The following is a 144,179-nucleotide window of genomic DNA, read 5'->3' as shown; positions in this document are numbered from 1 at the left end:
GGTTGTACTGCCATTTGTATCAACAACTAAGATCTTAGAAGTGTTGCTGGTGCCAAAGGCGACGTCACTACCGGTAATAATATTACTAATATCAAATCGTCACATTGAGCAGATGTTATACCGTATATACTGGTATAGCCATAAATAAAACAGTACTGCGGCTGTAATAGGTTTATTGCTTTTGATTGAAAAACAATAAGATATGGTGTATAAATGTATGGCATAAAATCACTATATAAAATTGAGAATGAAAATGAGGAATGTGTCAATGAGACAACAACCCGACCATAGAGCAGACATATGCATACATTTTACACAACCAAACGTAAAGGAACAATATGTATTGATGTTCTTCAACTCAAAGTTAGTCTCACTGCAAGTTCAAGAGGGCCCCTAACACCGGTTGGTGTAGAGTTCTTTGCTAGATTTAAATTTCGATCGCGCTATACATCTGTGCATTGAAAAACAGAGCTGCGGGGTAATATAAACAAATTATAACTATAGTGTGCAAAAACGTGAAACAAATACTGTCATGCAATGTCCGACAATATAGAAATAATACAAACAGAAGACAACTACGAGCAGGTCAATGTTAGATTGCAGGTATTTAAAACAGAAGTTTTTGACGGAAGTCATTGTTTCTATTTTGTCCTCATATAATTTTGATCGTGTTCTGCTTGACCGATGACTCTTATTTTTCATGTATGCCATCCTGTTTCTTGTAATCTTGTACAGTCAAGCCCTTTATTTCATTTAAATGCATGCATTTGAAGACAGTACCTTTGACCATTTACGTCAAAATCTCGTCTGTAATTTTCAGTTAAAGACCAAACAGCCTATTCAGTTCTACCAGTGATTTTTCCTTAAAATTTTGTGTGAAGGTATTTCATGATTTGAGGAACAAAATATGATAAAAAAAATTGGGGGTCACCGACTTAGTTTTGTCACTATAGCAACCTCAGTTTCGTGTTTTCCCGAATATTAACATGATATTTGCTTGTTATTTAAACTCTCAAAAAATCCCATTATAGCAAACCTACAAGCATAATTTTTGTTTCATGTTAAACAGAAGATTTGTGTCTATCAAATACAGGTTCAAGAGTTTAAGACTCTTATTGTTTTGATCTTAAAAAATATGATTTATTTCATTCCCGCCAAAAATAAAACGCAAGAATGAAAAACGTTTCAAGTATTAAAAAATATCTACCAGTGATTTTTTCATAAAAAATTCAAGAAGGAAAGTGCCATGTGTACTCTTCAAAATAAAGCAAAAAAATGTATATGTCACCGACCTTTCAAAAAAGTTATGATTAATTTTCAGGTTTTTTTCTCGTTCGTTTTGAAGAAAACAGTTGTCTTTCTTCTGAACATTGAATCTGACGTCATAGTACAAGTTTTTCTTGCTGGCGCACTGTTTGAAAAAAACTGCAAATTGGACGTTTGAAACCCACATTTAAATTTTCAAGAATCAAGAATAACAACTATATTCACCTACTTTATTATCCGGTAATACAAGAGATCACATGTATGTATCAGTATAAGATCTCATGATGTTGTTGCCGCACAAAATTAACCTTCAGAAACACCATCCGTCGGAATGAAAAATTGTTCGAAATAACCTTTTACGACGCTTTAGAAAGGAAAGTCTGTTTTTGTCCTCTCCCTCTCATTAGCAAAATCATTGAAAATAAAAAGAGAAATGAAAGATGACAATGGCTAACTTACAGACTATTTGACTATATTAGACTAGATGTGTGGGTTTTTTGTCGCGTCAATTTCAGAACTTCGCCCTAGCGCACTCTTTCGCTACTGTTGACAGACGGACAGACATTAGCACGGACGAACTTCTTTATACCATTATGTGTCCCGACTAAGACGAGCGTATACAAATTATTCCATCTAGTTTGTGGATTCATTATTTCTGAATATTTAAAATATAAGAAAATTAAAATTATAGGTATAATATATGAATTAAAGTTTTTGATTCTAAAACGTTTTACATCCATTTAACCTATCATAAAATACGATCCCCGTTATTACTACCTCACGTGTTTTGAATAAACGAGACAGTAAATATAAAATACAAATAAGTTTTTAATTCAAAAATTGATTTAGAATCTAAGAAATAATTTCCCGTTGAAAACTTTAAAGTATTTCTCAAAACAGGATGAAATATTATGAATCTAAATAGCTCATTTTGGAAATTAAAACAAAGACAAGGTTGTATGTATAGATTTCCGGCATTGAAAATTGAAATTTGTTTTCAATCTTTCCGGTCATTGTAGCTTTTTGAAAGTGAGAAATTTTATGTTGGATCTTATTCTTGAAACAATTGTTTTTGTCATAAGTTAAATTTACAACAAGTTTAGTTTTAAAAACCGTAAATTTTTATGTTAATTCACATTCACTGAGTATATTAATTTCTTATATGTTTTGCCTTAAGCTTCTGTGAGATCAGGCGAAATCTTTATCATTTCTCCTTGAGACAATTTGAAATGAAACAAATGACAAAAGACAATGAACCTTTATCATTTTTATTTTTACTATAAGATTTTGTCAATTAAGCAGTATAGATAAAATTTAACTTCATTGCAAGATCACCATTATTTCACGAGAATCTTAAAGAAATAAATTAATCTCAACATGCATACGTTGCCAGTATATCGAAACTTCTAGGAAGTATTGTTTATCGGCCTAACCTTCTGAAAACTCAGTTTTGAAAATCACATATGAAGTTAAAATTCTAAGCGTAAGTCATATAAATTTACAAGTGTAAAGTTACACGGGCGTACGAGATTTGCGCCGATTTAAAAAATTTTTCGATCTTTTATATTTTAATTAATTTGCGCCGATTTGATTATTTCATTAGCGCCTATTTTATTTTTTTTTATTACCAGCCCCGATACTTTATTTGCTATACAAGTAAATACATGTACATGTAGTAAACCTAGAATGTATATTGCATGGTAATATATGGATATAAATAGTGTTCCCTTATGTTTAAGATAAAATTTGGTCATATTGTTCGAGAACTTTGTTTTGACACGAGAAAGAAAAGATGGACTTCGTTATTGGCAAGTACAACAAGTATAGAAAAGATAAAATGACAAGAAAGGAATATATCAGATGTGTGGCATATAAATTCTCGGCAAGATAATACTAGTAATTCATTGTACTAGTATTACATTTTTATGGATTTTATTGTGGTGCTTTGAAATGCTGTAAATAGAATTTTACTCCGTGATTTTAGTGGATGTAAACAGAGTGCACAAATATCTTTTAAATTGACTTATCCTGCTCGAAATTCTACTCCCACCTCCCCTTTGTGAGCAGGGGACAACAGTTATATACATGTTATAATTGACAATTCATAACATATGTACAACTGGCTAACGGAAGAGGTTTATATGATAAATAAAAAAATAACTTTCACCTAAAATTTACCTGTACACAATTGGCGCAAATGAAAGACAAAATCGGCGCAAGTGAAAGAAAAAAAGTGAAATGCAGATCGGCGCAAATGCAAAAAGCCGAGTTCAAAATTTATATTTTTATTATTATTTTTATTAGAACGGAGGTTACAGATAGTGTAGTATCTTTTGTGTCCATTTGTGTTTAATTTCCACTAGGTATCAGTGCGACGCTTAATTCCACTTTTCTTGGAAGACGTAATTTTAAAGACCAAACAGCCTATTGTTGATGCGCATCAACTGACGCAACTTGGTAGTGACATAAAAGCTCTATGACGTTGTTTCTAGCCATGAAAAAAAACGTCAAATTATAACGTCCTATTTCGCGTTTTTCACGGATTCCAACATGGTGTACGCTTAAAACTACGTCTTCCAAGAAAAGTGGAATTAAGCGTCGCACTGATACCTAGTGGAAATTAAACACAAATGGACACAAAAGATACTACACTATCTGTAACCTCCGTCCAAAAAAAAAATAATAGTAAAAATATAAATTTTGAACTCGGCTTTTTGCATTTGCGCCGATCTGCATTTCACTTTTTTTCTTTCACTTACGCCGATTTTGTCTTTCATTTGCGCCGATTGTGTACAGGTATAATATAGGTGAAAGTTATTTTTTTATTTATCATATAAACCTCTTCCGTTAGCCAGTTGTACATATGTTATGAATTGTCAATTATAACATGTATATAACTGTTGTCCCCTGCTCACAAAGGGGAGGTGGGAGTAGAATTTCGAGCAGGATAAGTCAATTTAAAAGATATTTGTGCACTCTGTTTACATCCACTAAAATCACGGAGTAAAATTCTATTTACAGCATTTCAAAGCACCACAATAAAATCCATAAAAATGTAATACTAGTACAATGAATTATTATCTTGCCGAGAATTTATATGCCACACATCTGATATATAATTCTTTCTTGTCATTCTATCTTTTCTATACTTGTTGTACTTGCCAATAACGAAATCCATCTTTTCTTTCTCGTGTCAAAACGAAGTTCTCGAACAGTATGACCAAAATTATCTTAAACATAAGGGAACACTATTTATATCCATATATTACCATGCAATATACATTCTAGGTTTACTACATGTACATGTATTTACTCGTATAGCAAATAAAGTATCGGGGCTAGTGATAAAAAAAAAAAAATAGGCGCTAATGAAAGAATCAAATCGGCGCAAATTAAAGATCGGAATTAACTTAAAACGTGATTTTCAAAACTGAGTTTTCAGAAGGTTAGGCCGATAAACAGTACTTTCTAGAAGTTTCGATATACTGGCAACGTATGCATGATGAGATTAACTTATTTCTTTAAGATTCTCGTAAATTAATGGTGATCTTGCAATGAAGTTAAATTTTATCTATACTGCTTAATTGACAAAATCTTATAGTAAAAATAAAAATGATAAAGGTACATTGTATTTTGTCTTTTGTTTCATTTCAAATTGTCTCAAGAAGAAATGATAAAAATATAAGAAATTAATATACCGAGTGAATGTGAATTAAAATAAATATTTACGGTTTTTAAAACTAAACTTGTTGTAAATTTAACTTATGCCAAAAACAATTGCTTCAGGAATAAGATCCAACATAAAATTTCTCACTTTCAAAAAGCTACAATGACCGGAAAGATTGAAAATAAATTTCGATTTTCAATGCCGGCAATCCGGCTATACATACAACCTTGTCTTTGTTTTAATTTCCAAAGTGAGCTATTTAGATTCATAATATGTCATCCTGTTTTGAGAAATACTTTATAGTTTTCAACGGAAAATTATTTCTTAGATTCTAAATCAATTTTTGAATTAAAAACTTATTTGTATTTTATATTTACTGTCTCGTTTATTCAAAACACATGAGGTAGTAATAACGGGGATCGTATTTTATGATAGGTTAAATGGATGTAAAACGTTTTAGAATCAAAAACTTTAATTCATATATTATACCTATAATTTTAATTTTCTGATATTTTAAATATTTGAAGAAATAATGAATCCACAAACTAGATCGAATAATTTGTATACGCTCGTCTTTGTCGGGACACATAATGGTATAAAGAAGTCCGTCCGTGCTGATGTCTGTCCGTCTGTCAATAGTAGCGAAAGTGTGCGCTAGGGCGAAGTTCTGAAATTGACGCGACAAAAAAACCCACACATCTAGTCTAATATAGTCAAATAGTCTGTAAGTAATCATCTTTCATTTCTCTTTTTATTTTCAATGATTTTGCTAATGAGATGGAGAGGACAAACACAGACTTTCCTTTCTAAAGCGTCGTAAAAGGTTATTTCGAACAATTTTTCATTCCGACGGATGGTGTTTCTGAAGGTTAATTTTGTGCGGCAACAACATCATGAGATCTGATACTGATACATACATGTGATCGCTTGTATTACCGGATAATAAAGTAGGTGAATATAGTTGTTATTCTTGATTCTTGAAAATTTAAATGTGGGTTTCAAACGTCCAATTTGCAATTTTTTTTTCAAACCGTGCGACAAGGAAAACTTGTACTATGACGTCAGATTCAATGTTCTGAAGAACGACAACTCTTTTCTTCAAAACGAACGAGAAAAAAACATGAAAATTAATCATAACTTTTTTGAAAGGTCGGTGACATATACAATTTTTTGCTTAATTTTGAAGAGTACACATGGCACTTTCTTTCTTGAAATTTTTATGAAAAAATCACTGGTAGATATTTTTTAATACTTGAAACGTTTTTCATTCTTGCGTTTTATTTTTGGCGGGAATGAAATAAATCATATTTTTTAAGATCAAAACAATAAGAGTCTTAAAGTCTTGAACCTGTATTTGATAACACAAATCTAATGTTTAACATGAAACAAGAATTATGCTTGTAGGTTTGATATAAAGGTATTTTTTGAGAGTTTAAATAACAAGCAAATATCATGTTAATATTCGGGAAAACAAGAAACTGAGGTTGCTATAGTGACAAAACTAAGTCGGTGACCCCCAATTTTTTTTATCATATTTTGTTCCTCAAAACATGAAATACCTTCACACAAAATTTTAAGGAAAAATCACTGGTAGAACTGAATAGGCTGTTTGGTCTTTAAGTGTACACCATGTTGGAATCCGTGAAAAACGCGAAATAGGACGTTATAATTTGACGTTTTTTTCATGGCTAAAAACAACGTCATAGAGCTTTTATGTCACTACCAAGTTGCGTTCGTTGATGCGCATCAACAATAGGCTGTTTGGTCTTTAAGAGTAGAACTTGATCGTCTTCCTTTAAACGGTGCATGCGTGTATATACATTTAGGAAAACAAAGCCAATTTAATGAAATTGTCTTTTAGAGCAATTGCTGCAGACATTTAGGAGATATATTCTGTGTAATCTCTGAAAATAGTCTATCAATAGCCCTTCAATGTTTGCTTTTGGCTCACTAGAGTAATTGATAATTTATAACGATAATGTTGTCGTTCAATCACTGCAACTGCATTACATGTGTATGTTTTTAGATAAATCTTAATTCGCCAATTCTTAGTTGGGAGCAATATACTTATGCTTATTGTTTATTTTACTCTTCTGTATCGTTTGTTTTAGGTCGAGACATATAAGAGGCCAAAAAGAAAGAATAGATAATTAAAGAACCTTTGTGAGCACGCTTACATATCCCACGGCCCCATACTGTTACTGGGCAAACAAAATATCACCAGATTCCTAAGTTCAAAGATTCATAACTCCTACAAAAGTCAACTGATAAAAAATTCTTGTGGATATACACATCTACATTTTATGTCATCATTATCTGCGAAGTTTCATAAAATTCTCTTGAGTGGTTTCAGAGGAGTTGCGATGACAAACTGTTGCAGTAGTATATTTAGATATTTAGGCCAAAATTCTGAGTTCAAAGGGGCATAACGCCTAGAAAATCAAAGTGATGGAATTCACTCATTGAAAGATTGGAAGAGTAGTTTGAATAATTTCAAATTATATGTAGGTATGGTGTGCACAAAAAAGGAACATCAAAATAGCACTATTGCAGATAATTGCATTTACTGCAGGTTTTAGAAGAAGAAGCACTTTTCAGAAGATGAAATGAGCTAATTGTGAATCGATGATAGCGGGTCCCCTAATTTGCACAAAATGTTCGTGTAAATTGCTATTTCATCTATCAACCAAATAACCCTCCCTATTACATGTTTCACCTTTTACGTTTTATCTTTAGAAACAGAAGAAACTACCAAATAAAGATGCTTCTAATAAAGTGGATCAATCATCCTTGTAGGACATGGGACCCACAGATAGACTTGAAACTAAGATCTTTATTGTCTCCAAAAATTAATCTAAAAAAGTTTTTTTCGGGGCATTTTGTAAGTTGAACCGTACGTATACTATTATTGTTATTAATTGCTTATTGATTTTGAAAAAAAAAATATCATGATTATATGACAATGAAGTTTAAAGTTGTAGAGTGTATTTTAATTCACTTTTAAATTAATATTTTACAGAAAAGGGCAATGAATATATGTACGTTTTCAGCGTAAACAAATAAAAAAAAACTTCTCTTAATGGGGATTCATTCTTAATGGCAAAAATACACTTCCTGTATCAAATGACTAAATTGTAAAAAAGACATTTAATGGGGAATAAATTAAAAAAAAAATTGATGGGGAATAAATTAAAAAAAATATCGCATTACTCAGGTTAAGAGTATTGGAATTTTCTTACAGTTTCAAGCCAATCACTGATAATTGTAACCTAAATTATTGATTAATTACAGATGAGGATTGCACAGATTTGTCAAGTAAAATATAGACCTTACTTGAATACCTTTTTTATATCTAGATTTCATATTTTGTCTTTTCTTTTGAAAAAAAAAAAGATATATTCATTTGTTAATCCTTAATCAATTATTTATTCAGACATAATTTATAAAATCACTTTATGTAGTGTAGATCAAAAGTGTTATTAGGCAATGCATGAATCTTCTATATTCTTATACATTTGTGTATTCAATAATGAGGTCAAGTATTTGTATATTTAGATGTATAATGAAGGGTCTGTTTAATTCTGTAAGACTGAGGATGATTAGTAATTTGGTTAATATGATTGGCATTAAAGGAGGTGGGACATTGTAATTAAGCACCATCTTGTCTCTGATTGTTTAGTGTTCATGGCAGTTGTCAATCAAACTGGTATTGTATCATCATGATCATTAAGTTCAAAGTTTTATTTAAAGTTGATATTCAATAAACTACATACCGTAAACACAAGCTCTAGTGAGCTTTTAAATCGACTGAATAACAAAATATGTAGACACATACAAAGGTCATGAAATCAACATAATTTTACTCTTACCTTATTAAAATGACAAAAAGCCTACAAATTGACATAACTTAAAGAAATACATACTTCAATGAACTGCTCCAAAGATCTAACACAAACTTTTCACAGTTCATATATGCATATGTACACAGACATGAGAATTATAAGGTGTGTATACATTTTGTAAATTTAGTAGCTAACCTGTGCTACATTTTGTACTTCTTGTTTGGGAGGCCGGTGCCCTAGGAAAGACTTGGAACAATAGTTCAAAGTTTTCAAAAAGTTGAATCATAATTTCCTGTCGATATGCACAGCTACATAGTATGTCCTATTAACTAAGTACAAAGTTTCATGAAATTCTGTTGTGTGGATTCAGAGGAGTTGCGATGACAAACTATTGCAGAAGTATAATATTTAGGCCAAAATTCGAAGTTCAAAGGGGCATAACTCCTAGAAAAATAATTTCTTGTCGATATGCACCTCTATATAGTATGTCCTTATTACCTACAAAGTTTCGTGAAATTCTGTTTTGTGGGGTCAAAAACATTATACCCTACGGAACTTTCCACAGTTCCGTGGGGGTATAATAATTATGTTCTAAAATATAAAGAATAGAAAATTATGAGCAAGAAATATGAAGAATAGCTCGAAAAACGACCTAAAAATTAAAGTATACAGAAACGAAGGACCCCTATATATTAGAGTAGGACAGCATGCAATTTTAAAAGTTCGTTGAGCTTGCTTTTAGTTACTTTTCCTGTACTGAGTTTTATTGCTTGTTCTGATATGTACGTTTTTTTGGTCGATTAATCGGGATTAAAACGAGAAATCGAGATGTCAATAACTAGTTTAGCCCCGTCAAATATTCATTTTCCTGTACCAATTCAGGAACCTCGTCAATTGTTTTCTTCTCTTATAATGTTATTATTGTTATTTGAAGAATTTAGTGTTGATGATTGGTTTTAAATGGTTTCTGTTTAATTTATTCACAACTTTGATTGAGTCGGGACGATCGAGAGTTGGGCGTTTGTATGGACACTTGTCGGTTGTTTAAAAAAAGGTGTCTTATAAATATGACGATACTTATCTTCTGGTTACAGAATATTTGTCCTTTTTTGACGTATACCCACCGTGACTAAGTGTCCTTTTATTCATTTTGTTAATTAGTGACAGCATCGCCGTAATGTATGACAATTCAACTACATTATCACTATGTATCCTCGTACCTTTTAACAGATACTTGCGAAATTGATGTTAACTGCAAATAAGGGTTGACTAACCCGGTAAAGAAATATGGTCACCCCTTGACTTCTCCCATCCGGCTGTACAACCCATGCTAAAGAGGGGTGTCTATTTGGCTGGGCGGGATTTTTAAATGCACCATTCATGTCCGTTTGGAATGGGGACGTTAAATCCGATGCCTTCTGTATGGAGATTGACAAGTTTCCTTCATGTAAAAGAACCCTTGAAACCACTCTTTTTTGTTTTAATGCAAAGTTCTTGCCCATTCCAACACACCCTTATTTCTCAGTGGCAACCAAATTCCAACCAGAACCTTTCTACTGCTGCTACTATCAATATGTTCTCATTCCAAAACATCTGGACACACATAATATTCTAGTGGACAATCAGCATGGTTTCAGAGGAAAACGCATCTGTGAAACAACTTATTATCACATTAAGTCATGAATTACTTAGTAACCTTCATAATGGCATACAAACTGATCTTGTTATATTAGACTTCTCCAAGGCATTTGACAAGGTACCTCACAAAAAATTATTAGGAAAGATGGATAATTATGGCATAAGGGGAAACACCTGGAAATGGGTATCAGCCTTCCTTAATAATAGAATACAACAGGCTGTCCTTGATGGGGAGGTATCTAGTCAAATGCTTGTGGTCAATGGGGGTGCCCCAAGGCTCAGTCTTCGGCCCACTACTTTTATACAGAACAATTAACTAGAGGCTCTCAAGAGCCTGTGTCGCTCACCTGATTCTACTTTGGTTTTGGAAATCATGTAAAAATAGATTAAAATCATAGCAGATACCCTAAAATGTTTGAAGCCAACTTTGGTTTAAATTGGCCCCGTAATTTAATCAAAAGCAGAAGACTTTTGTAAAGTTTACAGAAATTACCAATAAATTCTTTGAAATTGTAGAAAATGACTTTATAAGGACAATAACTCCAACAAGATGTCAATTGACAATATTGCTCATTTTAGACTTATGTGTAGAACTTCTTTTCTTGATATTTTTGCAGTTTACAGTATCTCAATCTATAAAGATACATGTATTAAGGTCTTCATCAGCACCTCATAAGGAACATTTATGCCATGTCTATTTTCATTCCGTTCAGTGCTCCTCTAGAAGAAGCATTTGCATGTATTTCCTATAGGGTCCTATGTTAAAATAAGTCCCCACTGGCCCCATCTTGGTTTATTGATCGCTACAAAATTACAACACTTGGTAAACACCTCATAAGGAACATTCGTGCCATGTTTGGTTTAATTCCATTCAGTGGTTCTCTAAAAGAAGACATTTGTATGTATTGTCCATAGGGTCCTATGTTAAACGAAGTCCCCCGCTGGCGGCCATCTTGGATGATGGATCGGCTACAAAGTTACAACACTTGGTCAGCACCTCATAAGGAACATTCATGCCATGTCTAGTTTCATTCCATTCAGTGTTTTTTTTAAATAAGACATTTGTATGTATTGTCCATATGGTTCTTTGTTAAACTAAGTCCCTCTCTGGTGGCCATCTTGGATGATGGATCGTTTTTTTTTAAAGTAACAACACTTGGTCAGCACCTCATAAGGAACATTCATGCCATGTTTGGTTTCATTCCATTCAGTTGTTCTCTAAAAGAAGACACCCTTTATAGCTTACTGTTCGGTGTGAGCCAAGGCTCCGTGTTGAAGACCGTACTTTGACCTATAATGGTTTACTTTTTAAAATTTTATTTGAATGGAGAGATGTCTCATTGGCACTCATACCACATCTTCTTATATCTATCTGTATGTATTGTCCATAGGGTCCTTTGTTAAACTAAGTTCCCTTGTGGCGACCATCTTGGATGATGGATCGGTATTTTTCAAAGTAATAACACTTGGTCAGCACCTCATAAGGAACATTCATGCCATGTTTGGTATAATTCCATTCAGTGGTTCTCTAAAAGAAGACATCTGTATGTATTGTCCATAGGGTCCTTTGTTAAACTAAGTTCCCTTGTGGCGGCCATCTTGGAAGATAGATTGGCTTCAAAGTAACAACACTTGGTCAACACCTCACAAGGAACATTCATGCCATTTTGGTTTCATTCCATTCAGTGGTTCTCTAGAAGAAGTTCAAAATGTAAAAAGTTAACGACGACGACGACGGACGACGACTACGGACGACGGACGCCAAGTGATGAGAAAAGTTCACTTGGGCCAGGTGAGCTAAAAATCAGCAAGATTGTACCATCCTACAAAATGACCTAAACTGCCTAGCCAAATGGGAACAAACTTGGGGTATGCAATTCCACCCAGAAAAATGCAACTCCCTCACAAGATCACAGACACCATACAAACAAGATTATGTACTAAAAGGCCACATTTTAGAATCCGTCAACACAGCAAAATATCTTGGTAAAACCTTATCCAACAACATGTCATGGGATACCCATATTAACACCACCATTGCAAAAGCGAACAAGATCTTGGACTTTTTAAAAAAGAAACTTAAAAATAAATCAGGAAGAAACAAAAATGTTGGCTTACAAATCTATAGTACGATCAAACCTAGAATACTGCTCTTCAGTTTGTTCTCCTAACACCCAAAAAAATAACATTGAAAAAAGTACAAAAAAGGGCAGCACGCTACGTCACCAACAGGTACCATAACACCAGTAGTGTCACTTCCATGATTGACCATCTTAAATGGAAGTCACTTGAAACTCGCAGAAACATCAATCGAGTAACAATGATGTACAAAATCACACACGAACTTATAGCAGTCGATCCAAACCTTTACCTTTCACCACAGCCAGTAAAAAACACCAGATTCACCAATTCGCTACAATATCAGACATCACATACTCCTAACAACAAATTATTATATTTAAATTTACCTGTGTACGTTATTTTATTTAACGCCATTTTGTCCAAGGTTATAGTTGTCTTTTTGACATTGTGTCATAGATCAAATGTATTCGTTCAGTGTATGTTTACTTGTTTTTGTTAATATGTCTTTTTGATTGAGTTGAGCCATTTCAATTGATATGTTATAGTGTGTCTTTCTATGTTGTAATGTTACACTACTATTTCAGGTTAGGGTGAAGGTTGGCGCCAGTTAAAACGTTTAAACCCGCTGCATTTGTTTGCACCTGTCCTAAGTCAGGAACCTGTTTTAGTGGTTGTCGTTTGTTGATTTGGTTCGTAAGTGTTTCTCGTTTCTCGTTTTTTAATATAGATTAGACCGTTGGTTTTCCTGTTTGAATTGTTTTACACTAGTCATTTTGGGGCCCTTTATAGCTTGCTGTTCTGTGTGCATGAGCCAAGGCTCCGTGTTGAAGGCCGTACTTTGACCTATAATTGTTTACTTTTTACACATTTTGACTTGGATGGAGAGTTTTCTCATAAGCACTCATACTACATCTTCTTATTTCTATTTAGCACCCGAACAGATTACTTTAAGTACAGCTTTTTCCCATTAACAGTTGTACTGTGGAGTTCAATTCCACGAAACATCATCAGCGTTATCTCTTTGGATCAGTTTAAAATCCAAAGTCAGTACATTTAGACATCTACTTTGTTTGTTAATATGTAAATGTCAAAGTTTTGATTTTCTACCCTATATACCACTTTGCCTCATAATCTTATTAAGAAAAAAATCACACACCTAATTAAATGGGCATTTAAAAAATCAGAATGCGAATATGTATGTTCAAACTCTTTTAGGTCATTTTTTAGTAACTACAAACAAAAGAACTATGTCAATTGGACCTGCTTTGATACGATAACTGCCCTTGAATGTTTACTAGATAACATTTTTGTTCGCTATGGAGATTCCGTATATCTTCAAGTTATCGGAATTCCAATGGGGACTAACTGTGCACCACTTATTGCGGACCTGTTTCTGTATTGTTATGAGTTACAATTTATGACTAAAATCAGCAAAGACCCATCGAAACAACATCTGATACATAAATTTAATAAAACTTTTAGATATTTGGATGATATAATGGCTCTCAATAATGACGACTTTAGTATGTACACTAAAGAGATTTATCCTGCTGAACTGACTTTAAATAAAGCTAATACTAACAATGAACACTGCCCTTTCCTGGATCTTGATATCTATATCTTTAACGGGAAGCTTAATACCAAAATTTATGATAAAAGAGATGATTTTTCATTTCCTATTGTTAATTATCCATTTTTAGATGGTGACGTCCCCTTGTCACCATCTTATGGTGTTTATATATCTCAACTTGTTCGATTCGCTCGTGTATGTAACAACGTATTTGATTTTAACGAAAGAAATTTCTGTATTACTGATAAATTATTACACCAGGGTGTTCGATATCACAAACTAGTCAAAACATTTACTAAATTTTATCATCGGTACAAGGACATCATTCGTAAATATAAATCAACATGCAGACATCTTATTTCACATCCAATCTTTTATGGTAATATTCTATACAAAGCACAAAAATGTCGATCGACATTCACCTCAAAAGCTAACCAAACCTTAAAACAGACTAATTCAGAAGTGATGTAATTACGATACTGTTGTCAGGTCATTAAAGATGGCATATTTTGGTATAAATATTGAATTACTCATAGGGTCTTTGCATCGGAAATAAACACATTTATTCTAAAACCAGTTGTTGGCATGATACGGGTTATGTTCTTCTCATATATTTTATGATGGTATTATGCTAAACCCCTAACAGGAAGGATTGTGCTTGATTTTCATATGATGAAGACTTAATCTTTCAATCAGTTTGATTGAGGTCTGGAGCTGGCATGTCTGAAACTGCTAGTAGTCCTTTGTTAATTGATGTATCATTGTCATTTTGCCTAGTTTCTTTTGTTACCTCTTCTGACATCGGACTCGGACTTCTTTTAAACTGAGTTTTACTATGCGTATTGCTGTGTGTTTGTTAATTCTACATTGGTTAGAGATATGGGAGGAGGGTTGAGATCTCACAAAACATGTTTAACCCCGCCGCATGTTTGCGCCTGTCCCAAGTCAGGAGCCTCTGGCCTTTGTTAGTCTTGTATGTTTTTTTTTAAATTTTAGTTCATTTATATGTTTTCGAGTTTAGTGTGTCGTCCATTTTCATTGAACTAGTACACATTTTTGTTAAGGGGCCTGCTGAAGCCCGCCTCTGGGTGCGGGATTTTCTCGCTGTGTTGAAGACCTTCGGCTGTTTTCTGCTCTTTGGTCGGGTTGTTGTCTCTTTGACACATTCCCCATTTCCATTCTCAATTTTAAATGTGTTTATTTTTAAATTGTTTGCACTCATAAAATGGTTATATTTTAATAACTGTCTGTTTGCGATTCGCCGACGTATAGTCATCAATGTGCTGATGGATCGTCGTACGATGTAGATCTGTAGATTCTGAATATGCATATAATATTTGCCACTGGATGTTAATTAAAGGCAATTATATCAAAAATTCAAAGTTCTTGTGATTACTGAGATGCTAAGTTTGCTTTCATTTTGCATTGCAAATATTGCATTGTATTATATTAAACAAAGAAACACAATTAGGCAATAATTTGAATTGGGTTATCTCCATTTGTTCATAATTGTGTGTCAGACAGTCTTTTATTACTGGTACAGGTTAATAATTTTGGAGAAAGAGTTATCTTCCTTGTCATTCAAATTTTCTTTTAAAAGTAAGACAGTGTTTTGTTCTTCTGTTATTGCATTACTCTTGACTACATTGCTCTTATGGAGTGTTTCTTTGTCTGCCTATATTGGATGTCTTTACTATTCATAAAACTATGATTTCATTTACAATTAAAAAACCTTTGTGAGCACGCTCACATACCCCTACATTGTCACTGGGCAAACAAAATATCACCAGATTCATAAGTTCAAAGACTCATAACTGCTACAAAAATCAACTGATAAAAATTTCTTGTGGATATGCACATCTACATGGTATATGTCCTAACTATCTACAAAGATTTATGAAATTCTGTTGACTGTGGATTCAGAGGAGTTGCGATGACAAACTGTTGCAGTTATATATTAAGGTAAATCAAAGCACCAAAGGCGCTATAGGCAGTTAATTAAAAAAATCAAAGGTAAACTTGGCAGAAGTTAAGATGAATATAGTGGAAGAATGGATGAAAATATTTTTCTCTAATTCTTCGTCAATTTATCCCTTTCTGCACCCATTGTATAAAAAAAATTTAATCAACATGTGGTTCGTTTGATCTCAGTTCTTCATTGTTTAAAATCCGATTATGACGTCGAATTTACTTGCTTTCCTCTGAATTTACTATTGTGACGGCATGAAAAAAGGCGACCATGCCTGATGACGTCACATAGAAAGAACACATCTTTTTACAGATCATTCGAAAAGACGGAACAAGTTTGCCTGCATATTGTTTGAAAATCATTAGAGAAACAGATTCCACCACCAAATCTCGTGTAATACGATATTTATCCACTCTCGACAGTTAAATTTTAAATATCTAAAACGCTCGGCGAGCCTCGCGTTTTAAATTTGAAAATTTAACTGTCTCGAGTGGATAAATATCGTATCACACTCGATGCAGTGGTAGAATCTCTATATCTCAGCTATTTCTCAAGTATCAAATAATGTTTGTACCGTAATGTTTCTGCTATCCAATCCTACGCTTTCAAAAGTTATTTCCAATTTATTTTTTAAAGATTTAATGTCTGAGATTATGCACATAGACTGTCCCATGTTAGGGGAGAGTTTTGTGCCAGCTAACATGTTTAACCCGCCACATTCTGTATGTACCTGTCCATAGTGAAGACCCAGTAATTTGGTGATTGTTGATTGTTGCTGTATATCATATTTATTTTTCATAATTGTTTTGTACATAAATCAGGCTGCTTTAGTTTTATTGTTTTACATTTGTCATTTCGTGGTCGTTTATATCTTACTATGCAGTATAGGTTTTGCTAATTGTTGCAGGCTGCATGGAGGAATATTCTTTTCAGAATAATAATTTCAATTATGGTGTCCAACAGTGGTGTATGGATTAATTCCACTATGTACTAGAGTTTGAATATGCCATATTAGCGCTTTTAGTTGGATCAGCTGGTGCCACTATGCACAATTATCAAATCATACCTGAAACTATCTGAAATGGTGTAATTTTCTTGTATACTAGTATTACAAGAAATGCTGATGTTGTTATAATGGCCTAGCAATGATGCAACATATATTTTTGAAGGCTGTACGGTTGCCTGTAATTGCTTACATCCACTTCATTTGAATTTTGGTGGATAGTTGTCTCATTGGCAATCATACCACATCTCCTTATTTTTATAATAATTACACATGTCTAATCTATAATAAGCTATTAACACCACGTAATGTTTTGCCTATTTGTTATTTTGATAATGCAAATGTTACACTTAAAATAGTAATACTTTAACATGTAAGTGATATTCAAAGTCAATGAACCATGACTGAAGGTACAAGGCTAAACAATCTCTATGGAAATGAAAGGTGCCAATGCTTGTTCAACTGCAAACCAAATACCATTGACTTTTCATAAGTCGTTCCCTTTAAACAAACCTTAACACAAATTCAATTTCTAAGTCAATGAACCATAATGAGGGGGTGAGGTTATATAATATCCATGGAAATGAAACTTTTGAATACCAAAACGTTCGCATACCAAATAGCTTTGACTTAAGATTACTGGTAATTTTAAACTGACATAATCATAATAATCACACTCATTCATGTAAACTATGTAAAAGTTTCAAAGTCAATAGATCATGCATATAACTGAGGGGTGAGGACCAAATATCCTCTATGGAAATGAGACGTACTAATGCTTCTACACCTACGTGCCAATTATCATTGACCTACCACTTTTGGTTTCCCTAATACTAACCTAATCGAAAACTAATAAATGAAATTTCAAAGTAACAAAATTTTCAAGTAAAAAGAGCATGATTGAGGGGGCGGGGCCAAATAATCTCAATGGAAATTAGAAATGAAAAAGTTTATACAACTGCACACCAAATATCATTGACCTACCACTAGTGGTTCCCCCTAAACTGACCTAACCACAAACATATACATGTAAACTATGCAAAGTTTCAAAGTCAATAGACCATGACTAAGGGGGTGGGGCCAAATATTCTCTATGGTAATGAGATGTGCCTATGCTAACACAACTACTTACAAAATGTCATTGACCTACCAGAAACCAGACCTTATCACAAAATCACAAACTAATACATTGTTGATTCCGCCAAAACAGCATGCCTATATATATATATATATATATGTCTCACTTTTTGACTCTGTCAAGGCAAGACAAAAATCGCAACAAATTTAATACAAATATTTTGTCCATCTTTTTTTAATATTCTTCATTTCTTAGATATATCAATGCTGCGTTCACACATAATTCGAATTCGATTCACATTATTAACTGATTTGAATTAGTTTAATACGCATTCGAAACGTTTAATGTCCAAAAGTAAATTCTACTTGGAATTGCAATACACGTCAAAATCGCTTTACTGTGAATGTAGGGGTTAAAATTAACATTTGGTACTGGACAGTCCAGGACCTTTGACACTCCAAACTGAAAGGTCCACAACCTAAATTCCAGGTCCTGCTTTTACTTGAAATAGTTCATAACTCAGTAAGATACTTTAATGTGCTTTTGGTGTTAAGTTAGCTTGTTTCATTGTCAGTGTCACTGTCGTTTAACATGTTTAATAATAAATGTAATTGTCTTGTATATTAATTTATGAATTCAAATAATCTTTTTTTTTGTATTAGGAAGGCTGAGGGAGGCTGAGGGTATCACTGTGGGTGGGTGTGTTGTCTCAACAATTGATTATTTATTACTTATTATACCATTATATTAAACAGTTCAAATTCAAAACTGTTTAAGTGTATCATATCTAGTTGCACTATATATTATATTAGCTAGTTCCTCTGTGAAAATAAAGTAAGAAACTTCAAGATTTTTATAGGCCCTTCAAAATTGAGAAGAAATTACCTCATGGAATTGTAGTAATATGTTTAAACAATAAAAACATCTACATGTAATATCAATATTTATTAATGATAAGGAAAATACTGTCACATTTTATTGGTTTTTGACATGAAAATTTGTGAACTAAAAGTAATTTTGAGTTTCTGTATAAAATATTTCCTGCTTTTTCTTTCTTTTCAATATATCTTTGGTTTTCAATTCTAGAGTTTATATTTCATCATGATAGATGTATTTTGTCTCATGCCTGGAATTATTATATTTTTATTGTATTTGATCGGCAAACCCGGAATTACCCTTATCCGCCCCCGGAATTAGATCCGGTATTATAATTGTCTTCATTTCCGGTTTATGGCATCCATTGTTTTTCAATGTTGTTTTTGTCAGTCAGATACGATTTACTCGGATTTACACATAACATGTTGGCGATTTTCGGTATAAAGCTAGCGGTTGAACAAAATGATTATTATCAGAAATCACCAAATTTAAAACGTCCTTGATTTACGTTTTGTCGACGAAGTTAAAAATACCGCCAACTGAGACTTCAACTCCGTGTCATATTAGTCACAGCCGTTATACAATATTCCTGCGCTTTGTGCCATTTGGCAACTGTAAACGACTTGTAATTAGAGATTTTCGGCGATGAAATAATTCATGCAATTGTTCTTTGACATCTTGGCCAAAAGCACAGGGGATAATAAACTACATAAGGATTTCTATTGAGCACTACTTCCTATGTGCAACTTCAAAACTTTTGGGTGGTTCGACGATCATTTAAGGTTTTTCTGGTCATATTTTTTGTATTCCAGAATTAAAAGTATGAAAAAAGTGTTCAATTAGTTATAAATAACATAATAGCCAGCCAGATAATAATAATGGCACATATTTCAGCACTTATTGGGTAGAACACAAATCTAGGGTGCTCGCATAAAGCAGCTTAACTGCTTAAAAATTCTATGTTTAAATGGGCATAACTTCTAGAAAAAAAATTAAATCATAATTTCCTGTTGATATGCACATCTGCATAGTGTGTTCTTATTATCTACAAAGTTTCATGAAATTCTGTTGTGTGGATTTAGAGGAGTTGCGATGACAAACAGTTGGAATAGTACACGAAGGCCAAAATTCTATGTTCAAAGGGACATAGCTGCTAGAAAAAAATTGAATCATAATTTCCTGTCGATATGCACATCTACATAGTATGTCCTTGTTATCTACAAGGACTTGTATAGTAAGACTAAACAAATCCTTGTTATCTACAAAGTTTCGTGAAATTCTATTGTGTAGTTTCAGAGGAGTTGTGATGACAAGAACAGGACTGACGGACGGACAGACGGACTGGTCAAAAACATTATATTTCATTCTGTGGGATATAATAAAATTCTCATGTGTCTCTTTATTTTCGAAATACTTCATATTTACAAGGACGTATATATTTGTTAGTTTTTATTTCTTGAACGGCAAAATTCAACCAAAAGCTGTGGCTGCATACATTTTGTAAGCTAGCTTCCAGTAGTAGCAATCGATCCTGATTTCAAAATAATGTGCTACCTTTAATTCATTGTTCAAATAAGTGATCATGCTTTTGGTAGCTGGGCTGTGTAGGATTTTTTTTCAAAAACATGGTCTAGATAGACAATGGGAAAACTTATGAATGTAAAACTGTCTTTTATATATGCAGGGCATATTTTCTAGGAGGAGGTGTTGTCAGGTAAGTGTATAACCCTATAGAGTACAGAACTACACATATTACAGAAAAATTTCAGAAGAAACTAACATGTCTTCTTGCTTTTTGTTGACCTGTAATAACATGTGTCTGTTGTACCAAGTGAAACGAATCTTAATTAAATTACACTTTCAACATAACTGAGTGTGCAAATGTTTGGAAATAATTAAATAACAGAATTATGCAAGTTTGGATTTACAATAATTTCTCTATTAGGCCAACTAAAATTAATTACTTAATTTTCATCCAGTTTACTGAAAAAATGGTGTGGGTGAGAGAATTTTATTTCTCTATTTTTATTTCCTCTGAAACCCTTTTGTAATGTGTTCTTTATATGCAAGTGTAATAAAAAGATAATATATACAATGTAGCATGTATCAGCATACCTTTTTAAATTTTAAAATGAATATTTCTGATTGGCAACCACTGTTCTAATTGCATTAGAAACCTTTTTCAGTAACTAGAAAAAATGTGGAGAAATGCTCTCTTTTAGACTACCTACTTTTTTGTACAACAAATTTCTTTTGCTTTAAGCTATGGTTTATAGTGTCCATTATATGAAGCATATGACTGGTATGAAACACAAGTGAGTACATGGTAAAATGAAAACTCAAACTCAAAATATGTTTGTCAACAAAAAAGTACAATTCTGAGATAAATCTTGCTATAGGTTGGCCAACTTTTATATAAGGTCCTACAGTTAATAGTGTAAATAATCTTCACACAAGTTTGTGCTTGTGTTAATTTATTTTATTCAAGTTATCAGGTCATGTTTTAATACCAATGTGTGCCACAATTCTTGTGCTTTAGATACATGTATCATTCACAGTCCTTTTTTCCTGACAGAGTCATTGTATAAATGTAAAATTCCACTGTTTAATAATCTCTGAAATTTGTGACATACTGCCATTTGCATTTTTTGAAACTGTTTATTACTCATAACCCAAATATTTCATACCCTTCCCGTAATCAATCTATCTTCTCAGAAGACAATGTAGAAGCATAGACTAAGAGCACCAGAATACATGTATATCAACTTAATTATTTTGGTTAAATATACTTGAAGAAATACGACAGGAGCGGGGATAAAAATCTATCAATTAATTTTAATTGGCCTTATAAAATACAAACATGTACTTTTTTTCTGTCTTTTTCTCTCTGGATTTCTAACATGATAGTTCACAAGGTACAGTTGGCAGGAAAAAATGTCATCTTACTCTGACCTATATATCTGACAGGGACAGTCTTTTCTCTCACTTTTGTATGCTACATGCTCAGTAGAAATGCAGCCAATACCGATTTTCAAGTCTTAGTTTGACCTAGCCAATGATCGAGGTTAGCAATTTTGCAAGTGAACCAGTACCAGTGTCTATTGATGGAATAAGCAAAGCATAGACATACATGAAAGAAGTATCGCCAAAAGATATGAATAAAAAAAAACAAGTGTTGTGAATGATTTTAAACAGTTTAAATACATATAAAAATAACTGCAGATTGTGCTAATAGGTCATGCAGCCATTGCAGGTTAAGTTAGAGATGACCAGCATTGTCTTTTTCATATAACATGTATAACAATTGATGTCAGACTGTTCTAATTTCATTTAAATCTTGTTGATGCATTGAAGCACGCTACTAACAGCAAATATAAATCTTCTGACAAGCTGATCATGAATGAATATATATCATTTAACACATTAATTTTGGAACTGTGTCTGATCAACATGTTCACCAGTCTTTCATCCTCCTTATACAAGTTTGTATTTTGCAGTAACAGTGTGACAAAATTAGCACATGTATAACTATCTAACTGTCCCTTGTAGAGTTGGTTGTGGGTGTGGTTTTGGATCATACCCAATCCGCTCGTGAATCATTTCAGTTCTAGTTCTTGTATCCATGATCGAATCCTGTGTTGGTGTATGACAATCACTTGACGCGAGTCTCTGTTTAGCTTGTTCAAGTTCTTTGTCCTTTTTCATCTGATTATATTCTTCTAGATCGTCAAGTTTAACTTCTATTCGTGTTGGGTTTCGGCGTAGCATTTTCGGTATCTTCAGCCTCGATACCTTCAAGAAATATGAACGACTGACCAGAATAGAAATTTCCAAAGACGTTCCGAATAATCAAACCTATAACCCAAAATCTATCAAATGCAAAAGAGTAGCACAACGAACCAATATTAAATGAAATCCTAATAAGCAAAAGAAATATATTTAAAAATTGTTGCAACAACTTGAATAACATTTCAAGGTAAAATAAAGCGACTTCCTTTATATTGTGCTATTCATCGATTAAATATTATCTTGGAGGATTCTTTTAAGTATCAAATTTCTAAATCAATTAGCTTGAGTTTATATGATTTTTGCAAAAAATCAAGAAATACTTAAGACCACAAAAGGAAAATTATATTCTTATAATTCTTATATTTTTCTTCCGATGTTTTACTATTGTTGCACAGTGTGTTATAGTAGTCTCAGCTCGAAATATGAATATAAAAAAAAAAGAAATCTCACAGCTCGCTCTACAATTCTACGGAATAGTTTACCAACGAACATAATAACATCTACATCTTTCTGTAAAATTCAGGCGTGTTGAAGGCGGTCACTACAAAGTCAATCTAATAAAAAACCGATCTCGTTTTAATGGGATTGTCACGGATCTTGATCAGGTTCTCCGGTAGGGTTTTTAACATATATTTGTTCCGCCTGACAGAATTTCCTCTGAAAACTTTGTTATAATAAATGCCAAATTATGTGTTCGTCTTGGAACAATTATTCTTTACCCTTTATTCCGTTCTGAACAAATATTGTAATATTTGTTCCAGTCGATATACTTTTCCCAAATCGGAACTTCTATTTCATGGTCGACAAGGTAAGCAGATCCCTTTTTTACGGATTCATATAATTCATAAGTTTATTTCAAATGTATCTCAATTTTAGGAAAATATTCTGAAAATCTAAGGAATTTTGAACACTTTCTGTCGATCATGTCAATATTATTCGTTGCGTAATTCGCGCAGGTAAAATCCGTCCGGTCAACTTTTTTTGTAGAGAAACTTTTTTTTTTACTATAAAGTTTATATTTTCGTATAATATATTTAATTATCGCGCAGATTCTTTAATTTTATGAAATTTAAACTGTAAAACAAAAGAGGTAGTAACACTTTTTGTCGATCAGTTCAATACATTAAAAGCGTATATCGGCGAATTTGAATACTGTCCGGTCATACAACTTTTTTGTCGAAAACATTTTTTATTTTTTACTATAAAGTTTATATTTTCATATAATATATTGATTAATCTCGCAGATTTCTTAGTTTTATGAAAAAATATTGTAAAACAAAAGAGATATTAACACTTTTTGTCAATCGGTTCAATATAATCAACGCGTACATCGGCGAATGTGAAATCCGTCCGGTCAACATTTTTTGTAGAAAAACATTTTTTTTACTATAAAGTTTATATTTTCATATAATTTATTAATTAATCTCGCAGATTTCTTAGTTTTATGAAAAAAAATATTGTAAAACAAAAGAGATATTAAACACTTTTTGTCGATCAGTTCAGTATATGTAAAGCGTACATCAGTGAGTGTGAAATCCGTCCGGTCAACTTTTTTGCTAAAAAATGTTTCTTTTTACATTTTTTGGTAGATTTTTATAAAACATAGTTTAGTATCTCTAAGGTCTTCAAATATTGAAATAATCTATCAAATAACAAAAAAGTTCTGACTATTTATATCTCATCCGGTCAATATCCTGTCAAAATCCGGGCAATCGTCCTGTCATTATAGTGTAACCCTAATTTCCACATATCCAGAAATCAACGCCACTTTGCTTATTTGAATATTATAATAAAGAAATCGGATACGGGTCACGGAAATTAAATTGAAATGATAGGGAATTTTGAAAAAAAAATGTCTGTTTTAACTTTGATTTAAGTGATAGACAGGTTGTGGGGACAGAAAATAAATATACACAACAATGTACACCATTTAAACGAAACATAATGACTGTCGTTGCAAAAATCAAGGTTCCTGAGCTATTTTAAAAATCGAAGCGAGAGGCTTTTAACATTGCGGAATAAAATACAGGTTAAAATGACTGAAACGTCAAATTTGCAAACTTCGTGTTGAAAATTGGCTAACAAGGTCATTGACAAAAACAGGTTGCGGGGATGAAATGTGACTTACCGAATTAGACTATTTACCGGATTTGTAATAACATAAGCAACACGACGGGTGCCACATGTGGAGCAGGATCTGCTTACCCTTCCGAGGCGGAGCACCTGAGATCACCCCCAGTTTTTGTTGCTTAGTCTTTGGTTTTCTATGTTGTGTCATCTGTACTATCATTTGTCTGTTTGACTTTTTATTTTTGGCCATGGCGTTGTCAGTTTGTTTTCGATCAATGAGTTTGACTGTCCCTCTGGTATCTTTCGTCCCTCTTTTGAAACTTGGATGTCCAAAGAATATGCAAGTCCAAACCTTGTATGTGTAGTCGTTGAACTCTAGGTTCCCACGTAAAAATACTTATAAAGAACTCACTAAAATTGTTGATTTTTTCAGCCAATAGTGTATTTACACCAGTCAGCGAATGCGATAGCACAAGGTCAAAAGTGTTTACATATAAAGAAAAGTTTCTTTTTATAGTTTTTAATTCTAGTTTTGTGCTTCAAGTCAGTGTTTAATTTCTTGATGTTTTCTGAATTTGAAAACCAGGTTCCTAGTTTGTGCATTACCACAACTCAGGGTGCAGAATTAACTGCTTCTCTTTATTACGAAAACCAAGAACTATGAAGAGTTACCACAATAAAAAATAACTACACATGTATGTACTATGCCCCAATGTATATTTAATTGTATCAGTAAGACTAGAGATACTGGACGAGTCAACCTTGGTAATTAACAGGCCTATCAACACTGAACTTTCACTGGTATTTTTGAAACTGCAATGGTAACTTTCAAGTAACTTGGTAGCTTAACTGAGCAGTCTAGACACTGACGGGTTTCTAAATTCGAAGTAAGATGAAATAATATAACAAAAACAGCTATGAGTTTCAGCACACAATGTCTATTTAATCAGTCACAAATCTCAATATAAAAATATCATAACTGATTAATCAGTCCTAAATATCAATATATATATATCATAAATTAATCAGTCAGAAATATCAATATATATATCATAAATAAATGCCCAGAGTGAGAAAACGGTACAGGTCCCCCTTTGGACGTGAATCGTGTAAACATGGAGAAGGTTGTACAGTATCCGTAGTAAAATGATATAAGTCACTTGGTCAGGTCATAAATATATAAAATCGAAGGTATTATTAATCTGGTAATGGTTTTGAGTTGAAAGGTTCACAGGTACATTGTAGTTGGCTCTGGTTATGGTTTGTGCACAAATAAACAATAACATAAGCTATTTGGGCTTTTATAACCGACAAATACATACATGTACCCAATATACACACACAATCGATACAGATAGTAAAGCATAAAGGACATACAAAAACCCACATATTTCATGCACAGTTAGAACTGAACTTAGGTAACGACAAACATTATATGCATGCATGAATGAGCACTAAGCTAGCAGCTATAATTAGCACTATGATAAAGCATGAAAGCAGCAATTAACACTGATTAAACATTAAAGCAAAGTAAGCACAAACAAGAGTGTGCGCTCAAACCACCTTGGCTCTTCCTAATCATGTTTAAGGAAAAAATATATCAAGTTTCCAATGAAGATATATCAAATGGTACGAAATTATCATAATTTTTGCCGGACTGATAAACAAATATCGATCAGTTATCAAATTTATATAAAGTGGTCTAAAAGTTGAAAAAATTAGCAGTTAACCAAAAAAATTACCTTGCATTCATGTATGTTTAAATCAAATGTAACATAAAACGGAAATGTTGGCAACACTAAATGTAGGAGCATAAAAAAGGGAGATTCGTCTAAAATATATAGCCATAACAGAATATACAGGTAGTTATGCCTGTTTATCGATAGTAGTTGTAACTGGCAAATGGTAGTTAGTTTTATCTTTTTAAAAAAGGCGCGAATTGTTCCGAGTGGCTAACTGTTTACATCGCCATGTTTGCTGAGCATTATGGTCACGATGGTCCTCATGATCCGTTGATTTTTTTGTACTTTCGTCAAGAGATCAAGAAAGTTAAATGTTATTGTATTAGTTAAGAAAAGTGACCTCATTAAAATGACAACAGGAACGTTTTACGTGGGTTCTCGGCTGTTGGAGCCCCTTTGTGCAGTTATACCCTTGCCAATCGATCAGGTGCGAAATAATATTATTTTGTATTTATTTTGCCATGAATGGTCAAATCCGGTTTCTTTTCATAATCATTGATTTTGTCATATTATTTTGTTTTTCTCCAAAATAAGCATTGAGGACAATACGTTTCTATCAAAATTATTATCTCCTCAGACCGCAAGACTGACACATCATACATTTCAGAGGAATCCTTTCAGAGTTCAGCATATAACTCTTTCAGGGGGAATTCTAGACAGTTCGGTACCCAGACAAATCGGCATCCGGACAAATCGGCACCCGAGAAAGACACTTCGGCACCCAGACAAATCGGCACCTAGACAAATCGGCATCTAACATAGACAAATCGGCACCTTATAAAGATAAAATCAATTATTTTATCCTTGATCAAAATATAGTGAACCAAACATTTAAGTTACCTGGCACTGATATATGTATGTGGGTATGAACTCAATTTACAAGTTTAGTGTTAATATAGCGATTATGTTTGACTGTTTTTACAAATTACCAATTTAATTCCTGCACTATTATTGTCAATATTGTATATGGTATCTTCGAAGAAGTATCTTATTCTTTTTGTTTTTATTATTTGTGAAGACTGTATTGCAGCTTAGTCATTTGGATAGCTGTCTTGTCAACTTATTCGTAGATCTAATTTTGTTGAACATTTTTGTCACTTAAAGTTTCCCTTCATCAATATACTTTCTTAAAAAAAACTTGAAAATTTAATTTAAAAAAAAATGCGTTTCAAGCCAATAACTCCTATAAGGGATAAATTTACAATTTCGGTCAGTGAACTTAGTTAACTTAGTTGTAGATCTCAACTTGCTGGCCATTTTTGCTGTTCAAAATTTCTCTTTATCAGCATTTAAGATAATAATAAAAAAAAACAAAAAAAAAAAAAAAAAAAAAAACAGAGATATTTCGTAAAATTTATAATTCCAGATGCAATAACAGTAGTGTCAATAGGCCGATTCTGCGGCACTTGCCATTTTAAGCACAGATTCAGCATAGGAACCCCAACCCCAAACATAAAATGCAAACGCAATACGTTTCAATTAGTCTAAGGGTAAAAACAAGAATGTCTTTCAGTTTAGCACAAAACCCAAACACCTTAGAAGGATGTAATCCTAGGGTAAATACAAATATGTCTTTTACACAAAACCCAAACACTTTAGAAGGATGTAATCCTAGGGTAAATACAAATATGTCTTTTACACAAAATGTCAGAGATACCCCAGCCCCAAATACCTTAGAAAGAAGCATTCCCCAAATTGATATACATGAAGGGATGGCATCCAATAGTGTTGATATGAATATGGATCAGTTCAAAGAGAATGAAGAACTCAAAACTTGTGGTGCTCCACTAAAAAGAAAGAAGGGGCAGTTTTGTAAGAGTAAACCAGGGAAAGATGGGCTTTGCTGGAGACACAGTAAAGAACCACGCCAGCAGGAGGATACCCCAGTTGTAGGGAATATTGTGGTGAAAACCACCATGAAAGAACTTCGAAAAATCGCAAAGAAGGAGGGTCTTAAGGGATATAGTAGGAAACCCAAGGGGGAATTGGTTAAGTTAATTGAGACCAATACTGCCCACAAATTTACTCGCGAAGAGGTTTTTACCAAAAAGGAACTGAAGACCATTGCCAAAAGACGGGGAATTACCAACTATTCCCGACTAGGGAGAGCTGACCTGACCGAACTGGTGAAAAAGAACATTGAAAATGCCCCCGTTGAAGAGGAAATCAAAATTGTTAACCGACGCGATGCATTGAAAGGTGTATTTGGCACAATCACCATTGAACCCTTGAAACAGCATGATATGCTAACGTTTTTTAATGTAAGTCAAAGCACTATCGCCAGCACAATTTCAGATGCACTCACCAAAAAGAAGGCCCTAAAAGTGCAATTGGTACTACAGGTGGAGATGGTAAAAACAAACCCAGCGACCGGAGAAAATATCTACGTCATTCCCCACTTTAGATCAACCCTTACCACCATCACCGAATCCACAGACCTTGAGTTGGAAATAGCATTTATGGTCAAGAAGGTCAAAGAAAATATGGCTAAATACATGCGTGAAGGTAGTGGGTGGACATTTGGTCATATTGAAAAGCTAGAAATCCACTAAAACAAGTTTAAACCTCTCAAAGGCAGTTCCTACATAGCATTGCCAAAACCACTCGCTCAAAAGAAAGCTATCATCAATGTGCAGAATACTGATCAGGAATGCTTACGCTGGGCCATTATTTCAGCCCTACATCATGAGGAAGTTGACAAAAACTGTACCAAACGGGTGGGTCAGTAAAAAAAGTGGGCTGATGAAGTCTGTGCGATCGTAGTGAAGGCTAGTAAACAACTCAAGGAGCAGTATGACGGTATCGAAGAGTGGAAGCAAAAATATGTGACAATGGTCTACCATAAATAAATGGACAACACATTGTTGCAGCAAATTGTCGATAATACCGACCCAAAGCATGGGTTTTCCTTCATCGTCTCTGGAAACGATAGCCAAATCCTTACCCGATTCAACCCCCCACTACAACTCAAGGAATCTAAGACCTACGAAATGGCATTAGTAAACCTGGAAACTTATAACTCCATCCCCAACATTCATACAGGTAACAATTCTTTCCGCTACTCCACCGACGATGGTGCCAACTGGTTTCCCATCGCACTAAGCACAGGTTCCTATGACATCGAAGACATCAACAATGAGATCCAGCGGCGGCTACGGCTCAACAAACACAAAACGAAGATCATCATCGATGCCAACCGGGCGACCCTAAGAGCAACGCTGACCCTCGCCAGACACTATCAAGTAGACTTCAACGTTGTCAATAGCATCAACACCGTCTTGGGATTCGAGCGGCAGATTTACACGTTCGATATGATCACAAACGGCTATACGGAAGGGGAACATATTGTAAATATCATCAGCATCAACAGCATTCTGGTGAATAGTGATATCATCCATGGAAGTTATGTGAATGGTACACAGCAGTCTACCATCTACAGCTTTTTTCCCGCAGACGGTCCTGGTATGAAGATCATTCAAACCCCAAAGAATCTAGTATACTTGCCGGGAAGTCAATTCTGCTGAAAGCCCGCCTTCGGATTAATATAAAAGGCATCATCGGAGTTTATTAGCAACACATAATTTACATAGTAAACGATTAATTCAGTCAAAAGTTAATTCATATGTTACATATTAAATTTGCAATTATGATAATCATTAACAACCGGCATTGAACAAACTAATGCTAATAAATTACTACCTCATCAACTGTTTCCCCATCATAGAATTGCCGTAAACGTTATTGATTTTATTTAGGACATACATGTATTGGCGCTAAAAGACGTGAGACGTTCTGGCGTTTAACAGTGGACACGTTTTGGCGAATAACAATTATCGGACACGTTTGGGGGTTTTGAAATCGGACACGTTTGGGTCATATTGAATATAACGGACACGTTTGGGGAGAATAAACATGTTTGGGGGAATCGGACACGTTTGGGGGGATGGACACGTTTGGGAGTGTTACATATGTTTCTGGGTTTTTAGTCATTATGGCTTGCACGCGCTTTTATGTTTATGGGTTTTAATATTAAAACAATAAAATATAGTTTTCAGGTATTGTATTGTCTTTACAGATGTAAGGATCAAACGAGAACACAAGCTGAAACACAAGCTAGACACTTTTGATCTCTCATTTGTCTCTATTGAGAAATTATCAGATTTATACATAAAATACTGATTAATGCATAACTACAATTAATTATGATTTAATTAAATGATGTTTATTCAAACACCGTCATATCTAACAATCAATTATGATTTAATTAAATGATGTTTTACTATTCATACACAATCATTTAGGATTTAATTAAATGATGATTTCAAATTTTGTTATTGCATATTTTATCAACGGATTATAATATTACGGTAACAATTCTTTTATTTTTCCTAATATATATATTTAAAAAAATGATGTGCCGAATTGTCTTGGTCCCGAAATGTCCGGATCCCGAACTGTCCAAAATGGATGCCGAAATGTCTTCGGACTTGGGTGCCGATTTGTCTGGGTGCCGAAATGTCTTGTTACCTTTCAGGGGGACCTGGGTGGCAAATGGGCCGTGGGCGTGGGACTTAAAATTCTCTTTGGTTTGGTTTACCAGGAGAAACAGTCTGACTTTATTAGGATGTGTTCAAGAGTACAACAAAACTTAAGGGTCAGTGTTCTCCCCAGGATTTTTTTAAGGCGCAAAATTCTAGGGCGCGTAACTCTTTTTTTAGAGTGAACGTTTGTGATCTGAAGCAATAAGTCATAAATCATGACATGCAATATGAATTATAATGCTTTGTGTTATGTGTTTAATAATGCAGAGTATTAATGAATTACAAGAATATATATATGAAATAAATAGATTTTAAACACAAAAGTTATTTATATTCAGTCAATTAAAGACTCTACTCTCTGCTCCTTCTAGGGATATTGTTTCAAGATAGTGTTATTTTGTTGGACAGTCTGTTCCCCAACTTTGTCTTTATCCTCTTCAGGGTTAAAAATTAAACCCCCACTCACAATAACTTTTGCTTATACCCCCTTTAACATTTCTAAGCCATGAAAACTCAGTCAGCCACTTGTCATTGAAACCAGAAACATGGTGCTTGCTTTTATCAATTGCTAAAACTTGAGCTTGGTTGGGATTAGGAGAAGCAATGAAATCTGCTTATACTGACAGTGTAGACGGAGGTGTATTCCACTTTTCATTAGAAGTCATTGGTGTGAAAAAAAACTTCTACTTCCATCATCTACCTTTTGCTTATAATTCACCCCTTTGTTATTTGCAGAGAACATGTTCATTCAGAATTAATAAAATCGAATATGGTTAAGATATTTGGTATACAACTTTTTAAAACAATTTTTTTTTATAAATGAACAGCTGACCAGTTTCCGTATTTTCACATTACGCTTCCGTGCGTATTATTGTTAAATCCTATCTTTAAAACCATTGAAATTATTTACCAGTGACATTATACAGAAGCTGCGGCGATTCTGTACCCGTGTTGATTGTCACATATTTCCCGACGCACGGATTCACGATCGATGTTCAATGATCATTTTATTTCTAAAAATATGACAGTTTCAGACGAATTTACCTTGCAAGCAACATTTTTTTCACTTTCTATTAAAGTAAATCACTCCTCGTTATCTTTAATCAAACTTTATTTTAATTTTTTCAACTACTAATACTTTCATTCATAGTTTTCATCGTAAATATCTTTAGCAATGTGTATTCAAATTTATCATGTGTATTCAACACGTTCATTGGTCGTGTTTAAATAGATTCTTCTTCTCGACCAATGAAAAAATTCGTTATATCAATGGTCAAGTGATCACACACACGATGCGTAAATACAATGTATTTTCAATTTCTGCACTGAAGTTTTTAAAATTTTTAATTTTCTTCAAAAAATATCTATCTTCTTGATGATCATTTACGCTATTACCTGATAACATAGTCCGATAGGCTGAGATAAGCGTGGCTCAGGTAAAACTTATTATCAGTTATTGCATAATGTTCACTGACCGACCCATCAGCGGTGATCAGTAACTTGACAATTTTAACCAACATTTATAATGAAAATGTGAAAATTAACACGCTGCGGGATCAAGTATCAAGGGACAGCGGCTAATTAAGACGTTGCGAGATCTACAAAAATATTATGAAGGCGCTGCGGCACCGCAGCGTCATATAGGCCTGGGGAGAACACTGAGGGTACATGTATGCACTCACAAATTAAGGATAGGTAGGGTTAGCTGTAAACCCTTTTGGGATTCTGTGTCAGAACTTACAGAAGTGATTTTCTGATTTGGCCACCCTCTTGACCAATCTTTTTTTAGATAATAAGCCTTTAGTGAAAAAGACTAGTATTGATTTTGAATTCTATGGAGCATAATCAAGGTCACAACAGCAATAGCTTCTGAATCTGACGAAATTTGGGGTTTCCTATAAACATGATAAATTATCCTTTGAACCACACATCCAATCATTTCCAAATTTAGTTTGAAAATTTCCTTTGGACATCCCCTTTCAATTTTTTGTTTTGATTGATTGACATTTGTCTGATGTCTAGTGGCAAATATATTTCACTCATGTTCAGGACGAAATAGGTTTTGAGGTCATTACATGTACATGTTGGTCAAGGTCATAGACTAAAAATCGGACAACACTCTATATTTTGGGTTATATCTTTTTAACTTGTCCAAATTTTACTTAACTCCGAAAAATGTAAGCTGTGTACATGACTTTGGAAAGAACAAGACCCTTATTGATTTTTTGGTCAGTAGGTCATGTAGGTTAAGGTACATTTTGTAAGAGTCAAGGTCTTAGTGCTTATAAATTGATTGAAATTTTGGGAAAAGCTTTGTTCGAGGACAATACATAAATTGTTTGAGCTCGAGCAATTAATAATTTATTTACCAATCTTTGGGTAATACCGGTAATGTGTCTTTGGTTGATTAAGAGATCACTTGATCAATTAAGACAGAAATTAGTGGTAAACCTGAGGTTTTCTATCATCTGACATAATTGTATATATAAACTGTCATAAGACTTTACAATCTTAATCAACACAAACTATGACCCCTAAAAAAAAGAAAAGAGTACCAACACAAAACAAATTGTTTTCTACTCAGAACCATAAAAAATCACAACTTAGCTGAAGCACTCTTCATTCCCATGGTGTTTATGTTATTTATATTTCAATCTAACTTTATTTTCATTAGCTTGTAATTAAGAAAATTAATGTACCAAATAACAAATTATAGCATGCATAGTCCATTTGCCAATCACCAAATTTGTTTCCATTTTGATATTTTTGCAAAGGGGGTTTACACCTGGGTAGGAAAAACTGTATCGATCCCTATCTTTACAAAATAGAAAGAGTATGATGTATTGTCATTGATTGTGTGGGATCTAACAATAATTTTCACTTTGTCAGTAATTACTCAGTAAATTACATATTTATTGTAAAATTGGAGTTGTAAAATTAATGAAACTCATTTCAGTTAAAGTACAGTGTACATAAAAATCAACAAAACATGCTCTTTCCATAAGGCTTGTGTAGGAAAGGATACAGTTTGTCCTACTTTGTACCTTGGAGTTGTTTCCCTTTGGAAAAAAATAGAAAATTTGTGTTTGAAAATGGACTATTCCATGCAAAATTGTAATTTGTTACTGTTAATTAGAATTTTAAATAAACATTTTTCAATTACCCCATGTTTGAAAACATCTAATTGTAACTGAAACAATAATTATACAACTGTATCCAGTGAGGTAACCTAGGGCTAACTCTTTCCACTTTAAATCTACATGTACTGAGATTTATTTTATACTCAGTATTGATATAAAGCATATATAAAGGCCAGGGTTTTAAAAAATTGTTGGCTTATGGATTTTTAATGTGAAAAGTTTAGAGTCCATCCAACAGACAAAATAGTAAAAAAAAAAAAATCTTAACTGACACCATAGACACAAATGGGTATAGATTTAATTTGCACATGTATTTCAATTTAATATAACAATAAGAATTTTCCGTTTTTTTTGTCATGATCAATTTGTAAAGATTTAGTTAGAAACATTTTTGGTATACAATGCCAAGGGTGTAGAAATATTTGTTGTGAGCACTTGTCCCTGGGCAAGTTAAACTGTAAATTTTACTTGTCCAGAAAACAAGTTACTTGCCCTGGATTTCCAAATAAATATTTAAGTATTTTACTTTTAGCTTGTATGATTCTTAAAACGGTTTTGAATCACAATATAAATGATGTTTGTGATATTTGTTAATGTGTATAAACGATAAACAAAAGTAGGTATGGGGTAACATCAGTGAGAAAGAAACCCAAAAACAAAACAACCAAAAAACATATAGAAGGCAATTAATGTTTTGTCCATTTCCAAGGACACCTGTTCATACCTGCCAACTTTTCAAAATAACCATGGGGAATTTTAAGCACAAGAGGAACTAATTCTCCTCTTATATTGTCATAAGTGTTTTAATCTACTACTTTATTGTTTGAATAAGTATGTACATGTATATGCTTAAACTTTTAACTCATTTGAATGCCTGTTTTGAGGTGTTAAGGTTATGAAATAAAGAATTTCAAAATTCAGGTCAACACCTTTCAAGGGGGATATCCCCCATAAATCGGGATAGTTGGCAGGTCTGCCTGTTTATTTTACTGTTTTCTTTCATCTGACAAGCTTGGTGTTTTGCAGAACATTGATTGGCCAAAAAAGTGTCCCTTTTATCTATCAATTTGCCAACAAATGAGTAAGACTTTGATCACCAAGTTGTTGGTGTTTCCTGCAATTTAATTTATTTCAGAGGTTACTTCACTGAAGAGCCAGTGAAATTTGTAAGCCACGACGTCTGGATTCTTGTTGCCGTTTTTTCTCTCAATATTCCTGTCTAGGTGTTTTTATACGACCGCAAAAAAATTTTTGTGGTCGTATATTGGTATGACGTTGGCGTCGGCTTCGTCCGAAGACACATTGGTTTTCGCACTCTAACTTTAGTTTAAGTGAATGGATCTCTATGAAATTTTACCACAAGGTTCAATACCACAAAAGGAAGGTTGGGATTGATTTTGGGGGTTATGGTACCAACAGTAAAGGAATTAGGGGCCAAAAATAAGCATTTTTGTAACTTCCAGACATAACTTGTGTGTTAGTGTATGGATCTCTCTGACATTGTACCACAAGGTTCCATATCACAAAAGGAATGCTGGGATTGATTTGGGGGGTAATTGCCTCAAAATTTTAGGAATTAGGGGCCAAAAAATGGGAAAAAAACAAGCATTTTTCTAGTTTCATGACAATAACTTGTGTGTAAGTGTATGGATCTTTCTGAAATTGTACTACAAGGTTCCATATCACAAAGGGAAAGCTGGAATTGAGTTTGGGGGTAATTGCCGAAACGTTTAGGAATTGGGGGCTAAAAAGGGGCCAAAAATAAGCATTTTTCTAGTTTCCAGACAATAACTTGTGTTTAAGTGTATGGATATCTCTGAAATTGTACTGCAATGTACCATACCACAAAGGGAAGGCTGGGATTGATGATGGGGGTAATTGCCTCAATATTTTAGGAATTAGGGGCCAAAAAGGGGCAAAAAACAAGCATTTTTCTAGTTGCAGGACAATAACTTGTGTGTAAGTGTATGGATCTTTCTGAAATTGTACTACAAGGTTTCATATCACAAAGGGAAAGCTGGGTTTGAGTTTGGGGGTAATTGCCCTAAACGTTTAGGAATTTGGGGCCAAAAATAAGCATTTTTCTAGTTTCCAGACAATAACTTGTGTTCAAGTGTATGGATCTCTCTGAAATTGTACTGCAAGGTACCATACCACAAAGGGAAGGCTGGGATTGAGTTTGGGGGTGATGAATCATAAGGGGGTTCAAAAAATTTGGGGGGGATTTTTTTTATTTTTTCCTTTTTTTTTTTTTTTAAATTTTCTATTTTAAGTTGGTTATTTCTGATTTATATTTAAAAGCACATAATAATGATATGGTAGGAGATACACACCAAACAGAATGTGTAAATTATTATATAAGGAGTATTGTGCAATAGCAAGAAATTTTCAATTGCACAGTATTGCACAATAGCAAGAAATCTTCAATTGCACAGTATTGCGCAATATCAAGAAATCTTCAATTGCACAGTATTGCGCAATAGCAAGAAATATCCAATAGCACAATATTGCGCAATAGCAAGAAATTGTCAATTGTACAGTATTGCGCAATAGCAAGAAATATTTAATTGCACAGTATTGTGCAAAAGAAGATACTTCGTATAAATTGCTTATTTCTTGACCAATTTCAATGGGGTATTATTCTTGAATTCTTGGGGTTCTTTAATATGCTGAATCTAACAGTGTATTTAGTTTTTGGATTTTGGGCCACGTTTTTAAATTGGTCCACATTGAGGTCCAAAGGGTCCAAAATTAAACTTTGTTTGATTTCATCAAAAATTGAATTATTGGGGTTCTTTGATATGCCGAATCTAACCATGTATTTAGATTCTTAATTTTTGGTTCCGTTTTCAAATTGGTCTACATTAAGGTCCAAAGGGTCCAAAATTAAACTTTGTTTGATTTCATCAAAAATTGAATTATTGGGGTTCTTTGATATGCTGAATCTAAACATGTATTTAGATTTTTGATTATGAGCCCAGTTTTCAAGTTGGTCCAAATCGGGGTCCAAAATTAAACTTTGTTTGATTTCAACAAAAATTGAATATATGGGGTTCTTTGATATGCTGAATCTAACCATGTATTTAGATTTTTGATTTTTGGGCCCCGTTATTAACTGTGTCCACATTGAGGTCAAAAGGGTCCAAAATTAAACTTTGTTTGATTTCATCAAAAATTGAATTCTTGGGGTTCTTTGATATGCTGAATCTAACCATGTATTTAGATTTTGGATATTGGACCATAATAGGTGAATGTCCAATTTAAAATTTTTAAGTTCTTAGACCACATTCATTCTGTGTCAGAAACCTATGCTGTGTCAAATATTTAATCACAATCCAAATGCAAAGCTGTATCAAGCTTGAATGTTGTGTCCATACTTGCCCCAACTGTTCAGGGTTCGACCTCTGCGGTCGTATCAAGCTGCGCCCTGCGGAGCATTTTATTATCGGGTGCAAAATGTATTTATCCATCTTGATAAAACTCAATCATGAAAAAAAATAACACTTCCGTTAGATACATATGGTGGATAAAACCTACTTGACGATCTGTGGTCAATGGACAAAGATAACGCAATGTTTATGAGACACAGGTTTGCATACTTATTTTGTATGGCCCTGCCACTTAGTGGTTAGGGCCATATACAATGATATAGGTTAACCCTTTCCCGTCATTCCGCAATGAACAATTATAAGGACTTTTTTTCTAAACAATTTCACATATTGGGAGTTGATTTTTGTATGTGAATCTACACTATGATCAGTTACGGATCGATTTTACGTTTGGTTCTGCTCTGCTGATTTTTGCTGAAATTACGGCCTTTGGACTTTGAAAATTTTGTGAAAATAAGAGTCATACAGACTTTTTTTCTCCAAATGCTGAGTTTAGTTTGAACTAACAATAAAAAGTCTGCCTATTTTAGGTCAATCTACGTTGAGTTTACATTTTTTCAAACCATGTTGATTTTTTGTGAAATTTATCAACCTTTCATTATCAAATTTCCACTCCTAAAAATGGCTTCTAACACATCAAGTTTTATTTCAGTTATCAATCTATTACTATTATCTATTATCTGAAAAATTACTTGTCTGGTTGTTCAAATATACAAGTCTAGTGAGTTGGGCATAGCATTTCCACACCCCAGAAAGCACATCAATCTCATAAACCATTGTAAACCTGTGGGAAATACAGATCTGTGATTCATTGGGATGTCATGTTTGTCATCCATCTTAAGATATCCTAAATAATGGAAGAACATTTTTGTACAACCAAGCTATAAGATACAGGAAATTTCAAATTGTTTGGGAACAGCTTATGCTTCAAAATAAAAATCTTACTAAATTGCCCAATAATGTGAGATGGGTCAGTTTAAATAGTCTCCTCTTAGCAATTTAGCATCTAATTTATTTATGATGAATGAATCAAAATGAGTCTCAAAATGCAGGTTCATTTACATGTACAATGATGTATATGTAAACTGAAAGCCTGAAAAACATTTACATTGTCCATGTTGTTTGAAATACTTTGAACATGTTGTGTCATGTACAAAGTATGGCAATATACCAGTATGTATTGCTCATACTTCTAAATTGGAATTTAATTTCCATGCAATATATCATGTACTGTTTGTTATATTTTCAGCTGAATTTTCTTGTTTGTCAACTGTTCTCAATGTGGTTTGGACATATATTTCGAACAAAGATGTCACCCAAAACTATTCCGTCATACTATCGACATATTACAGAAATTGTTGTGGGACTTGGACTGTCCTACTTCTGTTTTGGATAGTAAGTCAATATTATATTAATTTAAGATATAACTCCCATTTGTATGATTAATTTCAGGTAACCCGATCCATCCTATCTTAGTGCTTATAGATATATTTCAATTCTGATGGACTGATGGGCATTGTAAGTCTCGGGAATTACTTAAACAAACGATTTTTTAAATACTTCTTGAAGTTCTACAGTATTTCCAAGAATGATTCTCAGAAATTGGGCAAAACTGCATTGTGCATTACAAAATGGACATGTATTGTAAATTCAGAAACTATTGCATGCATTTATTATTGCAATTTTTGAAGAAGAGACCGACACGTCACAGACATGCCAGATTTGTTATTGAGATTTCAGGAAAATCTGCATACACTTAGTATGTATCAGATATCAGAATGCAAGTTCTTATTATTGCGATTATCACCCAGTCGCATTATTTGCATTAATAAATACCTTGCAATAAGTTTTGAATTTACAGTAATTGATATATTATAAAAGCATTTTCATAAACGTACCAAAAAAATATTGAAAAGGCACAATGATGATGATTTATGTTTAACATCATGACATAACCTGATAACAAATAATATACAATGTACAATCATATTGCACTCTTAATTTATTACAATTTATGATGGAACCAGTGTACATGTAAACATGCATGGTAAAATAAGGGGTCACCAAGGGGTCACCAGAAACACTGCATTGTTATCTTCAATCATCTTTATAAGAGACTTAGTTTTTATACGACAGCAAAAATTTTTGGGGTAGTATATTGGTATCACGTCGTCATCGTCTGAAAGACATTTGGTTTCCGGACAATAACTTTAGTATTAGTAAATAGAAATCTATGAAATTTAAACACAAGGTTTATAAGCACAAAAGGAAAGTTGGGATTAATTTTGGGGGTTATGGTCCCAACAGTTTAGGAATTAGGGGCCAAAAAGGGGCCCAAATAAGCATTTTTCTAGTTTCATGACAATAACTTGTGGAACAGTGTATGGATCTCTCTGAAATTATACCACAATTTTCCATATCACAAAGGGATGGTTAGGATTGGCTTTGGGGTGTTATTGCTCAAACAGTTTAGGAATTAGGGGCAAAAAAGTGAGAAAAAACAAGGGTGTCCTGGTTAATGGACAAATACATTAGTACAAATTACAGTGTAAGGGAGGTAATTCAAACACAACTTTGAATTACCTCCCTTAAACTGCTTTTAAATTATGTATTAAGAAATGTATTGTCTTGAGGTGATTAGCTGTCAATTCGTTTTTAGAAGTTACTATTTTAATAATTTTAAAAATGCTGATTAAGGTAAATTAATTTTAGCTATGATTACAAATGTATGTATGTCATTTTCTATTTTAAGACTTTTATTATGTATTTAAATGGGTTATTATATTTTATGGTTGCAAACTCCATTGGAAATTTGAATTGAGATTATGACCATGTCTTGAGGGAAAGAATTTTTTTTTGGAAAAAGAGGGAGGTTAAAAAAATCTCAAGATTTCAGAAATCAAAAAGAAAATTTCTTCAAATATTCAGGGTTGGACCTCTGAGGTCGGATCCAGCTGCGCTTGGCGAAGCAATTTATTGAAATGCACAAACAACCAACTAGCCATCCTCTATCAAATCTGTCTTGGGTATATCTATGCATTATTTTCCAATAACCACTGTAAAATTTTAGTATTGGATAAATGAATTTATGCCATAATGACAGGCTCATAAAACTAATTACTGTAAATTCAGAAATTATTTGGTGGATTTATTATCATGATTTTTGTAGACGGAACAAAAGTGCGAGAACAATTATTGCAATTTCAGGGAAAGCTTCATTCAGAGATATATCTATCAGATTTCAGAATGCTAATTCTTATTATTGCAATACTTGCCGAAATGCGTTATTCACAATAAAAAAAACTCCCAATAATTTCTGAATTTACAGTATCTGTGGAATATATGTATACATTCTATTCTTTTTAAGTATGAATGATTTGTTTTTCTTTTATTTCCAGTCAAATGTTACACATGTTTGCACAGAGTACAATGTGTTATGCCTTGATGAAGTATGGACCACAGTCCAGCAGACATCTAATGGTGTTTGTGGTGGGTCTGGGATATGTTTGTGTGTGTCATATATATAGACAGTACTATGACTATGGTGGATATACAATGGATGTAACAAGGTGAAGGTCAAGAATATTAACTAGATTAAAGAAAACCTTTGGAAGTTTATTATCTGATTGTAAATCATTATCCTCATTCTAGGGGCCAGGTCTAAATTGCATTACCTTTTTCTGTCAATCAGTTCATTCGTATGTCTGATCTTCTAACAGATATTTCCGTCACACTTTTCACAAGTACAGTACTGAACGGAATGACTTAATATTAGCAATAATTAGGTCAGCAGCTAGACGGTGATAAGTTGTAATTTAAAATTTAAGCATTTTTCTCATTTGTCAAGACTTCTTGTTTGCCAATATACTTCAATAACAAATATTTTTGTCACAATTTTTCTCTATCAGAGGTATATCTGAACATAATGGCTTCATATTTGATCAGCAGCCTAACCGTGATGAGTTATAACGTGTGAGCACTTTTGGGATCATTCAGACATGTTTGTCCTGTTAGTCGATATTTTAATTTTTCAATATATTGAATGAATTTAATATTGTAGTCCCACATTTCTCCAGTACATCTGTACTCCTATACAAAATGACTTCATATTTGGTCAGTAGCTTAACATTGTAACATGTAAGGGCTTTTTAATCACTGTTTTTGTATGCTTTAAATTACGAGGGGGTATGCAACTTTCTATGATGTGATGGACTGATGGTTTCATTTTTGATCTCTTATTTTAGCCCATTAATGATAATAGCAGAAAAAGTCTCCAGTTTAGCCTGGGCCTTGCATGATGGGAGTGTTCCTGAAGAAACATTAAGTAGCGATCAAAAGGCAGAGAAAATCAAGTGAGTTGGTTACAATATTACATAAAAATAAGAAGATGTGGTAAGATTACCAATGAGACAACTCTCCACCAAAGACAGAATGACATAGAAGTTATCAATTAAAGTTCAAGGAACAGCCTTCATTAATTAGCAAAACCCATACCTCATAGCAAGCTATAATAGACCCCGAAATGACAAATGTAAATTAATTTAACGAGAAAACTAAAGGCTTGATTTATGTTCAAAATAATAAACGAAAAATAAATTTGATATATAAAAACAAATGATAACCACTGAATTACAGGCCCCTGACTTGGGACAGGCACATACAGACTGTGGCAGGGTTAAACATGTTTGTGGCACTTAACCTTTGATAGTGGTGTAACAGCACAACATATATTGTACAATACTGTATGAAAACATTTCCAAAAATTTACCGTCATCTGGATTGCTCAAACTCAAAAACTTTGAAAGCCAAGGATGTTTAAATGCTTTAATAGTAGATTTTTACATGGTAAAAATTGGTTACATCTTTATTTTGTGAGAAGACAATCAGTCAGGGGACTTATTGAAATAAGTGATTTTCAAATCACTTATTTAAGTAGCAAATTTGAAGTTTTGTCACAAATTGTGATTTTGTAGTTTTACCAAAATTTGAAACACATATGTTTAGATAATATTTTTTCATTAGTAAAATTGAAAAAAATGAACTTTTTGCTTCTTTTAAGCAGCAAGGTTTATGCCTTTGATACAATCATTTAGCTGCATATTCTATTTTAGTTGAAAAAATGCTATAAAAATGGCTTTACATAATGAACTGATACTTTCTTAACAGATTTTTCCCAGCAGTGGGATTATTTTTTCTGTAAAATTCAAGGTTTCATCTTATAGATTATGTAATAAAATTCTACTGTTCGCGATCAAAATTTCACTGTTCGGGGGTGTTGAAATTAGTGGGGGTTATTAAAATAATGATACTTAAAGAAGTGATTTTTTGGAAGGTAATTAAGGTATGATACTTAAATAAGTGTTTTTCATGTCATTATCCTAGATTTAGTACAAGGTCATCACCTGGCATGACCCGGTCATCCTATCAACACAGATGTTGGTTCTGATAATTTTAGCAACATAATTAGTCCCTGGATCATTAGTATTCTATATTTAAAGCTACAATAAAATTAAATCACTTAGTTTAGTGATTAATTTGTACTACTTAAATAGGTGATTATTAAAGAAAGACAACTCTTACTTCCAACCTTTATGGACATAATGTTACTTGAATCAGTGATTTAGAAAATCACTCATTTAAGTAAGTCCCCTGACTGCAATAGGGATAAAAGGTTTTTTTGTTCTCATTTTGGCAATGTTCTCAAACTGTTGTTCACTGTCATATGATTATCTCACATGTAAGAGGCGATTGTTTACAATAATCCAAGAAACTTGTTCAGTTGCTAACATTAGTCTTTACAAATACGAAAATTTGAGACTGTTTTGTTAACTGTACTCACACAATTCAAAATGTTGTGTTGTTTTTGTTTACATATATGTTAAAGACTTGTGTAACAAGTTACAGTAACATAGTTAAAACTATGTGAGTTAACATTCATTCTGTTAACAATTATTGCATATATTTTTTACTATGCATCATCTAGGGTGATTAATGTCTTTTTCATAATTTCAGAGAATTACCTCAGCCTGTGACATTCTACAGTTATATATTTTGTTTTCATGGATTTATGATAGGACCTCTTGTCTTCTTCTCTGAGTATCGAGACTTTATAGATGGAACAAATTATGATAAGCCAAATCCATCCAAAGTTTCAAATGTAAGTATGTGTGGTAACAACAAAACATGAATTGAAATGTAGCAATATACAAATAAAATAAATGACTCTAATTAAGCCATTTCAAATTTACAAGTTTTAAGACCTCACTGGGATTTTGAGATGAATTACAGCAAAAGAGTGTTGTTCTTTTGAAGTTTATCAACTTCATTCAGGATTTTGTATCATGAATTTATATGCCTTATTACACTTAAACTTGCCTTAACAGTTCCCTAGATTCACATTCACATTCATTTGCCTCTAACATGTCTAACTCTCACTTTCAGACCCACCCATATTTGGCACCAAATAGTCATTTTAATGTTTTAACTACCAATTTGATCATGAGGAAAATAAATGTATTACTCAAAGTCAAGATGAGAATCAGAACCCGTTTGCAATCCAGATTTCCTATTCAGACTAGGAGGTGAATTAATGAATTCCTCCTGTTCAAATCCTTTCAGTTATCATTGAAAACTGTATCGCCCACATACCACTCCATGAATATTAGCATATTTCAAATGTTTTCTTCAAATAAACAATGCTGGATCCGCAATATTTGTCTCACCTGTGAAGAAAGTTGGGAAAGCGAGACATAGAGACGACGTCATCCTAGTTGTCAACAATTGTTAATTTTTCTGCTTAAGTTACTTAGGAACTACATTTTTGAACTACTTGTGATACAACGATGTTCCATAGGGTTTAATGTTTTTGACCCATCCTTCCGTCGGTCTGGTTGTCTGTCTGTCAGTCCCATTATTGCCATCTCAACTCCTCTGACACTGCACAACAGAATTTCATGAAACTTTGTAGATAGTTCGGACATATTATGTAGACAGGAAATTAAGATTTGATTTTTATTCTAGGAGTTGTGCCCCTTTGAACTTACAATTTTTGCCAAAATATACTACTGAAAGAGTTTGTCATTGCAACTCCTCTGTCACTACACAACAGAATTTCATGAAACTTTGTAGATAATAAGGACATAATAGGTAGATGTGCATATCCACAAGAAGTTTTTATCAGTTGACTTTTGTAGGAGTTATGAGTCTTTGAACTTAGGAATCTGGTGATATTTTGTTTGCCCAGTGACAATGTGGGTGCGGGTTTGTGAGCATGATCACAAAGTTTCTTTAATTTTTTCTGCTTAAGTTAGTTTGATAGGAACTACTTGTGATAGACCATTGATATTTAGTTTGAAGTTGCATTACTATCAGTACATACATGACATATCAGTTTGACGACTATTTCGAGGCCCTGGCCCCTGGGTCATGGTTTAGCGACTTTGAATTAATTAGCAATTTTCAATGTTAAGTTTTCTGCTTAAGTCAGTGTTTGATAGGAACTACTTGTGATTGATCAATGATATTTTCTATAAAATTGCAGTACTATCAGTACAAATCAGTTTGATGATTATTTCAAGGCCCTGCCCCTAGGTCTTGTTCAGCGACTTTGAATTGTTGCAATGTTGAAAATTGCTGTCCATCAGATTGTCTTTTTTCAAATTTTCTGCAGACAGGTGAGACATATCTCTGTGTCAACAGTTTATTTATTTCACTGCTTGCAAGAGCAAGAATTCTACGAATTGAAAACACTAAAACAATTTGCAGGGATCCCAGCCATAGGCGATATCGGAATCAGAAACGTTTCAGAACATTTTTTAAAAGGTCGCCTCTCATGAGCAGTCGCTTTTGGTGTTCCCGATAAGTGACCTCTAGAAGTCTTTAGTTGTTTTTATTTTGTTGGGGTGCTGCCAGATTCATATACCCTACATTTCTTTATGGTAGTATGCATATTTTTCTGTTTAAGGATTCAAACATATATTCATTTTTATTTGTGCATCAAGTTATTATGCAAGGTTGCAATAAAAAAAAAAAATTTCCAAAACATATCAAAAGATTTGATATTCATTGATATTAGCGATAAGAGAGTAAAATGAGAAGTAGGAAATTTGAATATGCACCAGCCATCCAGCTAAAAAAATAAATAAATATGAAAATAGAGCAGAAAAGCTGATAAAAATCTAATTGGATGGATATTTTTGTAAGTATAGAACCACTTTAATTAAACTTAAGACAATATGGCTATGAATGCTGGAAATTGCAGAATTTAACATAGGAAGTAAAAAGGCCATGATTTAGTGATTTTATTCATGTATAGTGAGTAATGTTTTAACCTTATGCAGAACTAGAAATGTTGATGTAATACAAATATGAATCCAGGTTGTATTAAACTCACAAGGAGATACATGTACCTAAAGAGCCTTAAAAGAGGTTGGAGACGTTTTAAATGATAAAGGGTAAATTCATGATTATGAGACAAGATAATAGAGTATAATCATGATAATATTATACCAAAGATGTGATTGGCCATATGCTTGTACTTTTGACATTCAATCAGTAACTAAAAGTTTTTTTTTTTTCTCCAGGGAACAAAAGATGATGTTGAGTCTCCATCTCCAAAGGTAAGGCATCTGGAATGAACATTGAAATACACGTACACTTCTCTCCATATTAACAAATGTAGAAGAATCTGTGAACTATACTGGTAGAAAGCAGGACATTTTTAATTGAAACCATAACAGAAACTTAGTTTTCAAATAAAAAGTAACGTACAAGGTCAAATAGATTTCTGTTATAAAGTCAAACTTTAGAAATGGACAGACATGACATGATTTACATGCCCACTCTTGTAGGGGTATGTCTAAGTGGAATAACCTCTAAAAATATTATTTACTTCATCTCAGAAAGATGAGATTGGATGTTTGAGTACTTTTGGATTCCAGGTTAGAGTATGCATCCATATTCATATAATCAGACCAATGTATATAGATATGGTGACTAGAAAGCATCCAGATAAAAAAGATCAACACAACATGTTTTTTATGCTTAAGGTGGATAAGGGGTCTTCATTAATATCCATAGAATTTTTTAATAATTTGTCAAAATGTAGTTCATATCATGCTTTTTTCAAAAATATAATAAAAAGTATGGGTCACCGGCCTTTTTTTCAAGCCACAGGTTGTGCAAAATTGTCATATTTTATATAGATTATGCATGGAAAACACAATTTTGTGTGATAAAAAGAAAACTACACCATAGAATTGTAAGATAAAATATGAGAAGATAGCTCTAATAATATGCTTTCAGACATGTCAGATAAGAAAAGAAAAAATGGGGTCACCAGACTTGTTTTCTTGCTACATAATAAAATAGGTAAATTCACAACACATTCTATTATAAAAGTTACTTTATCTGAGTTATCTCCCCTTATTTGGCAAAGTTGAAAAAATGAATCAAACAACAATATTCTGTTTTTTGTAAAACACAGCCGTAAATATGATAAAACACATAATTTTTATACGACCGCAAAAAAATTTTTGTGGTCGTATATTGGTATGACGTTGGCGTCATCGTCGTCCGAAGACACATTAGTTTTCGCACTCTAACTTTAGTGTAAGTGAATGGATCTCAATGAAATTTTACCATAAGGTTCAATTCCACAAAAAGAAGGTGGGGATTGATTTTGGGGGTTATGGTATCAACAGTTAAGGAATTAGAGGCCAAAAAGAGGCCAAAAATAAGCATTTTTGTAACTTCCATCATAACTTGTGTGTAAGTGTATGGATCTCTCTGACATTGTACCACAATGTTCCATATCACAAAGGGAATGCTGGGATTGATTTTGGGGGTAATTGCCTCCAAATTTTAGGAATAAGGGGCCAAAAAGGGGCAAAAAACAAGCATTTTTCTACTTTCATGACAATAACTTGTGTTCAAGTGTATGGATCTCTCTGAAATTGTACTGCAAGGTACCATACCACAAAGGGAAGGCTGGGATTGATTTTGGGGGTAATATACCCCACGCAAGAGTTGCGGAGGGTATAATGTTTTTGGTCCGTCCGTCTGTCCGTCCGTCAGTCCTGTTTCTTGTCATCTCAACTCCTCTCAAACCACACAACAGAATTTCACGAAACCTTTTTAGATAATAAGGACATACTATGTAGTTGTGCATATCGACAGGAAATTACGATTCAATTCTTTTTCTAGGAGTTACGCCCCTTTGAACTTATTTACTTTAATGTACTACAGCAACAGTTTGTCATCGCAACTCCTCTCAAACCACACAACAGAATTTCATGAAACCTTTTCAGATAATAAGGACATACTACGTAGATGTGCATATCGACAGGAAATTATGATTCAATTTTTTTTCCAGGAGTTACACCCCTTTGAACTTAATTGCCCAATATACTACTGCAACCTTTTGTCATCGCAACTCCTCTCAAACCACACAACAGAATTTCATGAAACCTTTTCAGATAATAAGGACATACTACGTATATGTGCATATCGACAGGAAATTACGATTCAATTTTTTTTCCAGGAGTTACACCCCTTTGAACTTATTTGCCCAATATACTACTGCAACCTTTTGTCATCACAACTCCTCTTAAACCACACAACAGAATTTCATGAAACCTTTTCAGATAATAAGGACATACTACGTAGATGTGCATATCGACAGGAAATTACGATTCAATTTTTTTTCCAGGAGTTACGCCCCTTTGAACTTATTTGCCCAATATACTACTGCAACCTTTTGTCATCACAACTCCTCTTAAACCACACAACAGAATTTCATGAAACTGTGTAGATGATAAGGACATACTATGTAGATGTGCATATTGACAGGAAATTATGATTCAAAATTCTGATACAATTTTTTTTTCTTACACTTATTTTATTTCTCCAATGACAATGTGGGGACTTGGGGTATGTGAGCGCGCTCACTAAGGTTCTTTAATTCCCTAAAAATTTTAGGAATTAGGGGCCAAAAAGGGGCCAAAAATAAGCATTTTTGTAACTTCCATCATAACTTGTGTGTAAGTGTATGGATCTCTCTGACATTGTACCACAAAGTTCCATATCACAAAGGGAATGCTGGGATTGATTTTGGGGGTAATTGCCCCCAAATTTTAGGAATAAGGGGCCAAAAAGGGGCAAAAAACAAGCATTTTTCTAGTTTCATGACAATAACTTGTGTGTAAGTGTATGAATCTTTATGAAATTGTACTGCAAAGTTCCATATCACAAAGGGAAAGCTGGAATTGAGTTTGGGGGTAATTGACCAAAAAGCTTAGGAATAAGGGGCTAAAAATAAGCATTTTTCTAGTTTCCAGACAATAACTTGCGTTCAAGTGTATGGATCTCTCTGAAATTGTACTGCAAGGTACCATACCACAAAGGGAAGGCTGGGATTGATTTTGGGGGTAATTCCCTAAAAATTTTAGGAATTAGGGGCCATAAAAGGGCAAAAAAACAAGCATTTTTCTAGTTTCAGGACAATAACTTGTGTGTAAGTGTATGGATCTTTATGAAATTGTACTGCAAGGTTCCATATAACAAAGGGAAAGCTGGGTTTGAGTTTGGGGGTAATTGCCCTAAACGTTTAGGAATTTGGGGCCAAAAAGGGTCAGAAAAACAAGCATTTTTCTAGTTTCCAGACAATAACTTGTGTTCAAGTGTATGGATCTCTCTGAAATTGTACTGCAAGGTACCATACCACAAAGGGAAGGCTGGGATTGAGTTTGGGGGTGATGAATCATAATGGGGTTCAAAAAATTTTGGGGGGGGATTTTATTTTCCTTTTTTTTTTTAAATTTTCCATTTTAAATTGGTTATTTCTGATTTATATATAAAAGCAAATAATAATGAAATGGTTTGAATAGGTAAATTAAAATTTTTTTAAGTTCTTAGACCACTTTCATTCTGTGTCAGAAACCTATGCTGTGTCAAATATTTAATCACAATCCAAATTCAGTGCTGTATCAAGCTGTAATGTTGTGTCCATACTTGCCCCAACTGTTCAGGGTTAGACCTCTGCGGTCGTATCAAGCTGCGCCCCAGCGGAGCATTTTATCTATATATTACACGAAAAGTCTTACACATGAATTACATACTATTCGAAATTTGCACATTTCATTTAAGATATAGACCGATTGTTATCTGCTATTTCAAAATCAAAGATGGAGGAAGACACACCAGCTACCTTAAGGGACTTTTGATAATGAAACAAGGCAAAATATAATGCATTGACATTTAATCGATATATGGGATACTTAAAGTATTAGGATCATTTAAACCTGTATGCAGATTCTTCTCAGTCAAGGTCATTGTCCAGGTAAACTAGGTTACTCTAGTTTACTTTCAAATGGGAAGGTTTTTGGATAAGGCTGTATAATTATTAAAGGGGGAGGCACATTAACTACAATTTGATTGGTGGTTGTATTTTTTTACAACAGTTTAAAATCCAATAGAAAAATATTTAAGGCAGAGAATATGTTATTGGGTGGCATTATAGATTTAATTGGGAATTTTTTTTGCATTTAAGTTGTTGAAATATATCTTGCAATGAAATAATGATATATATAAGTTCTAGAAGCATGCAATTTTTATGCCCCTGCCATACGTACTTCCCAAAATTAGTTTCTGTTCTCTAACTTTAGTTTGCCTCAACCAAATGTTATGAATCTTATACACAATGCTTATTATATGAAATATTATTACCATAAAACACAGATCAAGTTTGAATTTTGGTGCCGTCAATATTACCGTTCTCGAGTTATGTCCCTTTATAACATATGCAAGCAGGGGCATCTTCTGTGTCCCATGGACACATTCTCCATTTATTTGATTTTATATGAAATATCGCTAAATTACAAATACGTTGCCTTAATATGCAGTATCATTAGAATCCCTTTTAACTTTTGAGAAGAAAATGAGTTACTGTCCCATAAGTGATACGTCAGTTTATTTTGGAATTTTCATATTGTGTAAGTATTTAGTTTTAAGATTAGGTGTTCAAGTAGTATTAGACTATTGATATTTTGTTTTCTGTTGCATCTTCATTTTAGTTTTTAATCAGAATTTTAAGAGTTAATGATCATATAAGATTTCCATGTACATAAATGCACCCCAATTGACATGCAGTAATATGTCTATGAATGGGGCTGTGCTGACCATCAAAAAAATGTCAGTAGAAAAATTCCAAGCATCAGAATTTTTGTCAACCCCCACTTTCTTAGACTCCTTTATATTTTTTTTTATCTGTCCCAGATATATTGCCAGATGATTCTGAAATCCCAATTGATAAAATTGGTGAAACCCTGAGCAACCCTGTTTTTCTAAAAACTGATTTTTATTCTGCTGCAAAGCAGACGACATATCTTGGTGTCAACAGTTTTAATATAAACTAATCGGAGAAAGTGTTGTACCTTGACTGAAGATTACCAATGATTTTTGTATGCCCCCACCATAGCGGAGGGGGCATTAAGTTTAACCCTTGTCCGTCCGTCAGTATGTACGTCCCAAAGTTTGTTTCCGTTCTCTAACTTTAGTTTGCCTCAACCAAATGTTATGAAACTTATACACAATGCTTATGACCACAATATACAGATCAAGTTTGAATTTTGGTGCCGTCACTCTAGAGTTATGCCCTTCATAAATGGAAAAATTGTTAAATTTTTCTTCTATATTTTTCCAAATATCAAGTCATTTTTAAAATTGGAGTTATCTTCATTTGTCCATGATTATAGTTGAATCAACTACAATCAATGCTTTATACAATGCAATGTTTTATTTTGCCTTCCACTGATAATTTAAAGCAATTTTTACCCTTCATTTCTAAAAATATTTTAAAGTCTTCTTTGAAAATTGAAGTTATCTTTCTTTGTTTATAATGGTAGTTGAATCAACTACAACCAATGCTTTATACAATGCAATATTCAATTTTACTTCCTACTGATAAATTAAAGCAATCTTTACCGTTCAGTGCTTACAAGCACTTTGATTACCGTTCTAGGGTTATGCCCCTTTACAAAAGAAAAAAATGCTGAATTTTTCGTTTCCGTTCTCTTACTTGAGTTTGTCTTAACTAAATGTAATTTCTAAAAATATCAATGTCATTATTCAAGTAATTTTTAAAATTGGAGTTATCTTCCTTTGTCCATGATTATAGTTGAATCAACTACAATCAATGCTTTATACAATGCAATGTTTAATTTTGCCTTCCACTGATAAAACACAGATCAAGTTGAATTTGGGTAGTGTCACTTTAACCATTATTGAGTTATGCCTCTTTATAAATCGAAAGATTGCAAAATTTTTAGTTTCCATTCTGTAACTTAAGTTTGCCCCAACTAAACATTATGAAACCTATACACAATATTCATTACCTCAAAACTAAGATAATGTTCAATTTTTATACGCCCGTTTACGGGACGTATTATGGTATACCGTTGTCCGTCTGTCCGTCCGTCGTCAACATGACGGACATTAACTCAAAAATGCTTTAACCAATTTGCCTAAAACTTTTGTGAATTGTTTATATCTATTGACATGAGCTCTCTTTCATTTTTTATAAATTTTAGATGATACGTTTCCGAGTTATGGGGTTTTATTCATTAAAAAAAGGGGGATATTCCAGTTTTAGGACAATAACTCAAGAATGCTTTCACCAACTTGCAAGAAACTTTGATGAATTGTTGATATCTATTGATGTAAGCTCCCTTTAGAATTTAATAAATTTTAGATTTTACGTTTCCAAGTTACGGGGTTTTATTCATAAAAAAAAGGTGATTTTCCAGTTTTCGGACAATAATTCCAAAAATGCTTTCAGCAGTTCTCATGAAACTTTGATGAATTGTTGATATCTATTGATGTAAGCTCCCTTTAGAATTTTATAAATTTTAGATTTTACATTTCTGAGTTATGGGGTTTTATTCATTAAAAAAGGGGGGATTTATCAGTTTTCAGACAATAACTCAAAAATGCTTTCAGCAATTCTTATGAAACTTTGGTGAATTGTTTATATCTATTGATGTAAACTCCCTTTAGAATTTTATAAATTTTATTTGTTTATAGTCTGACAACAGATTTACTAAGTATTGCGCAACAGCATAGTGTATTGCACAACAGCAAGAAATCTTGAATTGAATATAAATTCAATTCATATAACCAATTTCAAGTTCTTTGACTACATTTATTCAGAAACCTATAATATGTCAAATAGTTAATTACAATCCAAATTCAGACCTGTATCAAGCTTGAATATTGTGTCCATTTTTGCCCCAACTGTTCAGGGTTGGACCTCTGCGGGCGTATCCAGCTGCGCTCAGAGAAGCAGTTTATTTTGTTTCTGTTCTCTAACTTTAGTTTGCCTCAACCAAATGTTATGAAACTTATACACAATGCTTATTACTACATAATACAGATTAAGTACGAAATTTGGTGGCGTCACTTTTACCATTCTTGAGTTATGTCCCTTTATAAACATAAAAATTGCTGAATTTTTCGTTTAAGTTAGCCTCAACCAAATGTTATGAGACTTACACACAATGCTTATTACCACAAAACTCAGATCAAGTTCAAATTTGGGTAGCGTCACTTTTACTGTTCTTCAGTTATGTCCCTTTATAACTATATGATATGCAAGCGGGGGCATCATCTGTGTCCACATGTGGACACAATCCACATTTATTTATTTTATTTTGAAGGATGCTGTGATTAAGAAGTGTATACAAGCTGCTATTTTCAGTGTTCTAATGGTTGTGACGCCAAAGATTGTACCTTATGACTACATGTTTAGTAAGTTATACATGCTAAGATTACTTGATCATATCTGATTGAGGGAGACAGTATGGTATGTGTATGCATGGTATATTGTCTGAGTTAAAATGGTTGGCATAATAAATACCTGTATCAATTATTGCAGAACCATAAATCTCCAATTGTTTTTATTTGTCACCCGTGCGACGCGTTGCAGGGGACATAGAAATACTGGTGTCCGTCCATGCATGCGTCTTTCCGTCCAGTCTTGTTAGCGCTCTCAGGTGTACAATTCTTGCCACATTTTTATAAAACTTAGATCATAGGTTTATAACAGCAATGTCTCGGACAAGTGAGTGCCAATAAATTATTTCTAAAAGAGTTATGCCCCTTGGAAATATTAATTATATTGGAAATTGCATTTAATTTGCTCTCAAGCCTTCATTTCTCTAAGATATTTGTAAAAAGTTTTAATGAACAAAAAAAAGTTTTTATGCCCCCGCCATAGCGGTGGGGGCATTAAGTTTTACCCTTGTCCGTCTGTATGTACGTACGTACGTCCCAAAATTGGTTTCCGTTCTCTAACTTAAGTTTGCCTCAACCAAATGTTATGGAATTTATACACAATGCTTATTACCACAAACAACAGATCAAGTTTGAATTTTGGTGGCATCACTTAAACCGTTTTAGAGTTATGCCCCTTTATAAATGGAAAAATTGCAAAATATTTAGTTTCCATTCTCTAACTTAAGTTTGCCTCAACCAAATGTTATGAAACTTATACACAATGCTTATTACTACAAAACACAGATCAAGTATGAATTTTGGTGGCGTCACTTACACCGTTCTAGAGTTATGCCCCTTTATAAATGGAAAAATTGCAAAATATTTAGTTTCCGTTCTCTAACTTAAGTTTGCCTCAACTAAATGTTATGAAACTTATACACAATGCTTATTACCACAAAACACAGATCAAGTCTGAATTTTGGTGGCATCACTTAAACCGTTATAGAGTTATGCCCCTTTATAAATGGAAAAATTGCAAAATATTTAGTTTCCGTTCTCTAACTTAAGTTTGCCTCAACCAAATGTTATGAAACTTAAACACAATGCTTATTACCACAAAACACAGATCAAGTTTGAATTTTGGTGGCATCACTTAAACCGTTATAGAGTTATGCCCCTTTATAAATGGAAAAATTGCAAAATATTTAGTTTCCTTTCTCCAACTTAAATTTGCCTCAACCAAATGTTATGAGACTTCCACACAATGCTTATTACCACAAAACTTAGATCAAGTTCAAATTTGGGTAGCGTCACTTTTACCGTTCTTCAGTTATGTCCCTTTATAACTATATGCTATGCAAGCGGGGGCATCATCTATCCACATTTTTTTTTAATTATTGCCCTTGGATATATAAAATATGTGCAACATGGGGAACTATCTTCTTTTATTATATTTTACTTTACTGAATGCAAAATTGCCATTGGACTTAAAGTGAAGAAAGTTCTATCAATCAAATGCAAAGTTTGGCAAATAGTATAAAAATAAAATTTTACTGAGTTTTTGTCATTTTATTTGCATTAACTTTGTGCAGCCTGCAAAACTATGGATCACTTCTTGTGTCCTTTTGAAATCCCTCTTTTGGATGACATGACGTGATCATAAGTCTGTAATCAGCCAGTCCAACCTTGTTAGAACACTGATAATAGCTGGTTTATTTATGTCTGGGTTTCAGTCACAAGCTTTATGTGTGTCATCAGAAAAAGTGAAGCCCATCCCTCTAAATACATAGTTCATAGTACAAATTTCAATCTTGCATGAAACAATAAAAGAAGTCCTTAACTTATTGCTTAAGATTATTCTATAAATCTCTGAAAAGTATTGAATGAGAGACTTAAAACCAAAATTGATACTATAAAGGTATGGAGATGTGGCATGATTCCCAATATGCCACTATCCGTAAAGTCCAAATGATGAAGATGTGAACAAATGCATGTCACAACAACTTAAGGATAAGTCTTTGAAACAAAAAGGAATTTCTCTTATCATATTGGTCTTGAAAATCATTTTCAAACTGCTTTTACAGGTTGACAATTAAAAATGCCTCTTAATTTGGTGGAGTAAAAATTATTACAGAATAAAATTTGTTGTTCAAATAAGTCCAGAAGGTCAAGGATTCAATTGATCACAGAATGAAAAATAAACAAGAGCGAAAGAACCAAAAAAAAATCATACTAATTTATCAACAAGTACAAACAAGAACAAAACTTTGTGTTCAATTTTTATAGGAGAAACAAGTTTATGCTTGCGCCTAACTTGCGGAAGTCTTTACATTTCATTATGAATTGTAAAGAGGTAGGAATTGCTTAAGCTGGTATACGATCTGTGACTGTTTATCATAGAAATTATATATAGTCAACGCATGTTGACAAACAGAACAATTACAGTATAAATATTATTTTTAGAACTTATGTTATAACTAATACTGATTTTTGTGTTTATTTTCAGCTGATGAATATCTATATGAGTCTACATTTATATATCGTATGCTTTATATGTTAGTATCTGTGACTATGATTAGAAGTAAATACTACACAGCTTTCTTATTAAGTGAGTATATACAAAACTAAAGGGAAATAAGGTGTTGTTCACAGAAATCATATTATAAGGCCATGATGAATCATAATACATATCCATCCTTTTCATAAGTGTTATGCACTTGATCTAGAGGCTCCAGAGTAATTTGACCATTTCAACTCATTGACTTACTTGAAGATCATTTATTGCTGATCATAAGTGTTGTTTACAGTTTTTGTTTATTATAGCTATAGTTCACTCTTCTTATTTAAACAATCTTTTCCCTCTCTTTCATGGGGAATAAAGAAATAGATCTTAATTTATCTTTCCATTATATGAATAATTAAGAATGATTGTAATGGACAGTAATTTATCTTTGTAAGTAGGAACAGCTTATATTTTGAGCTAAAAAATGACATCAGAAAAAATATAATCATATATAATATGAGTTGAAAATTTAACAATGTTCCTATGTAGGATATTGTTCCATCTTATATGGTATTTTATATGATTTACAAATACATCAATGTGATTGTCTATAATCACTGTGATATATACATGGGCTATACTCATGAATGAAAGCATGAGGTTCCAAGAAAGATGAAATTGAAAGAATAGAATAGCAAATGTTTGGGTTGAGAATTATCAGGATTAAAAACAATTTTTCTAGAGATTATTGATGTGTTAACTGGACCACTGACTCACAAACTAAAAATATATAACTCCGCAGTTTGTGAGTTAATCACCCCAGTTTATACATCAATAACCTCTAGAAAAATTATATTAAAATTTTGATTATATATTAATATCTTACATATGGCATTGTCACATTGATCAGTTCTGGTTGAATATACAGAAAGAGATTTTATAGTGAAATACCCATATTCACCAGCACTCACTTATGACATTGTAACATTTTATATGACATTGTAATATTGTTGATATGACATTGTAACATTTTATGACATTGTAATATAGTTTATATGACATTGTAATATATTTTATATGACATTGTAATATATTTTATATGACATTGTAACATTTTAGGTGAAGCAGTAAATAATGTTGCAGGGTTAGGATTTAATGGTTATGACAGTAATGGTGAACTAAAATGGGATTTACTAAATAATGTTAATATATGGACATTAGAGGTAGGAATATTGTACAAGTTACACCTAAAACCCTTCATTTGTTAATCAATTCTATCATTGGTCAGTATTGAAATCAATATTACTGAAGTTGAACAGTTACTTTGCTTCAGTGAGCTATATTTTAGATTTGCTGAAGTTCCACTTGAGAAAACTTAATTTCAACATCTTTATATTTATTGTTTGCTGGTGTTTAACCCCACTTTCATGACCTTGACTTGTATCATAGCAAAAGAGAACCACTACAGTTCTTGACAGTTTTTGTCTAGCCTGCAACATTTTGTTGCTGAAGTGGGACATAGCAATCCTACATTCAGTCGTCTGCAGCAATGTCATCATTTACGTTAAGTCTAGGGTTAAAAAAAATTTAAGCATAAATAACTTTGTCAGACTTCTTGGAATTGTAAAACTTAGACAGCAGCTTTTATATGATCAAAAGACATTTCCAGAGCAAAAACGTTTTTTCCGTATTTAACTGATACAGTCTGGGACTCAAGTGTTTTTAGACATCGGTAACTTTGTCAAAACTTCATTGAATTTTATTTAACTTCCCAGAAGATTCATTGATTGATGTTTGCTTTAACTTACTTTAGTAAAAAAGGCTATATTGTGGCGATTATGATTAAAAGATTTCTCCTGCAAATTAGATTAAATTTTTTGGTAAATGGAATTTTTGATTTTTTCTGTATTTTATTGATAAATGCACTCAGATTTTGGCAGTGAACATCACACTTTTATACGGACAGCAGCAATAAGACTCAGTGTTCCTTTGTTATCCTGCAAGTATATCTTTCAGAAGTGCTGTGAGGATACAGACAACTATTGGGCTAAGCTCTTACTACTTGCATGAACATACTATTGATTGACAGGTCAAACACATGCCAATGGTTGAACTGCACGCTATTAACAACAGCTGTACTGACTCAGGCAATGGAATGCTTTTCTCAAAATGATTTATTTCAACTCTATGCCAAAATAAAGAATTTTTGATTATCAAATAATTTCCTTAAAGAACATGAAGAAGTTATATTTATCTTTAGAAAAATAACCAGTGTAAACTGAGCAACTGTCTTATCCAACAAAAACATATTCATTCTAGAAGGAGTTGGTTTGGACAGGTTTCACTGTACAATAATTAGTGAAATGATTGAATTTATCATTGTAAATCTGTAATGAGTCAGTATGAATTTATAATTTAATAATTTAAAAAGTAATAGTACAATTATGTATTGGTACAGCTTTTTGACATTAGAAAACATGACAGCAATAATGAATAATTTTTTAGTTTTAAAACCTTGGCAATTCTAATCTTTGGAAATAAGAAAGTTGAGGTAACTCGTGTCAAAAGATATTTTAGCGTTAGCAAGTGCTTAGGAAATACTTCTCTCTCTGTTTCAGACTTGCACTAGTATGAAAGTGAATATAGATAGTTGGAATATAAGAACAGCCTTATGGTTACGTCGCTGTGTCTATGATAGAGTACCTAGGAAGTATGGCGTATGGCCTGTATTTCTAGTTACTTCTCTGTGGCATGGTTTTTATCCAGGATATTACATCACATTTTTGTCTGCAGCATTTGTCATAACAGCAGGGAGACTAGTAAGTTTTATAGATTTGAATAGAGAGAAATACATCTTAAACATTTTGTTGAGTGACCATGTCAGACCAAAGGTCTTATGGAAGTTACGTTTGTTCATTGGCTATTTTAATATATTACATTTGAAAAAAAAAACATGGTATGAAGGGTGGGAATCAGAAATTGGATACCAATCAATAGAAGCAAGATAAATATTTCTCTTATTTTCTTCTGAATATTAGTTTTCTGCACCAAGCTATAATTGGCTTTTTGTGTTCTCTGTCATTTGATGTAGATGAACCTCTTAATAAGCTTTGTCCTTTAATCACCAAGAATTGCCACAATTTCTGTGAATCGGCAATTTTTGCAATTATTTAATATTTTGAAACTTACAACAGGATAGCAACAAATAATTTGCATTTTAAATTTGATTATTATTATGTGTATGCCGAATTTCCTGAAATATGCAATAATAAGTTATCTCACATTTTGTTCAATGATCAACAAGCACAATAATAAATGCCTGCAAAAATTTCTGAACTTACAGTAGTCACAATTTTGAAGACAGGGTCTTATTGTTATTAAAAAGAAGGTTCAATTCAATTTTCATTCATAGCTTGGCATTATGGTATAAAGTGAATAGGAATTGAAATTAGATTTAAACAATGGTATATGAATCATTATTTAAGTATGACAGGACAATTGTTGCCTCATTAAAGAGTTCCTCTAAGCCTGGTTCTCTAGATAAAGATTTTTAGTTTCTGAAATATCTGGGCCATGATGAAGGTTATACTAGAAAACATATATTTTATGCATCTAATTCAGAATTAAGCTAATTTTTTTTTTCACAGATCAGAAGAAATATACGACCAAAATTTCAAACAGATGAGACATTAAAACAGATTTATGAAGTGATAACATTCATAGGAACCAGATTTGCTAATGTTTATCTATGTGCTCCACACTGTTTATTAGAGTTTATGCCAAATCTTAGATTATACTGGTAGGTAAATTACGTTTCATTGAATGTCATGTGTAGTTTCTATCTATGATGATCTTGAGTGGATATACATGAAATTATTCAGTGACTTGTAATAGGAAATTACCGTAGCACCAGTATTGCTGTTCTTTATATTTATAGACAAGGAGCCTGGTCTGAAACAATGAGTAAGCAACAAAATTAAAGTCCATCTCCTGTGTCGTTTTAGTGATTTGATAACTAATATGTATGATTTCAAAGCTTTATTTCAAAGACAATGTACAGACATACTGTCATTGACAAATGCTAATTGTGTAGAAAATTGCAGGTTATCAAGTTCTCCTGTTAGTTTTTATTTTTTTTTTCTTCAGAAAAAAGTTCCTTGATCAATAGCTAGGTTTAAAAGTTAGCTATTGTTGTTGGTCATTACACAACATAGAAAAATTGGTATTTGATATATCAATATTACACTAATGAGAATCCTTGCTTCTGATAGGCACATGTACATACATGATACTTATTTAGCATAAAAAAAACTTTTAAAAGATACTTTAAAAAAAAATTCTAAAAAAAACAGAAACATTCTTTGAGCACTGTATTTGGTATCTTACTTTTTACTTAATTAGAACATATAGTTGTTAAATTGCAAATCAGGAATTTGAATCAGAAGCTAATTTTATAAAAAAAAATCTCACCTTAGTAAAATCATGTAGATAAAAATTGTTTATTTCTATAAAATTTAACATACAAAATGATTATATTTTTATTTTGCATTGGATAAGGGGAAAGCAGATCAATAAGCCTCTATTATCAAAACTTTGTATGCATAAGGCTAAATTAATCTCAAGTTTCTAAGGCTAGTTTCAACTTTCGTTGAAGATGTTAGTAAATCTTTCATTTTACGCTATATATTATGCTTAAAACATTTTAGAACTGGCAAATACTAAAGTCCATATTTGTTGACTTTTGCAGATTAAATAATTTTGGTCAAAGCAAGATTTTACATGGAAGTGGCAAAGGATAGAACCATTTGTAATGAATGTATATTTTTAGCTTACTGCATCAATTTTTATACTTTAGAATGTGTTCTGAATTATTTATATTTTTATTTAGGTCACAATACTTCATTGTCCATGTAGTAAGTGCAGCACCGGTTGTATATTATACATATATAAACCCACCAAAGAAGGACAAAGTAGAAAAATCCCAATAACAGAAAGATGTCTGAAATTAATGTGAATGTATTATGCTACAAATTTTAACCATGCTGAACAATGTATAGAGTTGATAGTGTTGATTAAAAATCTGCTGTTATTTTAAGTGCAAGTTTACATTAAATCTATTGATTCATTGTTTTGAAATAGCAAAAGTGTGTGCATGTCTTCTATAAGATTTGTAAAGGTTGTCATGAAATTAACCATTTTTAAAGGGTTTAAACTAAAGTTAAATCTGCTATTTTATAAGTGCATGTTTACATTAAATAGTAGTTGGTTCACTGTTTCAACCTACCAAATTGTGAGCATATCTTCTTTAAGATTTGTAAAGGTTGTTATGAAAGTTAAAAGTGTGATATATACATGTACTAATATAAATTGTGTTGTTTTCTACAAACAATATGTTAAGAGTATTGATTTAAAACTGGAACACAAAGAACATTGACTAGAAAGTTTTAAGTTTTTAAAATCCAAGGAAAAAGTATGTGCACTAAATATTTATACCAAATGAAATATGATTTTGATTGTAAACTTGTAATTCTTTGTTTTACCAGTCTACACTGTGATATATTTTAAGTGTGTGATATATTTCTTTGCCTGTGAATGTTGATACGGAATGTATTTTATGTATGTTAATAGAAATACACAACAAAATTATAACCAATTACTAAATAGTACTTAAAAAAAAATCAGGTGTGTCATCTTTCATTATTTTATCATGTTTATATAGATATCAAGTAAGTATGGAAAAATAATTCAATTTTTTTAATAATACAATATCTAATATAATATTTAAGTCAGGTGAGTTCTCTCTATTTAAGCAATTACAGGTCACTTTTCGGTATTTCTGCACTTTTTGACAAGACAAGTATGTAATTAGAAAACAGCCTAGTCTAGAAAAATTTTTAGACATCACAAAACTTATCTTGGATTTGTTATCAGTAATTGTTATTAATCGATCTAAGCAAATCATGTACAATTTTAATAGTATGCCCCTGGTGCTAGGAGGAGGGGGTATTAAGGTTTACAGTTGTATGTCTGTTTTTACATCCCAAATTGATTTCCTTTACTTGACTTCCTTTACCAAATGTTATGAAATTTATACACAATGTTGAAAACCACCAAGATCTATTTTGAATTTGGGTGCCGTCTCTTTCACGGTTCTTAAGTTATGTCCCTTTATAAATGAAAAAAAATGATTGAATTTGCGGTATATTTACAAGTGGGGCATCTGTGTCCCATGGACACATTCTTTGTTTATTTATTCTGTGCTCAACTTTTTTTATGAAGATCAAGAGGCCTTTCAAACATACAAATGATAATGCAAAAAAAATTCAATGTCTTTTTTTAATTGATACATCATGAAAGAAATATATTGCTTAGGGCAGTATGTTAACCTATAGGGGCTTAAATCCACATCATTTGGTTTTCGGTAGATAGTTGTCTCATTATCTCCTTATTTTATATTGCTTTAATTACTGAAAATTATACAAGTATACAAACTGTGTCAGTTATCATAATACACTACCAACAGTTTAGATAAAAAATTTTACCCATATTTCTTTAAAATTTATATTTCTGATATTGTAATATCTTTTATGTGCAATCAGTATTTTATCTTGATATTATAGCATGTTTTAGCATTTGAAAGCTACATCATTATTCCAGAATATAGGTGTAGTCTTCTTGAGTTTTAGCTAGTGAAAAACAAGTTTTAAACAATTATGAGATTCACAGATATTTGGAATTTTATTTTTTGTTATTTATGCCAAAATCTGGAATTTATATCTTTTGCCAGACTTTGTCAGGAGATCACATAAAAGGATTTAACTGATCAATATAACCCAATATTTTCCTAATAGCATTATAAATATTCAAGTGCAATAAAAAAGGTAATGAACTTTCATAAATAGAAAATGAAATATTAAACATGTCTGGTAAGCAAAGACTTTTTAGAGTAACAAGTAAAAAGATAGTTACAGAAAATATCCAGTACTCATAATTAACAAAATTTAGCAATGTAAAACATTTGAAGAAACCCATCTGGACCTTTGCAATAAAAGAATGAGAGAATGGTTAATGTTTTATTCTTATCTTAGATGTTTATAAAAATGGTAGAGATCTAAGGTGCTCCAGAAAGGTAATATGTTTCTAAAGTTTAAGCAAAAATTGGATTCTCTCATCTAAACCACTTTGTGCTCTCAGTTATGTCTTGTTCTATATTGTCTGCACTTGTTAATGTAACTGTATTTTGATATTACCTCAACATGTTCACTTTGTATCATTATATAATTCTTGTATGATTTGCATATTAGGGAATACGTTTATATGATTAGTCGAGAGGGTTTCCGGTAGTAGCTCTTGAAGATATATATATTTCGATAGACGACATTGACGGAACTACTATTTGTAACCAATGTAAATGAGATGGCGGCAATAAATAACACAAACCAGCTCGACGTTAAAATTTATTTTTTTCACTTCAAATAGCAAATTTTATTGAGTTCATGGTTTTGTTTTAACCAAAGAATATATTCATGTACCAGGCGAATTCAATGAAACAAATATACAATTTACATGTGATAGAGTTTCCTTATCTCCAATTTTAAAGAATTATAAGGATTAAACACATTTTTGAAGGAATTTATTGGTGTATAAACTGGACCAAGTCACTCACAAACATATCATAAAAATCCTTCAGAATTTTGTTTGTGAGTGAATTGGTCCAGTTTTTACACCAATATATTCCTTTAAAAAGGCGTTAATCCTATAATAATGTTTTTGTCCTGCTGGTATATCATTGCTTCTAAAGTTAGTACAATGGTTCTTCAGAATGAAGCATATATATATTAAAAATTTTTGAAATAAATTCAGTAAAGACACATTCCAGTTACAGCGCTTTCTGCCATATTTGGCTCAGACAGAAATTGATTGAATAAATGTTGTCTGTAACAACAATTATTCTAAGTGACTTTAACATCATAGAAATGTCCAGAAGTGTAATATTAAGGAATATACCTAACGAAACAAATTACTTTTCTGTTAAGTTTCAGATAAAGTAATTTGATAAAATGATTTCTTTGGCTCTCTGTATAATTGAATTGTCCTTCCAAATTTTTGTTTTTGTATTTTCACACGGTTAATCAGTCTCTCGGTTTCTCTGACTTAGAATTCATTATAGATTAGACATATTGCACAGTAAATGAGATTCAGCAATTTGCAATTCATGCTTGAATTCAGTTTAAGAATTTTCCCTGATATTTGGCAAATATTGTCACCTTCCTCAATATTATCACACGTTTGGCTCCAGAGTTTGTGGCCTGTTATGAATTTTTCAAGTTGTAGTTATGCCTGTAAATTGAATAACAACATGGCCTGGTAAGTGCTCAAATTGAATTTGATTTTGAATTGGAATAAAAAATTATTTATGAATAATAATTCAGGTGAATTTGAAAATACTGGTCTTCAATTTTGTTAGAGGTATTCCGGTTAAACTAGTTTGAAAGTTTGTGACAGCAGGAGATTTGGAAAGCAGTTCTTATACATACACACACACATAGTTTTATGTACAATACATTTCTGATAAACTTTATATGCCCCCGCCATAGCAGTGGGGGCATTAAGTGTTACCCTTGTCCGTCTGTACGTCCGTTCGTACGTCCAAAAAATTGGTTTCCGTTTTCTAACTTGAGTTTACCTCAACCAATATTATGAAACTTATACACAATGCTTATTACCACAAAACACAGATCAAGTTTGAATTTTGGTAGTGTCACTTTAACCGTTCTAGAGTGATGCCCCTTTATAAATGGAAAAATTGCAAAATTTTTAGTTTCCGTTCTCTAACTTAAGTTTGCCTCAACCAAATGTTACAAAACTTATACACAATGCTTATAACCACAAAATTTTGGTGGCGTCACTTTAACAGTTCTAGAGTTATGTCTCTTTATAAATGGAAAAATTGCAAAAAAAATTATTGTCTTCTCAATATCAAGTAATTTTTAAAATTGGAGTTATCTTCCTTTGTCCATGATTATAGTCTTATCAACTACAATCAATGCTTTATACAATGCAATGTTTAATTTTGACTTCCACTGATAAAACACAGATCAAGTTGAATTTGGGTAGTGTCACTTTAACCATTATTGAGTTATGCCCCTTTATAAATAGAAAGATTGCAAAATTTTTAGTTTCTATTCTGTAACTTAAGTTTGCCCAAACCAAACATTATGAAACCTATACACAATATTTATTACCACAAAACTAAGATCAAGTACAATTTTTTTGTTTCCTTTTTCTAACTTTAGTTTGCCTAAACCAAATGTTATGAAACTTATACACAATGCTTATTACTACATAATGCAGATTAAGTACGGTATGAAATTTGGTGGCGACACTTTTACCATTCTTGAGTTATGTCCATTTATAAACATAAAAATTGCTGAATTTTTCGTTTCCGTTCTCTAACTTAAGTTTGTCTCAACCAAATGTTATAAAACTTATACACAACCGTTCTAGAGTTATGCGTGTTTACAAATAGAAAAATTGCTGAATTTTTAGTTTCTGTTCTCTACTTAAGTTAGCCTCAACCAAATGTTATGAGACTTTCACACAATGCTTATTACCACAAAACTCAGATCAAGTTCAAATTTGGGTAGCGTCACTTTTACCGTTCTTCAGTTATGTCCCTTTATAATTATATGATATGCAAGCGGGGGCATCATCTGTGTCCACATGTGGACACTATCCACATTTATTTTTTTAAACCTGTGGTTTTGGTTAATATGTTCAACAGGCAAAAAAAAGTTGTGAAAATAATAGGACAATTATGTGTTTAGATTATATTTATTTTCATTTTTTTTTTAAGTTTACCTGGTATTGTATTTGTAAACATGAACTAGATTGACAAGTTATAATAATCCCTTCAAGATTGACTCCACCGAAGAAAAAAAAATCCCATTTGAAAATAAACAGATATCTGTATGTGATAAAATGATTTTTTTGTTTTGCTGTTCCAGGTGGGAAAGTCTTATTTAATTGGTTAATTAAATATCGTGTATCTTGTACATACATTTTATTTTTCAATATTGTCAAAAGTAAAAAAATGTAACTCTTGTTTGTTATAATTTCAGCTTTTGATGAAAAATATAATCATATTATTTTGCTATTCTTTGAATATTTTCATTTGTTAGAATATAAAACGAGAATATGCATTTTTTTGTGTGAAAATGTTTTTTTTTATTTTTGGTTTTAAGATTTTGCTCAAGTGTTTTTCATTCCTCTTTGTTTGTGCTGTTCTTGATTGTTACACTTTAATGCAATATAGATCTATTGTTAAGAACAAGTATTTCAACCCTTACTGGACTGGTTTAATTGAACTTAAATTCAATATAGATCTATTGTTAAGAACAAATATTTCAACCCTTACTGGACTGGTTTAATTGAACTTAAATTCAATATAGATCTATTGTTAAGAACAAATATTTCAACCCTTACTGGACTGGTTTAATTGAACTTAAATGCAATATAGATCTTTTGTTAAGAACAAATATTTCAACCCTTACTGGACTGGTTTAATTGCACACATACCAAAGAGCTCAGTTATGCAGTGTTTTTGTGAGGGATTTGAGTGGAGGCACTTTGAAAAAACCACAACCACCCACAGTATAAAATTTTGGAAGTCTAAAGGGCTTCTAGCCAAATAAATTGGTTTTTTTTTTCTATGTATGAACAAAATATAATCCATGATATGCATATTGTTTCTTTGATACTGAAATAAGATAGCTTTAGTATCATCTCTCAAATAAGTCATTTTTGAAGTTTTTGGAATTTTCATCAAATGCAAATGACGCACTAAATATATTTGCGATTATAAACAGAATGTTATTTGACATTTAAAGGATATTATTTGATAAATTTAATGATTATCGTAATTTTTTATGTCAATGGGACAGATTATTATTATTAATATTTTTTTATTGAAAAAAATGTAGAAAATTTACAATTCATTCATAATTTGGAAATTATATTTCATGGAATCCATATAAAGGGAAAATTATATCAGCTTTTGTGTGATAATTAGCATACTTTGTAAAAAAAAAACGATGTGATATTTTGGCCTTGAGCATCATTGTAAAGGCATTTATTGTCAATGGATCTGGTGCAGTAAAATTGGAACTGTTAAATTTATTAGTAAGTGTGCAGAGATTATATATTTTTGTGATGTATGCATGGGTTCTTCTGTGAATCAGAGGGCATTTTATGTGAAAGTATAAATGATTTAATATATTATCAATAATAATTAGACATTAAGAACCCAAACAAACATGAAATAACTGCATTTTCTCTCAGCAAGTTTTCAACACAATAACAGACCACTTTTGACTGTATATACTGATCAAAGATACATGGCCTTGTGGTCATTAAACTTTTGAGTACGATTGTTGTACTCAGACTCAGAAACCAACCAATGAAAACACTGGATTGAGTGTTTCAAGCACAAATTTTGTATTCGGAGTACTGAGTAAATTTTTATGACCGAGAGCCCAGGCTTATAATTTGGAATGTAGAATCACTGCTCATATAAAAATAGTGTTTTTTTTATACGATTTAAATGCCAAAACCTGCAACTTTTATTGATGAATGATAACACCTCTTTGTAAATATATTTCAGTGTATTGTTTTTACATATTTTTTTTATGAACAATATTATCATATAATGTGGAGATTATAAACATCTTTTTTTGTGGTATAGAACAGCATTAAGGGAGAATGTAGAGATAATTATACAACGTTGTAATTTCCAAGTACTGTAAACCAACTTATTTTTGAAACTTTCATGAATAGAAAAATAATGGTAATGTAAACTGTAAAGACTACTATATAAAATTGGGTCCTTCCCTTACATTAATACATCAAGTCATTAAGAACCCCCCCCCCTCCAAAAAAAAAAGCTGCAATTAATGTTGTCCAAAAAGGTTTTAACACAAAATAAAGTATTCAGGAAAATAAGTTGGTTTTACAGTGTTGATTATTAAAATGTATAGTTACATAAATCTTTTGATCAGAAATCATTAATCTTTTCTTAAATTTAGTTCAAATTAGCTGACAGGCAAACAAATAATTCAAAACAAGGATAATATTTTGTAATAAAGAGAAATTACAAAAAATACTGTGTATCTTGTTGTTTCATCCAAAATGCATCAATCTCCCCAACAACATAATTTGAATATAAGGATTCAAAAAGAAATATATGATATCATCTAAATACATCAATCTGTCCAACAACATATTTAAATTTGAAGAATCAAATAGTAATATTACGTATTCTTTACTGTTAGCAGTCATCCACAAATACACCAAACTTTCCTTAACTGTCTCCTGTCAGGTAATTGTTCTGTTGCTGTGAAGAATTCTTTAAGTATAGGTTTTGTGCCATGATTACAGTTGTGACAAAAAAATGCAAAAATCTCTCAAACCTTACAAGCTTCAGATTTATACTCTTTAACATTTAAAGTACAGATGTTAACAATTGTACTTGGTCTTCAATAATGATCACTGGATTTTTATACGACCGCAAAATTCTTATATTGATATGATGTTGGCTTCGTCGGCGTCGTCTGAAGACACATTGGTTTTTGCACTTTAACTTTAGTTAAAGTGAATGGATCTCTATGAAATTTTACCATAAGGTTCAATACCACAAAAGGAAGGTTTGGGATTGATTTTGGGGGTTATGGTACCAACAGTTAAGGAATTAGGGGCAAAAAATAAGCATTTTTGTAACTTCCAGACATAACTTGTGTGTTAGTGTATGGATCTCTCTGAAATTGTACTGCAAGGTACCATACAACAAAGGAAAGGCTGGGATTGATTTTGGGGGTAATTGCCTCAAAATTTTAGGAATTAGGGGCCAAAAAGGGGCCTAAAAACAAACATTTTTCTAGTTTCCAGACAATAACTTGTTTTCAAGTGTATGGATCTCTCTGAAATTGTACTGCAAGGTACCATACCACAAAGGGAAGGCTGGGATTGAGTTTGGGATTGATGAATCATAAGGGGGTTCAAAAAATTTGGGGGAGGGATTTTTTTTTTTCTTTAAAATTTTCCATTTTAAATTGGTTATTTCTGATTTATACATAAAAGCAAGTAACAATGATATGGTTTGAATAGGTAAATTAAAAAAAATTAAGTTCTTAGACCACATTCATTCTGTGTCAGAAACCTATGCTGTGTCAAATATTTAATTACAATCCAAATTCAGTGCTGTATCAAGCTTGAATGTTGTGTCCATACTTGCCCCAACTGTTCAGGGTTCGACCTCTGCGGTCGTATCAAGCTTTGCCCAGGGAGCATTTTATTCCTTTTGTTTTCTTGTACGTTTTCAGTAAAGATCACTGGTTTTGTCCTTTTTTCCCATTCTTGTATGCTTCAATTCAATATAATCACAGACAAAAAAATACAAAATAGAAAAGTTTTAGATATTTGGGGAAAGTGTACTTTTAAAATTTATTTTTTTTATCACTGTCTGTGATTGAAGGAACTATGCATTACAAAATGTACATAATTAGCAGTGTTGAATTATTTTCACTGCATATTTTTTTACAAAATGCAATTGTTGAAAAATACCATACCATTACAGTTAATGATAACATTATGTTAATTGATAAGATGGATCAGATTATGGTACCATACCATTACAGATGGGCATAGGACATTTGAGTGAAAATAAAAAATGCACATAGGGTCATTTGAGCGCCGACATCATAGGAAATTTTAGCACCTGAATATTAGCATTACCTAGATTTTCAAATAGGACGTTTGAGCGAAATTTCCTGTGATACTTTTATATGAATTAAGATAAATTTTAAAAAGTATAAGAAAAAAGAGTAAGTTTATAAAATAAGAAATATATTTTATTTGATTTTACACCCCTACTTACCAATCGATTCTATAATTCATTGGCTCTGCAAATTTTTTTGTGTGCTACATTTCTTATATTTATAAGGTGAAATATCCCTTGGCACTTAAGATCCTAATACTAATACATGTACATGTTAAAATGGATATAATTTTGACCGAGACTAACAAAGGAAAAAAGATATCAATTTCATGCCCGAACTGACTTGTAAATAATGCCATTGTCAAGTTTTAAGTTTTATGACAGTGCTTTGTTTTTTTACAATTAAAAGATTTTTTAAACTTTGAACGTTATAAACTTCACATTTTATTAACTATATCCTATTAGAAATTCTACTTTCACCTCCCTGTGGTGAGCAGGGGTAAGAGAATATATCTGGCGAAAGGAAGAGGTACTCCTTCATTATTTTTTTTGCTCAAATGTCCTAAACTTTGGCGCTCAAACATTCTTTTTTCAGCGCTCAAATGTCCTGCCATTTCGCTCAAATATCCATTGCCATTACAGATAATGATAACATTATGTTAATTGAGAAGATGGGTCAGATTATGGTACCATATATAGCTAAAGTGTGTTTGTTTGTTGGCATGTGTTTGTAAAGTTTGCTTTAAATTAAACCATTTTGTATGTAACTTACTGTTCTATGTGAACAGTGTGTCAAAAAATTCCTATTTTGCTCTTCATGTTGAATAACTTTTTTTATGAGTTGAATCTATTTATTTATTTTAGCTGTATAATAAAGTATTCACAAATATTATGTTGTGTGTTGAAATTTAGCCTGATTGTATTTGAATATCAAATACATTTTATTGGTCACAGTAATCATGAAGATTTGTGACTATAGAATAAACAAAAAATTAAATCAAGAAATGATAAATATATTACAAGTCCTTTCCTCACATGGTTCATGACTGCTTAAATAAAAGCCAAAGTCATTTTACTTTTCTTGTAGTGAAAAGTTGAGATTATCATATTGTTGATATATGAATTACAAGTCTTTAGCAGCACTTATGACTGCTTAATATTTAATTCAAACGCATTAACTTTTCTTCTAGTGTAAGGCACGAAGATTGTTTAATCTTTTTAACAAATCAATTGTCATGTAGAGAAAAGAAGATAACTGCAGCAACACTTTCATACAGAAAAAAAACAGGTCAACTTCGTTCAGCCAACTGAGGAGACAAAAACAATTGAAGCTTATAAGAAACTTATTGATGTTATTATCTGGAAATTAAACTACCAGTATTACTATTTGACGCTTTCCAAGGGCATACATATGAAACAGCTGTGACAGTGATAATCAAATTTGAACTGCATTTCGTTTATCATAATTAGGGAGCAACCATTTGACTTCAAGGGTGGTGGGGGGTTATGGTTTTTTGTCTTGAGTCAGAAAAATATTTTCGCAAACATTTTTACTTTAGTTTTTCAGCACTATCAATCATATTATTTTCAAAATTTAACACTATAAGGTATGGGGAAAATCTGGATTCAGAATATTTTTTTTCATCAAATTGGGGATCAGAATATTTTTTAGTAAACCATAACCTCCCCTTGAAGTTAAATGGTCGTTCCCTTATATAGTAGTGAAGTTAAAAATACCTAGCTCATAATGAACTGAAATATCTTTTACGCTTTCGAGAGAATGCAAGAGGTATAATATTTTGAAAAACAATCAAACTTGTATTTTATGATACATATGTTGCACTTCTGCTCAATATCTAGGTACCTGGGCAAAATGTGTTTGTCATGCGACCGAGAGAGGTCCGACCTCGACCCCATGCGTTACCTTGTGATTTGTGTTACAACTAGTGATGTCCCATGTTCAATGTTTTAAATTTCAACACTCATTCACATTTTATACCGTCTTGATTAGAATCCAAAATAATGATTGGTCCAACGTGAATTTTGGTAAACGGATCTGGAGCAAACATGAATATTTGTGAACAACTTAAGAAAATCAAAGTACTGAAGTACTGAACATCGGATGACCACAAGTTCTTGAGGATGGTCAAAAGCACTTGTCTCAGAAAAAAACAACATATCTCTTTACCTGAAACTGAGGTTAATGTACAGAGATATATTTTTTTCTGAGACAAGTTCGTGCGTGGATGATGAATAAATGACAGGATATTCAACTTCACCGTAATAACTATTATATTGTAGTGATACAAATCAGTATACATGGTGGACACTTTTCTGTAAAAATTCGATTTTTCTAAGATTGGATACGAGTAGGCATTCATATTTTCCCGCAAAAACAATTACAGAGTTACCGGTCCTCGCAAAAAGTTCTCTGAGATATTCTTCCGCATGCTTTAACACAATTTTTCGGTACGTCTGCATTGATATTATCAATGATTTTTTACTTATATATATATATCTAACTACAAAACATTTTCATATTATTAATTTATGTTGTAAACAAAAATATTTTTATCAGTATTTATTGAAGAGATGTATTTATATCAAACGATAAGGAATGTTATTTTGCATTCGTTTATGTGCGCATATTTATCATGTTTATAGATCGGTTACAAACCCAAAACTAATTTACATAATGGAAATCTAGGCGATAGCAATACATCTGAATGACCCCAAGGTCATCGCGATGTAAAAATGATCAGGAGGATTTTGAAAATAAATAACTCAGCCTTGATAATCACAAAAATAAATGGTTTGTTCTGTGGTAGTTTGAAAATAAATTACCTGACTTGCAATGTATTGAAAATAAATAACTCAGCAGGTCTAATCGAAAGTATGAGATGGCACCAGATTCTTCATAAATTCATCTTTTTTCCAAAAAAAAATCGGGAAACACTTCCCATATCTTTTAATAATAAAAGTATAAATATTATTTAGATATACTTGAAATGTCAGAAAATTGGTTTCATTTAACTTGAGGTTAATTGTCTCAGGAACACTTACCTCACTTTTATTAAATCAGGGCCGTAACTACATTGAGACAAATGCCTCATGTAGGAAATTTCAAAACCAAACGCTTGTCTCCATATCAAATTGTGTTCACCGTGAGTGCCTTGCAAGAAGCAAGTTCTGTTCTCCCTCAGACGTAGCCCCTGATTTTTCGGGATCAATGTTTCTTATTTATTTGTCTTTTGTTCATTGATTGCCCTTCTGTATTCTGTTAGTGTTGCATTCATTTTGTAATTTAGTAATTTTATTATTAACTTGATCATGAGTTTAAAAAAACATAGCAGCCACAGACTTAACTATGTGAATTACATTTTTGCTTTATCATGCATATTTGTCTTTTGATGTTGTTCCTAGAAACTTAAGTCTTACACTGAATCTATAACGTGATTTTGCTTTGAGACCAAAATATTGTCATAAAACTATTAAAACAGAACTTGCATTTTCGGTTCAAGAAAGGGTCTGGGGAACACCCAGAAGGCATGATTTTGCATCATGATTTCTATAGCTTCTTGGGCCTTCAGCGGTTCAAAAACCCTTCAAAAAAAATTTTTGCCTCGCTCCGCTCGGCGAAACATGTTTGCCAATACTTTTAAAAGAGCCTTAGTTACAACCGAACTTTAATACTGTGTATTTATGCAATACATGTATATGCATTGGGGGATATAGAAGATTCATTTCTGCAGAGGATAATAATTAATTCTGATTAAATGGTACATAATGACTTGACTATACATGAATTATTTATAACAAACAAATAATTTAAAAATTGTATGTTTTCGAATATTATAAATATAGTTGTGAAAATAAATAATCAGTCCCTTGCTTTAATGAAAATGAAAAATCTTGCTGCAATAGTGCAGAAAATAGATAATCTGTCCTCTTAGTTTACAAAAATAAATAACCGATCCAAAACAAATCCTCCTGCCCCCCACCCCCCCCCCCCCCCCAGAATATCAAATGGTCGTCCCCTTACACGAGTCTGTGAGATTGCATTTAAAAAGATCTCCTCTCTAACTACTACATGTACTACATTTTTGCCTTAAGCATACGCGTTTAAAATATCAATTATTGTGCCAGCAGAAAAATAAAGTGGCACTTTCGATTCTATTTCCTTATTGAGTTTTTGAGTCTAGACTTAAAAATACTATCATAAGTGGATGATTCTCTGATATAAGAGGGTAGTCTGCACTATGGAACAACAAAAGTAGTTGGCAGCAATGAAATTAGAATTGTTGTCTTGGTTGGCAGTCCGTGGCAATATGTCTATCAACATTCACATTTTATAATGATAGTTTCTGTTTTAAACTCCTAACAGAAAAAGCCCCGAACTACATCCTTTTTCTTTGTAAATCACATTACATAAAAAAAAGCTTAATAAACAAATAAAGTATTGAAAATGCATTAAAATCAACATTTACTGCCTCGACACTTAAAAAGGAGGTGCTACTGAACAATCAGTTTCCTCTGTTCAATGTTTCCTTTGAAATTTCAACCAAAGATAGTCAGAGTACATAAGTGCCCTTACAACTAACGTGTTATTGCTGGATCTATCAAGTGCTCCACGAAACTTCTTTCACAACTATTCACATCAATTTAATTAGCAGTCAAAGTCGGGCTTTTGAGTTACTGTGATACTACCTACTCTAGGGGAGGTATGAATCAAATACTTCAAAAAATCCGAAGATCTATTAGAGCACATGTATACAATTTAAGTCACTTTCCATTATCAAAATGCTTAATTAGTTTGATAGCACCATATTTGTTACGTTTAGAAGATATGTTTTTATTTCTTCATCAAACAATATAGGTTGACACTCTCCGACACTAACAAATTCAAAGTTTGGTGGCGATGTTGAACGCATTTATCCCATCGAACTTGAAATAAAGGATACCACAGACACATTTAAGTCTGTCTGGTTTCTTAACTTACGTCTAGAAATTGACAATGAGGGTTGCTTAAGAACAAACATACACGACATCAGTGTTAGGCATTTCTATGTAGCCACATTCCAGCATATATACTGGTATATATATATACGATGTCTGACTTGCCAACAAATACTGAATACTCAAACATTTACTTGCCACTCCACTGGGTCTGTGTACACTATATTTTGCAATGTAACTTGCAAAACACAGAATGTTGTATACCTTCTTTTCAGTGTCTATGTGGCATGCAGTATATTGGCGAGCCAGAACAGCCATTCAACAAACGCATGAATGGTCATCGAAGTGACTACACCTGCAAGCCCGACCTCCCCGTAAGTCGTCATTTGAGATCACCTGGACACGCCCAAGCTGATCTCAAAAACCTTACAATCACAATCATAGACCACAACGAGGGTTGGTCAAGGGCCGAAAGACTTGCTCGGGAAAGGTTTTGGATAAGAAAGCTAAGGAAAGTTTCCCCAGAGGGCATAAATGAAAAAACATAGAATGAGTCACTCATTTTCCTGACATCATTTGTTTCCAGTTACTCCGGCTTTCTTACTTGACCCTTACAGTTTTAAGGATTCTTTTGGAATTTTTCTAGTTTAAACACCAGGGTTCTTTTCATTTGGTAGGGATGTACAAGTACGCATCCACGTCCAATTTTTTAACCTTATCCCAAATTTACTATTATTTTTTCTTTTCATTATAAAACTGCTATTTATTTGGGATGGTAAATACGCAGCATCTGTTTACCAGCTTATATCGATCAGTGCTGTTTTTTGGGGAATGTATTTACACGCAGTTGTTGTTACATCTTAATTGACGTCATTTTGGAATTTTAGAGTTGTGCCAGTTCATATCTCTAATTACTATTTTCATTTTAGGCATGTCTTTGAGTCGTTTTTTGGAAAAAATTTATTAGCGTCTCTACATATGATGTTCGGGTGAAACTGTTTCACTTTTTTTTTATTGTATAGAATTCAAGATTGCTATAGTTTAATAATCAGAATAGATTGATCTGATTCATTTTACATCGTGTTCATACTGATGAAGGATATCTGTTATCCGAAATATTTATAGTTACATTTGTCCGTTTATTGTCATTTTTTGGTGATGTTGTACCGGATCATATAAACCTGAAGGCAAATATAATACAAGCCCAAACGAAAAAATATAAACAAGTCTAAATTGAAAACAACATTCAAACCTATGATTGCGTTGGATAAAAACCGCAAACGTGCGCATGCAAAACAAATTTCTTTGCAGAGGGGTCTAAATACAGCACAAACAACATTTTCCAAAAGACCAAAAAAGTGAAAAAACATATATATATATAGTTAAGATCCATTTATTACACCTTAATTTTGTGATCGCCAATGGCAGTCAGCAGGATTTAAGAACATTTGTTGTTCGACCTGTTAGTCAAATGCGTTTTGTTAAAATATACTTTTTCACTTTTTTGGTCTTTTGGAAAATGTTGTCTGTGCTGTATTTAGACCCCTCTAACAAGAAATTTGTTTTGCATGCACACGTATAGAAATTGCGGTTTTTATCCAACGCAATCATAGGTTTGAACGTTGTTTTCAATTTAGACTTCTATATATATATATATATTGAGTAAACATCTCCTAGTTGATACTATATTCCAGAGCTTGTGTCGTTTTCTTTTGTTTTTGCCATGACGTTTTATTTTCAACGTAGGAGTTTGAATGTCCATTTGGTATCTTTAGCCTCTCTTTTAAACAATATTTATTTTAATAGATTATCACATAACAATACATACAGATAATTTATAAATTCTAGTGGGTTTAGTAACTTGCAATAGAACGCGGAGCATCACACTGGATATTCTCAAGTTTATCAATCAAGTTCTGTTTTAAAGAGCCCTAAGCTTTTCGTGATAATGATGCTCGGATGATTGGTATAAATTATAAATGCTAAAAGGTTTCCATTTTTTGCTGTAAAGTATCATAGGGTCTTCAATTTGTTTTTGGTTTATCATACTTGATTCATGCACGATTTTACTCTTTCAGGCAAAGTTGACTTTTGATGGCTATTATTTTTAGGTTTATTTTTTTGTCATATAGCTCTTCAGTGTTTCGGTACTTATACATACCTGGCTTTCAATTATTTTGCATTGAGCGTTCCTGCAGATGGTTAATCTAGAAATAAAGCTCTTCAGACGCATAAAATCTATAAAGTGTTATTTCCATATTTATAGCACTAGGGTCGCTGGTGCTGCCGGTGAACTAAAAAAACACTGAAATGCAGTCAAGTTTAGCGATTGATAATTCATTGATAACATTCTGGCGTATCACAAACAAACAACTTGTAACGTCTCATTTCATTGGCCGAAAGATTTAAAGACAACAACAATTGTAGTGTGCACGTGAATTGACACAGGTGACCGACAATGGAATGTACTACGTTACTACGAACGTAAAAAACAATGATTTTTGGTCGAAATAATTAAATAAGTATTTTGTGAATTTCAAATAGTGGGGTCGAAATATTATACTAATAATTTGTGTTAAGTAATATTCTTTATGCATGCAGCACTTGTACCGCACTATGAAAAATATAAGGATAAAATAAAATACATGTGCCGCTATTATACGGATGAATGTATGAACCACTTTAATTTCTTTCATATTGACGCTAGTTTATTATCCTGACAATGTCGTAGTTACTTATAATAAGGATCTCATAATACTGATCCATTTCAAATTTATGATGGGTTGCACATTCCTCTTTTATTGTTTTCATGCTATAAAACGAAAATAAAGTAGCTAAGCGTTTGGTCATTCAGAAATGACGTGTCATAAACGAGCAAATTGTCCCCGAAAGATCGTATCATGTGTGCACGTGAATATAGATGTACTATGCAATGTACTATCATGGTCACCACGAAATTCAAATGAATTCAGTGAAGGCATGTTGGTGTAAAAAGGTTTGAAATGTTTCATCGGCGAAGATTTTATTTTTGCATGTGTGGAACTAAAAAATAAATAAATACTTGTGAGAAATGTCGTAGTTTATAAGGAACTATATAAATGTACTGTTTTCGATTTTAATTGGTTGAAAATTTATCCTTTAATTTCATACCGTAAGAATAGAGCTTTGCATAACATTGTTGAACTATCCGCCAAAGTAACGTGTGGCATGCGTGTGTATTAAAATGAAATACAAAATCATACATGTATGATAAACTTATAAACGAAATATTAAGAAATTAATACTGTAAAAGTATGTACAAAAATGGAGTCACCTTTTATCAATACATTTAGTGAATAACCACACTGTTTAAAACTGATTGTTTTCTATGCAACTATAAAATATTTACAATATATAATTTTCAACCGAGGATAGCAAAACAGTTAATTATAAATTAAGAAAGTATATCGCTGGAGTTTATAAAGTACATTTCCTTCCACTGTGCCATGGTTTGCCATCTCCATTTTTTCTCTATACAAAGCATGGCTGGTTACATGTTCTGAATTTACTTAGAATTTCGGGATTTTTTTTTCATAATCAAGTAAACTAAATCAGAAAAAAAATCACACTATCCTAAAACTTATGAAAGAATATGAATAATGAACATGACAGTTTATAACACAAACCCATTTACTATAAAAATCGAGCAATATCTTTAGTATGTAATTTGGTTATTTTTGTAGTTTCATTTCAAGTACAACGTTAATTCATCAAGTCCATTGAATAAAAGATAAGGCAGGGTGAGCAACTTGACAAAAAAAAGGCAGGATGACGATTTATGTAAAAAAATCAGGATAAACTAATAAATATAGTCAGGACCTAACAGACTGAAAAATAGAAAGACAGGACAGAGATAACAACTAAAAAAATGCAGGACAAATGTTTCATCCAAGTCCCCCACCCCCAATCAAAATAAAATGGTAGCTCCCTTAATCCGGAACCAATTGAGAGGAGACAGTTGAATTAAATATTTCGACGTGACTGTTAAGATTAAAGTTTAAAATTTTACATGCACATGTATAAAAGCTAGAATTGCCATGGGATAATCAAGAACACAATCTTGTACGACTTTGCCCCCAGCAGAGCTATAGAAAAACAGTACTTTAACGGGTGTTACACGGACACTTTTTAGATGATACACGGACACTTTTTAGTTGTTACACGGACACTTTTTATGAATAGAATCACTCGTGCATGATCAGTGAGTTCATGGGCACTTTAAATTTCAATTAGATTTGAACTTTTTGTTTCACCGACATATTTCTTGTCTTTTTCATTAAAATATTTACGTTGGCATCAATAACTATATTTTTTTCAAACAATTCCAGTATATTACTATTCATATCAGTACACTAAGGGATTGACCATTTAACTTCAAAAGGGGAGTTTATGTTTTTTCCTAAAAAAATATTCTGATCCCCAATCTTATGAGAAAAAAATATATTGTGGTCAATCAGATGACAAAATAATGTTCTGATTCCTGATTTTCCGAATACCGTATATAATGGCGCTAATTTCGGAAAAAAATATTTGGGTGATAGCGTTGATAAACTAAATCATTTTCTTACTCAGAAAAAAAACTTACCCCCTTTTGAAGCTAAATGGTCGGTCCGTAAATGTATTTTTTTTTCAATATATGGACATGAATAGTATTCTGGACAATGCTGAAAGTAAAGAAATGCTGGTACCGACGTTTATATTTCAATAAAAAAGACAGGAAATATATATAAAAAAATCAAATCTAATCAAAAGATAAAATCCCTATCAACTCACCAATGCACGATTGATCCTATAAATAAAAAGTGTCCGTGTAATACATGTTCAAATAGGCAGCAAATCTTGAAGAAAATCATTCAACTTATGTCACTAATTTTGGACGGCAAGCTGCGATTGGATCATATTGTGACATGTGTTTGATCCTGACCAACACTATAAGAGACATATATAAAAACCTATAAGCATAATTTTTTTTTTAAATCCAAAATATATGCCTATATATGGGTGATTTTAACAAGACAAAATCGATTTTTTCGTACCATTTCATTCACTAATGAAATAGGAAATTCATTCTTTTTATATTGTTATTGAATTTATATATTTGGGAGCAAACGTACGATTTTTATTATTTTTTAAGGCGGAATGGGGGAATGGAATGACATATCCTGCATGTTTTCAACAAAAAAGAATCGAGCCTGTTTATTTTAAATTTATTTTAACCCCCCCCCCCCCTTTCCGTTTTCCCCCAAATAAAAATCAAATGTTAGCTTGCTTACCTCTGAAATCTTTTTCATACATTACTTACTTGCGAAGATGCATTATTAGATTCTTGAATTTCTTTAGAAAAAAATATAGGCTGAAGGGAAGTGAAAAAAAAGTTTGTTTGAACTGTCTTACTGTAACTTATATTAACTGGTATATGGCCATTTAAATTTTGAATCTGTTAAATTTTGATACCTCTTCTACATGCAAAATGTACTACTTCTTTCTTGAAACGTCGTACAAGTCAGATACAAAACAAAGGTAACAAAAAAACAGGCCGGAAACAAACTGCCGAATAGTTTTTCTGCACTCGTAGTCAGGTCAAGGTCCTCGGCTATCGCCTCGGACCTTCACCTGACTACTCGTGCAGAAAAACTATCCGGCAACGGTTGTTACCGGCCTGTTTCTTTGTTACCTTTGTATTGTATCTAAGTCTAGGTTAGTCTATAAAAAGGTATATACTATGAAATTTAGAGCGAAGGGCTTGCCCCGAGCTCTTAATTTCATAGTATATACCTTTTCATAGACTATCCAATTTAGCACATATTTACAACTCGAGTAATCTTTTAATTGGTCTATTGATAGTTTATTTTGGCTGACTACTTGTATCACAGGTGTTTGTAAAACGGAGCTCATTAACGAAGTTTTGTAAATCTACTCACTAGTATCATTGTAAAATATGTTATTCCAAAAGGCCCTTGACTCCAGAATGAAAAGATGGTAGCTGCTGGTGTAAGTATGTATATTGATATAAAGCGGTGTTTTACTATACATGTTCTTCTTACATGGTAAGATGACCAAATAAATTGACCAAAAGCAGGCAATAATTAAATTGCAGTGGAAGCTTTACATGTTTTGAAAACATTTTTTAATTTCACAGTAAAACTAAAGCTATGATAAATTTGAAACATATAGATAGTTTGTCCCCATAGATATAGTCTAGCAGATAGGCATTAAAAAGCAACTACCAATAGATCACAGATTATAGTTTTTGTGGTTTTTTTTTTTTTTTTTATTATTTCAAAGTAAAAACTAAAAGATTTATCAGAACATGTTTATATATATATATATATATAATTGGCACATTATCTTCAGACATAATCACAGTTTTTCAATTCATGACATCGTCCTGAACATGCATGAAATATTTGCCACTGGAAATTAAGCAACCGATAATCAATAAATCAATCAATTCATGACGAAATAGATCACCTTCTTTAAGAAAGTTTAAAAAATTATCACCAAGTTGCTTTAATTTCCCCTTCACAAGGTTTCATAGTACACACTTTTTGTGTACAAAGTAATTGCATGGATGATACATTATCATAATTTTAAGATATCGTTGTACTCTAATCAAGGTATAAAGAACCATATGTATTACCCTTTATTTAAATGAAAGAAATTTGCAATTGTCAAAAACATTTTTTAGATCCAAAGATTTTAATAAGAGAATATTTAAAAATCAACGTGAAAACTAATTACAAACTATTTAATTTAATTTGGAACACAGCATTTTATTTCAAAATAGCCAGTGGCAATTTTTGTTTTAAATATCTTGATTACGATACAATGAAATCTTACCCTTGTGGTCATTCATGCGTAGTTACTTAGTACACGGGAAAAGTATGTACTATGAAAATTAGAAGGCAAATATAAGCAATTTGATTGGACGAGAAGTTGTAAGTATGTGCTAATACATGTACGTGAATACGACGATGGAAGTTTTTAACGACCTTGACCGGCTACGTGAATACTGATCAGTCCATTCAGCTTTATAGTACGCGTGTTCTATTTTCGCAGGTGTGAGGTCGAAGGTTTGAATTGACCAATGAAAACGATCGTTCCTTAACGAGTTAATCTAATAAAGTTTGTTTGACTGATTATGTTGCACGACCTTTCGCTAAGCTTGGCCGCAGTTCAGTATATTTGCCCCTCCCCCGCGGCGGGTATCATCAGCACAGTAATCAGAGCTTTGTTAATGATATAATTTATATCACAACTTTCTAAAATTGTCCGTTTAGAAAATATGATTGATAAAGAAACTAAGTTTTCAACTCCCTCGTGCAAAGTTAACCTTAGATGGGTTTGGTTTGGTTATTTTTTTTTTTGGTCCAGTTTGGTCTCCACGTGTTTAGATACTTAATGATATACATCCTTGGCTTTCAAATATTGGGTGTTTGTGATGAAGATTAATTCAGGTAAGCGTTTCTGACGCATACAATTTATAAAATATTATTGTATTTTTGACTAAAAAACACAAATGTACGACCCCTACCACCACAAACACAATAACAAAATTCTTGGCAGGGGCGGATGCAGCCATTTATGAAAGGGGTTCCTAATCCACTTCAATAACTGTTAAGATCAATTGAGATAGGGGGAACTTTGTAATCGTAGTTTAACTATGTTTATCAAATTTTGAAAAGTCATATATGACAGTTACCAATAAAAATTTAAACAAATAAACAAGACTAAAATTCTAGTTTTTCAGAATATTTATAAACAATCCCCACCCCTCTTGTTCAATGATAAATATTTGACTGAAGTTAAGGACTTTAAACTTCTAGGGAATATTATTAACTATAGGAGAAATTTTACAAAAACTACTGAAGGGCTGTCTAAAAAAGGTATTAAAGTTTTATTTTTATTGAGAAAATATATGTCCAATTTTAATTTTGTTCCCACTTATTTGTCATGTAAATTATTTGATACTCTTATAAGACATATTTTGACATACAACTCTGAAATTTGGTTTATGGATAATTTTCAGTCAGCTTTTAGGGCATCTAATAGAGCTGCTGTAAATAATACTTTTTGTGATACTTTTGCATTAGCAGAAAAATATCCTTTTGAGAAGGTTCATTCTAAATTTTGTAAAGCAGTATTAGGACTGAAAACGACAGCCACTAACATAGGTGCTAGATCAGAATTAGGTATATTTTATTTGGACTCTTATATAAAAACGCAAACATTTTAATCCCCTGGTTAAAGAATCTCTACAAACAAACATAAATTTACATTCCGCAGGAATTTATTCTTGGTACTCATTTGCAGATAAAATTTTTAAAGATATGAAAATAAACCCAGAAAATTACTCTAATATTAATGTACCTTTTAAACAATCAAAAAACGTGTTAAAATGTAATATTAAAAAGTGTGTTTCAGAGGAATATGAAAAAACTACTTTAAATAAACTTTCAAAATTGGATTCCTCATCCAAACTTTGTCTCTATGGGAAATTAAAAACTAATTGTCAGTCTGAGGAATATTTAAATTGAAATAATTTTATACATAGGCAGTTTCTCTCAAAATTTAGACTCAGTGATCATTCCCTAGGCATTGAATTGGGAAGGTACAGAAACATTCCAAAAGCACAAGGATTATGTAAAAAATGTGGAGTCCTAGATGACGAATTTCATTTCTTTTTGTATTGTGACATTAACATATTATTGCGTTCTATTTTTTTGCTTATCTAAAAGACTATGTACCATTATTTCAACATCTTGATGCATTTAATAAACTAAAGCACATTCTAAACCCCATCCCTGAACTTGTTTGTCATATTAGAGTCTTTATCAAGCAGCCTTTAGAACTGAGGGGGTCAGACCCATGTCAGACAAGCTTATGATTGTGTTTTTTACATAAATTTATAATTGAACTCTTAAAATATGTCCTATTATATTGTATTGTATTACATTGTATTACATTGTATTTAAAATGTATAATTGTTTGTTTGTATTGCTTGACCCTTATGGGTGTAATTTTGCAATAAAGATTATATAAACTCGTATATACTAGACACTGAACGTTAAGTAACCAACAATCAATCAATCGTATATACTAGACACTGGACGTTAAGTAACCAACAATCAATCAATCGTATATACTAGACACTGGACGTAAAGTAACCAACAATCAATCAATCGTAAATACTAGACACTGGACGTTTAGTAACCAACAATCAATCAATCGTATATACTAGACACTGGAGTTAAGCAACCAACAATCAATCAATCGTATATACTAGACACTGGACGTTAAGTAACCAACAATCAATCAATCGTATATACTAGGCACTGGACGTTAAGTAACCAACAAACAACAATCAATCAATCGTATATACCAGACACTGGACGTTAAGCAACCAACAATCAATCAATCGTATATACTAGACACTGGACGTAATCGTATTTATCACATATTTGTTACGAATACGTTGGGTTTTGCATATGTAATAACCTCAAAATTGCCCGGGGCAAAAGAGGTTATTGGTTATTGTGCCCTGATTCCAAATGACGTGACGTCATTGCGTCCTTAACGACAATGGCGAACAATAACGTTGCTCGTTTATACATCGCAGTGGAGGAAAGCGATACGGCAGACTTTGTAGAGCAAATGTGCCCTGATTCCGAAATAAGTGGAAATGTGACAATAAATTTCTATAGTGTAAATGATAAAAACTAAATTTAAAAATGTGATAAAACTTTTGTGATAAAATTTTTAAGATTTTACCTGTTATATTTCATTAAATTGTTATAATTGAACTTTTTTCTCTTTTCTGCAGAACTTAAATATGTGATAAATAGATTATAACATGTCTTTTCCATATTGGCCCTGGTATCATCCCTCGACCCATATCGGCCCTCGGCTAAAGCCTCGAGGCCGATATGGGAGTCTCGGGATGATACCAGGGCCAATATGGAAAAGGGCATGTTATAATCTATACATACTAGACACTGGACGTTAAACAACCAACAATCAATCAATCGTATATACTAGACACTGGACGTTAAGCAACCAACAATCAATCAAGCGTATATACTAGACACTGGACGTTAAGCAACCAACAATCAATCAATCGTATTTACTGGACACTGGACGTTAAGCAACCAACAATCAATCAATCGTATATACTAGACGCTGGACGTTAAGCAACTTACAATCAATCAATCGTATATACTAGACACTGGACGTTAAGTAACCAAAAATCAATCAATCGTTTATACTAGACACTGGACGTCAAGCAACTTACAATCAATCAATCGTATATACTAGACACTGGACGTTAAGTTACCAACAACCAACAATCAATCAATCGTATATACTAGACACTGGACGTTAATTAACCAACAATCAATCAATCGTATATACTAGTCTGTTAAACAACACAAGAAAATAGTAGTAAATCCATTCTGTACATTTTAATTATACCATAAAATTAAATACAAATATCACTGACTTAGTACCATAACCATGCGTACTTTAGATTAAAGCATATGAGATGGCTTTACAAAAAATCATGTATCTGGATACCAGATTTATAGATGTGTACGCCAGACACGCATTTCGTCTAAAGAAGACTCATCGGTGACGTTCGAAAAACACCGATGTCTTTATAACTGCGAATTAGAGAGACATTTAAGATATATATTATTTTCTAAATTTCTATATCTATATTTCTACAGGAATAAAATATAGATCCGATTTAAATTGGCACATTATGTAATATACTTCATAAAGGATTACATTGTCCCTATATTAACCACTGTCTAAAGTCTTAAGTTAGCTACAGTCCTCTTATCAAATTACAGTACTGTAATTAAAAAACTTTTGTTGCTATAGATAACAATGCCATTTTGATCAAACAAGATCTACATTAATCTACGTGAAGCAGCAGACTATCATAACGTGATGCATATTTTTGTTGTTGGCTAAATACATTCATGAAGATGAAAAGTCACACAGAAACTACTGACTCATGTTAATAGACTAATCTAAACTCTTGAAATGAAGAATGTACCAACTATTGAATGTTAGATAGGTTTAAAACACATCTGAAATGGGTCTGGTTGACGAGTCACACCTGTATGTTCTCCGTTTGAAGACAAAAAATCATCTTTGTTAACTTTGGTGAAGTTGAACCGCTGAAGGAATGAAGTGAAAAATAAGAAGACTTCGTTTGAAGCTAACTGTTGTCCAATGCATGTCCTGGGCCCTAGGTGTAGAAAATGATAAATAAATTATTAGTACAAACAATAAACATACGAGGTGCCTACACAAAGTAAGGATTTCTAATATTTTTAAATGGCATTATACATTGTTATTTATATTTGAAGGTAGACATCTATGGTGGTCTATCATGAAATAACTTGTAACATTTGAAAATAGTGTTAACTAATAAGTAACAATTGCAATCGTGCATTTTTGAAATTAAAACGATTCCTCGATTCCGTAGAAAAATGTTTTATGAATCCACTCTTCACTGACCAAGAAAATACCATCTAATTTATGCTTTTGCAATGCAAATTACATGCATTTTTATGCTATGAAAAAAAGTATGTGTCATAGATGAAAAAGTTGCCTAAACAAAACTGAAATGGACAAGTAGGACCGTGATATATTATGTACACTCAAATCAAGATATGCTGCAACCAAGTAGTAAGCTGTGCAATTATGGATATTTTTTTTATCCAGAACAAAACTGCAACACAAAATGACATAATTACATTTACAGGCCAACATTTTAGGGGTAGTATCTTTTTATAAGATGGCACTCTACAAAAGCAAACACATACAATTCCCATTACATTTATGTCTGTTGACCATTATTCCAAATTAATATGTGCTTGTATAACAACAATATTAATGCAAATTACATTTTTGTAGATAAAATGAGGAACGTACGGAAGAATATAGCAATTGATAAGAAAAATTGAGCTAAAATTATACTGTAATGGTTAGTACAAACGCTTACCCATGGAGAACGGACAAAAAGCCTCGGGTTTAATCAGCTCTCCCTTTTCTCCTAGAAACCTTTCAGGCCGAAACTTTTCTGATTCTTGCCATTCGGTAGGATCGTAAAGCACAGACATCAAATGACACAATATTACAGTATGTTTCGGTACGAGTTTACCATCGATGTACGTGTCTTCTAGTAATGCATGAGGTGTGGCAACTGGAGCTGAAAGAAAATTAAAATACCTGGATACATGTAGCAATGAAAATACCTGAATACATGTAGCAATGAAAAAAATACCTGTATACATGTAGCAATGAACAAATACCTGTATACATGTAGCAATGAAAAGGCTACAATAATGATTATTCTTAAAAATCATTAAGGTTTTTAGAACAGCAGCGTAAAAGGAAATTTGTTCGTGTTTTACATGTGAACAGACTGATTCATAGGATTGGACATAAGGGAGCAACCATTTAACTTCAAGAGGAGTTATGGGTTTTTTTGTCTGAGTCAGAAAAATATATGTCGACGCTAACAATCAAATTATTTTTTTTCAAAATTTTAAAACACTATAAGGTATGTAGAAAATCTGGATTCAGAATATTTTCATTTTCTTTTGTCATCTGCTTGACCACAATATTTTTTTCATCAAATTGGGGATCAGAATATTTTTTTGGAAAAAACTATACTGCCCCTTCCCCCCCCCCCCCCCCCCCCCCCTCCCCCCAAGAAAGTTAAATGGTCGTTCCCTAACGAAACATATGTAGGTTTTGACATAACGAAACAGAGGTAGGCTTTGACATAACGAAGCAAATGCAGGCTTTGACATAACGAAGCAGAGGTAGTCTTTGACATAACGAAGCAGATGTAGGGTTTGACATAACGAGGAAGATACAGGCTTTAAAATAACGAAGCAGAGGTAGGCTTTGACATGGCGAAGCAGAGGTAGGCTTTGACATAACGAAGCAGATGTAGTCTTTGAGATAAAGAAGTAGATATAGGCGATGACATAACGCAGCAAAGGTATGATTTGACATAAAGAAGCAGATGTAGGCTTTGACATTACGAAGCAGATGTAGGCTTTGACATAACGAAGAAGATGTAGGCTTTGACATTACGAACCATATGTAGGCTTTGACATAACGAAGAAAGTAGGCTTTGACATGACGAAGCAGATGTAGACTTTCAAATTACAAAGCAGAGGTAGGCTTTGACATAATGAAGCAGATGTAGGCTTTGACATAACAAAGCAGAGGTAGGCTTTGACATTACGAAACAGAGGTAGGCTTTGACATAACAAAGCAGAGGTAGGCTTTGACATAACGAAGCATATATAGGCTTTGACTTTCTGAAAACTTGGTTGCCGAAGCAGAGGCTTCTGGTGTTTAAAACGATGCTCATATTACATATTTATCATATTTTTTGTTTTTCTTTCTACTCGTTAGAAAAGTTACGAAAATCTATTAAAGAATACTTTTTGATTCTTTCCTTTGATAATTTTTCATTGGTAACTATACAATATTTTCTAAAAATAGATGACCAATTTTACATCCTGCCCATCCAAAAAGACGCCATCACTGCATAGGTTTAACCATGATTTTTCTACGCTTTACACTACGATTCCACATGCTCAATTGAAAGATCGAACACAAGTATATAAGTACTGATTGTGCACGCTGCATAAGCTTTACGGTCACCATCTCGAATATGTCAACCGATATGATATGTGTGTGTCTTAACTCACTGGCAACGTGTTTTCGTCTTAGATATTTCGATACCAGAACAATTGTCTATAATCTGAACCGCCTCGGTCGTCTCGTGGTAGCGTGCTTGCCTCCAGTGCGGGAGGTCGTGGGTTCGAATCCGGTCCATGGCAAAGCCAAAAGACTTTAACATTTGTATTTGCTCAATCTTATTCTAATTAAAATATTGATTGATCGATCAATCGTAACTCCGTTTAAGTTACTCATATGGGTATAACGAAATCAGAGATATATATTTTAATTAGATTGGGTATTTGCTGATTCTCCACTAAGCACGCCGCAAAAAAAAGTTAAAACAAAGACTGATCGGATCAGAGTCAGTGTCCGGGTAGGCTGACAAGTGTTCCTGCTGACTGTTACCTCGTGTGACCCGGTAGGCTGACAAGTGTCCCTGCGGTCTGTTATCTTTTGTGTCCGGGAAGGCTGACAAGTGTTCCTGCAGAATGTTACCTTGTGTGTCCGGGTAGGCTGAGAAGTGTTCCTGCTGACTGTTACCTTGTGAACTATCACGTTAAAAGTCCATTTAAGCGTGTAGGTCTAGTACAAAGCAAAGTTCATATTCATATCACAATATGTTCTCGTCCTGAATATGCATTTAATTTGCCACTAGACGTTAAACATCCATCGTCGAATTTGTTATTTTATCGATTGTGTCCTATTCCCGAGTATGACATTTTGACTGAGTATGGATTCGCACGGTGGATGATGCACGCACATGTACAACATGAAACACTTACCCTGTCGACGCACTCGCTCTTTTTTGAGTTCATGCGATCCCCCCAGATTTTGATTGCAACCATGATTTGTCTTCTTATTTGTTTTATGAGATGAACACAATAGTGAACTACTGTTGTCTTCATTTACCAAATGAAGTGACTGAGAAGTGTCAACGACCATATGTTTTGCACCAATCAACCCTGGCATTGACTAATCATTAAGAAAAAATAATACATTCACGTAAAGACCTACCTACAGCTGCAAGTCTTTGAACTTCCCGTATTGTAGCCATAACGTATGGAAGCGAGACTTTGTCCTTAGAAGTTGGAAATCTACCATCCCCAATAACCTACAACAATATAATAGGCTATTTGTATTTTCGTGCATCGGTATTATAATTTACACAATATATTTTTTAAAAGATATATCTTTTTCATTACTTCTTAGCATTTTTTTTTTGGAAATCCATTACTTATACTAAATATTGAGCGGTAAGTAAAGTGCACTGCGTCCTTTTCTTTCGTATCGCTTAAAATTTAAAATATCTACATTCATTTCTTCACAATAAATCAATTACATGTCAAACCTGATACTGATACAAATAGATTAAAGCAAGGATTTTAATAGTTAAGTATACATATCCTTGGAGGATTAAAAGTGTAAAAAAAAAAACAATCATAAAAAAACAAACAAACAAACATAATAATGAAACAAAAAATAAAGAGAATGATACACATCAAGGTCACCATAGTAACCCTTTCATCAAGCCTCCTGGAATATGATGAAACTCACTTTCATGACTTCATCTCTACATTTTTTCTGAACCTCCGGATATTTCAGCATGTGCAACATGCACCAGACAAGGGAGATAGCTGTGGTATTGGTTCCTGCTTGGTAGATGTCTACAATCACTTGAAAGAGAAAGTCCTCTGAAAAAAATGTATTTGGTCAATACTAATCTGTTTATCATTTGTTGTACTTGTATTTTTATATGAGTCATTTAAGTCCATGCCCGTAACATATATTCGCCTATTTCGCAATGTGACTTCAATTACGTTTTCTCTTATTTGATTCATACAAAAGAACAGAAATTAAATCAACGAGAGAAAAATCAATTACCACATTATTTTGAAATAAAATGATTTTTAGACACGAATAAATTTCGTATGCAAAGACGAATACAAGCTTTGTGAATTTTCTTTTATGCGTACAAGAAGCTCCAATGATCCTGAACCTGAAATCTGGTAAAAAATATGCCATGTTGATATGATATAGATGCTTTATTTTCATAAATTGGGCTAACAAGGAGCATAATATAATATCATTATAATATTATTTTTACAAATATAATAAACAATACAGTATACATAGTTACAAACACAAATAAGAAACAACAGTTTTCACATATTCGTATATATATTTAGGAGTATATATAAAACCTTCGTCTAAGGCACACCTCTAGAAAGTAACAAAAAAGAATGAAGACCAGGACAATAATTCATTTTTTTTTGTAGATCTTGTTTTGAGTCTATCTATAACAGTTTAACAATATCTGCAGTCCCTTGCAATAACTTTTGCAATATTTGCACAATTTATATACTTTAAAGAAAGCACTGTTGAAAGACAAATCTCAATTTCTGCACATCAAATGAATAAATTTAACAAAAACTATCAATGAATCTGCTACTAACTAAATCTATTAGTTCAAATACATGTTTCCTTATGATGTTTATAACCATGCTGTTTATATCTATTTCTTAAAGCATACACGAAGTTCTGTATAGGGTTTACAGAATAGGTATGGGCAAACAAATAAAGAATAATAAAAAATGGACCACAAATATCAAGAATAGAGAATAATGGCGTTCTTAAATGTAAAACAGAGAAAATAATGGGCGAAAAAAAGAAGAATTATAATAAAAGAACATATAAATTAAGTCCCTCCCATTCAGACCGTCATATGTTCGAATGAACTTATGACATATAGTTTAGCTTTGAGCATTCTTACTGAAACTAAGAATTACAATGTATATTCATTTATAAATATATTTTGGAAGTATCATAAATTGTACTGCTGTCGTTTTAGGAAAAAATGTTTAGGTCATAGCAATATTCCTATATTCTTATTCTTGTTCAACCTAGTTAGTATTTAATGATAGCGGTAAACCCAATGTCTACTTGAGTTCTCGTTCAACATAGTATTTAATGATAGCGGTAAACCTGGTGTCTACTTGATTTCTCGTTCAACATAGTATTTAATGATAGCGGTAAACCCGATTTCTACTTGATTTCTCGTTCAACATAGTATTTAATGACAGTGGTAAGTCCGAAATGTACTTAGTAACTCGTTCAACCTAGTTATTTTAATGATAGCGATAAATATACTCAATATAGATATCAGGCTTAATTATTTTAGCGCCAGATGCTCGTTTCGTCTACAAAAGACTTATAAGTGATGCTCGAATCAAAAAAGTAAAAAGGCCAAGCCCGATGTCTACCTGATTTCACGTTCAATATAGTAATTAATGATAGCATAAGCCCGATGTCTACTTGACTTCACGTTCAATCTAGTATTTAATGTTAGCGGTAAGCAGATAGTTATGTGAGGATTGGTTTAGTAGAACTGGGTTTATGACATATAGTTTAGCTTTGAGCATTCTTGGTGAAACTAAGAATTACAATAAAATTGAGAATAGAAATGGGGAATGTGTCAAAGAGACAACAACCCGACCATAGAACAGACAACAGCCGAAGGCCACCAATGGGTCTTCAATGCAGCGAGAAACTCCCGCACCCGGAGGCGTCCTTCAGCTGGCCCCTAAACAAATATATATACTAGTTCAGTGGTAATGGACGTCATACTAAACTCCAAATTATACACAGGAAACTAAAATTAAAAACGATACAAGACTAACAAAGGCCAGAGGCTCCTGACTTGGGACAGGCGCAAAAATGCGACGGGGTTAAACATGTTTTTTGAAATCTCAACCCTCCCCTATACCTCTAGCCAATGTAGAAAAAACAAACGCACAACAGTTCGTACAGTAAAACTCAGTATAAGAGAATAATGTATATTCATTTATAAATATATTTTGGAAGTATCATAAATTGTACTGCTGTCGTTTTAGGAAAAAATGTTTAGGTCATAGCAATATTCCTATATTCTTATTCTTGTTCAACCTAGTTAGTATTTAATGGGAATCTTATGTACCATGCAACAATTTCAAACTGAGTACTTGGACACATGTACATGTTATATTTTAATGGCAAAATTTAAAATTAAGAACCTGATATTTTTGAATTTGGTTTTCCCTCTTGATCCAGGTAAAGGTCAATAAAGTTTCGAATATTATTTGGGTCAAATGAATCTCGCTGTTTATCCACTCTGGAACGCACATACGTTCTGACAGCTGCCATATGTCCCGCAACCTGTGTGCTCTGTTCAAAAAAGAAAAAAAAATACTAGCTGAGCGTTGACGTTCCGTTTGACAGAACAATAAGGATTTGTATTTCCTTGAAAGAAACGTTTGGCTTCAATCTGTAAATTTTGAGTGTAATCAGTTTGTTTTTCAACAATAAATCAATTTTCCTCAAGAAAACAAAGAATACTATTTGATGTTCGACTACCTAGTTTGACATCGCTTCACATTTTGATGCAATATTGTTTTTCATTTTCGGGGGATTCGGTGGCCTTGTTGAACTTCTGTATTAATTGCCTAGCTGTCAGCACCGAGGTTGCGAGTTCGAACCCCGCACGTGGCAGTTGCGTTCGACTCAAACCTAAATTGACTTGGATCTCAGAAGGTCGGAGGTTCACTCAGGGCACTCCGACTTCCTGCATGCCTCCATAAATACTGGTCGCCACGAAATAGCCAATAGTGCTGAAAGTGGCGTTAAAACACAAAAAATCAATCAATGCATTTCATTTTTGCCTTTACGTAAGTACATACCGTATTCCATGGTTTCAGTTTATCAATTATTGGAAAGAAATTCTCAGGAGCAGCAAGGGTAGCAGATTTGAATATGAAATAAATGTGATATAACATCTCCTTGAATTCTTCATCATCGTAATTGAACCTGTTATAAACAACCATAAGTAAAATTTAATAACCTTAAGTCGAATGATCAATAAATTTCTTTTTTTTATTAAACATAAAGTTTATCGCTTTATGGTTCGTGCTATATTGAATGGACGATCTCCCAGAAAAGAAACAAACATGCAAATAAACAAACACAAAAATACTCTAACTGATTTTCGAAAAAATTAAAACCTTCTTTAAAAAAATAATAATAACAATTTTGTGCAAATTTGTCAACCTTAAGGTGTAAAAAAAAAGTGCCTAAAAGTAAGGAATTGCTATAGGTGATATTTTGAAATTTGAGATTAACTAATATCTGATATAGTTCAGTTCTTTTTTCTGATTTGTTCATTCTGTTTATGAGGTCACTATAGTGTCATTATTAAGAGTTTTGCCCTATGATGAACGGTGGTGACATTTTAGCGCATTGATAGGACATTTTAGCGAAAAAAATCTGACGTTTAAGCGCCAAAGTATAACCCATTTTAGCGCAAGATTTTTAACCCATTTTAGCGAAAAGTAAAATTACAATTACCCATCGAAAATGCATGTGACCGGATTAATCCTGCGCTAAATAGACAATAATAGTGCATTGACTTGACATATCAACCATTATAAGGATGAGGCTTAGAAACGGGGAAATGCGACGCTCTGCCGAGCTTTTTCCCCGTTTCGGGCCGAATCCTTATATCTTTGATATGTCAAGTCAATGCACTATTATTGTCTCTATACTGCAATCTAGAAAAAAACATTTTCAATTGTTGTTTAATGTGTAAATGTTATTTATTTGATTTAAATATTGGAAAAATCCCCCTTTAAAAAGGCCTTATACCGGTATCAGACGGAGAAATAGACAACGCAATGAAATGTACATTACCTGTTGAAACCCGCAATCAATGGTGAACGAATTCGTTTGAGTATGGACTAAAATATCAACAATAAGCATAAAACATAATGATTTATAGGTTTCAAACAAAAAATATTAACAAGTGAAATATGTTTTTCCTAAAATTGTAAAAGAAATAATTTTGGGTCGTTCCACGCTTCATTGTATACATTGGAAACAAGAACAGGTTGAAGAGGTCGTATGAATAATTAAATATAGTTTCGGAAACTTCTATTTAAATATTCATGAGGAAAAGTGATATCGGGTCAGTGTCTGTATATGACATAGCAATATATAGTCAACGCATTTTGACTGCTCAAATAGAACGAGTGCAGTATAAAATGGGTTATAATGTCTGCCCTAAAATGTCCATTAGTAGTTCAAAATTTTTCGCTAAAATGTCCTGCGCCCATGATGAAGGCCTCAATCCGACCTTGAGATGAAGAACAGCAACCAAAGCGCTGATCCGTTGCTTTTGTGTTTTTTTATGTGCATGTAGTGACTTGTGTTATGAATTGATCTACCACATCCTTTCTTTTCCATTACCTTGATCCAAATATTATATTTGATATAATATTGGAAGTAGCCATAGGAAATACTTTGAATACGTCGACAGGCTTTTCTGGATTTTTGGAGAATTCGTCCACAAGGTATTGAACTTCCTCGTGTATACGTTCATCTATCGTCTTTTTACCTACTCCAAAATCTTTGAGTGCAACAATTGTAAATTTTCGTCCATCCGACAATGTTTTGCCATCGCTGAAGAAAATACCTGTTTAAAGGATATTCACAATTATTCCATATATTAGTATTATTTTAGTAGGGGTTTCTTTATCAACTGTATTTTGAATAAAGTAGCACATTCACCTGAAAAAAATGTTGAAAATTGGTATTTACCACACATAACGTCACGTTCAACGCTAAGAGTCACGTGCAACTCAAAAAAATGGTTAACAATCACTGAAAATTGAAATTCACCACGTTAAACGTAATGTGCTTTTAGAAATGTTTTACATGTCTATAATTATGGTAAAATGTTTGATGTTCAAACACAAACATTTCAAGAGGAATGGAACATACCTGTCACATAAACATTTCAGGAGGAATGGAATATACCTGTAACACAAACATTTCACGACGAATGGAACATATCCCTGTAACACAAACATTTCACGAGGAATGGAATATACCTGTAACACAAACGTTTCACGACGAATGGAACATACCTGTAACACAAACGTTTCACGACGAATGAAATATATCCCTGTAACACAAACATTTCAAAGGAATGGAACATCCCTGTACCACAAACATTTCACGACGAATGGAACATCCCTGTACCACAAACATTTCACGACGAATGGAACATCCCTGTACCACAAACATTTCACGACGAATGGAACATACCTGTTACACAAACAGTTCACGACGAATGGAACATACCTGTAACACAAACATTTCACGACGAATGGAACATACCTGTCACATAAACATTTCACGACGAATGGAACATACCTATAACACAAACATTTCAAGAGGAATGGAACATCCCTGTAACACAAACATTTCACGACGAATGGAACATACCTGTTACACAAACATTTCACGACGAATGAAACATACCTGTAACACAAACATTTCACGACGAATGAAACATACCTGTTACACAAACATTTCACGACGAATGGAACATACCTGTTACACAAACATTTCACGACGAATGGAACATACCTGTTACACAAACATTTCACGACGAATGAAACATACCTGTAACACAAACATTTCACGACGAATGGAACATACCTGTCACATAAACATTTCACGACAAATGGAACATACCTGTTCCACAAACATTTCACAAGGAATTGAACATACCTGTAGTGTAACACAAACATTTCACGACGAATGGAACATATCCCTGTAGCACAAACATTTCACGACGAATGGAACATTCCTGTTACACAAACATTTCATGACGAATGGAACATAAGAAATTTCAATCTATTCAAGCTGGTATGATAGTTTTTTTGTCCTGAGGGGAGCATTTTAATGGCTACTATAGGACTTGCTAAGAGGATAACAGTGCACATAAGATAACGAGACAGCAAGTCATTTAACCGAAATGTCGATACTATACACACGAGGTTCAAAGATGAACAAACACCATTAAAGGAAAAACTCTAAATCGCTCAGAGAGAGAGAGAGAGAGAGAGAGAGAGAGAGAGAGAGAGAGAGAATTGTTTTAGGAAACACCCTTAGAACGTTTTATTTTCATTTACTAACGCCTGGTAGATACAGCTGCTGATGGACTGCTGGTCTCCGAGCATCATGAGATTCAGCTCAGTAGATTGCAAAAATAATGATGGAAAATGAATAAACGATTCTTGGTGACAATAGACGACTGGCAGTTTAAACAATGTTAAATAGATTTCGTCCTAAATCTTTAAATCTTTATTAAACGTAATCTAGCCATTGCTGAAACTAATGTCTAATTATTGAATATAATGTCGGATTACTAGTAGGTCTAGCGGTCATTATTATGCATTAATAGACAATAAAATAGTGAAATAATTATTGTTGTACGAGACTTTAGCTGATGTAAATTACTCAACTGTTGTGAAGAGTTGGGGGGAATGTTGGAAGAAGGGAGAAAATGTTAATTTTCCATATTCACGGAGACCTTACAACAGTTGAACTTGAAATATTTCGATTTTCAGTTTAGTGGTAAAATTTAGAACAACTTTGTTGACTGAATATATTTCATTAAAATGGAACCTTTAAAACATATGGTAAAGATATCATTAATTTGTCAACAGTCTTTTTAAGTTTATTTTTCTCCGAAATATAGAGATTTATTTTTGGAAGTTTTGTTCTGACTATAGGAATTGAATAAAAAGGAAATTTGACTTACACGTTTTTTTTTAAAGTGTGCATGTGTGTCACAGTGTTGTCCAAAGTTCTATTTATGTGATAGTCCCTATAAAACCCATTGTGGGAGGTTTTCACTATCATAACTATAGGCCAAGGTGCTGGTCTTGGAATATTTAGATATATATTTTTGCAATAATATAACATGATTTGTCTACCTTACCTGTCATTTTCGGAAAGAACTTTTTGATAAGATACATCCAAGACGGCCTGAACTTGGTTTGTTCCCCATTGACAAACAAAACTTCCCGAACCAGCTTATAACCAAAACACACAAGTATAGGTTGTGGACCAAATCGAAGGAATACCATGTCGCCATATTTTTTCCTAAACTCCAACAATCTTTTTCCTACATCTCGCGTACCCGCAATATGTGGCAGGTTTCCAACTATAGGCCAAGGTGCTGGTCCCGGAATATTTACTCGCTGGACAGTGAAAAAATAGTTCCATATTAAATAACTCACAATTAACACAAGTAAAAATGTCAACACAGTTGTAAGGTCTAACGCGGTATAGAGTTGATGTAACATAACGGTAACCTTTTCCTATAAGATTCAACTACTAGTAAATGTAATCCCAATGTGCTTTACACTTTTTATACATAAGTAACACTTGTATTTCGTAATGTACAATCAATTTTTTTCAATTCGCTGACCAAAGGGGGTTGTTAACCTGGATAAACAAATAAACGAGAAGATCCACCTTTTGACCCGAATAAATAAATAGCTAACTGGTAGTAGAATTTGTCAAACAAGGTCATATACTATAGAAATTCCACCTTTTCAACTATATAAACAAATAACGAGAATATGTTGTATACGACAGCGATCTATATATATATATAGATATAATAATGTGTACTTGCGTATGTGTAACGTGTAATCTAGTACAATGTATATAGAGGTTTGAATGTATACTAATATGTCAAATATGACTTGGAGATATTTAATACGTACAAAAAAACCGTGAAAAGTTTCATCATCATATGAATATAATAAAACCAAAAACTAAGAAATACATATTAACTTAGAGCGTTCCACTGCGTGAACTACATATGGGAATAAATAATTGCTTTTTTTCAAAAACTGATTTGTTATTTTTAGAATATGTTCGATGTTTTCTGAATGCTCGCAAATCAAAATTAATAGGTCAGCTTTCTTTTACCATACTGATTAAATGATTGTTAGTCGTCACCCTCATATCCTAAACCTATATAATTTATTTATCTATTGTCCAGTTTTTTTGCATAAATCATGTAAATCTTCATTGTTTTGTGTATATTTAATTTTGCTTGTTATAACTTTTTAATTTTTTTAACAAAAATATTATCTTATGTCAAGTTTGAGTTTGTTAAAGGAGTTTTTTTTTATTTCTATTTAAGAGAATCAGTAAATAACTTTTTCCCATGATATTACATCTGCCTTAATTATACTTATTTAGTATACAATTTAAAAAGTCTCCTGTAATCATGTTCTATTTCATACATGTAATGAAATTATATATAAAATATTTTTCATCTTCTTTTAAAATTATTGTTCTTGACAGAGCGCATTGTGTTGCCCTCTTCCCCTCTGCGTCATGTCGATTTATATATCACAAGAGTTTAAAAATTATGTATGACATGTAGAGTCCTTGATGATGGATACAATTTCTTTCTAAGTGTGTATATTTTGCTGGTTGCGGGTTGCGGGTTGCGGGCTACGGGTTGCGGGCTGCGGGTTGCGATCTAATAAGTCAGTTGAACAATAAATAGGGAAGAAAAAAAAACATCAAAACACTGTATATACTGGTAAAAGGTTCTATTTGTGAAACTTCGAAAAATTGTGTAAGGATGTGTATTATTATCAACAGACTTTTAATGATTTATTGCTGGTCTTTTATTATACCAATATATCAGAAAATAAATACAAAATATCAAAACCAAAAATATCACTTATTATAGAATTGATAAAAAGTAAAAATTGTTAACCAGCCAGGCCAGTGCTCTAGAAAAATCACACAAAGCAATGACACTATTTAAAGTGTATGAAAAGTAACTTTTCAGGAAGAAATTACATAATTTTCTTAAAATTTCCCTGAATTAAGTGTGATAATGAAAATAATGATCATACTTGAACAGAATTTTTTTGATAATTCAGGTAATTTAAAAGTGTCCAAAGATTGCTAAGATTTTATCTTACTATGAAATGTTTTGAGCAGTTTTCATGAAACTTTGGTGACTGGTTTATATCTATTGAAATAACCTCCCTTTAGTTTTTATAAATTTCTGATATGACATTGAGAAGTTATGGAACTTTATTCATCGATAAAGCGACAGGCGTATCATACGCTCATGCCAGAGCTCTTCGTTAACTTTTAACCTGTAAAGGAAAATTAGTATTTCGATTTTTATGTAACTTTGTAATTTAATGAAATAGAGCAGCCCGCAGCCTGCAGCCCGCAACCCGCAGCCCGCAAAATAGTGATACTGTTTCTTTTTTTTTATTGTGATATTATTCAGATCAGTTTGCTTATCTACGTGACAACTTGCCATCATTTACAAATCTTGATCTATTAAAAAAATAGTACACAATCTTTTCCCCACCCGTGAACTTGTTTGTCACATTTGAGTCTTTATTAAACAGTCTTTAGAACACGAGAACGTTAGACCTCTACAAGACAGGTTCATAATACTCATACTAAAACAACATGTAGGAAATATCATCGTACATTTGTGCATTTAGTGAATTTGTTGTATTCTCAGTGAACAATACATGTATGTATTTCATTGGTTATTGCTTGACCCTTATGGGAGTAATTTGGCAATAAAGATATACATGCATATATATGGTTTTACACTAGTCATTTTTGGGGCCCTTTATAGCTTGCTGTTCGGTGTGAGTCAAGGCTCCGTGTTGAAGGCCGTGTTTTGACCTATGATGGTTTGCGTTTACAAATTTTGACTTGGATGGAGAGTTGTCTCATTGGCACTCATACCATATCTTCTTATATCTATATACATATAAGAATCAAAGACAACGGTTGGGAATTTAATTTTTTTTCTCTTCCTGTTTCTAATAAAATTGAGAATGGAAATGGGGAATGTGTCAAAGAGACAACAACCCGACCATAGAACAGACAACGGCAGAAGGTCACCAACAGGTCTTCAATGCAGCGAGAAATTCCCGCACCCGGAGACGTCCTTCAGCTGGCCCCTAAACAAATATATATACTAGTTCAGTGATAATGAACGCCATACTAAACTCTAAATTGTACACAAGAAGTTAAATTAAAAATAATACAAGACTAACAAAGGCTAGAGGCTCCTGACTTGGGACAGGCGCAAAAATGCGGCGGGGTTAAACATGTTTATGAGATCTCAACCCTCCCCCTATACCTCTAGCCAATGTAGAAAAGTAAACGCATAACAATACGCACATTAAAATTCAGTTCAAGAGAAGTCCGAGTCTGATGTCAGAAGATGTAACCAAAGAAAATAAACAAAATGACAATAATACATAAATAACAACAGACTACTAGCAGTTAACTGACATGCCAGCTCCAGACTTCAATTAAACTGATTGAAAGATTATGTCTTCATCATATGAATATCAGGCACAATCCTTCCCGTTAGGGGTTTAGTATCATACCATCATAACATATATGAGAAGAACATAACCCGTGTCATGCCAACAACTGGTTTTTAAATAAATCTAAAGCTGGAACAAATGAATATTTTTTCCACAATGTACAACACACATTTAATATTTATAAAAAGATACAAGCGCTGTATAATATCAACTAGCAGATTTACAGCGAAAAATATCCCGTATAGGCAATTATACCGAAATTACGCTTTCGTATACTATAATGTCATTGACTGTTCTTCCGAGCAGATTTCATATATGAACATCGTATAATCACTTTCTGTACGACATTTCATACAATTTAAAAAAAAAAGTACTGAATCATTCAAGTGGCGTGGAAAACGGGAAAAAAGGGGGGAGGGGGGGGGGGGGGGGGGGGGGCATAGTTTTGTCCCCCTACTTTTTGGCCAAAAACAATGATAATAATAAACGAAAGAGGACACTGACTTACTCCTTGGCTTTTAAACTGTAGAAAAGCCTTTTTGCTTTGCATGTAAGTAACTTTCAGAAGTTTGCCCCCTACCCCCCTTCCCCAACTTTTCTTACCACTCCTACGCCACTGCAGACTGAACATATCTTACACATCTCCCTGGTCAGAAGTCAGTAAATGAAAACTACATCGATTACTACTACATGTATATATGTCGACTAAAATGAGTTAGTGTCAAAATTTGAAGGTCAACCCTACATTGCCTATTAAGCATGATAACAAAATGTATAAATAGAATACATATCAAACAAAATATCCAGTGTTACACGCTCCGCAGTGTTTTAAACTACAGATACGTAAGGAATTTTCGTTCCAACAACAATATAGGAAAATATAGAAAACAATTCAGTGTTTATTATGATTGAAACTATTCTTCACTCAGTAGATGTATTTACAATCTTGACATTTTTTATAACATTATTATTAGCTTACATTATTTGGGACAATGTGGTTCGAGTGCGAACGAACATTCCTGGACCAACACCATGGCCGATAATTGGAAATTTGCCGTCAATAATAGGGACTAATAATGCAAGTGAAACATTTCTGCAGATGCAAAAGAAGTATGGAGATTTAGTTTACCTCAAGTTCGGTAAATTACCCATTGTTGTCGTTTATGGATACAAGAATGTACATCAAGTGTTGGTTGACAATGGCAACAAGACAAAATTCAGACCTAGACATTTGCTTCGCTTCCTAAAAACAATCTTCCCAAAAGAAGCAGGTAAGTGATAATTAAGAAATCACCAGCGGTCACCAGAGGTCACCAAAGTTCCTGTCTTGTCAATACTTTTTTTATTGACTTCAAATATGTTAGATTTAATTTCTTCTTCTTCCAGATAGAGGAGTCGTTGCCGACTTTTGAAAGTTCTGTTAATTTGTTTTGCTCGTATAGTTTCATTAGTATGATGTGTGCAGTAATTGTAAACTTGAAAGCAAGGATTTAGCAAGAAAAAACAGCAATATTTAATCATTGTAAAATCGTTTGTTTACATTCATCATTTCATGTACTTATAATCATTTACTGTCAAAACCCAGCTGTTTTCTTCGGAAAGTCCATCATAAAAGAGAGTAAAATACACATATATGAAATTTAGGTTTTACTAATTTGAAAACTAATGTACATTGTAATTTATCATGCTTATTCTGATGTCATGTTGTCGTTCCACCTTTAAATCCCATATGATATAACTTGATTAAATATAAACCCACTTATCGAACGACGATCAGAACAAATTTAATGTATAACTTAGGTTATTTTAAGGTAACAGGTACGTAAAAGGGCGATTTAATGTTTGTTAATGAAATTTTGCATGTAACTAGGGCATGCTAAAGATTGTCTGCTCTTTGGTCGGGTTGTTGTCTCTTTGACATATTCCCCACTCCCATTCTCAATTTTATATGAATACAGAAAAACAAAATATGTATCTTTTGTATAGTAAATTTAATAGCCCACAGACATACAAATGAAAAGAGCACATATATAAATATCACAAAAAGTTCAATATTAATAGGGATTCAACAAATCAACAAATTCATTACATAAATAGAGAATAATACATGGCAAAATCCGTATCACATGCCGTATCATCCCGAGATACCAATATCAGCTCGAGGGCCTTTAGGCCCTAGGGATGATATTGGTCGAGGGTGATACGGCATGTGATACGGATTTTGCCATGTTTAATACGCTTTATCATATATTTAACAGGAGAGTATATAGGAACTGTCCGAGAGACTCCGTATAGAATACGAACGAGAAATCCGAGTAGGGGTGCGATAAAGGGGTGTGATAAAGGGTAGACATGCGATAAAGGGGTGTGATAAAGGGTAGACATGCGATAAAGGGGTGTGATAAAGTGTGCGCATCAAATGTGAGCGATACGGATTAAACAGCAGGCTATTTATCAAATATTCTGTATTTACTACTAAATATATGATGAATACTAGTTAAATTATATGGCCTTCCAAATACCATTTTGATCCTTAACATCACTGAAGAGACATTAATTGTCGAAATCCGGATATGGTGTACTAATTTTTTCACCTTTTGTTTGCGGTATACCATCTTTTCCGCAAGTTTTTTGTTTTCTGTTTGGTATTAAATTATTAATTTTAAAAGATCTATTTTGTAACATCTTGTGATCCGTTTATTTGGCAATCGCCAATGGCAGTCAGCAGGGTTTAAGAACATCTGTTGTTCGACCTGTTAGTCAAATGCGTTTTGTTAAAATATACTTTTTCACTTTTTTGGTCTTTTGGAAAATGTTGTTTGTTCTGTATTTAGACACCTCTATCAAGAAATTTGTTTTGCATGCACACGTAAAAAAATTGCGGTTTTTATCCAACGCAATCGTAGGTTTGAACGTTGTTTTCAATTTAGACTTGTATATATTATACAAAAACCTTTGCACCTTTTGTTTGCGGTATACCATCTTTTCCGCAAGTTTATTGTTTTATGTTAAGTATTAAATTTAAATTTATAGTTAAGATCCATTTATTACATCGGTGATCCGTTTATTTGGCAATCGCCATTGGCAGTCAGCAGGGTTTAAGAACATTTGTTGTTCAAGTGCGTTTTGTTAAAATGTACTTTTCACTTTTTTTGTCTTTTGGAAAATGTTGTTTGTGCTGTATTTAAACCCCTCTAACAAGAAATTTGTTTTGCATGCACACGTATAAAAAATGCGGTTTTTATCCAACGCACTCATAGGTTTGAACGTTGTTTTCAATTTAGACTTGTTTATATTTTTTCGTTTGGGCTTGTATTATATTTGCCTTCGGGTTTATATGATCCGTTCATCCTATTTTGACTCCTCAAAATTCAAGAGTCTATCCTAAATAGAGGTAAATTGTATGGCTTTCCAAATACCGTTTCGATTCCTAACATCACTGAAGAGACATTAATTGTCGAAATCCGGATATGGTGTACAAAAACCTTTGCACCTTTTGTTTGCGGTATACCATCTTTTGCGCAAGTTTATTGTTTTCTGTTTAGTATTAAATTTATAATTAAGATCCATTTATTACATCGGTGATCCGTTTATTTGGCAATCGCCAATGGCAGTCAGCAGGGTTTAAAAACATTAATTTTGTTGTTCGACCTGTTAGTCAAATGCGTTTTGTTAAAATATACTTTTTCACTTTTTTGGTCTTTTGAAAAATGTTGTTTGTTCTGTATTTAGACCCTTCTAACAAGAAATTTGTTTTGCATGCACACGTATGAAAATTGCGGTTTTTATCCAACGCAGTCATAGGTTTGAACGTTGTTTTCAATTTAGACTTGTTTATATATATATATATATATATAACGTCTTCGTCAACGAATTTCTTGCGAGGGTGGATCGTTGTGAAAAACGATACTGTACACAATAAAAATAGATTAGTATATATTATATAATGTAAAGGACTCAAATCTATGGTGGGGTCCAGATCTATGGTTGGTTCCAGATCTATGACAGATTTCACTGACAGAGATGAAGGCTATTTGTTCAGCCGAAATATATTGGTCAACACCATTTTTTAACATCCTCTTCGTATATCACCATCTTATATTAGTATCGTTGCGCAAATCTTAACACTTTCATACGTATTGCCTGTTCTAAACGATTCCGTACATATTGGATTTGCTGTTAGGTCGATTTTAAAGACTTCTATATATATAAAAGATATTTGCCAGATATTTTTGTCAATAACTATGTATATATTTAGCCTTTTTTGGCTAATATAACCAATTCGTTAACCCACTCCTTTATCCCTGTATCATAATTAAGAAGGCATAGCAAGAAAGTCGAATAAAGCATATGTATTCTTAAACGCAGTTAAGTATTACACAATGTTTTTGTTATTATATTTTTGTCTTATATACAGGTGTAATCTTTAGCAATGGCCAAGAATGGGTTGACATCCGGCGATTTTCTATGGTCGCATTAAAAGACTTCGGTGTCGGTAAACAATCTATTGAAGAGAAGATACAAGACGAGGTCGACTTTTTGATGGATCTCTTCTCAAAACAAGAAAAGAAACCAACAGATTGTAGTAAAATGTTCCCGAAAGCAACCTCCAATATCATTTCAAGCATTATATTTGGTTCACGGTAATATTCTGAGTTATTTTGCATATTTATCTATTAAACTATATTAATTTCCAATATACATTTGTATATACATCATGATGTTCAGTTCTGCTTTTACTCAATCTGATCAAAATTAAATCTTTAAAATTTTTATGTGAAGTGCATAGTTGTCTACAAATACTTGGCTATGATTGGCCGGCTATTATTTATTCCCTTGGTTTACACTTCAATAGAGCATGTTACCTAAACCACACCTGGTATCCCGGTTCACGGTAATATTCTGTGTTATTTTGCATATTCATCTATTAAACTATATTAATTTACAATATACATTTGTATATAAATCATGATGTTCAGTTCTGCTTTTACTCAATCTGATCAAAATCAAATCTTTAAAATTCTTATGTGAAGTGCATAGCTGTCTACACATACTTGACTATTATTTGTTCCCTTGGTTTACACTTCAATAGAGCATGTTATCTAAACCACACCTGGTATCCCGACCGAAATCCGCAGAGGGATCCGAATCCCGAGGAGCAACTAATGAAAAGTTTATAACGGTGAGTAAGTAAAAGCTTATAGATGTGTAAACTGGGACACTTCCTCATTTTCATTCAGTATGTGAGTTATTCGGCAGTAAACCCCTCTATACACTTTGCTCCGATAGATTTGTTTGTCGCTCGACATGTTCTTTGCTCCGATAGATTTGTTTGTCGCTCGACGTGTGTTTGCTCCGATATATTTGTTTGTGCAATGTAAAATGATATAAGGATTTCTGCAATGATACTGTCGCATTTTCTGAATTACTAAATCGTATAACTAATTTCAGGTAACCCGCCACATATCCATGTACCTGTCAGGAGCCTCGTCGGTGGTTTTTTTTATGTTATATTTTAATGTTTTGGTGCGCATCTGCGCCAATTTTGGAATAAAATACAGTACTTTATTTGAGCCACAGGTTTTTTTCTGTTGCGCTCATTCACAGGTAAAATATGACGGAAAGTTGTATCCTTAAAACGAGGCTCGTATAAGAAATGTTGTACAGTATCCCCCTATAGGATTAGTAAGTGATTTCATTTTCATTTCTCATACAAAACTGAGAGTCACTTAAAGGTATGTAATTGTATAGTTTTCATATGTTCGAGGTGACAACATGGCATAGTTTCATCGGAGACAAATAGAGGAGGAAATACGTCTGTAATTTTTTAAAGGTCAATTTTAGGATATCTTATGTATTAAAAACAGAGACAAATAGTATTGATATATCCAAAAAGTTGTAAAGCCAGAATCACAACAGATGTGATTAGCATAACCATTATTTAGGTAGCAATACACAGTTAGGAAAAAAACTTAAAATTGACACTCATAATTTTTAACCACCCTCTTTCCCTGCCTTTCTAACAAATAAGGCTTAATATTTGTGTTATGCATGTATATATTTATGGAAAGAGCATCTTCCATAGATTTGATTTCCAATAATTATAATGGTGAAATATAATCTCTTTTTGGTGTAACCATGGCAACAATCTGCATTTATTTGATACAAAATATTGCAAAAAGGGGGGGTGAAAATGTCTCCAAAATTTGGTCCAAAGGAGAATTTCAATCCATTAGAGTATTACCTTTCCTGAAACCATAGACATTTATCTATCAAGAGATCCAAAAAAAATCATATGCATTTTTGCTCGTTTTTACATTAAATTGAATTGAAAAGATCGAGGGTCAAATCTTTGTTGAAAAACACTACAATAATTTCTGGACCTATGGGCGGTACGGATGTGAAAATACGGACTGTCAAACAGAAAAATGGTCCATAAAACATGCTAAAAACAATCTAGATGTTCATATAAACCCACTTGGAAGGCTATATTATTCTTCAACTATTTAAAAATAAATTTGATTATACAAAAACTTTCATATTTAAAAAATTCACGATCTCAGCATTTAACAAAAACTAATCAGTGTTTAATGTGTTCATTTTGATTTATTGATTAATGTGATTTGTGATCAATATGTCATTTTTTGCTATCAAAACTATGTTTTCTCGTTTGAATTGTTTTACATTTGTCATTTCTGGCCTCTTATATCTTAATATGCGGTATGGGTTTTTGCTCATTGTTGTAGGTCGTACGGTGACCTATTGTTGTTAACTTCTGCGTCATTTGGTCTCTGGTGGAGAGTCTCATTGGCAATCATACCACATCTTCTTGTTTTATATTGTAACATTATTAAAAGTCTCTTTTCAATCTAGATCTATTATTTATACGATTTACCTGTATTATTGGCGCAAATGAATTTGTATTATTTTGAGATATGGTGTGTGGTGCAAATGAAAGATTTTTTGGCGCAAATGCAAAGCACCGTTTTTTTTAAATTTTTTATTTAGAGAATTGGTTGATAAAGGCAGATCTTGTATTGTTTCTGTGTAAATCATTTAAAACCTTTTTAGATACATAACAATTTAAAGATTGGCACATTTTGTAGACTCCTGTCTGTTGTTCAAAACTGTGTGTATTGCGTCTAGATGTCTCATACGTCACGCACCTCCATCTCATACCTATCATTTTGTTGTGACTATACATGAAAATTTACTCGTAACGATCCAGCGCCCTCGTAAGAAAGATCGTCGACTAATATCTAGAGGTTTTATATATTTACTTAAACATATCTATAAATTATTCTTTTAATTCTTATTGATTAGGTTTGACTTCGATGATCCAGAATTCAACAACCTTTTAGGGAATATTGCTACTATATTTAAATATGCATCTGCGTTTAGACTAGAAAATTGCTTCCCAATTCTGGACAAAGTAAATCCTTTCAACAAGGTAAGTCGACAAACTGATTTTGTACCGTAAAGAATATTAGGACATCAATTGAATCTTGGTAGTTACTGATAAAACTGAATGCTATTAGTTCAGTTATTTTGCTTTTGTTCGGGCAATAATAAGACTTAGACAGCCAAATGTCCATTTATTATGGTAATATCTAACATATACTAGTGTAATAATTTTTCTAGCGTTTACTGGTGTAATAATTATTATGGCGTATACTGTTGTCATAAATTATCTGGCGTATGCTGGTATATGAATATCTGTGAACATTCAGCAAATCTTACGTCGTAAGATTTTGTGTGAAACAAATCACTGTCGTAAACTGTCGATAATTTATCTAGTATATAATTTATCACTGATGCTGATTTCAGTTTGTGTGACAACTAAACTAAAAGGTATCATGCAACCAGCAGCATTATTTCAATAATACATTTTGATTCTATATTTAGTATAATTCTAATATTTTACGTTACAAAACAAGCTGTTAAATCCAGGGGTAAGGCAAAAAGACGATTCCTTTAACAGAAAAGGAAAATCATTTTGACACCACCACAATTCATGCAATTTTCACCCGAAAATTAAAAGAACACATTTTAAAGCTATTCTATATTTTGTAAGCAATATTGTGGAACATTTTTCGATGCCAGTCAAAATTATGCCCCGAAGGCAATGCGTATTAATTAATGAATATATGAAGGCATAATCGAATACTCAATAATTTAAAACAAATATATGAAACGCAGTGCAGCAATTTTATCGAATATTATACTGCGGAATCAGTGTTATATAAACCAGTGATGGAACTGTAAAATTCATAGAAATGATTATCAAAGTGGGGTTGGCACTCTGTTGAACCAACAATTTCCATTGAAAAATGCCTGCACCAATTAAGGATCGCCATTGTTTTAAATGAGGATACTTCAAAGATTATCCCCTTAATGTAGCCAATATATATATATATATATATTTCGACTCTTAAAAATCCAAGATTCTATCCTAAATTGAGGTAAATTATATGGCCTTTCAAATACCGTTTCGATTCCTAACATCACTGAAGAGACATTAATTGTCGAAATCCGGATATGGTGTACTAATTTGTGAACCTTTTGTTTGCGGTATACCATCTTTTCCGCAAGTTTATTGTTTTCTGTTTGATATTAAATCAATATTTAAGATCCATTTTGTTACATCTAATGATCATATTATTTGGCAATCGCCAATGGCAGTCAGCAGGGTTTAAGAACATCCGTTATTCGACCTGCTAGTCAAATGCGCTTTGTTAAAATGTACTTTGTCACTTTTTTGGTCTTTTGGAAAATGTTGTTTGTGTGCTGTATTTAGACCCGTTTACCAAGAAATTTGTTTTGCATGCACACGTATAAAAATTGCGGTTTTTATCCAACGCAATCATAGGTTTGAACGTTGTTTTCAATTTAGACTTGTTCATAATTATATATATATACTGATCCAATTGTTAGGTGTTTTTATGGAAGATGTGAACATATAAGATAACCAACCCATACCATATATTTTAAATCTTGAAAAAGTATACATATGTATATGGAGGAGGAGTATTTATTGCTCCAATTAAGATCCCCTGATAGGCAACATGATATTGATATCAATATACAAATACAATATATTTTTATGCCCACGCCGTAGGCGACGGGGTCATAAAGTGTTACCCTTGACCGTCCTGTCTTTCCGTCCGTCCGTCCCATTTTCGTTTGTTTGAAGCTTGAGCGGGGGCATCCGTGTCCTCAGACACATTCTTCTTTTATTTTTTCAGTAATACAATGGAACTATAAACTATTGGTGGGTCATATTCAAAAAGCCATATCGAATACACTTTATTACATACTTTTAAAATCGATGTTTTTTTAAGTGCAACCGTGATTGAAAGCGATATCATCACGGATGGCTGATTCGGAACGATTGCCTTTGATTATATTACACTCAAATTTAAAAGTTTTTACAACTAAGTATATTATAAAGGAAAATGAGATGGAGTATTAAATACAAGAATACAATTATTTAAATGGTCGGCCTGAATGAATTTGAATCAATGAGACCACATAGTAAACTATAACAACACATATTCTTTAGCATGATTTCATGATGTCCAACAGTGCCAAACTATGAAATTCCATCTGTTTTCTTATCCTTAATTGTGTATTATTTCATTTGGTTATTCCAGATAAAACTCGTTGTGGAGGGTAGAAAGAAAATTCAAAAGTATATAGCTTCACGGATAGAGAGTGCGAGATGTTCATTTGACGCTAATAACATTCGACATTTCTTGGATGTGTACCTTGAACAAGAAGGAAAACCCGACAGTAAAATTTCAGGTAAAGATTTTAACTTTAATGAACAGTTTTTAACAGCAAAAAGGGTTTTCAAATTTATTATTTGTTTTATGCACTAGTTGTATGTGTGCTGTTCTCCGGACGATTGCATAAACATGTGCATGAAGAACTGAAATGATTTTCTCTAAAAAACACAAAACTTAAAGGGATTATATTCTGCGATTGTCGAATTCCAATTCTGTTATTCTAGAGAAATGGTACGTTTTTCGTACAAAACACAAAGAGTGAAATTGAATAAATATAGTGATCTCTCACCGGATCGTACCATGACTCAAGTCTCCATGTGCTGAATCTCATGGATCTCTTACCAGATCGTACCATAACTCAAGTCTTCATGTTCCGAATCTTATGGATCTCTTACCAGATTGTACCATAACTCAGGTCTTCATGTGCCGAATCTCATGGATCTCTTACCAGATCGTATCATAACTCAAGTCTTCATGAGACGAATCTCATGGATCTCTTACCAGATCGTACAATAACTTAAGTCTTCACGTGCGGAATCTCATGGATCTCTTACCAGATCGCACCATAACTCAAGTCTTCATGTGCCGAATCTCATTGATCTCTCACAAGTTCATACCATAACTCAAGTTTTCATGTGCCGAATCTCATTGATCGATCACAAGTTCGTACCATATTTTAAGTCTTCATGTGCCGAATCTCATGGATCTCTCACCAGATCGTACCATAGCGGAAATCTCCTTGTGCCGAATCTCATGGATCTCTTACCAGATCGCACCATAACTCAAGTCATGGCTTTATTCTCAGAAATAATTCAAGTCTGTGTTAGAATAGTTTAAATATCTCCTGATCAAAGCTGTTTAACCTATTTTAGTGCCCCGTTAACATTAATTGTACAAGGAAATTTTTTATCATGAACTCAAGGCAAGCACGCTACCACGAAACCACAGAGGCGGTACCAAGGTGTTTGCCATACAGGACATATTTTATAGTGTGTCTTTCTATGTTGTGATGTTACACTATTGTTTCAGATAAGTATGAAGGTTTGGTACCATTAAACGTTTAAACCCGCTGCAATTGTTTGCACCTGTCCTAAGTCAGGAATCTGATGTTCAGTAGTTGTCGTTTGTTGATGTGGTTCATAAGTGTTTCTCGTTTTTCGTTTTTTATATAGATTAGACCGTTGGTTTTCCCGTTTAAATGGTTTTACACTAGTAATTTTTGGGGCCCTTTATAGCTTGGTGTTCGGTGTGAGCGAAGGCTCCGTGTTGAAGACCGTACTCTGACCTATAATGGTTTACTTTTATAAATTTTGACTTGGATGGCGAGTTGTCTCATTGACACTCATACCACATCTTCTTATATCTACATACAGTAATTTTGTAATAAAATGTCTTGAATCCAGAATATATTTCTTTTACTGAATTGTAATGATAATGATAAATTACAGTGTACAATTATACTACCAATAGGTCAGACAAATGTTTTAGTTCTGTTGAACAGTATTTCACAAAAAAAAAATCTCTTTTTTATAGATGAGTGTTTATTCCTTACTATCGCTGATCTGTATATTGCTGGTACGGACACCACCTCCGTGACATTACAGTGGAGTATGATGTATATGATAAAATACCCGGATATTCAGAAAAAATGCCAAACTCAAATATTAGAGGTAAACGTCCCGAAGAGTTTACAGTACATTCAGTCGCGTTGATGTTTTATAATCCCGAATATTCATGAGTTATATTTAAGTCCTTTTTGTCTATAATTTACACTGTGGCTGCTTTAAACGCAAGACCGTTTTCAAAATATAATTTGAAATACAGGGTTAGACTGCCTAAGCAACAATTTACAAAATCAATTATTATTTCATTCAAAATTAATCGCTAAGTGTTTTTTTTATAAAATATAGACTATCATTGTATAGCATTATATAACAATACACGGATAAGTGTCCACATGCCAAACTTTGTGAAATACCGAGAATTGCTTTTTTTGAAGTTAATAATACTGTCTTTCGAACTTCTAAGTGACATCGGCTTAACTTGTAAATGGTTGAAATCAATAATCGAATTCGGCTTTTAAAATATACATGATATAAGACACGTTTGAAATAAATAAATATACAATTTAAAACCAAAGTAATACGAATATTAAAGCAGTTTTGGATTTCTTATAAAAAGTTCCTCGATGTCACTTTTTCCCGGTTATATTTTCATTTAATTTGTTAATAGGATTTAATCTGATGTTGACATTTTCATTTTATATTTACAGTAAAATATTTGAGGGCAAGTATCATACATAAAGAATTTATTATTATTATTATTATTATTATTATTATTATTATTATTATACATATGATTTATGTTTACTGATTTGTTAAGTTAACCATGATAATTGTAACGTTTTATTGGACAATATAATATTACCCATAACATAAACTGATTGGCTACCAATGACCAAAGTTATGAAACTGAGTCATTCTTTAGAAATTTCAACAGATGGTACCAGTTACCGAAACCCTAAAACTTGATAGAAAATTGAACACATATTTACGTTGTGGTGTTGCTATGATTGATTTGTTTGGAGATTTTTTCGCAATTTTCAGAACGAACTTTAATTAAGGAACCTTTTTAGTCATTTTTTTTCAGCAAAATTTGCAGAAGACGGTATCAATTTTGTTTAATCGAATCGTCTTTCGGTTTTGCATGAATCTTCACAGAATGATTGCACATAATTTGGAGTTGTGCAATAGCTTTTATGGAATTATTTGAGGAATTTTAATCATATATATGTATTTTTCCACATTTGGGAAATGAGTCATTTTTCAGCAAAACTTAGAACAGATGCACGGTACCAGTTCTGTGTAATTTTCCTGCAGTTTTCAAGCAAACATTCCTATGCAACCTAACCATTCAAGACTTGGATTCATTTTTGTTTTGATATTTAAGTACACATTTATAATGATGAATATTATCGATTCTCCTGTGATTCTTATATAAACCTTAGTTAACTAGACATGTATGACCTAAGTACACTACTTGTATAATAATAAAATAAAACATCTTTCTAACAGGTTATCGGTAATGACAGACAACCTGTCGTGAGAGATAAAGACAATATACCATACGTAATGGCAACCTTACACGAAGTACAGAGAATATCAACCATTGGTAAGTTAATGCCATGGTAACCTTACACGAAGTACAGAGAATATGAACCATTGGTAAGTTACAATGCCATGGCAATCTTCCATGAGGTACAACAATATAAACAATTGAAAAGTTACAATGCCATGGCTCCTTACACGAAGTACAGAGAATATGAACCACTTGTAAGTTAATGCCATGGCAACCTTATACCAAGTATAGAGAATATCAACCAATGGTAAGTTGATATCATGGCAACTTCACACGAAGTGAAGATAATATCAACCATTGATAAGTTACAATGTCATGGCAACCTCACATACAGACACAACCATTTCAAGACACTGTATGCAAAACAAAATCTTGTTTATGCATTTTGTTCATAACGCGACAAGATCTAGAGCCATCATTTTGTACTATATATTTTCTTATTTTTGATTCTAGCTCCTCTTTCAGTACCACATGTAGCTCTTGAGGACATAGATATCGATGGAAAGACTGTTCCAAAGGATACAATTATCATCACTAACTTGATGTCTGTTCATCTTGATCCATCTGTTTGGGATAAACCAGAAGAATTTCGACCAGAGAGATTTCTTGATAAAGATGGACAGTTTGTTAAAAAGGAAGGCTTTTCTACTTTTTCGATGGGTATGGACTCACTTATGATGACCTTGAGCTGTTTTCTGCTCTTTGGTTAGGTTGTTATCTCTTTGACACATTACCAGTTTCCTTTCTCAATTCTATGTATAAGGTGTCAGACCACCAATTAAAAATACCTATCTGTTCAACCAAATTTTGCAATTTTCACAGCTTTCTAGATATTTTACCTTAAGTTTAACTTCATAGAAACCAGGTATATCCTGAATTGTACATGTATCACCTTTCTACATGCCAATTTTCAATCTACCTTTAAAGTCTTGTAAGAAAAATCTGACCTTAGGAACACAGGTACTACCAAAATAACCCCGGGTTTTCTGTTATAGATAATGCATATTTTAAGGTCTTTCTTGAGGGGTGTCAGGATTGATCAAATGAAAGACCGACCGGAGGTCTTTCTTTGGGCAATCGTGACACCCCGAGGTGTGTTATACGACAAGAAAAACCTTAAAATATGCATTATCTGACTTATATACCGTAAAAAGTATTATTTTCTGCAAAGATTTGCAAGATTTCCATCATACTTACCGACCACACTAAAGTGGGATATTCTTTTCTGATCCGTACTGATTTTAATACGCCCTACGGCTCATTTGAAACGTGAAATAAAACTCACTGATTAATCTAGATATAAGCTATAGCATTCATTATCTAGTTACAAAAGAAATATCACTAAATGCATGCAGCAAGACACAAATGAATTGTTACGGTGTATGAAAAATACAAGTCACTTTGTAAGTAATTTATTTTCAACTTATTTTAAGAAAGGGGATGCTATGTTTTTTCTATTTTTTCGTGACATTTTCATCGGGGAAAAGCAGATTATGTTTCAACAGTTTTTAACGAGCTGTTCAGAATTATTGTTTTCACTTTTGAATGACTTAGTCAGAATTAAATATCATACTCCCCCCCCCCCCCCAAAAAAAAAAACCTATTATAAAGCACGTGGCTGTTATTATTCTATAAATATTAAAATATTTGGTCATTTGATCATTTGATAGTGTAAAAGGTATAAGTACCTATAGATGTAATAAATTCAGAAGTGACACGAATATAGCACGAAATACTGATACTGATACATATAACACGTAAAACGAATATCCATAGGTCAATGTATGATTTCCAGTACAGTGTGACTCAATACGATATTCAAAATCATACACATGAATTTGTTAAATCTGGTTTGTTTTATTAGTGTTATGAAGGGTTTTGCATTATCAAATTCATCTCAAATATTGTCCCTTTATTGTAGCGATAAATTAACAAAATTTCACATTATTGGTTTCGGACGTTAAAATGCGCGTCTAAACACAGATGACAGGATTGTTTATGTCTTTATCCATAGCACGCGATACTATCAAACGAATTAAATGTTTAAGTAAATTATAGTTTGCATTTTAATCAAGGAAAACAATGACCTTACACAGGTCATTATGTTCTGCCTTGAAGCAAATTTCATTGAAACTTGGTATCGTCCGGGTTGATTCTTCAACAGAAAGACCTGACGTTCTAAAAGAAAATAACTCCACATAGGTATATAAGGAAATCTTTAATTAATATACTATGGAGCGCATTAATCCTGAATTTTTAATGTAAACTCATAGACAAGTAAATTTTGGCTCAAAATGGTCTAAATATATTTCTCTTTCACAAAAAGATTCATTTCTGCAAATTTGTTGGTTAGTTTAGGTAAAGAATGACACAAAAAGCACGATTTAGTGTCCGAGTAGGGCTACTTTTACATACGTTCTAATTTGGAGGGAGTAATTGGTGGTCTGACACATATAAGATGGCATGAATTCTAAATTAATAAGTGTTTTAAGAAGATAATTGAAATGACTTTTTGATGCGGTATTTCGTATTTACCTATGAGGTCTGCAATACAGATATTATTTAGTAAGTGCCCTTTTAACTGACAAACAATTTGAATGATTGAATATTTATAGAGACATTGTGTTGAAACCCGTAATTGTTTTGTTGGTAAGTTGATATGGGACATTGACATAAATGCCATACCTCATTGTAATCAATAAAGTAAATGCATCTTTCTACAAACAATATGCATGATCTTTCAAATTCCAGTGGGGCATAGACTAGGATCTTTATAAAAATATGTACACTAAGAGCAACTTTCTTTTAACTTCGTTTTGTACACACCACAATGAAAACATTATATCCCTTACATATTCATCATTATTTTCAATTCACAAGTAAAACGTAATTATACATTTTGTAGGTCCTCGTCTGTGCCTTGGTAAACAGCTTGCGGAATCAGAATTACTATTATTCTTCATTTCGATTTTACAAAGATTCAATTTGACAAAAGGTGATGATAACGACGAGTTGCCTATGATTGGGATTCAAACAGGTGCTACAAACCAACCACAACCATTCAAGATCTGTTTCATACCAAGATAAATATCGGTCCCCGATACATAATTGACTCCTGCTCTATGCTATTACCAGAATACAACAAATATACTACAACATTGAATGTTTCTATATTCCGCCATCCAGTGGCCAAAGAATATTGCACTACTCATGCACGCTAGTTTGTCTGAAATATGTCCCAGACCTTTTTCATTAAGCCTGTCGTATTGACCTGATATTTGGATTACTCATTACCGAAATAGTTCTCAAATTCGCAAATGGTACTGGTAAGGAGAAACTGTCAAACAATGGACGATCGAAAATAATTTATGCTTAGTGCAAAGCAATTACGGCATCGAACAGAATGATACCTTATTGATTCGCGTCTGGAAGGACTATTAAAATAAGTAAAATCTACGTTACCTTTATATGTCGTATTACCGATTTTGTTTTCGTTTTGATTGTGAGCATATTTTCAAAAATGTTTATGTTACTAGTGTGCATTAATTATCTGCTTTTTAGAAATAAAATATTTTCATTTCTTTCCTTTGTTTTGTGGTTCATTGATTTCTCGGCTTTATCTTATATAAATGAGTATGACCCTATTTAAATTAAACGTTTGAACTTGTATATTTAACAGCGTAACATGTTCTTGATTGTCTTTGATTTGGTAGGGCCGTGTTCTTTACAGTGGTTCTTATGACTGAAAGACCTGACACTGTGAACTGATACATATATTATATATAGTTGCCAGACGGAAACAAATAGTCAATATTGTTTTAGATGTGGTATGATTGCCATTGAGACAACTATCTACCAGTTCAAATGACGTGGATATAAGCAATTATAGGTCACCGTATGGTCTTCAGCAAATAGAAAACCCCATAGCGTATAGTCATCTATGAAAGGCCCCGATACGAAAAGTGTGAAACATTTTGGTGATGGCTGAATAGTGACTAATGCAGAACACATAATGGCAATATTTTGACAAACAAACAATTGCCGGTATAGCCAGTATATGTGTGCTGCATTGATGATTCTGGAATTAAAATACTATATAATTTGGATCCGATTCCTTAATCAAATCTTGCTCGAATCCGTTCATCCTGTTGACATTTGTTCTGGTCTAAATCGTTGTATTAATGTAACAGATAGAAAATTGTCCAATAGTACTTATGCCCTAGATCCGTATGAGTTTGTCAGCATAGGGTTTAAGGGGGAGGGGGTTACCCGGTATGTCACATAGTCCAACTTTACTATTACCGGCTGGTCCAAACTGGAGAGATTCTCAACGTGGGCCATTATACCAGAGATTGGGGTAGGCTTGGCACTAAAATGGCTCATAGATTTTGTGCCCTAGACCCGTACGGGTTTGTCAGCATAGGGTTAAAAGGGGGGTACCTGGTATGTCACATAGTCCAACTTTAATATAGGCAATATTTCAATGAATATCATACAGGAGAGGTAGTTACAACCAATTCCTGGTATAATACAATAAAATTCGTCAGTGAGAGAAATGAAATTTTGATCTTTCTATTTGCCAAAAATACAGTGAAAACAAATTTAAGATGTGCTAAAAATGTCTCAAATTAGATTTTATTAAGCATCGGAAAACCTTAAGAGATTCCTTGTCTCATGATGAGTATAGCCAATTGAAAACCTATTTTAATTTCAAACTCAACTTTGAATTTGAAAATTTGGTTAATAATAAAAACCAACAAAAAAGATTCACATTATGTAGATTTAGACTAAGTAACCACAGTTTCAGAATTGAGAGAGGTCGTTATGAAAGAATATTTGATAGTCAAGGAAAATGGTTGCATTACCTCATCAGGATAGAATATGCAAGTTTTGCTCGCTGAGCTTGGTTAAAGATGAAGCTCATTTTTTATTTACATGCCCTCTATATAATAATGTTAGAGAATCATATCTTAATAACATTTTTCATAAATTTTATAACTTAAGGAAATTGCATAAGGATGATCTTTTGATCTGGATAATGCCAAATGATGACATGCAATTTATATCAGAATTTAGTGATTATCTTAACTCTGAAATAAGAAGGGCAAAAGATCTGTGAAAAAATATTCTATCTTGTCACAAAAAAAAAGAAGGTATCACTAAGTTATCAATATCTTATGTGGAACAGGAGTTATCCTCTTTTGTATACTGTATGAACTGACTCTTCCCCTATTATAATTGAACAAATATTGTCTGTTATTTGTATAATAATCATAATTAAATTGTATTGTCTGTATTTGTAACTTAATTGATATGCTTGTAATGAGCCATATGATTAGGAAAATAAAAATATTCTATTCTATTCTATTGCCGGCTGGCCATACTGAGAGAATCTCCACGTGGGCCATTTTACAAGAGTAGAAGTAGGCACGGCCTTAAAATGGCCCATATCACTAATGCCCTAGACCCATACGAGTTTGTCAGGATAGTGTTAAGGGGGTATCCGGTATGTCATAAAGTCGAACTTTACTATTGCCAGCTTGCCAAACTGAGAGATTCTCCACGTGGGCCATTATACCAGATGTTGAGGTAGGCATGGCATCTAAAATTTCCCATAGCACTTATGTTTAAGACCCGTACGAGTTTGTCAGCATAGGGTTAGGGGTATCCGGTATGTTCACATAGTCTAACTTTATTATTGCTGGCTGGTCAAACTGAGAGATTCTCTACGTGGGCCATTATACTAGAGATAAAGGTAGACATGGCCTCTAAAATGGTCTACAGGACTTATGTTCTAGACCCGTACGAGTTTGTCAGCAAATGGTTAGGGGGCTACCTAGTATGCCACTTAGTCCTACTTTACTATTGCCGGCTGGCCAAACTGAGAGATATTCGACGTGGGCCACTATATCAGAGGTAGAAGTAGGCATGGTCTCTAAAACGGCTCATAGCACTTATGTCCTAGACCCGTACGAGTTAGTCAGAATTTTTACCCGGTATGTCATATAGGCTTATCTGTACATTCTTTTGACATGTGTTCAGGTCTATAAGCGTTGTTTTAAAGTAAAAGACAGAAAGCTTAGTGACCCGACAGACTTTTATGAAAGAGGTAGGGCAATATTCACCTGAATTATTTCACATCAAGACCATTTTTTAAAAGACTGTCAATCTTTACAAAAATTCTTAGTATCGTACATTCACATCTACACTTAAAGGTTTTAACAACATTTTCGTGTATTTCTGATCGTATAGCCAAATATTATTTATGTCTAAAAAGGATCAGAATTGTTATTTTGACAGATTTTGGGTGCAATGTTAGTAAATATCCAACAATAGTGCACACGCTGAAATGTTTCGCCTGCTTTTCTGATTTTAATTCATTTTATGATGACAGTCCTTCAGATAAAGGTCAACCTACAAGTATAACATAATTATAACATTATCAATGATCTACAAGTATAACATCAACATAACATTATCAAGGATTCATGTAAATGAGATGAAGGTCAGATGATCTACTGTCTGTAGAAATTGAGAAACAGACTTACCTACGAAACCAAACTTTGACCAATGGACTATGAAAATGAGGCCAATGTCAGATGATACCTGCCAGACAGACACACCTTACAATCATTCCATACACCTAATATAATTGACGTATTTAATTGCTCATAGTATCTGAGAAACAGACCAAACTTAATATTGATCAACGAACCACATAATTTTAGGTCAAGGTCAATCCTGTCAGACGGATATATACACTTAATTCATTCCATACACTTAACCTATATCAACGCACTGACGTACTGCTAACTAAGATGACCGGCCAAAGATCTGATGATTGGTAAATAAATTATACATAATTCAATCTCACTGTAAGCTGCTAACAGGAACTGGAAGTTGTTTTCTTACGTCCAGTATAAAATATTTGTGAATCAAATCGGTAAGTGTTGTCCGAACAGAGGTTTGACATCAAATGGGACAACTGTCTGAACGCCAAATAATGAATTCGACAAACATTTGCAGTCCGATCAGCCGTGATTGTGTCAAATGTCAAACAGACTCCCTCCGGCGAAAGTGTCTTGTCTTCATATTTCTATTTCAACGCCTATGTGTGTATTCATATAAAAGGTATGTTTCACTTTAAAATCAAAGGAGTAGAGTCGTTTTCCTCCGAGAAAAACTTAAAACCTTTACTTACAATCACAGTATCAGAGCTCCATGAGTGTTCCTACAGATCCTTACAATGATACGGCTAATCGTAAACAGATTTTACGATACCAAGCCTGAAGATTGCACAAAAACGCAGGTGTGTCAGTATTCGGCATTTTTTTTTTTATCTATCCTCATTTAAACTAAAACCAAATAGCTGTTTGAAAGTAAGGTATTATATTTCTAATACATATTATTTTATTTTGAGGAGTGATGTCCTTCGAAACAGAATTTTATAAAACCTGTAAAATTTGCAATTTTTAATAAAAATGCCTTTATGTAGCTGCAATTCTTTGCAATTTTGTATTAAAATTTCTTCATCAGCAAACATTGTTTTTATCAGAGTTCAATAATTTTGATTTATGATCTCTATGTAATCTTTACAACATTGCCCGACGCAACTGTGCCTGTTAATATATAACAATGATGCTGATTTTCATTTCTTCCCTGAATTGAATTAAATTTTCTTTTTCTTCATGGACAATAGAGCAGGGTAATGAACGAAGATAACATTTTGTGCTCACAATGCCATCGTTAGTTTCCAAAAATAGCAACAAAGAACAATGTACAAACGAACTAACAACAACATTCATTTCTACCCTGTTCAGATCATATTGATTTCGCTTGTCTACCCTTTTATAACAACCAAGGTTTGTGATATGTTGGCAGAAAATAATAAGGCCAATAAAAAAAAGAAAAAATTGAGCTATTATAGATTTTTTTCTTCTGGTCATCGTGTGGTATACATTCACATTTGCATTATCAAAGCATATATGTTAACGTCTAAATGATTTACTTATTTGTATATTTAAATATTTTTTCAATTCACTTTCTAGGCAATATTTTTCAAATTACAATGTGGTAATAAGGACTTTATAACTAGGAAAAAGGAATAAAAACCATTTGAATTATCATTTATCAATGGCAAGACATATTCATACTCTGGTCATACTCCCCCCCCCCCCCCTTCCAAAAAAAAAAACGAAAAAAAAAACAGTTAAATGATCATCAATGCAAGGTCAACCTTCCGCCTATATATTATGCATGTTTTGAAAAGCACAACAGGAAGTCCAAGTAAAGTGGCTACATGGCGTTAGTATTAGTGACTTTGAAATCCTTCGAGGGACAATCGATATGCATTACTATCTGAGAAATAACCCTTTTATTGTGTAGCAGAACATAAAAAGAACATTTAAGTTTTTGTAGCTGATAACATGACTTAAGGCGATATTGCAGTACCAGCTAAATTGTGACGCCTTCCTTAACTACATGCGGAAATAAAAAAAATCTAAAAAATAAAGACGGCATATTTTTATCGATGTTTTTCCCATCAACATCAACATAAAACACAACTATATATAAATATAGGCAGTTGCTATTTGTCCGATTAGCCGGATAAATAGTACTGGGACTATTTGTCCGGCTAACCGGGAAAATAGTACTGGGACTATTTGTCCGGCTAGGCAAAGTATCAGTGGTGGGACTATTTTTTAAGTAATTCAGTTGAATATTGATGGATCTATAACATAAAAATGAATAGTGTAATGATGTATGTTCAAAATTTTCTATACACATACATGTAACAGCTCATAGCATAATTATCCCAATAATTGCTTTTTTGTAAAAATGTATCCTTTAATTGTTCATAATCTTCACTTGAGACCAAATCAGATATATTTATTTTTAACAACAAAGATATCAGCAGCATTGGCTTTGACACGTACCATTTTGTGAAAACGGTGGAAGAGGAAGAGGAAGAGAAATAATAATAATAATAATAATAATAATAATAATAATAATAATAAACAGAAGAAGAACTGAGCAAAACCAATAAGTCTCCAAACTTTGGAGACCTAATTAAACTATTTATTTCATTTACATAAGCTTCCTCCCTGTTTAACAGAAGAGGAATTAACACAGGAAAACTTTTTAATTTACAGTGAAACCTGCAGCGCACCCTTTGTCGCTTAAACATATTGATATATCGTTGAAACTAACTTCCGAAAACGACTGAAGAAAATATTTTTAGTTTTCCATAATGTATTAATTGGAAGTCAGAAAATATGTCTTGAGATAGTTAACCGGTACATGTATGGACCGAAAACATGAAAAGAATAAAACTTTGAGGTCATTGATTTTGAAATTTGATTACGACGGTCCAGGAACACTAAACTAGGTGTTTGACTTATTTAATTTTCCCCCAATTTGACAATGCTTAATACACATTTTTTTCCGAACTTATACATGCTAAAGCCAAAATTATTGTATTTGTACAAAAATCAATGCATTCGATCATTCAATACCTAATTTAATAATTTAGATGTCATAATATCATGATTTGCGATTTCAGCTGTTCTTGAATCCCATTTATAAAATTTGATCTTTATTTAAGTTCATACTAAATCGGTTGTGAAGTTATGAAAACTGGAAAATTTATCACAATGAACATTGATACTGCCGTTTTCGGAAATGATTCCAACATCAGTAACAAGGATTACACACGCCCCCTTTGTGCTGCTGAAGATAATACGGTATTACGCGCACGCACGCTCATGGTGATAAAGTGACATTCGCATCACAATGGCCGGACAAATATTCCTAGCCACTCCGATAAATAAATATAACGTATAGATAAATAATCGACGAATAGTAAATAAATTATAACGATGGCTATTTTAAGGGGGAAATTCATAACATTTACAATGAAACGGGTATATTGATAAATCATGGAGGAAAATTCGCTTGAAATGCGTTTATAAGTTGTTAATTAATGTTATTTGTATACGTTTTTAAAGAATTTTTTAAGCAGTTTTTGAGCTTTTGGTTTCAAAATGTACGTGCGTTTTTCAAACAGTAGTACTGTTACAGTTAATTGCAAAGTTTACACTGATGACTTAATATACATAAAACGTGTACGATACATTTTTTTTCATATGAAATGTGTTTATTAATAAGCTTTATTTTCAAACTTATTCATTGACTTGTTTTCTCGTTTCAGGACGTACAATTTCTGGAATGAACAGACGGCGGTTATAGCCTGTGTACACATGTGATCCACAGTCTGAAAATATCATTCTACAATTAGTGATACACAGCATGTACATGATAACATGTTTATAATGTAATTGCATCTAGGCAATATGAAAATAAGGAGATGCGGTATGATTGCCAATGAGACAACTATCCACCAAATTTCAAATGAACTGGATGTAAGCAATTATAGGCAACCGTATGGCCTTCAACAATGAGAAAAACCCATACCGTATGGTCGGCTATAAAAGGCCCCGACATGAAAATATGAAACAATTCAATTGAAAAAACTAACGGCCTAATTTATAACCAAACAATTTACGAAAAACAAATATGTCAGACATGAACCAACGACAACCACTGAACTACAGGCTTCTGACTTGGGAGAGGCACATAAAGAATGGGGCGAGGTTAAACATGTTTGTGAACGCTCAATCCTCTCCCTAACCTGGGATGGTGGTATAACAGTACAGCATGAGAACAAACTATAAAAATCAGTTGAAAAAGGCTAAACTCATCAGATGGATATACAAATAGAAATACATCTAACAAAAACACAGAGTGGACGTGGACGGGTACTTATACATCCCCACAACAAAAAGACATTAAGTACAGATCTGAGAGTACTCGCAGTTACTGACAGCTAGTTCAAAGCCAATAACAACTAATATAAAAAATCATGTATCTAAGACTAAAATATCAAACAATACACACCGAACATCCAATGGATTAAGTGTAAAGACGTCTTTAAAAGAGGGACGAAAGATACTTAAGGGACAGTCAAACTCATAGATCGAAAACAAACTGACAACGCCATGGCCAAAAATAAAAAGACAAACAGACAAATAATAGTACAGATGACACAACATAGAAAACTAAAGATTAAGCAACACGAACCCCACCAAAAACTGGGTAAGCAGATCCTACTCCACATGTGGCACACGTCGTGTTGCTTATGTTCTTACAAATCCGGTAAATAGTCTAATTCGGTAGGTCACATTCGTGAAAAGGGAAGGGTCAGAGAAAAACATGACCTTGAGCAATGCCAAACTATAGGTATCGACAGATTGTAGTACCGTGAGAGTACATATGTGTAATAGTTAGTATGGTTTTAATTTACTAATAACAAAATCAATATTTATACCAATAATAAAAATATTCAAAGATTTAATTACAGTGTTGAATAAGTAACCTTTTAGAATGGGTTTATTTAAAAATTTGATAAGTTTCCCCGGATCGTATCTAAATTTCCGGGCTCGGTTTACAACATCACCGTAAAATTTAGGATGTGCAATTCCGTTTGAAATAAGTTTTCTACAGGTACAGCCAAACTTGCAGACCAAATCTTTGTATCTATGGATCTAAGCCTTTATTTTTTAATGAATTATTCAACTAATTAAACATATTCAAACAGACGAAAACCCGGAGAGAAATGTTACCGACGTTGTATTGAAACTTACAGGGAATTCATTGTAATTCAAATAGCGTAACTTTGAATTTGATTAATATAACCGCCTTAAACACGAAGGGTTAGGAACCTTGAATAGCAAATGAAAGAAGATTTTATGGTTACAAATTATCAACGGACAGAGATAAATGTATTTTTTGTTCTCATCAAAAGACATTTTATTTGTAATTTAATGAAAATATGATAGTCTGCATTCGTTGCGCAGGAAATAATTTACATATGCACCACATTAAGTTTTCTTCAGTCCTCTTGTAATGTTTAAATGCAAATTTCGTTGTTAATATCCGTTCCTCTAAGTTCTATTGATAATATATTTCAAAAAGACGGTAATGAATTTTTGAAAGAGTCTCCTGTCGCCTTTTTTATTTTTATTAAGAGATTTTAAACATTTGACTGTTAAAAATACCTTTATTCTCGTTGTGATGTTGAACGATTTTGCTACATATTCCACATTATTGGCAAACCATATGTTCACCAGTAAATAAAAAAAAATCTACAAAATTTGTAGCAACAGTTTACAACTTACTCTCAACGGACCTGAAGGTAGCCTACTCGATCAATTGCCTTTTCCCATATGAAACTTAATGCAAACGCAATTCAACGGACGGTGTCCTCGATAAACCGAATGAGAATATATACATGTAGTATAATTGTAAATAGTGTACATATTTTGCTCTGTGTATTCATATATGTATGTCATCATGTTGATGTCATGTTGAGCGTCTGTATACCATTGTAATTGCAAAGGTTTGACAGAATAAAGATATCTATGTGTACAAATTTTTGCACCTTATGTTTGCGATATACCATCTTTTCCGCAAGTTTATTGATTTCTGTTTGGTATTTAATTTTTAATTAACATCCATTTTACATCTGGTGATCAATTTATTTGGCAATCGCCAATGGCAGTCAGTAGGGTTTAAGAACATCAGTTGTTCGACATGTAAGTCAAATGCGTTTTATTAAAATATAATTTTCACTTTTTGGTCTTTTGGAAAATGTTGTTTGTGCTGTATTTAGACCCCTCTACCAAGAAATTTGTGTTACATGCACACGTATAAAAATTGCGGTTTTTATCCAATGCAGTCATAGGTTTGAACGTTGTTTTCAATTTAGACTTGTTTATATTTTTTCGTCTGGGCTTGTATTATATTTTCCTTCGGGTTTATATGATCCGTTCATCCTATTTCGACTCTTTAAAATTCAAGAGTCTATCCTAAATTGAGGTAAATTATATGGCCTTCCAAATACCGTTTCGATCCCTAACATCACTGAAGAGACATTAATTGTCGAAATCCGGATATGGTGTACAAATTTTTGCACCTTATGTTTGCGATATACCATCTTTTCCGCAAGTTTATTGTTTTCTGTTTGGTATTTAATTTTTAATTAACATCCATGTTACATCTGGTGGTCAATTTATTTGGCAATCGCCAATGGCAGTCAGCAGGGTTTAAGAACATCAGTTGTTCGACCTGTTAGTCAAATGCGTTTTGTTAAAATATACTTTTCACTTTTTGGTCTTTTGGAAAATGTTGTTTGTGCTTTCTTTAGACTTCTCTACCAAGAAATTTGTTTTACATGCACACGTATAAAAATTGCGGTTTTTATCCAACGCAGTCATAGGTTTGAACGTTGTTTTCAATTTAGACTTGTTTATATTTTTTCGTCTGGGCTTGTATTATATTTTCCTTCGGGTTTATATGATCCGTTCGTCCTATTTCGACTCTTTAAAATTCAAGAGTCTATCCTAAATTGAGGTAAATTATATGGCCTTCCAAATACCGTTTCGATCCCTAACATCACTGAAGAGACATTAATTGTCGAAATCCGGATATGGTGTACAAATTTTTGCACCTTATGTTTGCGATATAACATCTTTTCCGCAAGTTTATTATTTTCTGTTTGGTATTTAATTTTTAATTAACATCCATGTTACATCCGGTGATCAATTTATTTGGCAATCGCCAATGGCAGTCAGCAGGGTTTAAGAACATCAGTTGTTCGACCTGTTAGTCAAATGCGTTTTGTTAAAATATACTTTTGCACTTTTTGGTCTTTTGGAAAATGTTGTTTGTGCTGTATTTAGACCCCTCTACCAAGACATTTGTTTAACATGCACACGTATAAAAATTGCGGTTTTTATCCAACGCAGTCATAGGTTTGAACGTTGTTTTCAATTTAGACTTGTATATATATATATATATATATATATATATATTATCCATGACGCCCTTTGTTAATGTTTCTGGTTTACACCCAATTTACAATAACCTTGACAAATCTGACTACTAGCCTTGTTTGTAGTCTGCTCGACTGTCTTCTCTACGTGTCGGTTAGTGTATGGAAAGGTATATACTATGAAATTTAGAGCGAGGGGCTTGCCCCGAGCTCTTAATTTCATAATATGTACCTTTCCATACACTATCCAATTTAGCGCATATTTACAACTTGAGTAATCCTGTAATTAGTCTATTGATATGTTTTGGCTGACTAGGTGTAGCTCATTTACGTAGTTTTGTAAATCTACTCACTAGTATCATTGTAAAATATGTGATTTCAAAAGGCCCTTGACTCCAGAATGAGAAGATGGTAGCTGCTGGTGTAAGTATGTTTATTGATATAAAGCGGTGTTTTACGACACATGTACTTCTTTACATGGTAAGATGACAAAATAAATTGACCAAAAGCAGGCAGTAATTAAATTGCAGTGGAAGCTTTACATTCTTAGAAACATTTTTCTATATGACATAAAAACTAAAACTATATTAAATTTTACACATATAGATAGTTTGCAGTTGTGGATCCAAAAAGGGGGAGGGGGTTCAAGGGGGTGGTGGTGGTGGAAAACGCCTTTTTCGTGATGATCAATGGGTTGGAACCACTTTTAAAAATAGCTGGATCTGCCCCATAGGTAGTCTACTGGATAGTTTACATGCATGAAATATTTGTCACTGGACATTAAGCAACCAATAATCAATCAATTCATGACGAAATAAATCAAATTGCTTTAATTTCCCTTTACAAGGTTTCATGGTTCACTCTTTTTTGTGTACAAAGTAATTGCATGGAAAATAAATGATTACAATTTTTAGATGGCGTTGTACTCTAATTAAGGTATAAAGAACCATATTTGTTACTTTTTATTTAAATGAAAGTAACTTTTAATCGTCAAAAACATTTTAAGATTCGAAGATTAATAAGTAGGATGTTTAAAAATCAATTTGAAAACTAATTACAAACTATTTAGTTTAATTTAGAACACAGCATTTATTTCAAAATAGCCAGTAGCCATTTTTGTTTTAATATCTTGATTACGATACAATGAAATCTTACACTTGTGGTCATTCATGCGTAGTAACTTAGTACACGGAAAAAGTATGTACTATGAAAATTAGAAGGCAAATTCAAGCAATTTGATTGGACGAGAATTTGTAAGTATGTGCTAATACTTGATTGTCTATTATTGTCCTTTGTATCCCAATGAATTCTTTAGAATATAGCAAAGTGCTCTCGACCAATGAAAGTGTAGAATTTGGTGTTCCTTAATTGTGAAGAATGAAAGTAAATCATGTTTTTAGTAAGGTATTATCCTTTTGTTTAGGCCTATTTACAGTTCAAAACAAAGAATTTGTATAAATGAGTTACAACTGCCTGAAGCACATTTATTAGGATTATTGATTTAAAGTTGAATTTTGAAACAAACAAAAATGATCAAAATAAGTCTGAAATTTACTTGTGCAGTACAATTCATACCGTTTGTGTTATCATGTGAAAACTTAGAACTTTCAAATTACAAAAAAGAAAGTATCAAGAAGAAAAAGAAAAAAACTTTTGATTGAGTTAAGCTATTTCAGTTTTATAGTATGTCTTTCTATGTTGTGATGTTACACTATTGTTTCAGAAAAAGGGTGAAGGTTTGGTACCATTAAAATGTTAAAACCCGCTGCATTTGTATGCACCTGTCGTAAGTCAGGAATCTGATGTTCAATAGTTGTCGTTTGTTGATGTGGTTCAAACATTTTTCTCGTTTCTCGTTTTCTATATAGATAAGACCGTTGGTTTTCCCGTTTGAATGGTTTTACACTAGTTTTTTTTGGGGCCCTTTATAGCTTGCCGTTCGGTGTGAGCCAAGGCTCCGTGTTGAAGACCGTGCTTTGACCTATAATGGTTTATTTTTATAAATTATGACTTGGATGGAGAGTTGTCTCATTGGCACTCATACCACATCTTCTTATATCTATTTTAAAATCAAATATAACCTAAATCTTTAGCTACATGTATCACGCTTATCAAAAGTCAGATAACTGTTTTCGCAGTTAGTAAGAAAAGTCATTTCCAAAATACCGGTACATACAGGAAATTGAATTTACTTTTGAATTTCCTATAAAAAGCAATTCCTTTCAAAATTTAAAATTTAGTTAATTAAGTAGTATTTAATGTAAAGAGCTGGAATAAAATTGGCTGTGGAATACAACTTAGTTGTAACTCTGATTTTGAATTTATCTAATTGAACTGTAGATAAACAAAAAGATAAGTCCTCACTAAAATATTACATAATTTACACTCATACTCACAATTAGGAAACTTATACAATTTCTACAGTTTCATTGTAACGTTGTGTCATCTAATGTCTAAAACACAATTTATTAAAATTTCGCAAATTAAAAGTAAGTCCTTACATCACTAAGACCAATACATAAATGAAATGCCTAAAAGGGAAGTCATACATTAATTATAAACATTTCACGGACAATGAAACAAATTCTTGAATAAAACCAATCAAGAGATCATTTGAGCCTTGAGCACTTTGCAATATTCTAAGTTTGTAAGAGAATGATAATCCCTTTCATCATGATAAGTACTCGCTAACGCTCGTACTTAATCATGAAGAAAGGAATTATCATTCTCTTAGGTAGCAATACACAGTTAGGAGTTTGGTTTCGCATTTTGGCCCCGGTGGATTTTTCAAATTTGAAAGTTATTGTGCAATAAAATTCATTTTTAGACAGCTGAGTACTAATTTAGCCTTCAAAGATGGTTTATTAGAACATAAAGATTATTTTTTACATGTTTTATGGGCTATTTTCTGTTTGACTCTCCGTATTTTCATAGTTAGACCGGCCATAGGTCCAGAAAGTAATGTAATGTTTACAAACACTTTTTTTCTACACGAAGTTTTTGACGCAATTTTACAAAAAAATGAGATGAAAGACATATGATTTTTATTGGATTTCTTGATAGATATATGTAAACAGTTTCAGGAAAGGTACTACTCCAAGCGATTGAAATTCTACTTGTGGCCAAATTTTGGGAAAATATGCGACATCTTTTCCCCCCTTTTTGCAATATTTTATAACAAATAAATGCAGATTGTTGCCATGGATACACCAAAAAGAAATTATATTTTACCATTTCAACTACTGGATATAAAATCTATGGAAGATTCTGATTACATACATATGCACATATATGACACAAACAGTAAGCTTTATTTGCAAGAAAGCAATGAAAAGGGGATGGTAAAATTTATGATGGTAAATTTTAATATTTTTTCCTAACTGTTTATTGCTACCTTATGGCATACTTACAACGCTCAGAATTGTACAATTAAAGACTTTTCAAACCACAAATCTATTGATATTTAGATTCTAAATCAACTTCTGAGCGGATTAAGTGTTTGAGAATGGCAATATATGTAAATTTTATTGTTTACAGTCCTTAGCAACGAAAATTAGACATTTTGACACAAGGCTTAAATTTGTACTCTATTGGCTTAACCCTTGCTCCTGAAGGATTGCGCTGTATGTAGTAGCCTAAGTATTGAACGCTTTGTATTTTTTCTTGCGAATATATCAAATTATCATTTTTATCAAGATTTCATGCTACATTTTGACATATATTAAATGTATAGTTGATTCAGCTGTAAGAAACTGATTCCCTTTTACCAAGTTTTTTAATCAAGTCTTTGGTATGCAATAAACATAAAGATTAACATTTTCATGCTAAAAATTGCTAAATTTTGTACAATTTTGCATCATCAGAGATCTTATTAAGATTTTCAACATTAAAAAACTGATAAAAGAGGTATAGTTTTTAAGATTTTACAACAAATTGAGGTAGAAATGAGATTTTACACTTTAACTTGGCTTCTTTCTTTAAATCAGTTTTTGTCATGTTTCAGTGTCAAATGCTAACCTTCATAAAATATTCATTACTCAACCAATTTTCAAAAATAAGGGGCCATTTTACTCGTATTAGCTAGAAGAACACAGACAATTAATTAAATGGGAGACTTTGAAAAAAATATTTACTATTAAGGCATACTTACAAAGCTCAGAATTGTACAATTAAAGACTTTTCAAACCACAAATCTATTGATATTTAGATTCTAAATCAACTTCTGAGCGGATTAAGAGTTTGAGAACGGCAATATATGTAAATTTTATTGTTTACAGTCCTTAGCCACCAAAATTAGACATTTTGACACAAGGCTTAAATTTGTACTCTATTGGCTTAACCCTTGCTCCTGAAGGATTGCGCTGTATGTAGTAGCCTAAGTATTGAACGCTTTGTATTTTTTCTTGCGAATATATCAAATTATCATTTTTATCAAGATTTCATGCTACATTTTGACATATATTAAATGTATAGTTGATTCAGCTGTAAGAAACTGATTCCCTTTTACCAAGTTTTTTAATCAAGTCTTTGGTATGCAATAAACATAAAGATTAACATTTTCATGCTAAAAATTGCTAAATTTTGTACAATTTTGCATCATCAGAGATCTTATTAAGATTTTCAACATTAAAAAACTGATAAAAGAGGTATAGTTTTTAAGATTTTACAACAAATTGAGGTAGAAATGAGATTTTACACTTTAACTTGGCTTCTTTCTTTAAATCAGTTTTTGTCATGTTTCAGTGTCAAATGCTAACCTTCATAAAATATTCATTACTCAACCAATTTTCAAAAATAAGGGGCCATTTTACTCGTATTAGCTAGAAGAACACAGAAAATTAATTAAATGGGAGACTTTGAAAAAAATATTTACTATTAAGGCATACTTACAAAGCTCAGAATTGTACAATTAAAGACTTTTCAAACCACAAATCTATTGATATTTAGATTCTAAATCAACTTCTGAGCGGATTAAGAGTTTGAGAACGGCAATATATGTAAATTTTATTGTTTACAGTCCTTAGCCACCAAAATTAGACATTTTGACACAAGGCTTAAATTTGTACTCTATTGGCTTAACCCTTGCTCCTGAAGGATTGCGCTGTATGTAGTAGCCTAAGTATTGAACGCTTTGTATTTTTTCTTGCAAATATATCAAATTATCATTTTTATCAAGATTTCATGCTACATTTTGACATATATTAAATGCATAGTTGATTCAGCTGTAAGAAACTGATTCCCTTTTACCAAGTTTTTTAATCAAGTCTTTGGTATGCAATAAACATAAAGATTAACATTTTCATGCTAAAAATTGCTAAATTTTGTACAATTTTGCATCATCAGAGATCTTATTAAGATTTTCAACATTAAAAAACTGATAAAAGAGGTATAGTTTTTAAGATTTTACCAAAAATTGAGGTAGAAATGAAATTTTACACTTTAACTTGGCTTCTTTCTTTAAATCAGTTTTTGTCATGTTTCAGTGTCAAATGCTAACCTTCATCAAATATTCATTACTCAACCAATTTTCAAAAATAAGGGGCCATTTTACTCGTATTAGCTAGAAGAACACAGAAAATTAATTAAATGGGAGACTTTGAAAAAAATATTTACTATTAAGGTAGCAATACACAGTTAGGAGTTTGGTTTCGCATTTTGGCCCCGGTGGATTTTTTCAAATATGAAAGTTATTGTGCAATAAAATTTCATTTTTAGACAGCTGAGTACTAATTTAGCCTTCAAAGATGGTTTATTAGAACATAAAGATTATTTTTTTCATGTTTTATGGGCTATTTTCTGTTTGACTCTCCGTATTTTCATAGTTAGACCGGCCATAGGTCCAGAAAGTAATGTAATGTTTACAAACACTTTTTTTCTACACGAAGTTTTTGACGCAATTTTACAAAAAAATGAGATGAAAGACATATGATTTTTATTGGATTTCTTGATAGATATATGTAAACAGTTTCAGGAAAGGTACTACTCCAAGCGATTGAAATTCTACTTGTGGCCCAATTTTGGGAAAATATGCGACATCTTTCCCCCCCTTTTTGCAATATTTTATAACAAATAAATGCAGATTGTTGCCATGGATTCACCAAAAAGAAATTATTTTTTACCATTTCAACTACTGGATATAAAATCTATGGAAGATTCTGATTACATACATATGCACATATATGACACAAACAGTAAGCTTTATTTGCAAGAAAGCAATGAAAGGGGATGGTAAAATTTATGATGGTAAATTTTAATATTTTTTCCTAACTGTTATTGCTACCTTATGGCATACTTAGAAAACTATTTAGTAACGCTTCGAATACCGGGAAATTAGTTGGCTTGGCCGTATAAACTCGTCAATGAGTTGATAAGTCATTGTTATATTATAAATAGCCTCTGACTAAATTTTATTTTCTCTAACTGGTTGGGGCATAGTAGTATTCACCTTATATCAGATTTATAAATAAGCAATCATATGAAGTTCCTTTTCCCTATTATACTTTCAATAGATCTCTGTACCATCGCCTTTCCCCTGAAAAATACATTTTTTTATATCTTTATTCTCAATAATCAATAATTTCACAAAATAATCACATGTACAAATTTAATTGAATTGATTATAAGGATATGTATAATATACTAAGTACAGCAAGTCTTTTTACAAATAACCACATCCACGAAATATAGAAATAGATTTGGACGCTGTAACTTGTTCTAGACCGTCACATACTAGTATAGCCATCTCAGTCAATTCACGTGCATAATTCATATGACTATGCAAATAGTCTCATTACTTTAAAACATACTTCACATGTATTCAAGTCTGTGTGATATAGAGGTTGATATGATAAATCTTTATGACGGTGTCCCAAAATAAATATAAGGGTATTTTCGGCGAATCTACTGTGGTGAAAGCCAAAATTTTTCATGACAACAGTGTCCCCGGGACGTAAGCAATATTTTCCAAATCAATCTAATTCATATTAAGCATTAGAAAAAAAGTCAACGAGATAAAATCCATTTGAAGGTCCACCTAAAATATTGAAATATTCTATTCCAAATGGCCCATGAAGGAGGTTTTCCGTGTGGGCGGCATTGGAAGCATATTTGTGTACCTCTATAGCCTTTCCCCTACTGTTGAATGTGCGTAAAGTCTATTTCTAGATGAAAACTCCATATCGATGAAAAGAATATGTTAGTCCATTATGAACGTCTGTATACTAGTATCTTTATGCCAAAATTAAGGTCATATACAAAATAAAGTGAAATTAGCATATATAGTTTATTATCTATCCGTACACGTCCGTCATTCGTCATTGTCGTCTGTTTTTGCATAGTGCACTTAATGTAGTATCTTTCATGGATCAGAATAAGCTTTGTCCTTTCGATTATGGTATTCTTATATATTTCAATTTGTTGCATTGTTTCTTTGAAAGACATATATGTAGGACTCGGAGGTGCGATGGGGGACGCTGAAGTGCGTTGGTCACGCTGAAGTGCTATGGTCTACGCAGAAATGTGATGGTCCGTACGCTGAAGTGCTATGGTCTACGCATAAATGCGATGGTCCGTACCCTGATGTGCGATGGTCTATTTGACGCATGATTGCTAGTTTAAAATCTACAGACGTGCAATTATCATGAGAAGTAGACTTTTTAATAAAGTATATAAATTTACATTCTTTTTGTCTATGGCTGCCCTTAATTACAGTTGCATACTAAATGCGAGATTGTCCTCTTTGATTTTCTACATGTGGACATGATTCTGCATTATCATTTTATCTTAACATTGTTTCTCTCATGAGTTCCTCGTTTACCGTAATATTGTAATGAAGAGAGTCTGTCTGCGGATCCGTATGTATTTAGAGAATGTCACGCTCCATCGTACGTTAAACATAACCTTTTGTAGATATCGAAAAAAAATCACTGCAGAAGGTTGACTTTCCACTATCTACCAATCCTCCCCGTTTCCCGTAGTATTAAAAGTTTATAAGCTCCTTATCAACTTAAAAACCTTAAAAACTGCTTTAATATACACATTGACTTCTACATCGACATGGAAAGCATTGCAAATGTAGTTTGTGTAGACCATCGCACTACTGCGTTACCGCGATCGCACTTCGGCGTAGCTATCAACAAAATAGCGTAACAATGCCACCATCGCACTTCAGCGTGATCAAAAACGCACTTCAGCGTCAAACCATTGCACCTCAGCGTGACCATCGCGGTTCGGAGTGCCATCGCGGTTCAGAGTCCTACATATATAAAATAAGGAGAAGTGGTATGATTGCCAATGAGAAAACTGAGGGGACAACCAGTTGCTATTTTTAGGGGAAGGTGGATTTATTTCTGAGGGAAATTAATTTTCAACTTTGTACGGTTTAGACGTGCAAACATTATCTTTTACTTTTGTACACTTTTATTTACTGCATTGTGTTGGGTAAAATGTGCATTTTCATTCTGTTTGGGCGAGGTTATCTATTTTTAAGTCCTAACAAGGCCAGACTATTAATTTTCACAATTCTGCACCCCCTCCTCAGAATATCAAGAGGTCGTCCCCTCAGATACAGAGACAAAATAAAGGTGATTACAGCTATTATAGGTAACCATGCGGCCTACAACATTATTAGCAAACCCGATACCCTGTAGTCAGTTATTAAAGGCCCCGACATGACAAAATGTGAAACAATTCAAACGAAAAAATCAACGCGAAACAAACATGTCTTCAGAGTTACATGTGATCCATTAGCAAACGAGATTAGGCAACAAAGAGTAATCAAGTAATTGATGAGCTTTATACACCACACAAACTAATTTCCCGGTATTCGAAGCGTTACTAAATAGTTTTCTAAAGAATTCATTGGGATACAAAGGACAATAATAGACAATCAAGTAGTAGAGAAGACAGTCGAGCAGACTACAAACAAGGCTAGTAGTGAGATTTGTCAAGGTTATTGTAAATTGGGTGTAATTAAAAAATTATCTACATTGAAAATAAAAAAGCTGAGGGCAATGATTTGTTATCATGGTACATTAAAAATACTTGCTACCGGTTACTATCACAAATTGCTAATTAATTGATTCTTATCGTTAGGTTTAATAGTCGTCACAAAATTTACATATACATGTACTTAGTATATGTAAGAGAATGATAATCCCTTTCTTCATGATTAAGTACGAGCGTTAGCGAGTACTTATCATGATGAAAGGGATTATCATTCTCTTACAAACTTAGAATATTGTAAAGTGCTCAAGGCTCAAATGATCTCTGGATTGGTTTTATTCAAGAATTTGTTTCATTGTCCGTGAAATGTTATAATTAATGTATGACTTCCCTTTTATGCATTTCATTTATGTATTGGTCTTAGTGATGTAAGGACTTACTTTTAATTTGCGAAATTTTAATAAATTGTGTTTTAGACATTAGATGACACAACGTTACAATGAAATTGTAGAAATTGTATAAGTTTCCTAATTGTGAGTATGAGTGTAAATTATGTAATATTTTAGTGAGGACTTATCTTTTTGTTTATCTACAGTTCAATTAGATAAATTCAAAATCAGAGTTACAACTAAATTGTATTCCACAGCCAATTTTATTCCAGCCCTTTACATTAAATACTACTTAATTAACTAAATTTTAAATTTGGAAAGGAATTGCTTTTTATAGGAAATTCAAAAGTAAATTCAATTTCCTGTATATACCGGTATTTTGGAAATGACTATTCTTACTAACTGCGAATACAGTTATCTGACTTTTGATAAGCGTAATACATGTAGCTAAAGATTTAGGTTATATTTGATTTTAAAATAGATATAAGAAGATGTGGTATGAGTGCCAATGAGACAACTCTCCATCCAAGTCATAATTTATAAAAATAAACCATTATAGGTCAAAGTACGGTCTTCAACACGGAGCCTTGACTCACACCGAACAGCAAGCTATAAAGGGCCCCAAAAATTACTAGTGTAAAACCATTCAAACGGGAAAACCAACGGTCTAATCTATATAAAAAACGAGAAACGAGAAAAATTTATGAACCACATCAACAAACGACAACTATTGAACATCAGATTCCTGACTTACGACAGGTGCAAACAAATGCAACGGGTTTAAACATTTTAATGGTACCAAACCTTCACCCTTTTCTGAAACAATAGTGTAACATCACAACATAGAAAGACATACTATAAAATATCAACTGAAATAGCTTAACTCAATCAAAATTTTTTTTCTTTTTCTTCTTGATACTTTTTTTTTTGTAATTTGAAAGTTCTCAGTTTTCACATGATAACACAAATGGTATGAATTGCACTTTGCACAAGTAAACTTCAAACTTATTTTGATCATTTTTGTTTGTTTCAAAATTCAACTTTAAATCAATAATCCTAATAAATGTGCTTCAGGCAGTTGTAACTCATTTATACAAATTCTTTGTTTTGAACTGTAAATCGGCCTAAACAAAAGGAAGCGACTAAAAAACAACCTCGGTAGCCAGGTCATTCATTTTCTATTTTTAGATCGGAATTCCTTCTATTTTTAAATTAAGACTCTGGTGAATATCGTTAGGGACATTTTTTCCGGAACGTTATAATAAAAATGAAAAGGATAGCAATTATCGTTATCACGTGATCGTTATTAAGTGATGAAAACATCGGGTTACTAAATGAAATGTGACTCATGCATGTTTTTATGCCCCCGCCGTAGTGGAAGGGGCATTAAGTTTTACCCTTGTCCGTGTGTACGTCTGTACGTCCCGAAATTGGTTTCCGTTCTCCAGCTTAAGTTTGCCTCAACCAAATGTTAAAAAACTTATACACAATCCGTATTACCACAAAATACAGATCACAATTGAATTTTGGTGGCGTCACTTATACCATTCTAGAGTTATGCTCCTTAACAAATGGAAAAATTGCTGAATTTTTTGTTTCCGTTCTCTAACTTAAGTTTGCCTCAACCAAATGTTATGAAACTTATGTGCAATGCTTATTACCCAAAAAACACTGATAAAGTTTGAATTTTGGTGGCCTCACTTTTCCTGTTCTAGAGTTATGACCCTTTACAAATTGAAAAATTGCTGAATTTTTCGTTTCCGATGTTTAACTTTAGTTTGCTTTAACCAAATGTTATGAAACTTATACACAATGTTTATTACCACAAAACTCAGATCAAGTACACATTTGGATAGTGTCACTTTTTCTGTTCTTGAGTTATGTCTCTTTTTAAGTTATATGCAAGCAGGGGCATCATCTGTGTCCCATGGACACACTCCCCATTTATTTTTAATAAAACGAAAAATTATCGTTTAAAAAACGAGTAGAAAGATGATTGAAAAAAATAAAAGAGGAAATTGAAGGGTAGTCTAGTAACTTATGTCCGACACCTCAGAGGACTAAACATTGGACCCCTTTGTATCATAGACACCAGCCATTTTTTACAGGTTAGTATCTTATGAGGACTAACCTCCAAAGCCTAGTACTATAGTTGTCAAACTCTATTTCACAGGACTGTTTATAAGACCGTTTAGGGCACAGACGCAGACCAGGTTTTATAGTTTGTTACTTTCTGAGGACTAACCCCCATAACCTGGTACTATAGTTGTCACATAATACATCAAAGGACTGTATATAAGACCCTTAAGGCCACAGATACAAGCCAGGTTTTACAGGTTAGTATCTCATGAGGACTAACCCCCACAACCTGGTACTATAGTTGTCACATACTACCTCTGACAGAGGACTGATTATAAGACCCTTTAGACCACAGACACAGACCAGGTTTTACAGGTTAGTATCTCATGAGGACTAACCCCCACAACCTGGTACTATAGTTGTCACATACTACCTCAGAGGACTGTATATAAAACCCTTTAGGGCACAGACACAGACCAGGTTTTATAGTTTGTTACTTTCTGAGGACTAACCCCCATAACCTGGTACTATAGTTGTCACACAATACCTCAAAGGACTGTATATAAGACCCTTAAGGCCACAGATACAAGCCAGGTTTTACATGTTAGTATCTCATGAGGACTAACCCCCACAACCTGGTACTATAGTTGTCACATAACATACTACCTCTGACAGAAGACTGATTATAAGACCCTTTAGACCACAGACACAGACCAGGTTGTACAGGTTAGTATCTTATGAGGACTAACCCTAACAACCTGGTACTATAGTTGTCACATTCTACCTCAGATGACTGTATATAAGACCCTTTAGACCACAGACACAGACCAGGTTTTACAGGTTAGTATCTTATGAGGACTAACCCCCACAACCTGGTACTATAGTTGTCACATACTACCTCAGAGGACTGTATATAAGACCCTTAAGGCCATAGACACATACCAGGTTTTACAGGTGTGTATCTTTGAGGACTAACCTCAGCAACTTCATATTAAGTAGAAACAAACTAACTAATACCCGACACATTAGAGGACTAAGAATGGACCCCTTTGTATCTGAGAAACCAACCAGTTTTTACAAGTTGGTATCTTCTGAGGACTAACCACTACAACCTGGTGCTTTTGTAGACACAGAATACATTAGAGGACTGACAATTTGGCCAATTTGGAACAAAGGCATCGATCAGGTTTTACAGGTTGGTATCTTCTGAGGACTAACAGGTTGGTATCTTCTGAGGACTAACCACCATAACCTGGTACTTTAGTAGACACAAAATACCCTAAAAAACTCACATTTGGACCCTTTGAACCGGAAACACCAACCACGTTGAATAAGTTGGTATCTTCTGGGGACTAACCTCATTACTCTGGTATTTAGTAGAAACTGAAACTGACTGATGTCTGACACCTCAGAGGACTGCAAATTGGACCACTGTGGATTATAGACTCCCAACCAGGTTTTACAGGTTGGTATCTTTGAGGACTAACCTTAACAACCTGGTACTATAGTTGTCACATACTACCTCAGAGGACTGTATGTAAGACCCTTAAGGCCATAGACACAAGCCAGGTTTTACAGGTTAGTATCTTACGAGGACTAACCACCACAACCTGGTACTATAGTTGTCACACACTACCTCCGAGGACTGTGTATAAGACCCTTAAGGTCACAGACATATACCAGGTTTTACAGGTTGGTATCTTTTGAGAACTAACCTCCACAACCTTGTACTACAGTATTCACGTACTACCTCAGAGGACTGATAATGAGACCCTTTTATCCACAGACACAAGCCAGGTTTTACAGGTTAGTATCTTCTGAGGACTAACCCCCATAACCTGGTACTATAGTTGTCACATACTACCTCTGAGGACTGATTATAAGACCCTTTAGACCACAGACACAGACAAGGTTTTACAGATTAATATCTTCTGAGGACTTACCCCACAACCTGGTACTATAGTTGTCACATACTACCTCAGAAGACTGATTATAAGACCACAGACACAGACCAGGTTTTACAGGTTGGTATATTCTGAGGCCTAACCACCACAACCTGGTACTATAGTTGTCACATGCGACCTCTGACAGAGGACTGTTTATAAAACCCTTGAGACCACAGATCCAAGCCAGGTTTTACAGGTAAGTATCTTATGAGGACTAACCTCCACAAACTGGTACTATAAATGTCACTTACTACATCAGAGGACTGATTATAAGACCCTTTAGACCATAAACACAAACCAGGTTTTACAGGTAAGTATCTTATGAAGACTAAACCCCGCAACCTGGAACTATAGTTGTCACACGCGACCTCTGACAGAGGACTGATTATAAGACCCTTTAAACCACAGACACAGACCAGGTTTTACAGGTTAGTATCTTCTGAGGACTTACCCCCACAACCTTGTACTATAGTTGTCACATACTACCTCAGAGGACTGTATATAAGACCCTTAAGACCACAGACACAGACCAGGTTTTATAGGTTAGTATCTTTTGAAGACTAACCCCTACAACCTGATACTATAGTTGTCACACGCGACCTCTGACAGCGGACTGATAATAAGACCCTTTAAACCACAGACACAGACCAGGTTCTACAGGTTAGTATCTTATGAGGACTAACCACCACATCCATATATTAAACAATCTTGATGTTAATATAAACCAGGCAAATTAATCTTCAGCTATCTAAAAATGAATTTTATTGCACACTGTGGAGTGCTACCTCAACAATCTGATTTTTTTATTGGTACTGTGCATCACAAATGATGCAAAGATATTCACTGTCCGATGCACTTTTCAGATTGACGCAAGTGAAATGTAGCCATTTGCCACATACTTTACACTGCACCCAAGAGTCTTTACTTGGTCTGTTGCACTCGAGCATGTCACACATTGTTCTTTGAGATTTAGGCTCCTTTGCTGATCTCACAATCTTTGAAGTAACATACTGTCTCATCATCAATGCACATTTTTGCGAAAGGTAGGATGGCATGATACCTTTCGACAATGCTAGTGCATTCTGAAATAATAGAAAAAATGAATCAAGAAACAAATTTATATATTTTTCATGTGAAAGTTGCAGTACATAAATTTAGTGTTCGCTCTTGCGACTTCAATAATCAATTGCTCTGTTACAAAAGAATAACCAAAAGGTTAAGGTCAAGTTATTTTAACACATCATATCAAACAGACAAAGAGACATCTACAACATTTAATAGCTTCCATAAATTCCTATACAGGATGACAAAGTAATTTGCCTCCTAAAGTTTGAATAATGTCCAAGCTGATAAATATTGGTATTGAAAGAACTAGTTTTAATGTTCAGAATACAACTTGTAAAATGATGACATCCTTCTGGCATTTAGTTTGTGGGTTCTTTTATTTGTACCTTTTTGGATATTTGTGTCTGATTTTTATTAGGGGCCTTCCCAAACTTCCTTCCTCAGGTTTGGGAGCTCCCATTTTTGAAGGCCACACTTGTGACCTTGGGATATTGTTTTGTGGTGGTATTCTAATTTGGTGTTATAAAAGATTGTGTCTGGTGTTTAATTACCAAATTTCCATTCATATTTTACACAAAGTTTTATACGGTTGTGTTAAAATTAACTGTGGTGAGTGTGTATCAGATTTCATTTGAAACAAAAAATCAAAATTATATGGATATAACTATGTAAAGTGATGTGATGTCATGTTGACTCCACATCAAACTATTTGTCATGTTTGTATAGGTAAATCAGCTAGTTACATAATATACCATTAAGACAAATGGCCCACAGCTATGGCCATCTTTTTGATGACCAGAAATTAAGTTTCCATTCTTCCAAGGACCACTCAATTTACCAACCTCCTTGCCTCTTTTTTCCACATATTTTCTGTAAATCATCAAAACATTCATTTGCAAAGTTTAAAAGTGTACATTCTTCCAACAGATTTTTGTTTACAGTTGATAAAATATTTTGTACTGTTTTTTGTGCATGTTTGATTGAGACCAGCAACATAAGACTGAATCCAATAATTCTTTTAAAAATGGCCTACTACTATTGGTGGTAAATGATGACACATTAAAAAGAAATAAAATAAGGTGATATATTTTCTCCATTGAAAATAATTCTCCAAGAAATGAAATAGATGATTATATTGAATAGCTTGATGTAGAGGGGAATACTAATGTATTATTGAATCCGATTTTCAAAATCATAACTGGTTTCGTTCTTAAATCCATATATTAAACTGAATGCACTAGCTCATGATCCAGGTCTAATACTGATGTAAGGACAATCGTGTTTTAGATCTCCTCTGACATTACTGACACTGAGATTATTATGATTATTCAAATATTAAATACCTCCAATTTTCAATGAAAATATGATTTTGTCCATTCATTGAATCTAAAATAGACACTGACAGCTCAGGAATCTTTGCTGCTCACAAGATCCAATGATTTTGGCCTTTATTAATTGGCAGAAACACCCAAGAATATCTCGACATCATCACCTAAAATATATCAGTATACATGTATAACCAAAAAATAATGAGAGAAACATGTTTCCCATTCTATTGCTTCCTGTTCCATTTAACAGCTTAAATAATTGTAGATGCGCCATCAAACATGTTTAACCCTATCACATTCTATATGTGCCTGTCCCAAGTCAGGAGCTTGTAGTTCAATGGTTGTCGTTGGTTCATGTCTGTCATATTTGTCTTTCGTAAATTCTTTTGTTATTAATTAGGCCGTTAGTCTTCTCAATTGAATTGTTTCATAATTCTCATGTCATGACCTTTAATAGCCGACTATACAGTGTGGAATTTTCTCATTGATCAAGGCTGTACGGTTGCCTGCAATTGCTTACATCCACTTCTTTGAACTTAGGTGGATAGTTGTCTCATCGGCAATCATACCACATCTCATTTTTATAAACACAAAGGATTATTATATTCACTCAAATACCATGACCGGATGGGGATAGCTGATTGTTATGACATATTTTTCAACAATACGAAAAAAATCCAATTAAGAATTTAATGTTTTGAAACCATTAAATAATGTCCATAACAATCAAAACATTTCTAAACAAATAAATATATAGGGGAATCAATTGGTATATATATGGTCCATTATCTGGTCCTATCGGAGATCACAGATGGATCTATAAGTGTCTATATTAGAACCAGGTTCTACAGGATAGTCATCAGAAGATACTAACCTGTAAAACCTGTTTGGTGTCTAGATATCTCTGGTCCATTATCTGGTCCAAAGAGAGATCACAGATGGACCTGTCTATAAGTGCCTACAATAGAACCAC

General features: G+C 32.9%; 4 protein-coding genes across 5 annotated transcripts; 2 read left to right on the top strand and 2 right to left on the bottom strand.

Annotated features, from left to right (window-relative positions):
* Window positions 1–26,822: 26,822 nt before the first annotated feature.
* On the top strand, window positions 26,823–70,593 carry LOC127726059 (lysophospholipid acyltransferase 6-like). Its single transcript, XM_052233399.1, has 12 exons — window positions 26,823–27,019; window positions 38,912–39,057; window positions 41,061–41,231; window positions 41,907–42,014; window positions 43,675–43,819; window positions 46,245–46,280; window positions 53,373–53,463; window positions 55,937–56,038; window positions 57,053–57,156; window positions 58,552–58,752; window positions 59,581–59,732; window positions 60,822–70,593. Exons 1-12 carry the CDS (start codon window positions 26,942–26,944, stop codon window positions 60,919–60,921), a joined length of 1,434 nt encoding a protein of 477 aa, XP_052089359.1. The 5' UTR covers window positions 26,823–26,941; the 3' UTR covers window positions 60,922–70,593.
* Window positions 70,594–85,144: 14,551 nt separating this feature from the next.
* LOC127726058 (cytochrome P450 2C9-like) lies at window positions 85,145–97,894 on the bottom strand. The gene is made up of 8 exons (XM_052233398.1): window positions 97,234–97,894; window positions 94,689–94,914; window positions 93,128–93,254; window positions 92,465–92,615; window positions 89,970–90,106; window positions 89,430–89,526; window positions 86,713–86,919; window positions 85,145–85,953 (listed from the first exon to the last, which is right to left on the bottom strand). The coding sequence occupies exons 1-8, from the start codon at window positions 97,598–97,600 to the stop codon at window positions 85,772–85,774; spliced, it is 1,494 nt and encodes a 497-aa protein (XP_052089358.1). The 5' UTR covers window positions 97,601–97,894; the 3' UTR covers window positions 85,145–85,771.
* A 3,539-nt stretch (window positions 97,895–101,433) lies between these two features.
* LOC127726057 (cytochrome P450 2C8-like) lies at window positions 101,434–117,150 on the top strand. 2 transcript variants are annotated; one of them, XM_052233396.1, is made up of 8 exons: window positions 101,434–101,910; window positions 105,057–105,282; window positions 107,963–108,089; window positions 110,293–110,443; window positions 111,961–112,097; window positions 113,502–113,598; window positions 114,019–114,225; window positions 116,471–117,150. In XM_052233396.1, exons 1-8 carry the CDS (start codon window positions 101,544–101,546, stop codon window positions 116,650–116,652), a joined length of 1,494 nt encoding a protein of 497 aa, XP_052089356.1. In that variant the 5' UTR covers window positions 101,434–101,543; the 3' UTR covers window positions 116,653–117,150. The 2 variants fall into 2 exon arrangements, with proteins under 2 accessions (XP_052089356.1, XP_052089357.1); XM_052233397.1 differs by lacking the exon at window positions 114,019–114,225.
* Window positions 117,151–141,616: 24,466 nt separating this feature from the next.
* LOC127726069 (uncharacterized) lies at window positions 141,617–143,370 on the bottom strand. The gene is made up of 3 exons (XM_052233410.1): window positions 143,222–143,370; window positions 142,631–142,748; window positions 141,617–141,895 (listed from the first exon to the last, which is right to left on the bottom strand). The coding sequence occupies exons 1-3, from the start codon at window positions 143,257–143,259 to the stop codon at window positions 141,617–141,619; spliced, it is 435 nt and encodes a 144-aa protein (XP_052089370.1). The 5' UTR covers window positions 143,260–143,370.
* Window positions 143,371–144,179: the final 809 nt, after the last annotated feature.

The sequence above is a fragment of the Mytilus californianus genome, unplaced genomic scaffold (assembly GCF_021869535.1).
Source record: "Mytilus californianus isolate M0D057914Y unplaced genomic scaffold, xbMytCali1.0.p SCAF_16, whole genome shotgun sequence".
NCBI lineage: Eukaryota > Metazoa > Mollusca > Bivalvia > Mytilida > Mytilidae > Mytilus > Mytilus californianus.
This window is presented reverse-complemented; position numbering and strand designations above follow the sequence as displayed.

What these genes read in the sequence shown, in the direction of transcription:
- LOC127726059 (XM_052233399.1), top strand. Translation starts at nt 26,942, where the DNA reads ATGACAACAGGAACGTTTTACGTGGGTTCTCGGCTGTTGGAGCCCCTT. An exon ending in TACCCTTGCCAATCGATCAG is followed by an intron (nt 27,020 to 38,911) that starts GTGCGAAATAAT and finishes TTATATTTTCAG; the next exon opens with CTGAATTTTCTTGTTTGTCA. An exon ending in TCCTACTTCTGTTTTGGATA is followed by an intron (nt 39,058 to 41,060) that starts GTAAGTCAATAT and finishes TTTTATTTCCAG; the next exon opens with TCAAATGTTACACATGTTTG.
- LOC127726058 (XM_052233398.1), bottom strand. Translation starts at nt 97,600, where the DNA reads ATGTTACATCAACTCTATACCGCGTTAGACCTTACAACTGTGTTGACA. An exon ending in AACTGAAACCATGGAATACG is followed by an intron (nt 92,616 to 93,127) that starts GTATGTACTTAC and finishes TTTTTTGAACAG; the next exon opens with AGCACACAGGTTGCGGGACA. An exon ending in TTTTTGTCCGTTCTCCATGG is followed by an intron (nt 85,954 to 86,712) that starts GTAAGCGTTTGT and finishes TTCTACACCTAG; the next exon opens with GGCCCAGGACATGCATTGGA.
- LOC127726057 (XM_052233396.1), top strand. Translation starts at nt 101,544, where the DNA reads ATGATTGAAACTATTCTTCACTCAGTAGATGTATTTACAATCTTGACA. An exon ending in AAGTAAATCCTTTCAACAAG is followed by an intron (nt 108,090 to 110,292) that starts GTAAGTCGACAA and finishes TGGTTATTCCAG; the next exon opens with ATAAAACTCGTTGTGGAGGG. An exon ending in ACAGAGAATATCAACCATTG is followed by an intron (nt 113,599 to 114,018) that starts GTAAGTTAATGC and finishes TTTTGATTCTAG; the next exon opens with CTCCTCTTTCAGTACCACAT.
- LOC127726069 (XM_052233410.1), bottom strand. Translation starts at nt 143,259, where the DNA reads ATGAATGGACAAAATCATATTTTCATTGAAAATTGGAG. An exon ending in ATTTTCATTGAAAATTGGAG is followed by an intron (nt 142,749 to 143,221) that starts GTATTTAATATT and finishes GATGATTTACAG; the next exon opens with AAAATATGTGGAAAAAAGAG. An exon ending in GTGGGCCATTTGTCTTAATG is followed by an intron (nt 141,896 to 142,630) that starts GTATATTATGTA and finishes CTATTATTTCAG; the next exon opens with AATGCACTAGCATTGTCGAA.